Consider the following 121,896-nt stretch of genomic DNA (forward strand, 5'->3'; position numbering starts at 1 on the left):
AATTCCTTCCAGTAGCACCTTAGAGACCAACTAAGTTTGTCATTGGTATAAGCTTTCGTGTGCATGCACACTTCTTCAGATACCTCGTTTTGTTTTACTTTTGCATTGAACTGCACTGTGCAATGTGAAATTCGGAGAAGAGTCTTTATCAGGATCTCACTTGCCTGCCTTTTTTGGGCTGTCTGTCCTCATGCATTGTGAGATCCAAGATTGCAGATCAGGATTTTTGGGTTTGTTTTTGTTAAGCTCATTTGAGCCCAGTATCATATTTTACATTATATATATGGGGTTTCCCCCGCCTCCCCAAAACAGTGCCGAAGAATGTAAACAAACCAGGCCTGCGACATCTGGATTACACATTTTAAACCAGCTTGCAGTTCGTACAAGAATTTAACATGTAGGCTGCTGCTACTTTTACTTGTCTGAAAAAGCAGAGGAGGAGGAGGAGGAGGAGGAGGAGGAGGAGGAGGAGGAGGAGGAGGAGGAGGAGGAGGAGGCTGTGATAAAACCTGTACCTGATGCGGAATTTGCCCCTTCCGTTTTTGCCAGGCTGGGATCTGATCTTCACAACATGGTTCCTTATAAACATGAAAATCAATAACATCCAGAGACAGAGACCCCACAGAGCTGAGCCAGTCTTATGGAGCTGGACCCCAGGCTTGATTACTTGTAAGTCCCATAAGAGTTGAAGGGAGTTTGGGATGGGGGAGGAATTTGACCCAGTTCGCATTTTAAAGCAAACCTATTTAATTAGTGGGACGCAGGTGGCGCTGTGGTCTAAACCACAGAGCCTAGGGCTTGCCAATCAGAAGGTTGGCGGTTCAAATCCCTGCCATTGCTCGGTCCCGTTGCTCGGTCCCAGCTCCTGCCCACCTAGCAGTTCAAAAGCACGTCAAAGTTCAAGTAGATAAATAGGTACCGCTCCGGTGGGAAGGTAAACAGTGTTTCCATGTGCTGCTCTGGTTCACCAGAAGCGGACTAGTCATGCTGGCCACATGACCCAGAAGCTGTACGCCAGCTCCCTCGGCCAGTAAAGCGAGATGAGCGCCGCAACCCCAGAGTCATCCACAACTGGACCTAACGATCAGGGGTCCCTTTACCTTTATTTAATTAGCACTTTCCAAAACAATATGTGAACCCAAAACACAGAACCGCCTTCATCTTTTATAGTTTGTAGACTTATTTTTAAAAAAATATTTAAAGTTTGTAAACTGCCAAATTTTGCAAAGCTGTTTCACAGCCAAGTAATATGTAGTAAATATGCAAATTTTAAGGGTACGTGTGCATAAAAATGCACATATTAGTGAAAGCAAGATGAAAAAATGCATTGTATTAGGAGAAATGACTTTGTAATAAAGAATAGGTATATAGGAGACTTTGTAATAAAGAATAGGTATATAGGAGAATAGGACTTAAAAAATAATAATTCACAAACTGATGTAAAAACAGGTAGAAGTGAACTGAGAGAAAGTGAAATTGACAGATTTGCTGGTCCTTGGAGCTAGTGCCTGCGCTTTGCATGCAGATGGTCCCAGCTATTTCTGGCGTCAAAACTAGTAATGCTGCCAAAATCTGTATTTCCTGGCTCCAGAATGCAAACCTCAGTAGGCTCATAATGCTTTCCTCAGTATGGAGCGAGAGTCATGACTCTGGTGTCCTTCTCCAGACAGGATGCCTTCCATCCACGCCTGCCCCTGCTTAAATTTGTTGCTGCTCCATAGGCAGTAGAAATAGGGAGGAAGGGGAGCCTATGTCCCCTCCACTCCCCCTCTGAGAAATAGAATTTATCCACTCACGAGCATTGGTAGCACTGGGAAAATTAAATTTCCCAGCGCTCCTGGATATGCAGCAATCTGGGGGTGGGGGTGTAATAACAATAACAAAACAATAACAATTTTATATTATTTAGACCCTGCCCATCTGGCTGTAAAGAAAAAAAGAGGTGGACTGGGAGTCAATTAGATCAGGAGAGCAAGAAGAGCGCTTAAGACTTCCTGGTGCAGGATTCGAGGAAGGGATCGGACCATATTGCGCTTCTGATGACATCATTGGGGGAACAACATAACTTTTTTTGTAATCCAGATCAGAAATAACTGTAAACTATTTTCCAGGTTTGGTTCTTCCTGGGCCTTAAATCACGAATGGGGGCATCCTTCCAGTCACTAATTTTAGATCTCAAGTAAAAGAGCTGGTCTGACTTGGTGGAAGGCAGGCACACTTAATGCATTTTGCAATGAGAGGCTTGCAAAAAGCCAATGCTGAATGCCAAGAATTCATGCCCAGATCCTATCAGCCTCACCCATCCTCCTCCATTTCCTTCTGCTCTTGCTTCTCCTGGCTCTGAAGAATCCCGTCTTCATACCAAAGCTTCATCTCGAGCAGGCATAGGGTGTCAAGCGCGGTCTGCCAGTTGTTTAGAAAGGGACTTCCTGGGGAGATTGAAGTTGTTGTTGTTTAGTCATTTAGTCGTGTCTGACTCTTTGTGACCCCCATGGACCACAGGACGCCAGGCACTCCTGTCTTTCACTGCCTCCCGCAGTTTGGTCAAACTCATGTTCGTAGCTTCGAGAACACTGTCCAACCATCTCGTCCTCTGTTGTCCACTTCTCCTTGTGCCCTCAATCTTTCCCAACATCAGGGTCTTTTCCAGGGAGTCTTCTCTTCTCATGAGGTGGCCAAAGTAATGGAGCCTCAGCTTCACGATCTGTCCTTCCAGTGAGCACTCAGGGCTGATTTCCTTTTTTTAAGGGATTTTCCCTTATGCTGAATAGGCTTCCTCGCGAGAAAAGGGGAAACTTGGCAGCTATGGAGGTGTCTGAAAAACCAGAGAGCTGTTGTTGCCAGCTTCTGCATCATAGAAGATACTGTATTTTAGAATTTCTGTTTTGTTGGAAGCCGCCCAGAGTGGCTGGGGGAACCCGGCCAGATGGGCGGGGTATAAATAATAAATTATTATTATTATTATTATTACTGGAAGAGATGGACCAAGAGTTTGACCAGGTGCAGCCCCCTCTTCCTAAATTGACTGCATAGCAGCAGTTGGGTGAAAAAAGAAAAGAGCATTAATTTGACTATAAGATGGCCACATACAATGATAGTTATTGGGGTGGAAGGAAAGGTGTTTCATGGAAATAATAATAATGACCTCCTGTGAATCAGGCCCTCCCACTTTGGAGGCTGTTAAGAGGGTCCTGCAAAACGATATGAAAATATTCACCTGTCCATAGTACTGACAAGATGCATGACCATCTCTGATTTGGCTTCATGATGTCACCCTCCAACAGGTAGCCCGAACTGTTTATGACATCATCATCCCTCTGGCTATGTGATCTCTGATTGGTTAGGTCATGTAGCCAGAAATAAGAAGAAGGCCCTTTTGAATACAAAATGGATTGAAGTGGTGTAAGCAAATGTTTGGCTTTGCTTTGAGACCCACTTGATACATTTTTTTGTAGGATGGGGGAACCCCTTTCAACCTGAGAGCCTTGTTCCCTTCTAGGCAGTCTTCCAGGGCTTACATATCCATGGTGGGTGGAGCCAGAGACTAAAGTAGGTGGGGCAATGAATATGAAAGTTACTCTTGTACAGCAGGCTAGCTTATTACACTCAAACAGCCCTCTCTGTCCTCCAGGCAGACAAGCAAGAGGCATGATCAGAGTTCAAGGACACATCCCAGCCAGGCAAAAATATGTGGGGGCAAGGTCAGTGAAGGATGTGGCCTGGTGAGCATCCCAGGGGCCAGATAGACAGGTTTAGAGGGCCACATTCAGGGTCTAAGATTCCCCACCCATGTTTTACTGAATGATGGACATTGCATTAGGGGTTGTTATCAAGTTAGACATTTGATTTCCATGTTGCATATTAAAATGCTGCTATTTGGGGGGTGCACTTTTGCTATTCTTTGAGAGGCAGAATTAGCTGCATCGTATTTCAGTTTGAAACAGCCTAGGATCCTGCAGGAAAGTGAAATGAGCTATTATTGCATGTCAACAACACTCCAGAGGTGCAATATGAATGCTTAAAGATGATGATGTTTTTAGGAAGGCCTTTGGGGTTGATATGGGAAAGCAAGCTGGCCAGACTGTTGTCATCTCTCTGTTGCGTAGATAAAATATTGTGGCCACACATTGGCCAGGATCCAAAGGCCTGTGTGACTAGTTCTGTGTGCTCAAGTGAGGAGGAAGAGGGTGGGCTTGTGCTTCTAGCGCAACAGAACCTCATGACGCAGGGTAGAGGGGCTTTCAAAAGTGAAGGGAACTTCCAAAGCAATTTGTATTTATGTAGGGGGAGATCTGCTGTGTGAAGATGTGTATGTGCTACCAATCCGACTGACTACACCCAAGCTCCCAAGAGTACATACAACAGCTCTTTGCACCTGTACATGTGTGCCAGGCAACAATTTTGAATCATCTGTATATATACACATCTCTTGATCTACAGTAGAGGAGGCTGGTCCATTAGGGGAAATGGGGCAGTGCCCCACCGTCATGGTCTGGCTGGATGCAGAGGAATGGTGAGAGGCACCAGCTGGAGAACCCCCAAGGGAAAGAAGCCTGGGGATTGGTGGTGGGATGACGATGGGTGGTCAGAGGGACGAGACTGGAAGGAGTTGGTGTCAGAAGCTGAAAAGATAACAGGTGTCCTGGTCCCTAGGGTTACCCAAGAAGCGTAGTCGAAGTCTGGTCCATGGTTCAAAGGTTCAGGGTCGAGACAGTCCAAAGTAGCCAAAGATGGGAGCAGGGCAGGGCATCAGGTGAGGTCAGGAACAGGTACGTAGGTCGGGATCTAAGGAAGGTCAGAAGCGCGGGCAGGAAAGCTAGGCAGGTCGAAGGCAGGAACACTGGCAGGGTCTAGTAACCAACAATGTTGCTCCCACAATCTGGGGTGGGGTTTGGCAGCCTTTTATCTAGAATGGGGTAACGGACGGCCCCGATCGCCTGGCAACTCACTTCCTCGCCTCGCCTGGAGGTGAGTACTCCTCCTTCGAGTACTCAGGTCTCTTCTTCTATCAGCCCTGAGTCTCTACAGCTCAGGAGATGCTGGTGGGTTACTGGACCCAGGAGCCGCCTCAGCCCTAGCCAGCAGTGGGCCAGCTGCTGGTGACAACCCGGCTGATGGCAACAAGGTATCCTCTGCATCTGGAACCAAGGCAGGCTCAGGCCCCAGACGTGGCTCAGCTGATGCTTACTGCAGAGGAGGTTGAGAAAGCTCCCCTTTCTGCTGGTCTCCCAGGACCAGGAGAAGCATGAAGCAGGAGGAGCAAAGGCATGCACATGGCGCACTCTCAGATTACTTGGGAAAGACCCAGGAGAGGAGGAGACTTAGGCAGCTGTGGGCAGGTGAGCACCTTTAGTCTCCACAACTGCCTCATAGGGGCAAGAGGCCTATCGAAGAAGAGTTGCTGTGCTCATTAGGCCCGGGAGATCTTGTCTCTTCTAATAAAGAGTTACGTTCACTTCCTTTTTGTGATTTATTGCTGGCTTGCTCCAGACACCCACCCACCCCAGCCTGCCCTCAGCCAGCAGTCAGCTCCACCTGCCTATCTTCTCACATCCATTTAATCCAGGGAGTGGACTTGCCTGCTAGCTTCCTCCTCCTCTTTAGCCTCAAACTTTCCCCTTGTACAACCCAGCAGGGCAAAGGAGAGTCTCAGAGGGAAGGGCATTTGCTCTCTTAGCAGTTTCTACCCACCCACAATGGGATGATGGGGGGAATCAGTTCAGCCTGCTTTTTAATGTGAATCTACCTAATTTGTACTTCACAAACAATGTATGGACCAAATTGCAATTATCTTTCAAAATTCAATTTCCCCCCTCCAAATTTTGCAGTGTGGTTCTCCAGCAACAACAAAAATGGGGACCAAAATGCATATATGCAGGATAGAAATGATGTTGTTGGCATCTCAGGGGTTCAAGGCTGGATACCACCTTTGAGCATATAAATTCAATTTTGTTCTTTCCTTCATGAATTGGTCTGATCAACTTTGACAGCCGTCTCAGCCAGTGGCCATCAACACAAAGACCATAAATTAGAGTAATTATGCATTTCTGTTCATGTGGCAGCAGGAATTGGTATTATTTGCATTCTCTTTAACTTGCCGTGCTGTTCTATGGCAGTAGGATGATGTCACGGGAAGGATGACTGCATGCAATGGATCAGGAGTGAGGAGCCTGTGCCATGGAGATCTTGTTGGACTCCAACAGCTGCAAACCAGAATGGTCAATTGTCAGGGGTGATGGGAGCTGTAGACAAGAACTTCAGAAGGAACACAGATTTACCACCTCTGTAATGAAATATGTCCCTTGAAATAGAAGACAAAATTAATGTTAAAAAGACAAGAGCTGGGTTCAAATCCTGACTCACTCCGAATCTTGACGTTTGGGTTGGGTCACAACTTGGTCTTCATTCTCTGCCTGTAAAATGGGAGGAAATGGTGAAAAGGGATGAAATGAGGTTCAGAGGAGGATGCGCTGCAGATGTAATTTTTGAGAAGGAATGACCAACGTTACTCAGATCTATCCCACCTTTCAAAATCCCGTGTCTGAAAGGTGTTGCAACTTTGTGTGTTTCTACCAAGCTTGAGAAAGGACCCGTTTCCCATCTGAATGAATTCAGTGCGCAATTTCTTGCTTTTTCAAAAATGGGTTTTCATACAGCCATAATGTTTTTGGTCTCTCACAAAGAAGCACATTCATGGAGGGTGAATGGAAACAATATTTGGCTTGTTCTTGGCATTGGCCTGTCTGGAAGGTTTGCAAAGCCAGAGAGAGAGAGAGAGAGAGAGAGAGAGAGAGAGAGAGAGAGAGAGAGAGAGAGAGAGAGAGAGAATTGTTGTTAGCTAGAAAAAATTATGTTTTCACTAGACAGAAAAATATTACAACTGCTGACAAATTGTGACACTTCCACCTCATCAGTTTTGTGCTCTGTCATGTCATGCAATAACAATGGCTTGCAGAGAGAACTTCTGCCTAAGTAGCAAAATGACCTCACAACAGAGCGATTCCTTTCCACGCACTGTATTCTTATTACATTTCTATCCTATTTTTCCTTCCATGGGTTCTACATGAGTCTCCCCATTCCCACTTTTACCTTCACAAAAACTGTGCAAAGTAGGTCAGGCAGAGAGATGGTGACTAGTTCCAAGGCAACACAGTGAGCTGCATGGCTGAGTGGGGAATTTTAACACCTGCCCCCCACCCCCACCCCGATAAAGTAAGACAATAGAAATACTTCACTAACTGACCAATCACATCGGTTCTGCCCCCTCCCAAGTCCTGCATCCCCTAACAAAATTCCTGTGTACACCCATGTCCCAGGTCCTAGTCCATCTCCCGTACTGCTACACAACACTGGCAATAATGATGACTGGACTTGGTAATGGTGACTTTTCAGAGGACAGCATTTGCTACAGTTCTTTGATTGTGGGTTCATGGTCAGGGTTGGTCCGAGACATTGTGCTGCCTGAGGCAGAAGAGCAAAAAGGATTGTCCCCAATGCACTTAGTGGGATACTTCTTTCAGTGGCAAAACATTTTATGCAAGCAGAATGTTGCTTTCCATGAGCAGAATGTTGCTGCACAAGCAAACTCATAAGCAGGTTACAGGTAACTATGCTGCAGAACAGATTGTGCACTGTGTGTTTCCATTAGCTCTGGATTCCTCTGTTGGGCAAAGTCAAAACTCACCTGTTCATGAGAGCAATAGCCCTTGCACTAGTAGACACAGAAAGCCTTAAATGCATAGCTGCCAAGTTTCCTACTGAAAAATGTGGGATCAGCAGCGGCGCGGCACCGGATGTCGCTTCTACGCATGTTCAGACATGTGTAGAAGCGACTTCCGGTGCTGCGCTACCCATGTCTGGGTACAGGAAATCGGGCGGTGCCGGCACCCAAAACGGAGCCTCCCTGGCAGGTAGGAAATCTGGGGGATTTACGGGATTTTTTTCCAATCTGGGCTGCCAGCGGGAAACGGTTTAAAATATAGGGGTTTCCTGCGAAAAACGGGAGACTTGGCAGCTATGCTTAAATGGCTCAGGGCAGCAATACTGCAAGGATTGCCTCTCGCCATATGAACCTACCCAAACATGGAGATCATCCTCCGAGGCCCTTCTTTGTGTGCCTCTGCCATGAGATGTCTAGAGGGTGGCGACATGAGAACAGGCCTTGTCTGAAGTGGCTCCCCATTTGTGGAATGCTCTCGCCAGGGAGGTTCGGCTGACGCCTTCATTATACACCTTTAGGCACCAGGCGAAAATGTTCCTCTTTGGCTGTTTGACATCCGGTGCCCTTTTAAATGTGTGTGGAAGGGGGTGTTATTGGTTTGTTGCTGTATTGTATTATGGTTATTCGTTTGTATTATGTATTTTGTGGTTTTTATATTGTAATTGTATGTTGTGAAGGATAGTATACAAATTTTAATAATAATAATAATAATAATAATAATAATAATGATAATAGATAATTCCCACTGTCTCTCGCACGACATGTGAAGGTATTTAGTACTCCAGTCTGGCCAAGTTATTTTGGAATCTGGGGCAAAGTCCCATAAGTTTTCCTCCCTTGGAATACAAATACAGTAGCAATACATTAAATAACTAACAAGTTACTGTCCTTTTATGAAAACCAAAATCCCCTGCCAAATGGTAGGGCTGGCTCTGCCCATGATTGTGGGAGAGTTGGGGGGGAAATAAGAACCCGGTTCCTACATATACAGCTAGGGTTACACAGAGGCAGGGTAATAATAATAATAATTTATTATTTATACCCCGCCCATCTGGCCGGGTTCCCCCAGCCACTCTGGGCGGCTTCCAACAAAACAGAAATTCTAAAATACAGAAATCCATCAAACATTAAAATACAGAGATCCATCAAACATTAAAAGCTTCCCTAAACAGGGCTGCCTTGAGATGCCTTCTAAAGGTCTGGTAATTGTTGTTCTCTTTGACCTCTAGTGGGAGGGCATTCCACAGGGTGGGAGCCACTACCGAAAAGGCCCTCTGCCTGGTTCCCTGTAACTTGGCTTCTCGTAGTGAGGGAACCGCCAGAAGGCCCTCGGAGCTGGACCTCAGTGTCCGGGCAGAACGATGGGGGTGGAGACGCTCCTTCAGGTATACCGGACCAAGGCCGTTTAGGGCTTTAAAGGTCAACACCAACACTTTGAATTGTGCTCGGAAACGTACTGGGAGCCAATGTAGGTCTTTCAGGACCGGTGTTATGTGGTCTCGGCGGCCGCTCCCAGTCACCAGTCTAGCTGCCGCATTCTGGATTAGTTGTAGTTTCCGGGTCACCTTCAAAGGTAGCCCCACATAGAGCACATTGCAGTAGTCCAAGCGGGAGATAACTAGAGCATGCACCACTCTGGAGAGACAGTCAGTGGGCAGGTAGGGACTCAGCCTGCGTACCAGGTGGAGCTGATAAACAGCTGCCTTGGACACAGAGTTGACCTGTGCCTCCATGGACAGCTGTGAGTCTAAAATGACTCCCAGGCTGCGCACCTGGTCTTTCAGGGGCACAGTTACCCCATTCAGGACCAGGGAGTCCTCCACACCCGCCCGCCTCCTGTCCCCCACAAACAGTACTTCTGTCTTGTCAGGATTCAATCTCAATCTGTTAGCCACCATCCATCCTCCAACCGCCTCCAAGCACTCACACAGGACCTTCACCGCCTTCACTGGTTCTGATTTAAAAGAGAGGTAGAGCTGGGTATCATCAGCATACTGATGGACACCCAGCCCAAACCCCCTGATGATCTCTCCCAGCGGCTGCATATAGATGTTAAAAAGCATGGGGGAGAGGACAGAACCCTGAGGCACCCCACAAGTGAGAGCCCAGGGGTCTGAACACTCATCCCCCACCACCACTTTCTGAACACGGCCCAGGAGGAAGGAGCGGAACCACTGCATAACAGTGCCCCCAGCTCCCAAGCCCTCTAGACGGTCCAGAAGGATGTTATGGTCGATGGTGTCAAAAGCCGCTGAGAGATCCAGCAGAACAAGGAAACAGCTCTTACCTTTGTCCCTAGCCCGCCGGAGATCATCGACCAGTGCGACCAAGGCAGTTTCAGTCCCATGATGAGGCCTGAATCCTGACTGGAAGGGATCCAAATGGTCCGCTTCTTCCAGGCGTGCCTGGAGTTGTTCAGCAACCACTCGCTCAATCACCTTGCCCAAGAATGGAAGATTTGAGACTGGGCGATAGTTGGCCATATTGGCCGGATCTAAAGATGGTTTTTTAAGAAGCGGTTTAATAACCGCCTCTTTCAGCGGGTCTGGGAAGGCTCCCTCATGGAGAGAAGCATTTACCAACCCGCGAAGCCCATCGCCCAGCCCTTCCCGGCTAGCTTTTATAAGCCAGGATGGGCAAGGATCAAGGAGACAGGTGGTTGGTTTCACTCGTCCAAGCAGCCTGTCCACATCCTCGGAGGTAACAGATTGAAATTGATCCCACAAAGCTTGACTAGACAGGACTCTAGCACTCCCCCGCCCCGGCCCTGCTCCCACGGTGGAGTCTACCTCTTCCCGAATCTGAGCGACTTTATCTGCAAAAAACTTTGCAAAATCATTGCAGGAGATCATGTGGCCCATACTGGGCCCGGATGGAGCAGGTGGTTCCGCTAAATTGCGAACCACCTGGAAGAGTCTCTTGCTGCTGTTTTCTGCAGATGCGATGGAGACGGTGAAGAAGGTCCTCTTCGCCGTCGCCATTGCCACTTGGTAGGCTCGAAGTTGAGCTCTAGCCCGTGTCCGGTCTGATTCAAAATGAGTTTTCCGCCACCGGCGCTCTAGCCGTCTCAATGACTGTTTCATCACCCTCAGCGCCGGGGAAAACCACGGGGCTGTCCGGGCTCCATGCAATCTGAGAGGGCGCTTCGGAGCCAGACAGTCAATAGCGCTGGTTAACTCCGCATTCCAGCGGGCCACCAGGGAATCAGCTGAAAGGCCATTGACATGGGATAAAACATCCCCTACCACTCTCTGGAAGCCAATTGGATCCATTAAGTAGCGGGGGCGGACCATCCGAATCGGTCCCACCTCCCTGCAGAGGGGAAGGGTTGCGGAGAAGTCCAGTTGCACCAGAAAGTGATCTGACCATGGCACTTCTTTTGTTTCACTTTTACTTAATGTCAGATCACCAACATCCATAGAGGTAAACACCAAGTCCAAGGCATGTCCGCGGCTATGAGTTGGGCCAGACTTATTCAGGGACAGCCCCATGGTGGCCATGCTTTCCACGAAGTCCCGAGCGGCTCCTTGTAAGGTCGTGTCGGCATGGATGTTAAAATCCCCTAAGACAACCAAGCTAGGTGTCTCCAGGAGCACATCCGACACGACCTGAAGCAGCTCGGGCAGGGAATCCTTGGTGCAGCGGGGAGGTCGGTACACCAAAAGGAATCCTGTACTGCCCCTATTGCCCAACTTCCAGAACATGCACTCAGAAAACTCCATCTTACCAATAGGACGCCTGGTGCAAACTAATGACTTCCTAAAAATCACTGCAACCCCCCCTCCCCGCCCAGATGGCCTGGGTTGCTGTGCATAAGAGAAACCTGGTGGACAAGCAGCGCCAAGAACGGGCCCATCGGCTTCATCCAACCAGGTCTCTGTCACACATGCCAGGTCAAATCCTCCATCCACAATCAGGTCGTGAATGGCAGTGGTCTTATTCATCATCGACCTGGCATTGCACAGCAGCACCTTCAGGTCATGTGGGTATCCCTTGCTGATTCCAATATCCGTCCGGTCAGGACCAGACCCGGAGGCAGGGATAGTCTTCAGACAACGACTAAGTCTACCTCCTCGGTAATGACATGGTCTGGTCTTAGCGTAACTCCTCCTCCTACCCGTGACCACTGAGATCGGTTGTCCCAGTGCATCCCCCCCTGTGGAATCTGCCCCAGCCATTTTGCTTGCTGGGTAGAGGATCGGACTGCCTCAGTAGGCCCAGTTTGGCCCAGGTGAGTGCTGTCTGGGTTAAGGCAGAACCACCATTCCAAGAGATTTCTATGACATCACAGAAGAGTCCAGATGCCATCAACTAAACTGCAGTATAGTAAAATCATCAGCCACTAGGCCCTTGATCACCTTCTGCAGAGGGACACGGCAAAGGGATGGTATCCACAATATACAAAATACTGCTCCAAAATCCCACAAACCCCCTTGATGCAATCAAAGAACAATGGGAACATGGCGTAGGCTATGAAATAAACACCACCCAATGGATTAGAATGTGGTCTAAACCTCCCTTTAAATCCATCTCAGCCAAAAGAAGGGAACTCACTCTGAAACTCACCTACAGGTGGTACTTAACACCACAGAAATTGGTGCTGATATGCGCCGAGGAACCTCACCAAAATGTTGGAGATGCTGCACCTCCACAAGCACATACCTCCACATGTGGTGGGAATGTCCCCATATCCAACCATTCTGGGCAGCAGTCCTACAAGAGATATGCAAAATAACTAAACAGGTATTTGAACTCACCCCAGAACTGGCCCTACTGAACATCTTTCCAAGACTACTCGCATTATACAGAGCTTATAACACCCCCTACTCTCAGCAGCCGAAAGCCTCATAGCCAGACACTGGAGAGACCTGTCAGGAGGGAACATGGACCAGTGGTACCAAATTGTATGGGAAACAGCCTTACTAGAAAAGCTAACCAATAAACTGAAACTGACACGGGGACAAATAGAAGAGGACACCTTAACCCAAGTATGGCTCCCCTTTATCACATACACAGCCCAACAAGACAACAAGAACCCACCAGCAGCGTACAAATCAATCTGGCTTTGTTGTTGTTTAGTTGTTTAGTCGTGTCCGACTCTTCGTGACCCCACGGACCAGAGCATGCCAGGCACTCCTGTCTTCCACTGCCTCCCACAGTTTGGTCAATTGGACAATTCCCATCACCGCTGACCACTGGTCCTGCGAGCTAGGGATGATGGGAGTTGTAGTCCAACAACAGCTGGAGTCTCAAGTTTGGGAAGCTCTGCTCTACTGTATAGAGGGGCCGTGTTGTTGTTCAGTCGTTTAGTCGTGTCCGACTCTTCGTGACCCCATGGACCAGAGCATGCCAGGCACTCCTGTCTTCCACTGCCTCCCGCAGTTTGGTCAAACTCATGTTGGTAGCTTCGAGAGCACTGTCCAACCATCTTGTTCTCTGTCCCCTTCTCCTTGTGCCCTCCATTTTCCCCAGCATCAGGGTCTTTTCCAGGGAGTCTTCTCTTCTCATGAGGTGGCCAAAGTATTGGAACCTCAGCTTCAGGATCTGTCCTTCCAGTGAGCACTCAGGGCTGATTTCCTTCAGAGTCTCTCAAGAGTCTCCTCCAGCACCATAATTCAAAAGCATCAATTCTTTGGCGATCAGCCTTCTTTATGGTCCAGCTCTCACTTCCATACATCACCCCTGGGAAAACCATAGCTTTAACTATACGGACCTTTGTCGGCAATCTGGCTTACCTGAACCAACAAGCCCCCCCCCCTCACAAATGCAAACAAACCCCATTGCAGCCAACTATAGACAACCAACCACACCCTGCCCCCTAATAACTATCACTACCAAGGAAATGTAAAAAAAAAGAATAGAAAGAGAACCTACCCAGTTGACGCTGACACAAAACCCCACACGTACACTATACAAAATAATATAAGCCTCCCCACCCCTCCTCTCCCCCCTCTTCTTCCCCACCCTTATACTGTACTCAACACTAATGTCTCACAACAAATGTAACTGATCTGTAAGAAAGACTGTACAACCTGAAAAAAGGCATGAACTTTAGTAAACCAAGAAAATCTTTAATAAAAAATTCTCAGAGAAAAAAACAAAACTGCAGTATGTCCCAATCTAAACAAGCTTCTGTCTGCCTGTCCCAGATACATTTGCTTAGTGTCCCTGTTTCTGGGTTCTGTCTTTTTGTCACACTCTGCTGTGACCAAGATATGGAGCTCAGGGTGATGTTGTGTAGATGAAGCAAACTCCCTTTTTGATAGATCCTGCTGGATTCGTGAGAAGAGAAGACTCCCTGGAAAAGACCCTGATTTTGGGAAAGATTGAGGGCACTAGGAGAAGGGGATGACATAGGATGAGATGGTTGGACAGTGTTCTCGAAGCTACGAACATGAGTTTGACCAAACTGCGGGAGGCAGTGGAAGACAGGAGTGCCTGGCGTGCTCTGGTCCATGGGGTCACGAAGAGTTGGACACGACTAAACAACTAAACAACAACAGCTGGATTCTATAGGGCAAAATTAAGAAAAGGTTGCAAACAGCAAGACCTTCTAGTAGGGGCATATAACCCACAAACCAGGGGTGGTATTCAACTTATTTTTACACAGAGTAGACCCACTAATTCTGAGTAAAAGTGTGTCACCCAGGGCAGCTCTCACCACCCCTGCCCTGCTGCCATCATTGTGGTACACACTTCTGCCTTCTCCTGTAAGAGATGACTGCCATTCACTTCTATGGAAAACAGGAAAATGCTCAGCTGGGGGGACCCTGGTGGGATGGGGTAAACACTGGCTTCAAGGGGTTGTGCACCAGAAGGGGTGGGGAGAGAAAGACCCCCAGGATCTCTGCAAAATGCCAGCCTTTTCTCTGCCCCCACTCATCAGAATGACAGGCATTTCACCAGTTAATAACAAGCATCTGGGAAACAGAAAAAGTTGCATAAGTCATTTTCCATGTTTTGCTGGTTAGCGATTGATATTTGGGGCACTCACAGGGGCAGGAATGGGTGCAAAGGACCAGGTGACTGAGGGCTCAGAGAAGGAAAGTTGCTCTCCCCTCCTGGTTCCCCTTTCTTGCCCATAGATAGCCCCTTTCTATGAAAATACTTAATTAAAAGTAGAGATTGCAAAAAGATTTTTGACAGATTTTTCTGGGCACTTGGGGGTCTAAAGAAAGTAATTTAAAACAACTGTTTTTCATTCTGAATCTGCTAGTGTTCCTGGACCCATAAATGCAAGCCAGGCATCTGCCCTGGGCACATGACACACTCAGTGGGCACCACAAGCAATTGTGCTGAGACAATGTTGCCTGAAATCACCCCAATGAATGGCAGTAGCAAAGAGCCAAGTTGAGCCAAAGACACCCAGCAGCCTGTGGTACAATTTGAATCCACGTATCTTATGGGTCCCTTTACCTTAGTGTTAATTGGTTTGATCCATCAAGATCCTTTTAAAGCCGTCCTGGGGCCTGAATGTGGCCCTTCAGGCCTATGTGTCTGGTCCCCAGAACTCTCTTCACGCCTCTCTCCCAGGGCCACACCCCTCACTGGCCCGGTAGTTTTTTTTTCCTGGCTGGAATGTGCCCTTGAACTCTGGATAGCTCAGTTGGTCAGAACATGGTGCTGATAATGCCACTGTTGCAGGTTCGATCCAGTATGGACCAGCTGCATATTCCTCCTGCATTGCAGGGGGTTGGACTAGATGATCCTCAGAGTCCCTTCCAACTCTATGATTTCATGAGCTCAATATTGTTCATAGCTGCATGCTCTGGCTTCGGGGACGGAGAGCAGGCAGGGCCATGGCTGGCCCACATCTCGGGGGCGTGGCATGCCGTTTGCGGGGCGTGGCATGCATCCCGGGGGTGTGGTGTGCCGCCTGCAGGGGTGTCACGCCCGGCACGGGGGAGGGGTGCACAGCGTGTGTCTGGGGGGGCAGCTGCAATGGTACCCCCTCCCCGATGGTGCAGGGGGTTAGCATGACTAAATGGAAGCTAGGAAGGAGAGAGAGAGTAGAAACTACAGTAAGCTATTATGCAAAAGCAAAATTTACATTCACTGCCCCATCCACTTTTGCTTCTGGCTCCACCAACCACTGGGCCTTCTCTCTCTCTCTCTCTCTCTCTCTCTCTCTCTCTCTCTCTCTCTCTCTCTCTCTCTCTCTCTCTCTCTCTCTCACACACACACACACACACACACACACACACACACACACTGCAGTGTTTTTTTCCTCCCACTCCAGGATGGAGGTAGTCAAACAGAGACTGAGTAGGGATCTGCTGTGGCACTGCAGATCCTTCTTGGTGGCATCTGTGTGTGTTACTTGGAGTAAGTCACCATCCTCAGCCCATCTGGAGGAAGGAGAAGATTGTAAAGCCTTCTTTTCTCCAGACCCATACAAGACTCTTCATGGGGCCGGGGAAAGTCCTGTACAATTTGCAAAGCTCCTTCTTCTGCCAACACAGCTTGTTCAATAAATGGTAAAACTTAAGGCTGCCTGACATGATTCTCATTCTTAGATCCACATCCACACTCCCTTCCTTAAGCCAAACATGTTGCTAAATTCCTGACTTACAGAGCTTTAAGGAAAACTCCATGGGCTTGACAGAAAAATAAATACTACTCCTTATGCTCACTTACTTGGGAGTAAGCCCCACTGAACTCAGGGGGTTCTTACTTCTGAGTAGACATGTATGTATAGGATTGTGCGGTCAATCAGCAGCGTAAACATGTATTTTAGTTAATACAAAAACTTATTTAAAAAATAAAATATTTGCCAACCTTTTTAAACATTTGAATGAACCGCTTTCACACAGCTTTAAAATAAATTAGCAGCTTTTTTTCATCCTAGGACAATCTTCACCTTGTTATTTTAAATCATCATCAACTGCAATGAATTATATTTTTTTTTAAAAAAAACTTGAAAGGTATCACTTGGAGTTAAAGAAAAGAGCAACGTTATTTATCCTGGAAAATTCAACAGGCTGAAGCTGTTAAAAAGAAAACAGCAAAAAAGAAAAAGAAAAAAAAAGGCAAGAAAGCAAAATAGGCACAGGGGATCGGCTTTTACCATGCAAAAGTCTCCTGCTTTTCCAGACACCAGAATCCAAGTAACCAAATCCCCCTTCAGTTAATTCACTAACTCTGCTGACCTTCTAAAGGTTCCATTATTTCTGTGACTTATAGAAAAATGCACCTCTAAGAAAACAGACTTCAGCTCCTCTGCACATTTTGCAATCCAGACTGCCTCGCTACTTCTCTCCCCCCCCCCCGCCTCCTGCCCCCTTTCTCAGTAGGGGAGGGTGATGCTAGGGGAGGGCGTGGGGGGAAGCCTTAAATCTTTCCTTCAAATCTCCAAATATATGAAGTCTGAGGAACAAATTCAAAGCAGGCACGGACGCCTGAAGAGAAGTTAGAGGGAGAAATATTCCGTTTCATTCAAGCGCATCAAGGGTCTAGCTGGAGTCTTGTTTGGCTAAGGTCAGACGAGACTGGGCTCTCCAATAAAAATAAATCTCAAATTAATTATGGCCTCAAGCGAGGGGCCAGACGTTTGGAGCTGGTGTGCTGCAGTCTGGTTTTTGGGAATTCGTTTTTTCTTCTTCTTCTTCCTCCTCCTCCTCTTCCTCCTCCCTCCTCCCGCAACCACTTTAAGTTTACAATATTGAAGCGAAATGGGGAAGAGAAAGCGAGGTCTCTTTTACATGTGGCCTTCCAGATGTGTATGGTGGACTCTTGGATCCCCCTCGGCCCCAGCCAACATGACCCTCGGCCCGAGATTATGAGAGTCCAGCAACTTCTGGAAGGACACGGGCTCCCAATTCCTGGATTAGAGGGGGCGTGTGTCCAAAGAGAAATCCCTTATCTATTCTGAAAGAAAGAAAGAAAGAAAGAAAGAAAGAAAGAAAGAAAGAAAGAAAGAAAGAAAGAAAGAAAGAAAGAAAGAAAGAAAGAAAGAAAGAAAGAAAGAAAGAGCTTGAGATGACAAAACCTAAACTACAGCTCCAGCATGGAGTAAGAAAACTAATGATGTCAGTGCTTCTGAGCATGTGCAAAATTCCTACTTTGTTGGGACCACTCCTTGGCTGAGATATGTGTGCTGCTTTGGGGGGTTCCCCCCCCTTGTTAATGCTAAAAACCTATGTAGGTTGCTACTCCCCACCACCACCACCATGGGAGCCAACTCCTAGGGGCAACTCCAGCCGCCCCCCATAAAATACTTGACGTGGCTACTCCCCACAATGGCATTTCATTGCCATTGAAATGGTGTGAGTGTACCTTGTGTTTGATTATGTGGAATGGGGCTTACCTGCCCCCCCCATTTTATTCAAGTTGGCACCCCTGCCCCCCCAAAAAAGAATCTTATGCCTGTTATCCTCCTAGGCATACATCAATTTGCCTAAGGTCTCATTATCACTGCTATACCTGTATCTCCATACTGGGCTGGGTGTGTGTGGACTTCCCCTGCTGAATATCTGCCTGTTTCATAGCTGTTAAGAAAGAGTTAACAAACAAACAAACAAACAAACAACGATTACTCTGTCTAGTTGTGCTGAAGACTGCAGTCCAAACCTTGCCAACTTCAGCCGAAAGCAAGTCCCCAGTCTTTCTGGATGAGGTCCTTAGTTTATGTCACTGCCTTGTTTTGTGTGTGCGCGCGCGCGCAAAGTGTGGAATCCTGTCAATATGAAAGATAAGGAGAGGCTTTCCCTCAATCTGAGAATGAGCCAGGATCTCCCTCTGCTGCTGTCTGCTTGCAGATCTAAGCCAAGTGGAAGAACTTCCAGTTTTTCTGGCAACCTGGCATCCAGATCCTTCGCTCATTCGGGGGTCGGCTGAAATGTCTAACTGACGTTCACTGCCCTCCCACCCCATAATGATTTTAGGGGGACTGGATGGTGCAAGCAATGAATGTAATATATAACTTCTCTCCAAACTCCTTTGATTTCCGCTCTGTTGACAGCTATATTGTAAGCTCCTTGGGGGCGAGGACTTCTCTCTCCCGCTTCTGAAACTGTAAGCCTCCGGTCCGTTCACAGTGCTTTATGCGAAAGAGGACTCGCTAGGCTTCTTTTCAAGCCAGATCGGATCGGTAAAGGGAGACTTCCCAGAAGAGTGGAGCCCGAAGCAAGTCTCATTTGGATCCACTGGGATTTCTGCCTTACATGCATAGAATTTCAGCCTGGGGAATCAGTAGCTTATACGTGGAGCAGCGGTGTAGATGCACAAAATGTTACCGCAAAAACGATAATTCTGTAGTATGGCCAGCATTTTGCATAGTTACTTGGAAGCAGATTTCTGCTGCAGTCAATGGAACTTAGTTCCAAAGAATTCGGATCCTGTGCATTTTTGCCAAGATGTTCTACGGAGTTCCAAGTAAGAAGGCACAGGATTGCAGCAGGGTGTGTGTGATATGTATGTAGACACCAGCGAGGTATCAAGGGGGTAACTTTCTTGCATTGGTGTCTAGCATAGGGTTCGACCCTAAGCACAGAGTTCATTGTGGATGCAAGAGACAATTCCTGCATCCCAGGGGGCTGGACTAGATGCCCCTTGGGGTGCCTTCCAACTCTACAATTCTATATGATTCAGTGATGAGGTCTAAGCATTTCTCACTGAATCCGTAGCATCATCGCGTTCTTGTGCAGTCCACGGTTGTGTTAAAAGATAAATGGCATAAGGGGTGGTGGATTCCACTATCCTGATTTGATTGATTGATTGATTGATTGAACGACGGTATTAAATACCGACCGCCGGTGATCCCATCTTTTCTGGAGCTCCACTACAGCCGGATCCTATGCTAAGTGAGCCACTCCCAGTCTGGCATTTGAGAGCCATCCGGAGAGGCGCGGGGGGACTCAGCGCCGGATCGAAAGGGAGAGCCCTCGAGGAAAAAGGCTCCCAGCATTCCTAGGCATGCTTACTCGAAAGTAAGTCCCATCGAAATCGATGGCATTTACTTCTAAGTCAGCAAAATGAGTAGGATGGTTTTGCGCTCATTTGAACTGATTTGCGAAGTTTGTTGAATATCTTATTTTAAAATTTCATTGTGATATGCTGCTCGCTTCCCCCACCCCCAAAAGTAATATCTTAAGAGAGAGAGAGAGAGAGAGAGAGAGAGAGAGAGAGAGAGAGAGAGAGAGAGAGAGAGAGAGAAACTATCCTGACATTTTAAAAAATTGTTTCCAAATATCCCTTGGCACCCCTATTAAGTCGTAAATCGTCACGGCGGACTCTTGAATAGAGACAAAACAGAAACAAAAGGTCGAATTGAGAGTTTGCAAAAAATGGTTTTCCAGTTGCATGAAGAACAGAAGGCAGCCGCCCGCCCGGGTTCTTCGGGCGCATCAAGAAAGGCTTGGAAAGAGTTCCTTGTCCATTTACCTCCCTCGCCACTATCCCCGTTTACTTGTCAAAGCGTCGCTGAATGTTCCCGCAGCTGACAAGCGCTAAATGCAGCTTGTACTTTAGGGTGATTCGGATCTTTCGCCAGTCTTCAGCCAGACCTCTTGGGGTTGCGAGAAGGACGTGGCCTGAAAGTAACTTTCGTTGAAGTCCACGGGACTTACTTCGGAGTAGACGTGCCTAGCCTGGCTGTGACTGACTGTGCGCAGTGGCCTGTCAGCTAGCTCAGGATCTTGCCGCATCCTCTCTGGGGCGATCCAGCGCCGGGTCAGCGGCTTAGATCCCATTGATGCCAATGGGTTTTCAGCAGCCTAACTCTGAGGCTGCGCTTAGCTCCTGATCTTCCTGCAGGTGAGGGAGACTTGCCGAAGGAAGCGGGCAGAAAGAAGGAATTGCTGGAAGTGATCAACCCAAGGAAGAGCCGGGATTGGGGGGAGCTATCGGCCAATCCCGTCTCATCGTTGGGTTGATCACTATATACAGCGATGTATATACATGTGTGTGTGTGTGTGTGTGTGTGTGTGTGTGTGTGTGTGTATACTGTATATAGATATAGATCAGGCACCCCCAACTGTGGCCCTCCAGATGTTTTGGCCTACAACTCCCATGATCCCTAGCTAACAAGACCAGTGGTTGGGGAAGATGGGAATTGTAGTCCAAAACATCTGGAGGGCCGAAGTTTGGGGATGCCTGATATAAATATATAAAGGAGGTGAGAATCTCGTGCATTCCAACTTTCGCCTTCCTTTTACTTGTCAAAGGCACCCCAATTCTTTTCTTGTTGGCTTTGTGGGGGGGCATAACAGATGGCCTGATCCCTTCTGGTGCTCCCCTTGTCCACACCCGCGTTTTATTAGAACTTAACTCCGAAAGGAAATTGGTTCATATCTCGGCTTCCAGTATAAAAGGCGGAGGAGCCCAGATCGCTGGAAGACGAGCCCTTTCGGAGCGCTTTCTAGCTCTCTCTTCGCCTCGGATCATTTCCACAAACTTTCTCGATTTCAGACCTTGACATTCACGGCCAGGTTTTAATAGCAGGCGACCTCAGGTCACCTGAAGGTCAGTATATTCGCTTCTCAAGGCGCACAAGCACATCCAGGCAGCGATTGGGATGGCTTGCTCTTCTCAGTCGATATGGACACTGCTTAATAATAATAATAATAATAATAATAATTTTACCACCCCCATCTGGGTTCCCCCAGCCACTCTGTGCGTCTTCCAACATATATAAAACTTCTTGTTCTTCCCACCGATGCCATTTAGAATTGGACTGCGCTGCTGTGCACATCTACTCGAAAGTAAACTCCCCTGGATCCAATGGTTCTTCTGAGCAAGCACGCATTGGTTCGGGTTGCAAACATTAAGAAAGCGACATCTGGGTGAGAAGAGGATGGGGGGGGGTCCTCCCTTTTCCTCCCTTCTCCCCCATTGGAGTTTGCCATGTCGTGGTGAAGCGGAGCTAGGGAAGTTGTTGGTTAGTAGAGACAAGCAGCCGGCCAGCCAAGGGTTAAGCCTGGTGCCTTTGCGCGGCCTGCCAGCCAGCCCCCGTGGCCCCGGGCGGAGGGGACCTGACCCCGCTGGCAGCATCCAGATGTGGGCTGCTCTCCGGGGACACCGCGGCAGAGCCGCGCTCGGATTGTAAAAAGGAGACAAGGCGGCGGGGCGGGGGGAGGCGGTGGTCTTCTTGTCCCCAGCCTTAGCCCCCCACCCCACCCGAGACAGCCTCTCTGGCTGGCTGGCTGGCAAGGCGGGAGCCCCCGACTGGGTGGGGTGAGTGGAGTGGAATGGATGGGGGCTGATTTTTTGGAGAAGGGGAGACAGAGGGAGGGGCCAGAGGAAGTCAAACATCCAACTATCCGGGCGCCGCGCCTCCGCGTGCGCGGCATCCTAAACAAACCTCCCCTTCTGGACGGGAGGGGCAAAGGGACTTGGGCTTCGTCTTGAGACAGACACACACACACTGGCTGGACTAACAAAACCGGAAGAGGGGGGAGGAGGAAAGGTTGGACCTTGCATGAGGTAACCATCTTTTGTGGAGGGGGGGTTTGTAGAGAGACATATTGACAGTGAACTCCGGGGGGGGGGGCTGCGTGTGAGGAAAGCTTTTCCAATTTCTGCTTCATTTCCTTGGAAGACACCCCCCCCCCCGCGTGTCTTTCCATTCTTCTCTGTTGCACAAGAACGGTGGAAGTGTTGGATGTTGGGGGGCAGGGGGTTACTTTGGGAGGGAGAGGGATTTGTTTGAACAGTGCATGGCTTTGAGTGTTTGGGGAGCTTGTCCAGATCATTCATATATATATATATATATATATATATATATATATATATATATATATATATATATATATCGGGCTTTCGTCCGGGTTTGTCTGGGTTCTGCTGGCCGGTCGCGCGATCCTGTGTACTTTTACTTGAAAGTAGGTCCCATCGAGTAGAATCATAGAATTGTAGAGTTGGAAGGGACCCCAAGGATCATCTAGTCCGGTAAGGCGGGGCTTCCGTGGGACTGAGCTCCGTTGGGGATTTACTTCCGAGTAAACCTGCCTGGTCACAGGTTTTGGGCTTCGAGAAAAGAGGCAGAGTGGATCGGACTTTTTTTCGATCCTTTTTTTGACATTGGGTCCCCTCACCGTCCGCCCTGAGTCTTAGACCTATTTCCACCATTAAAACCAGCTAGGGACGTCTCCTATGTCCCTTGCACCTAGTCCTAAGCGGGGGGAGTTTGTTTCGTAATAGAAAACATACTCGAAATTGAGCGTCTCCTTATATACAGTATATACTCCATCAATTGCTTGGGCCGCATTTGAATCTGTCCTCAAACTGTCCCAGACCCCCAAGCGCAGTAAATTTGGCACAGTCCCGCTCACTTGAAATGAGCAAACGTCTCTCCTCACTTGGGAGAACTCAAGAACCCTTTTACTTCCGAGTAGGCATCATTGGGGTGCCGCTGCATCTACCGCATAGCTGCCAAGTTTTCCCTTTTCTCACGAGGAAGCCTATTCAGCATAAGGGAATTTCCCTTAAAAAAGGGGATAACTTGGCAGCTATGATCTACCGTAAACTGTCCTGCAACGCAAAAACGTTAAAATGCGGGTTGGATGCAGTGCTGACCAGGATATCCAAACAGGTTGCTCAAGAGGTCAGTACGTGGCTCCAGGAACCATTCCGTAATACAAATGCTGTATTATTGAGAAGAAGGTGCAGAAAATAAATTACAGGGGTCCCCAGAAGGGCTGCAGTCCTAGCTCCACTTACTTGGGAGTAAACCCTATTTCATTTAATAGGATTTACCTTTGAGTAGACATGGCTAGGGTAGCGTTGCAAAGCTGCAATCCTCCGGTCAGGCTGCAATCCGAAACAAATTTACAAAGGAGTAAATCGCATTGAAGCCCGTGGGACTTGCTTACATGCTTAGGGTCACCCTGTTAACTAGGAGTAAGCTCCATTGAATTCCGTGGTCTTTTAGTGCATAGGATGGCACTCTTAGCTTATTAAACTCAGTGGCAAACAATGTTTTATTTTATTTTGAAAATCAAGAAATCTTGTGGCTTTCGGTTACGCGAAGCCAGCGAAAAGGTTCAAGCTCTCACTATACACACATACACGTATACACGTGTCCACGGTTGCCTCGCGCCTTACCTTAGTTGCCCTTTTCCTGGCAATAAACGGGAGTTTTGAGTTCCCAGTTAGGAATGGGGAAGGGAAAAAGCCAAACAAAGGAAAAATCCTCCAGAAAACCTTCCACGAAACGCCTGTTGAATATTGACAACCATTTGGTTTTGTCATCTATCCAAAAGAGCACATTGACACATTTAACCATAATAAATTTAATCGAATTTGGTAGGCTGGGGCGAACGAGAGCCTTCCCCCATCCCCGATGTAATTAGCCTCTGGACAGGAAAACGCCGTATGAATGATTTATTTTAATTTATTTTACAAATTGCATGTGAAGGAAAACGGGAATTAATGGCTCAAACTGGGATCCTGCAATGGATCTGTATCCTACTGAATTTCCGGATAAATAGAGCCAGGATCGCAACGTCAGGCACCTTTAAATAGATCTGTCTGGAGAGCTGGGGGAAAAAAAATCCCCCCAGATGTCCGGGAGAGGAGAGCCGAGTGGGGGCTCCTTGCCTCTCCTGACCAGCCAGCCAAAATCCCGCAGGAGCCGGAAGGAGCGTCCCGAGCCCTGAAGCGCGCTCCGGGGTCTCGCTCCTTATCTAACCCCAGCAAATATCCTGCTAGCGTTAAAAAAAAAAAAAGTTCTCCTTCTCTTCGGATCCAGCAAGGCCGGCCCAGGCGCGGCGGGGAGCGAAGTTTCCTCCTCGAGTGACTTCACTTCCCAAAGTGAGCTGGGGGAAAAAGTTTCATCCGGTTAACTGTCGCTCTTTCGCTTTGCGGAGAAAGGAGAAGCGGAGGAGGCAGGCCGGGCGGGAGGCCGGGCGGGCGCGGAACAGAGTCGGGGCTGAAGCGGGCGGCGTAGCGCGGGCGCGGAGCTCAACCGGGTCAATGTGCGGACTCCCGGGACGCCGGGCTGGGAAGCGCGCTCGATGGACGGGACCATTAAGGTAAGGGGAGGGGGAAGAAACTGGGGGAACCAGGGCGGATGAAGAGGTGGATGGATGGATACGGGGCGAGAGGAGCGCAGGGAGCAGGGGTTGGGGGGGCAGAATTGGGAAGCGGGCTGCTGTGGCTCTTTTCGAAGGGGGAGTTCCAGGAAGGGTTAAAACCCGGCCGGCGAGCGAGGAGCACCCCCTCCTGCCCGTTCTCCTTTCCTCGCTACTTGGCCTGCGCGGCGCCGGCTGCGATCCTACGAAGGGCGCAAGCGGCGCGCGGCAGAGCGCAAGCCTGAGCTGCTCGCCTTCCCTCCAGCTTAGCCCTCCCCCTCGGCTGGGGAATCGGGGTTGGCAGCATCTGGTGGGATCTTGGGGGCTATAGTCTCGCGCGTTTGCCCCCCTCTCCCCAGCAGCATTATCACGCACACACGTTGGAACGGGCAAAGCTGGCGGGAGGGCGAGAAGCGCTGGACCCGGTAGCTCTGGGCTAGAGGAGGCTCGGGTCGGGGATGCTTTTGCGGAAGGACTGCAGTGTGCGCAACGAAATCCAGGTCCAGGGTAATCGGGATCGGTGCGGCGTCAGTATCTCCGGTTCCCCTCCCTCTGTGTTTTGTCAAACCCCCCCCCCCCCATTTTCAGGGCAACTTCTACCCGCGAAGCACCTTCTGTCGATTGGGCGCTGCTATTTGCCTGCCTAGCTCCACGCGCGCCCTTCCCACTGCGGGTTTTCTTTAGATTGCTGCGACCAGGGTGGGGTGTCTGAGTGTCCCGAGCTCGGCCACTCGGTTGCTGGGACTGGCGCAGTCCCCTTTCAAGGCATGGGCACAGTTGAACCTCGGGCTCGTCTGAACACGCGCCGCTCGACAGAAGAAAAAAGCCACGGGGCAAGGGGGCTCCCTTTCTCCACCCTCAGCTCGATTACGGACCTGCTTAATTTCTTAGTCGCCTTTCAGAGGAAGAAAGAGGCGGGGAAGGGATATTTTAAAGCTTCCGTGTGTCAGGCGGGACTTCGTTGCGAGGCGCACGAGTTGGATTTGGGCCCAGGAGCAAAAGGGAGCTGGCCAGGAGGGTACTCGCCCCCACCAAACGTATCTGCCTGATTTTGGAGATTCGTCGTCGTCGTCGTTGTCGGAATCATAGAAATGTAGAGTTGGAAGGGACCCAAGGGTCATCTAGTCCAACCCCTTGCAATGCAGGAAAGTTGTTTTGTGTTGTTGTTTTGACGGCTTCACCAGCAGCCCCTGAAACGGATCAGAGGAGGCGAAAGGCAGCGCAGGGACGCGGCGGGCGGGCGGGGAAACAGCCCTAGCAGCTTCCTTGCCTGGGCGGGGCGGCGGCAGCAGCTTCCCTTCCTCTCCTCCCTCCCTCCCTCTCCCGCACCAGCCTCGCCCGCAACTGATCTCTTGCGGAATCTGCCAGATTCCTCGTAGTGAGTAACAAGTGCAGCATCCCACCCTGCAGGGAGGGGTGGAAGGGAGCGGGCGACGTCTTGATGACCTGGCAAGGAGGCTGCTGTTGCTGTTGCTGCTGCTACCACGAAGCCTTCAGCTATTTTGCGTCCTAACCACCAACTCCTGGAGAGAGAAAACATCAGTTTCTCCTTATACTCCAAATCCCCCCCCTCTCTCTCGGACAAAAACACTCCTGAGTAAAACCAGGAGAAGGCAACAGGGCTCTGGGAATTATTTATTTGGGCTTCCAAGATTTTCCCTACCTAGAGGTGAATTTGTGCCCTGATCCAGGGCGGGAGATGTAGTTCGACAACATCTGGAGGGCCAGAGGTTCTCTGCCCTTGCCCTGAAGTGTAGAGTCCTGAGGCTGCTGGTAGAGAATGGGAATTTTTTTGAATGGAAAGGAAACCCCTCCCTGTATTCAGCAACACATCATTGATGTAATGCCAGGGCACCAGTGGTGGATTTATACTGGATCATTCATACTTCATACATCATTCTGCTTTGCTAGTTGTTCTGTGTCGCCCAGATACAGCAAAGGTGCCATTATTGTAGCTGCCTGGGGAGTCTTTTTATAGTTCACATATAATAATAATAATAGGAATCAAAAAGAGGGAAAGGAACAAGGAAAAGTTCTGTGAATGGTTCAAAGGCTTGCTTTTGTATCCTGTCCCAGCTGAACTGCCAAACAGCAGCATGCATTTACAAGTATTTGCTGTGGTTGCTGCTAAAAATCTCTGTAATAACTTCTGTGCAACATGAAATATGGGGGGAGCACCTACTTCTTTATGACTTTCCCCAGCACCACTCTTAAGAGCTATGTTTTGTGTTGTCTGGGCCAAAAGTGGATGCTTGTATAATAGGCCTCAGTATTGTTTTGATGGGCTTGAACTCCGTGTGTAGCTTTATATGAGACCTAATGTGTAAATCAGCCAGTGAGGTGTAATGGTTGGACAGACGGACTATGACCTGGGAGACTAGAGTTCCAATCCCTGCTCAGCCATGAAGCTCACTGGGTGACCTTGGGGATTAATTGAGGAAGGGTAGAACCATGTCCACCAACTTGAGCTCATTGAAGAAAAAGTGTGGGATAGAAATGCAATAAATAAATACTGTAAATAATCTGGGGTGACTAACCCATGGCTGCTGGATTCCAGTTGCTGGTGTCTCTGATGGTTGGCCAGGTTTTTTGGGAGCCAGGAGTCTAACAACAGTTAGAGTGGCGGTGGGGGGGGGGGGACGGGACAGAGATCTTTGGCCCTCCAACTGTTGCTGAACTACCTCTCCCATCAGCCCCAGTCAGCCTGGCCAAGAGTCGAGGCTGATAGGAAGTGTCATTTGGCAAACATCTGGAGGGCCACAGGTTGCCCAATCCATGATGTAAAGGACGGTTTACGTTCTGGATTCAGGGCAGTGTGCCAGGTTCCCCCACACTGGCGCCGAACTGTAGTGCATTGTGCAGAACGGAAGACAAGAGGTGATGGGAGGGGGGCACCGAATTTTGGCTTTGGACCGGAGGGCGCAGTCAGGGCCAGATTTAGGTTTGATGAGGCCCTAAGCTACTGAAGGTAATGGGACCCTTTATATGGCAGGTGGGGCCCTTTACTTACATCATAGGAGCCTACACAACACAAAACACTGTTGCTGTATGTAGGTTTCATTTTATTTGTTTTTGATCTTATATTTTGGAAATGTACATCCAAGTTCCCCCCCTTTAATATTTTTTGGGGGGGGCAAGAGAGTGGGGCCCTAAGCTATAGCTTGTCTAGCTTATACATATATTCAGCACTGGGCACAGCTGAAATTTGAAAGACCGAAGCCCACCTTTGTCATTACTGCCCCTGGCTGCTGTGGGAAAAGGCTTTTTGCTGTGTTAGCCACCCACAAGAGGAGCAGGTGGTGCGAATGAAATGTATGTGCTGTAACTAGTGCTGTTTTTTAGGGGGTACTCAAGGTATATAGTACCGGCGGCTTTTTCCCCCCTAAAAGAAAAACGCTGGTTAAAAGTGTGGCACTTACTATAACATCTTCGTGGTGAGTACTGGCACCTTTCTTTCTAGAAGAAAAGCACAGACTGTAACCATGGGCACCCATGTAAATGGAAGTGGAGCCTTCTTGTTGGCATTATATGCCCTTGTAGCGAAATGCAGTTTGTATTTAAACAGTTCAGTGTTGCTCCCAGTGTTGAGAGCCAGTGTGGTGTAGTGGTTAAGAGCGGTAGACTCGTAATCTGGGGAACCAGGTTCGTGTCTCTGCTCCTCCACATGCAGCTTGCTGGGTGACCTTGGGCTAGTCACACTTCTTTGAAGTCTCTCAGCCCCACCCACCTCACAGGGTGTCTGTTGTGGGGGAGGAGGGGAAAGGAGATTGTTAGCCGCTTTGAGACTCCTTCGGGTAGTGATAAAGCGGGATATCAAATCCAAACTCTTCTCCTTCTCCTTCTCCTTCTCCTTCTCCTTCTCCTTCTCCCAGCAAGGCAGTGTGGTCGCTCATGTACATATAGCGGGGATGGGGAATGTGGTGCCCTCCAGACAACGTTGGATTGCAACTTGTCCAGCCTGGACAACGGTTAGGGGAACATGGAAGTTGCAATCCAACGTTGTCTGGAGGACCCCACATTCCCCATCCCCGCTATATGAACATGAGCGACCACATTCGCCTCCCTTTTCCAAATTCAAGTGCATCTAAAAAGAGAAGAAACGTAAGCTGCATTAGCAGAATGCTCGCCAGAAGGTGGAGGGAATAGATTTGGAAATGTGGACATAAATATGAACTGTGGGTGAGCGTTGGTGGTTGTTTGCCTTTGTTACAGTGGTGGCTGGTGCCCAATGGGTACTGGTAGGGCGGAAGGCAGGGAGCCCAACAGTAGGGGGCACCAGAGCCAATGACAGGCAGGGCCAACTAAGTCTGCTTTGGCTCAAATCTTCTCTCTGCTGAGTTCTACAAGGGCAATGCTGAAGAGGAGGAAGTTGATAGGCAGGGCTACCCGCTGGACTGGCTGTCAGTAGGAAAGCCAGGATGGAGGCGTTTGGAGGAAAACCAAGGTTAGGGTTGCCATACATATGGATTTTCCTGGACATATCCAGAATACTGTAGTCAGCAGCAGTGTCCAGGCAGAAATCGAGAAAATGTCCTGGAAAATCTGGGCGTATGGCAGTCCATGGCAGCAGTGCCATTTTTGCTGTTTCCCCACCGAAATAGCTCAGAAACGGCATTTTAATGCAATTTTGCGGACAAAAAGCTCAACAACTTCTCTGTACGGATTTCCACTGTTTGAAATATGGCAACCCTAACCAATGTTGATGGGGCAGGGCTTCATTTTCCCTAATGGGCCTTTTCCACCGATGCCTTTGGATATACTTGTTCACCCTTTTGCTCCATAAGTAAGCATGACAATTTATGCCCTTGGTTGCCAATCATGCAGATTGATCTGAGAGGAGGGTGGGGACTGGTCCAATGCAGGTTTCCTCAGCCTAGTTCCCTTTGGACCACAACTTGCCTCATCCTTGAGTGCTTGTCATGCTATCTGGGGCTGATGTGCTACGAAGGCACAGGTGGTTCTCAAGACAGAGGTATAAATTGGGAAGAGGGCAAAAAGACTCCTGCCTGTGTTCTGTTGGCTTCTCTCTCCTGGCAAAACAGGCCTGTCTTCACTTGCTGAGGTCATCCTCCTATAGGAAGATGGCGTGTGTGTGTTTGAGCCCCTTCAAACATGCAGTTCCTATCAGTGTTAATCTTGTAATTCACCCCTTTGGGGCTCCAAGACAAGAAACAACCCTGTCCAAATCATCACATCTGTGTACTTATTTGAGGAACGATGAATATTTCTTCTTCTGGAAGAATTTGGGGCTGCAAAACAGCACCGAGATGACCTTCACATTGCTTTAAATTTAAATTGCTTTTGATGTTGTGTTTTAATTATGTAATCTGCCCTGGGACTGAAAAGCGGGCAATAAATAAATAAATTAGGAGAAAACCCAGTTTGGTCCTTTGCCAGTTGGCCAAGCCAGAGAGGCTGGTGGAGTGAGAAAGCTTTACAAGTGGAATTGCTGCTTCTGGGCCACCCGGTTAGAAAGCGCCAGGAGATGGGTGCAGTGCAAGACAGTCCCCTTCCAGGCAGGAGGCTACTCTCTATGCACCTGGCAACGTCCTAACGGTAACGGGCATTTTTCTGCAGCTGCGGCTGCTCTTTGCAAAGTTGGTTTGCCACAACGTAACAGATGGAGGAGGGAAGATCTCTGAAAGGACAGGGAAGGAACCCTTGAGCGTAGCCTGCAAGGGAAAGAGCAGTTACCCGCAAGGCTGGGTAATTTGTCCAACCTCAGAGCCAGAGCACTTTGTGCTTCCTGAGGGTCTGTGCCTATTTCTGTCCTCCGAAAAATGCAACTGACATACACCGCCTGCCTGCCTGCCATTTAGAACAGGGGCTGGCTCTTTTTTTAAAAAAGGTTGCCAGTGGTCAACTCTTAATCCGCATGATACGCTGGCTGTGTTTTTAAATGTGCCTCTTTCGGATCTCTTAAGCAGTTAAAGGACAACTAAGTCTGTGATGCAGAGTGATCCTGTATACACTTTTGGGGGCCACAGCTCAGGGGCACAGCACGTCAAGGGTGTCAACTTGAATAGAATATTGTGGGGGTCCAGGTTAGCCCCTCCCAGCATAATCGATCAGCTGATGCAGTGCACACACCCCATATGGATGGCAATGCCCATGAACATTTTTTGGGGGGGGAGCTGGCCCCCTCAAATATTTTATTGCAGGGGCCAAAGCTCTTGTGGCCCCTAGGAGTTGGCTCCTATGCAGCACGTGCTCTGGAAGTGTAGAGATCCTTTGGCCTTCCAGTCATTGCTGAACTGCAACTCCCATCCTCTTCCTTGGCCATTGGCCATGTTTGCTGGGGCTGATGGGAGTTGTAGTTCAGTATTTTAATTAATTGTTTTTATGTTTTATTGTAATTCTGTTGGTGTCAGCCGCCCTGAGCCCGGTTTTTGACTGGGGAGGGCGGGGTATAAATAAAAATTTATTATTATTTATTATTATTATTACTTCTGGAGGACCTGCTGTAGTTAGGAGGGCAGGATTGCAGGTGATTGAAAAGTCAACTCTGTAGTCATTGGAGGCCAACATGGACTCATGGGTAGAAAAATTAGTCTGACTAATAATAATAATAATAATAACAGGGGGGAAGATGATAAAAAAGAAAAATGCAAATTTTTGGATCAAATAACATGGTACCTGTGAGCACTTTATGAGCCTAAGGATTTGTTTCCAGCCTGGTTAGGTTGCTTCATCTCAACAGACTTATCTAGATTGGGAAAGGAGGTTATTTCGTCGTTGTGGTTGCTGCTCCTGTGGTTAAAACAATTTGCCAAGGTGTGTTGCACATCCCCTTTCTGTTCCCACCCCTCTGCTTTACAAGGTTGCTAGGGATACACTTCGTAGAACGGTAGAATTGCAGAGTTTGAAGGGCCATCTAGTCCAACCCCTGAAATGCCGGAATCACAGCTGATTTCCATAATTTCCAGCCAGACAGTGATGCCCTTTCCCAAGACTCCATTCCATGCCTCTTCCCACTGCAACATTCTGTGCCCACTGGGCATGCTCGGTCTTCACTAACATCTTTGGTGTTTTCGATTCCTGCATTACAGTCTCCCCGCCCCTTGAAGATATTCTATAATACTGCAAACCTTTAAATTTCCCCAAGCCTGTTGACATCTCTCACTTATGTGAGGACGGTGCCATTTTGGTTACATAAGGATCCAAATTTGAAAAACCGAGCTCCCTGTTGGTGTGTAAGGTGCTGTGGGCAGCCTGCTTTGTGAATGGAGCAACAGGAGACGTTCATTTATTATTAAATTGATCCATTTTTCACATCAAACGAGCAGTTTTCTCCCCCCCATGGAAAGAACCCAACATGCCTTTTTGAATGAGCTTCTGTCCTAAGGCAACTGGAATACAAAGGTGTTTGGTTGCTTTCCTAACCCAATAGTAGTAAATTTGCAAACACCTGCCTGAGGATTAAAGATGTGTTCTCGCACCTGTAAGCCATCTTAGGCTGCCACTGTTGGAAAACAGCAGCTTCTGGCTGTATCACTGATAGTTCTTGAGTGCATCGTAAATTAATTTTACATGCAAAGGAAAAGCAAACTGCAGTCAAGAAATGGTTGGCTGCCTTTCAGGGATTCACAGCTTCCTCTCTGATGTTTCCCGTTTTCCACCATAACCTCTTAAGAAGCAGCATAACCTCAGAAAATTGCTTAAATATGTGACACACGTTGAACAAAGTTGCATGGTCGGGTGGGGGAAATGGTTGGCATGTGTCATTTTTGGATCTAACGCCACTAGAGTTTTATACAGTTTGGTGGAGCTCCAGAAATTGGGGTCATAGAGAAGAGTGTTGAGTGTTAGACCAACTGGTGTGCAATTGGTGGTGGAAGCCTTAGGTATGGCTCCTAGTCTGGGCACCACAATGGTAGCAGTAAGCAGAAAGGCTCAGAGTCGCCAGCTCCCCTGGGATTCTCTTCTTCGGGTTTCTCCAGATGGTCCATATTCAAGTGCAGACCCAAAATTTAATTTTGCACAGTTAAAGTGGGCGAAAGTGCACTGTCACCCTAACACAACAAATTTAGAAAATCCAGACTTTTGTAATTGGGAAAATGACAGGGAGATGCATGGAAAAGTGTGGGGGATGGATGGATGATTGACAGGAAGATGTACCAAACACTCGGCAAGCGAATCAAGGCAAAGGCTCATTGCTATATAACCTCCCTTTAGGCATATTGGAATGCTCAGCAAAGCCCAGGCAAAGCAGGTTGTTTGGAAAATTAAGAAGCATTTTGGAATTAGAAAGTCAAAATAATCAGACTGGGCAATATCAAATCAAGACACACTTTGCTAAAAGAATAAATAGATGAAAAGTATAGGTGAAAGTATAGGTGTTACCGGTAGGTGAATGTTGCAGAGAAATCACCTCCTTCCAGAAGGTGGAGCAAACAGTGGCTTGCTGGAGCAGGCATAGACAACCTTGGCTCTCCAGATGTTTTGGAACTACAACTCCCACGATCCCTGACCACTGGCCCTGTTAGCTAGGGATCATGGGAGTTGTAGTTCCAAAACATCTGGAGAGCCAAGGTTGCCTATGCCTGTGCTAGAGGCACATGATACCAATGGGATCCAATGCTCAACATAGCCATATTTGTTGTTGTTGTAGTGAACAGATTATCTGTATGTTTGTCCACAAGAGAGAACCTCCATATTCTCTAATACCGTTGAGAAACAGATAAGTGATTCTGTATCTTTACAGTGCTTGGAAATCTTGAGTCTGGCTGCTAATAAGCCAAATGTGATCAAGTCTCGATAAGAACAATCTTCGTTGTCAGACATGCCTAGAAGTGCTAAGTACACATAGATCTCATGATCAATTATCAGTTATATTTCTCTGAAGATACTTCCACACACGCCCCAGTGAGGTTATACTTAGACACATGACTTAAAAGAGCATCCACAGCCTCTCCCCTAAGTGTGTGTTATATCAAAGCTATAAAGTTTTATAGGAGCCAAGTGCCACCTAGGCATCAGCTTTGACCCAGTCTCACATCAACAGAAATAGAAGGAAATGGAAGTTTGTTCCACACCGCAATCCAATTTATTTAATAAGTAAATAAACATTTGTGCCATAAGCAAACATAGACCCAAACTGCAAAAGGGCTGTAGCTGCCTGTTGTCTGTGAAATTGTTCTGTTTGAAAAAAATGAAACCATGTTAACCTAAATTTATCAACTTCACCTGCTAACCTGCCTGCTAACCTAGATATGAAATTGGTGGCTTTGAATGAGTCAAACCTTTCCCAGAGGCTGGTGAATGTTGTCATGCTAAGCCTCCCCAAGTCAAGAACTGGTTTTTTTTGAGAATCCGGTGAAGCTGAGCAATGGAGAATCTGTGGCCCTGCAAAGGTTGTTGAACTACAACTCCCATAAGCCCCAGCTGACATGGCTGACAACCAGGGACATGATAACTGTATTTAACAGCATCTATCTAGAGGGTTTGCAGGGTAGGTGGGGATTCTGAAGCCAGAACCGTCAACCCATCTGGTGCCATTGGTGTGATAATGATGTCTGTAAAGGGAACGGGTTGCCACCAACACTCTTGCCTCGTGATGCGGCAGGACACACCAACTGGCACAGGAGAGCTTATGGAGGCACCTCCAGCTGCGTTGCTTGTGCGTCTTTCAGTGTCTCTGCATTTTGTCAGCCAGTGATTCTCCTGGGCCCGGGAGCCCTGGGACAGCTCAGTTGGTAGAGCATGAGACTCTTCCTCTCAGGGTTATGGGTTTGGGTCCCATGTTGGGCAAAAGAGTCCTGCACGGCAGGGGGTTGGACTAGATGGATGACCCTCGGGGTCCCTTCCAACTCTAGGATTCTATGTGCTGAAGGCAATAGGTTGTGTGAGCCACGCTCTCCCTGTGTTGTTCTGTTTGCAGATAGGCTCAGGTATTCTCTCTCTCCAGAGGTGGGAGGATGGCACTCTCTTTGTCTTCCCCACAAATTGTTTTTTGCCTCTCTCTCTCATTCCACCGGCAGTGGTGAGGATAGTCAACAGGCAGGTGGCAGGCTAAGCCCAATCTCCCCTGTCTCGGGTCTGGGGTCCAGTGCTTGCTCAACGAACAATCTTTGGGTTGTATTTAATGCGAGCGGCAACTTGGTTGTTCTCTGCACAAATCTAAAATCTTTCTGCTGCAACTTCTCCGTCCAGGTTTGATTGACTTATAACTGCATCCAAACCCACTTTGCTTCAGTTCTTTTTATCAGGCTGAGAGAGGCTTCCTGCGCTCCACAGCCTGGCTTCCTGATGTGTTTCCTTTTTCCCTTTTAACAGAACAAAGGAAGCTATAACTCTCAGCTGCTCCTGTTCCAGCTCTCCTGGGGAACCTCACATAATGTTTGCATTGAACATTGCCTTCTTTCTTTCTTTCTTTCTTTCTTTCTTTCTTTCTTTCTTTCTTTCTTTCTTTTTCTTTCTCTCTCTCTCTCTCTCTCTCTCTCTCTCTCTCTCTCTCTCTCTCTCTCTCTCTCTCTCTCTCTCTCTCTCTCTCTCTCTCTAGCAAGCATTGTCTGAATACCGGCCAGCATGTTTTTTCATTTCACATACTGTTTTCCACAGTTTCTTTTTAAAAAGTGCTTTAATTGTGGGATGGAATGACCATGTCAGCCTGAAAACTCTTTACCTCTGGGGTAAAAAAAAAGGGGTACCTGGGTCAACTTTAAAGGGTCAAGCTTCTAGGTGAGAGATTTTTCAAGAGGTTCCTTTTGCTGAGCTAAAGGGCTATGCCTCTATCTTCTTAGGGATGCATGGATCCGTCTGTTTTCAATCTGTGTTAATTTTGCACGTCTTCGTTCATAACTCCATTCCATCCTGTTTCCGTAGCAACCTGATTTTTTTAAAGGGGGAAAAATGCATGAAAGTTCACATTATTTTTGAATCTTTTTGCATGAAATACGCATTGTTGTAGGCAATTTACCCCTGGAAATGTAATTCTTACTTAAAATAATGCTGTTATGGGCATACACAATTTTTATATGCATATTGGTACATTTTTATTTTATTGTATTGTATTGCAAAATTCAAAACTGTGTGTAAACCAAAGGATAAGTTGTGCTCTGATACAGGGGATAACCCAGGAAGTGCAAGCTGAGCCAGGTTGCTTAAAAAGGTTGATCAAAGAAAACGCTCCAGCATCTGCTCTCATCGCATCCTCTGCATCCCTTGTTTCGGAAATTTAGATGCTGCAGGAGACACATGTGGGAATCTCTAATGTACTCAAGAGCCTAACACATCATCACAGATCCTGGGAAAAGTGTTACGGTAATCTATATATAGTCAAAACAAAACAAAAAAAATTCATTCCAGCAGCACCTTAGAGACCAACTAAGTCATTTGTACGAGCTTTCGTGTGCATGCACACTTCTTCAGATACCTTCAGATACAGTGGAGATAGATAGTGAACCAATAGGAATTCATCTTGCAAACTCCCCTAGGCAGGGTTTGGGATTTTTTTTTTAGAGAAAAGGAAATTCAGAGGCAACATGAAAGAAATTTATAAATTTATGCTAGTTGCGAGGCTGTATACAGCACTGGAAGATTCAGAACAGACAACAGAAAGTCCTCTTTCATGCAGTGCCTTGTTAATCTAAGGAACTTGCTGCCACAGGAGGCAGTGATGACCACCAACCTGCATGGCTTTAGAAGAGAATTAGACAAATTCATAGAGGAGGAGAGGGCTATTAATGGCTATGCTTTGCCTTCACAATCAGAGGCAGTGATGCTGCTGAATACCAGTTGCTGGAAGCCACAGGAGAGGAGAGGACTCTTGTGGTCTAATCCTGTTTGCGGGTTTCCCACAGGCTTCTGAGTGGCCACTGTGAGAACAGGATGCCAGACTAGATGGGCCATTGGCCTGATCCAGCAGGCTCTTCTCATTATGTCCTTCAGCCTGGTGCCGTGCTGATGTTTTGGGCTACAACTCCCATCAGTTGTAGGTGGGACCTGTAGTTCAAAACATCTGGGTGGGTGTGGCTGGCAAAGGATGCCAGAAACACATTCAGCGCTTCCTGTTTATTGGGGGGACAGCCCCTATATGTTGCTGCCTTCCCCCAGAAAATCCCTGTCTTCATTGTGCTTCCTGTTTTGTGCTATTCCTATATGGAGGATGCCGTCTTGAAATGCCGTTAATTGTTAGTTGCTAGATTTGGGTCATTCTCCAGATTCAGTCCAGCTTCCTTCCCAGAAGCACAAACAGTCAAATCTTCTGAGTTGGTAGGTGAATACAGCATACACCTCCAATACACATCCATGAAAATTTTAATGACATCCCCACCCCCAAATCTGTAGAGAAATGATTTGGCTTCAAAGCACAGTGCAGCTGTTGCAGCTGCCTCCTTTGAACTTGGACAGGTGTCGATCCCCTGCTGTCATTGTGCCAGTTGATCAGCCTGCCAAAGTTGGCCCATGGAGGGGTGGGGGATTGAGGGATCCTGCCTGGTGTCTCCCTTCCTGTGGCCTTCCAGGAACTGGTATTCGGAAGCATTGCTGCCAATGAATGGGGAGGCCAAGCCAAGCCACCGTGGCTAGTAGTCATCAACAGCCATCAACAGTATGCAACTGTACCAACCAAATCCAGGTTTCTTTGGTGGCTGGGCGAAGACAACTCATCAGAATCCAAGGTAAAGTTCTGAAGCTTTTGAGCAGGACATAAGTAGAACATTAGCTGTGTGCCTCAGGGTCATGTGAGTCGACCCCACAGATGAGAACTAATTAGTCTGACTATCTATCTATCTATCTATCTATCTATCTATCTATCTATCTATCTATCTATCTATCATCTATCTATCTATCTATCTATCTATCTATCTATCTATCTATCTATCTTGTTAGTATAGGCTCCCTTTTACGCAAATGATGCTTAGAGACTGTATTGTCTTCAGTACTCATCTTCTCTGAATGCCAATCGGACACCTGGGTTAGCACCTGCCAAGACAGCCAAGATGCAAATAAACCCTGGAAATCTGATCTTGATCAGCCGAGGCCATAATGAAGGCTAATAGACATGACAACAATGCTACTGAATGGCTTTCCCTTTATACAGGGGGCCAGGCGTGGATATTGACTCAATTGCATTAATTAACGCATCAGAATGGAAAAGGCAGCATTGCTCCCCTGCGCATTAAACAAAACAAAAGAAAGAATTCTCAGTGCTTTCTTTCTTGGTTTTTTTGTTTGTTTGTTGCTGCTTGGTTTCCTTTCTTTTTAAATAAATGAATGAGGAGGGAGAGCTTTTATTATTTGTGCAAGCAATGTGCTCCAGGGACTCTGATGTGTTCCACAGATAGGTGGTGGGGTGTGCATGAGAGAGAGGGGAATTTTGTTGCTGAAAGCTTAAATTGCAGAAAAATGATTTCCGCTTATTCATAGCAGCAACAGGCTGGAGATGTTTTTTCCAGATTGTGGCTTTCAAGTCTGCATTTATGGGAGTCTATGGGGCACCCAGGGACTCAACAGTGCCACTGCCGCTAAAATTTGCAAGGGAAATGGAGGAGTGAGTTAAGATAATATGATTGTCCCTGGATTTTTGTTGCAGTGCTTTGCAAATATGTCATCATTGCTTCACCATGTGACATTATGAAGCACATCATGTGATATGATACCACATGATGTGATATTATGAAGCGCCATGTACACCAATAGTACTATTTAATAAGTATCGTAAACTGATCCTGGGGATATTGCCTGCCAACCTCATTGGCTTTAAAAGAGGATTAGACAAATTCATGGAGGAGAGGGCTATTGATAGCTACTAGCCCCCATAAGCTATGCTTTGCCTCCACAGCTCGAGGCAGCAATGCTTCTGAATCCCAGTTGCTGGAAGCCAAAGGAGGAGGGAGGGCACTTGTGCTCAGATCCCACTTGTGGGTTTCTCACAGGCATCTGTTTGGCTGCTGTGAGGACAGGGTAATGGCCTGATCCAGCAGGTTCTGATGTCCAAAGGTGCACATGATGTGTCTTCACATTCACATAGGACTTGTCTCTGCTGGAGGTGCAGCAGCTGGGGTCGTTCAGCTTGAAACTTAAGGGCTGGGGGCAGGTACAGGTGTTGCTTGGCAACCAAGCAGAGTGGCATGATTTTCACAGGGGGAAGCAGGTGTCCTGATAAGACTGTGTAGTCCGGAGGGTTCTTTTCCTCTGTGTCTTTGGTTGAATGTCTCCTTCAAATGTTTCTCCTTCAATTATCTGCTGTTTTTGTTCAGTTGGCTTAGTTAAGCGTTACCAGGACATTTCCCTCTGGACTCCGTTGGTGTTCTTTAAGTGACTTTGCCAACAGTCTCTTCCTCACGTGCTTCTTTTGCTTATTTTCATCAGTTCCCTTCCTCTTTCTGTCTAGAAATCTAGAATTTCTGGTGGTGTCGGCAGAAAGCTCCCCTCCCCTCCCCACCCCTTGAGTTCTGCTTCTATTTTTGAGTTGCGATTCATAAATTTAGCAGAATCACACAATAAAGCGTTCCCTGGAATGCAGATGGGGAAATCACATATCTATAACCCATCTTTTTCTCCTAGGACCTCAAGGTGGTCTATGTGGTTCTCCCCCTTCTCATGTAATCCCCAAAGCCACCCTGTGGGGTAGGCTAGACTGAGATGCAGTGACTGGCCTGTAAGATCACCCAGCGAGCTTCATGTCCAAGTGGGCATTTGAACCCTGGTCTCTCCTAGGCCCTAGTCTGACACTCTAACCACTACACTACACTGGCTCTCTAATTGACAGAAAGCAGGGTCTCAAGCTCTTTTCGGACTACAGTTCCCATCATCCATGACCACTGGTCCTGCTAGCTGGGGGTGATGGGAGTTGTAGTTCAACAACAGCTGGAAAACCTGGTTAGAGTGTTGGACTAAATGTGGGAGAGACCAAGGTTAGAATCCCTTCTTGGCCATAAAGCTCACTGGGTGTGACCTTGGGGACCAGTCACTGTCTCTCAGCCTAACCTACCTCGCAGGGTTGTTGTGTGGATTGAATTAAGGGAGGAAGAGCCATGTACGCAACCTGGAGTTCCTTGGAGGAAAAAAAAGGTGGGATATGAATGCAATAAAATAAATAAACCTTCTGTATCACCACATGTTCCCCATAGCAACTCTTTATTTTCATATCTACATTTCTGGTGCAAATCTGCAGCCTTGTGCTAACCTTTTTTTGTCGATGACAATGCCTTCCATCATTTTTGGTTACACACAAACAGGTTTATGGCTGAGATGGGAAATGGCGGGCCTAAAGAAAGTGAAGGCCCAACCCAGGCAACTGTAGTCACATCAGCCAAATGAGTAATCCAGCCCTGATGGCGTTTGAGATTTGCACATCCGAAGCCCCTTTAAGTGCAAAGTCCTGGGGCCTGGTTCTTTGGCAGATTGACCATAATGGCAAAGTGCTTTTCAGTTCCACTTCATGCAGATTTTGGGGTGCAGAATTTCATCTTTCCGAGAAACTTTGCACTCGTGTGTGTTTTCAAAACCTTTCCAAAATCTGCTTTCAATTGTGGGCAAAATGCCTAGTGACATCTCGGATGCCAAAAGGTTTCCAGCGGTTGTAAGGTGGGGCTCCGAGCATCCTGCATCGCTTCCTGCCTTTCCCTGTGACTAGCAGAAATCAGAATAAAACCTGAAAATAGAGGTGTTTAATTAAATAATAATAATCTGCAGAATTAGGACTGAGATGAAAGTTGTGTTCAGAACTTCAATGTAGGAATCACAACTAGAAAAAACTCCTGGCTGATGGCCATCCAACCTCTGTTTAAAAGTGGACTTTTCTTTCCTGGAGGTGTTTTAACAGAGGTTGGATGGCCATCTGTCAGGGATGCTTTAGCTGTGATTCCTGCATTGCAAGGGGTTGGACTAGATGACCCTTGGAGGTCCAACTTTACAATACTATGATTCTAATTTTTCCAGCTAAAATAGGGAGGGTATACCCTCTGTGTTCCTGGTAGTGGTGATCATGCCCCCAAGGGAAGCCCTGGGGGCTGGTGGGCCCCATTTCTTCCCCTCAGGAAGCTGGAGACTGTGGGCAGTGAGGAGTAGCCTTACCGTACATTGATTGGCCTGGTGGTGGTAAATGGAAGGCAAGTAGCATTTCAAAGCCACTGCAACTCCCAGGATTGCGATTTTCACCAGCATTAAAATAGTGGCACCTCCTCCCCCTCCCCACAAAACACACATTTTTTCACTACCCCCTTTGCCAAACCTCTCCCCTCTCAACCATTGCACGTGTATAAAATGTTAAAGTTGGAGAAGCATTTTTGGTTCAGCCCTTGAATAAATTGCAGGGAGAGGAGGGTGGGAAAGAGTGGGAAATTGCTTGTTTTCTTCTTATTATTACTAAGGCTTTTTTTAAAGATAAAGAGAGAGAGCAAATCTAATAACATCATAAAACACCCCAGTAAAAATTGGGATTCCCAACCCCTTCTCTTTCTACATTGCTGTGTCTTCACGAATATAAGGTTGATAATGTCTTTACAATCTTCAATTGAAAATGCCTTATTTTGCTGTCAGTCTTGCAAGCCACAAAGTTTTGGCTGAAAGGCACCCAGTTCTGTGCCTTTATCTTTCTTTGTGGGGGGGGAGGGAAAGCAGACAGCTCTAGTTACAAGCCCCTATAGGATCCGAGTGCGAAGGATGAAGTCAACGCTTGTCTATTCTTTTCCCCTCTGCATCTCCACCTTTATTTCTTATTTTTTTGAACGTGCATCACCATATTTTCAGAATGTCACTTTTGGGATAAACACAATTGCGCTATAAATACTCTGGGCCGTTTCCTGTTGTTGTTCTTGCTGCAGCTTGCAAGAGCTTTGAGCCTGGCAAAGGGTGTGCCTGCTGTCCACGCACTGACATATGCGAACTGTCCTCTCTCAGTTTCCTAGACCCTTTGCTGTGTGGGCTGGAATAACTTTGCAAATCTTCCCTCTTTCTCCCAAGTTTTTTATCTTCCCATTTGGACAGGATACCATTCTGCAAAGCATCATACACATTTCAGTGAACACATGAAGTTTCAGGATCATTTGCACTGTGCCATTTTTAACACATGTAGACACACACCCATATGCATGACTGGGGCAGGATAGAGCCGCAGGCCAAATCACCCTTTTGATTTCGATAGGCTTGATTATATACAGGTTTGAATTACCAAACAACCTAATCCCAGTTAAGAAAGGAGACTAGATGGCGTTCAATATCTGTGCTGTGTTACTCCTGCACCAGCTGTGCAGGCAGCACAGAGCATTGAATTACTTTGGCAACACAGCAGCTTTCAGTCCAGGTTCTGTGAGGGAAGGGGCAGCTGTCAGTTTGGCTTGGATTAAAACTTCTCAAAGAAGTAGGCTGGGGAATGAAAAAGGCCCTGGACGCAGAAAAGTGGGAGCATTTAAATTGCTCTTTAAATCCCTAAAAGGGTGAGAATGGGTGAAATTTATATCATAGTTCTCTTCAGAGAAAACCCACTGACATGAATGGATCACTTAGCTATGATTCCTGCTTTGCAAGGAGTTCAGCTAGATGACCCTTGGGGTCCCTTCCAGCTCTATGATAACAGGGTTGTTCATTTCAGTGGGTATACTCTGAGTAGAACTTGTTTGGACTTAACCCTCTGAACCCAATCACCCTGTGACTGAGCTGTTGTGTGAGGGGCAATCTTTTGCCACCTATTGGCCAGCTGCTTTGTGGGATCCAGTGTATAATTGTGTAGTTGTATTTGTGATCCATTTTTCTACAACACCTTTGGTGTACTGTACATGATGCTCAGCATATACCAAAAGGGTCATACTTCTGCCCCAAGAAGCTTCATCTAAAGTTTACCACAGAGGATTTGGCAGGAGAGAGAGAGAGAGAGAGAGAGAGAGAGAGAGAGAGAGAGAGAGAGAGAGAGAGAGAGAGAGGAGTGATGCTTCTTTGCTGCTCAAAGGCTCATCAAGGAACCAAGGTTTGGACTTGGAGAAGCTGAGCCAGACATAGGCAACCTTGGCTCTCCAGATGTTTTGGAACTACAACTCCCATGATCCCTGACCACTGGCCCTGTTAGCTAGGGATCATGGGAGTTGTAGTTCCAAAACATCTGGAGAGCCAAGGTTGCCTATGCCTGAGCTGAGCCATGGGACAGGTGCCCTCCAATTATCTTCTCCACACCTCCAGTGGTTACTTTGAGCTCCAGAATGAACGGGACCAAAGAGGAGGTTGCTTGCTGCAGCAGGCTAGTTTCTACAGACAAATTCAAAGACCTTCCTCTGTCCTGCATTTGGACAAGCAAGAGGCACAACCAGAGTTCATTAAAGGTAAAGGGACCCCTGACCATTAGGTCCGGTTGTGACCGACTCTGGGGTTGCGGAGCTCATCTCGCGTTATTGGCAGAGGGAGCCGGCATATAGCTTCTGGGTCATGTGGCCAGCATGAAAAAGCTGCTTCTGGCGAACCAGAGCAGCACACGGAAACGCCATTTACCTTCCCGCTGTTTATCTACTTGCACTTTGACGTGCTTTCGAACTGCTAGGTTGGCAGGAGCTGGGACCGAGCAACGGGAGCTCACCCCATCGTGGGGATTCGAACTGCCGACCTTCTGATCGGCAAGCCCTAGGCTCTGTGGTTTAACCCACAATGCCACCCACTGTGGCAAAATCTCTGAAGGAGGGTGCAAAGCAGGAGGAAGGAGAGATCTGACAGAGGATGTGTGGCCTGAGGAGAATCCCAAGGGCTAGGCAAAGATGCCGGATGGGGTAGGGGCTGCATTTATAGAATTGTAGAGTTGGAAGGTACCTGTGTGGGTCATCTAGTCCAACCCTCTAAGATGCAGGAATCACAGCTAAAGAATCTTTGACAGAAGGTCATCCAAACTCACTTGACAAACCTCCAGTGAAGGAGAGCCCACCACCAAGGGTCTATGCTATGGCGTTTCCCATCAAGTACCCTAGATTCAGGCACGTTTTGAAATGTGAAGCATTCCTGTGTCCAGTGCGGGATGAATGCAGGATGTGTTCCTATGTGTGTCAGGAGCCCTGAAGACTTGTGAGCACAAGACATAATCAATTTGAGCCCCTTGGACCTTCTTACAATGACAGAGTCCTCCCCCGACGCTCCCGTCTTCCTGCAGTGAGGATGTGAAGTCGTAGAATCACAGAACTGTGTAGTTGGAAGGGACGCCCGAGGGTCATCTAGTCCAACCCCCTTCCTTGAAGGAATTAGGAGGGAAAGCATAGTTGGCTAGAACCCTGACACCAAAGTCACACTATCCTTTATGAACTGCGCCCACATAGCATATTTATTTTAACTTACTGCAAAGCACATGCCGTACTCTACATCATCACAATGATCAAAATCAGGGCATTTGTTTTCGTATGCTGTGTGGAGTCACCAGTCTACATGTGCTTCTGCATTTTATGGTATTGATGGTTCAGGCTGTGGCGCTGCTTTTTATATAGATACTCCTTTTCCTGTCAGTGTTTGTAGGGTTTTGTCATAGTCTTTGGCGAGTACAAGAAAGCTTATTTTGAGCAATGGGTTGAGTGGTTCCCAGCTGATTTGCGCCAGAGCACCAGACCAAAAAATGGGACATTCCAGGATCCAGTCAGAAGCCGGGATGGCTTCCATAATTCCCAGATGTCCTCCTCCCATTGAGATGGTTGAGGGTTATGTCATAGCATTTTATCCAGTTTACTTTTGAGATTACCTCGTTAAGGCAGGACTCTCCGTATACTTGATAGACTTTCTTAACCTGCTCACAAACTACGGAGCTTGTGGGTTTCTTCCAAATGGGTGTCAATAAGCTAAAAGATTAGACAAAATACCTGAGTCCAGCAAAAAAACTCTGAATCCTGAGCTAGTGTACCACCCGGCAACAACACTATGAAATCAAACAAATAAAGTAATTACATCCTTTATTTGTTTGATTTAATATATTTCTATTCCACCTTTTCTCCAGGCTGGAATTCAAGGCGGTTGCCCTAAGCCGCCAATCCTGATATAGGTGCTGGGTGGTGAGATTTATTTAATGATCATTATTTAATAAATTTATATGCCCCTTACTGCCAAAATAGACTTCTAAGTAGTTTACAAAATAGAAAAGCCAATTGCACAGCATTAAAATATATGAAACAAATATATCAAAATTGTTTTTTATTATTGTCTTCTCCCCTGCCATGTTTTTAGATGTTACTCTTTTAGCTGTACTCTGCCTTGTGTCCCCGTCAGGAAAAAAGAATACTAATACAGTAACTACTACTACTACTACTACTAATAATAATAATTCCACAATCAAAATATACAATAAAACCATTCTGGGCAAATGTTATCAACAAGCTTGCCCAATTTTAGCTCAATGTGAATTTATTTCAAGTAATTTTAAAGCTGTATTTCAGGTGGCATACATGCAAAAGAAAAAAAGCTGAGGTTCTTTCTTCCTTTCACTGACTGTGCTCCTCCCCTCCATGTTCAGTATAGTGGGGATTTTTTGATTTTTTTAAAAACAATCTGTCTTATTGGACCAATGAAACTGATTGATTTATGCTGGCTGGGGGAGGGCAGGGCTGAGCTTTGCAGCAAAGGCTCCCTCTCCCCCCCCCCCGCCCACCCCACCCCTCTGAGCAAAGTTAGTTTTGCACACCCACACGTGGCCCAAATGGCTGCTCCATGAATGGTTGCCTTTGTTCCCCGACCAGATCAACAAGACAGGCTGTTTAGTTCATGTCTGCGCCTCAGCAGAGGAGGAGAAGCCAGCCTGGGAGGCAGATGTGGCCTCTTAATTGCGTGGAAAGGTTACCAGATTGTTAAGCTCTCTTTGACAAGGGGTTCCTGTCGGGGCAAAGAGCCCAGCGCTGCGGCTGCAGGAAGGCAGGGGCAGAAGACTCCTTTTGCCCCTCTCCATCAGAACCTGCTGCCCCTCAGATGCAAAGCAAGAGCTTGGGTCAAAGTGTGTCTCCTGTCCCCCTTCCCCAACCTGTCTCATTAGGGGAAAAGGTCCCATCAACACCTGCCTAGTGTTTTGCTAGATCAGGTGGGGCAGAATAGCCCACAGAGGAACTCAACGGACAGGTCCAGTCTTCATAAGAGAGGCTTCATCTGTCTAGGTCAGTGCTGTAAGAAGACCCTGGTAGACCAGACTCAGGGCCGGCTCTAGGGGGAGGTTGGGTGGCGGGGGGCGCCAGGGCAGCACCGCGCGCTGCGCCTGCCCACCAGCCGCGGCAAGAAACGGGGCGGGGCGGGGGCGCCGGAGCGATCTCTGCACCACGGTGCCATGGCGCCCGACATGCTTAAGACGGCCCTGACCAGACTCCAGCATCTGCTTCTCAAAGTCGCCAACAGATGCTTGTGGGAAATCCCAAGCAGGATTCGAGCACCAGAGCACTCTCCTGCCCTGTGGTTTTCCCTCCTTGGTTTCCAGCAACCGATGTTCAGAGCAGAGCTTCTGTGGCTATAGCCATTGGTAGCCTTTTCCTCCATAAATTTGTCTAATCCTCTTGTAAAGCCATCCAAGTTGGTGGCCATTACTGCTTCATGTGGGAGGGAGTTCCACAGTTTTAACTATGTGCTGAGTCAAGGACTTTTTTCTTTTCCTCTTCAGATACATGATTCTGCTAAACATTTTTTTTTAAAAAAAATAATTTTCCAATTATTTTTAAACATTCTCAATCAAACCTAAATAGCAAAAGAAAAAAAAACAGATACAAGATTCTCTTGCATCCTTGAACCTCCCTCCACCCTTCCATGGGTTCCGTATTTAACCTTTTCTGCTGCATATTTTATGCCCTCCATTTATTCCATTTAACATTTATATCTTAAGTCTCCGTTAACTCACAATTGCTATTTAAGTCCTGTTAAAGAGCTCAGCTGTTTACAGTGGTCTTCTAGGTACAACATAATTTTCCTCCAGTCTTTATTAAAATCTTGGTCTTCCTGGTTTCTGATTTTCCCAGTCATTTTTGCCATCTTGGCATAGTTCATCAGTTTAGTTTGCCATTCCTCTCTGGTTTGGACCTTGTCATCTTTCCATCTCTGGGCAAGTACTTTGCCATCTTAGGCTGGATCATGCTCCCTTAGAAGACATCGGATGCATGCACACGGCAATTTCTTCTAGTTCCTCAACATTTCCCTGCCTGTCAATTTCCACACTATATTTGAGATACTGGAATTATAGTGGAATATAGTGCTTATTTCCATATCATTTGCTTCCAGGGGAAAAAATCCATTTGCGAATCCCATGGAACTGAAAACAGGTTGATTAGCATGGGAATTTGCAAAGAGCTAATTTCTCAAGCACCTCTAGTCATTGCGAGTGACCTCACAGTCTATTGCTATGCCTAGGGCTCACTTTAAGGTCATGTAACCTGGATGGTGGAACTTAGATCACTGTCTCCTCCTTGAGTTATTGATGGAAGAAAGGAAATAAATGTTATAAAAATAAATAGAGAAATAAATCTTGTGGTTTTAGGTTGGGCTCAATGGGTAGTCCCAACTCCAAGAGCATTTAAAATATATTTGCAAAAGAACAGAAATCCTTTACATCCCCATAGAGGCCTAGTTTATTAGTTCATTGACCTTTGCCACAGCTCTGTTTCCCTACACAACTGTTGAAATTCTAATGCAGAGATATATATGTATGCAATTCGGTTACCATGATCACATCCATGCATGCAGAACCATCACATCTGGGCAATCTAGATGTCAATTTTGGTATCCTTCAGCTTCTCATTTTTCCAACTTTTAGTTCTCCACCTTCCCATATCAGTTCTCAATTTAAAAAATCCTCATGAAAAGTTATTAGCATTTTGATGCAATTTTTTTTCAAATACTCACTTTTTTGTATGCCGTTCTGACTAATATACACATTTTTTTTGCAGGGCATTTCCCCCTTTTTGTATGCTGTTTTTTTACTAATACTATGCATTTTCATGCACACTTTACGCTTGCATCTAATTGCCTTGCAAATTTTGGAGATGTGAAAGATTCAGTGAATGGCTGTGTTTCAGTTTGTGTATAGTTTCAGAAAGTGTGAATCAGGATTAGGGCTGCGTTTTCAGTGCAAACTGGACTTAATTTTAACATCCCTAGGTGTGGCACTTGGGCTGCAACCCTAGACATAACTTTCCTGGATTATATCCCATTTAACTTGATGGGGCTTACTCCTGAGTAGACACTGTCAGTTGTGCAAAGCAGTAGAAAGTTGGCAGCAAGCGAAAGGGTTACGTGATCCACACTCCCATTCTCACCCATTCTACAATGGAGGGAGTCTCCCCTGGCATTTCTCCCCAACAACTGGAAAACTTGGCAGAGAGCTGAATGTTGGGTCTCTTATGCTCAAAGCAAGAATTGTCTCCACAGGCATGTCAATGGGGTCCCCTTGCCCAATGAGGTTGATCCTAGCTGGGGCTGGTGGGCAGCTGAGTCCAGCAGCATTGGACAACACTACATTGCCTACCCCCCACCCCCACTACACTGATGGGAGAAAATCTTGTATGGAAACATATTAGAATCATAGAATTGTAGAGCTGGGAGGAACCCCAGTTCTGTAATGAAGGGTTCATGGCTCAAAAATCCCTGGCAGATGGTCACCCAATTTCGGGCACTATCTTTCACCATCCAGCTTCCTCTGACCAAGTCAGCCGTCCTGCATCAACTGTTACAACAGGAATCTTAGGTGTTTTATTACTGATTGCAGATTTTTGTGATTGCAAATTTTGAGGTCAACACCTAAACCAGTGTGTCAAATGGAGTTTTCTCTCATTTCCCCATCGAGTGTGCAGTCATCCTTTTTTCATCTTCGGTATGCATTACACATATCAAGACTGTGCTCAAAGCACCAAAATCCCCACAAATGTGAAATGCCAACCAATTTCCTATTGCACCCAGATGTAGAGGAATAGGATGCAGAGTTTGGGCACAAAGAGCATTGAAGTGTTTAGGTTTGCATTCAAGCCTCTGCCTTGCAAAACCTTTGAGGGAAACCTGAATAGGACTCCATCTGGTCTGTTTGCTTGTAATTATTATTTATTGCATCTGTATCCCACCTTTTCCTCCAAGGAGTGAAAGGTGGTGTACACAGTTCTCCCCCACCTCATTTAATCCCCACAACAGCCTTGAGAGGTAGGTCAGGCTGAGAGGCAGTGACTGCTGGCCCAGGATGACCCAGTGAGCTTCATGGTTGAGTGGGATTTGAACCCTGGTCTCTGTCAGGTCCTAGTCTGACCCTCTAACCACTACACCACCCTGCCTCTCTTTATGCCCTCCAAAAGTTCAGGAGAGCCCGATTATCCCTCTCACTCTGTCCTCACAATAACTTTGTGAGGTCGGCTAGGGTATGTGTGAGCGGCCGCCCCAAAGTCACCTTCTAAGCTGCCTGCCTGAGCCTGGATTTGAACCCTTGGCTCAATGAACACTTTAAGCAGAAGCCCTTATGCATTCAACTGGAATGGGTTTTGTTTGTTTGTTTTTAATTGTTTTTATTTTAAAAAAAATTCTTGGGGTATGAAAGTTACGTGCATTGTCTCTATTTTCAGATGGTAAAATCCTTTCTACAGATCAGTTATATTCAATGTGAGACTTTAATGTTGAGGAAATGGAACAATAACAACTTCACCCTTTCAGACAAAATAACCATGATCAAAACATGATCACCCTCCCAAAATTAACCTCCCTATTCCAAACCCTCCCAATCTGGATTCCCCCAACCTAACTCCATAAATTGCAGGGAAAGAAACGACACTCGCTTATTTTCTCACACACAAAAAAGCCCAAGGATAAGCTGGAAAGGTTTGTTGAAATGAAAATATTATTCCGTTGTTTCTGGAAAGTACAACAAAGGGGGTACCTGTTGCATCCCAACAAAGATGCTGTTTTGCAGAACTAGGACATCGGGAAGATTTTGTACCCCGAGATCAGTGCAGGATCTCTGGAGCGGATCTTTCCCTTGAAGGGAAACTGGTTTATTGCTCAGACCATTGCCCCACCCTCCTTGGAAGTGAATGACACATTGCTGTGTTAACTTTGGGTCTGCACCCAGCATGGTCTGAAACCCCCCCCCAAAAAAAACCCCAACATTCCATCCCAGCCTGCGACCCACCAAGCCCCTCCAGGGGACACCCGTTTGCTCTTTTGGAGATTGGAACATTAATGAATCTTTTTGTGGAAAATGAGATCAGCCAAACCCCCGCCTCCCCCCGAAAGAAGTTTCGGCGGTTTGAAGCTGGGACTGACAAAGAAAATAGCTTGATGTAATCCCATTGAGATGTTTTTGTTGGAATGCCACGAGAGGACTCGTTCGCAACGCGCGCACACAAAAAAGAAAGTCTATACTCCCACCCCCACGACACACACACACCCGTAGAAGTGCGTGGAGGCAAACTGGCCAGCGTGGAGCCAGAGGCTGGACTGGGTGTGGAAAGAAAACACAGACGCTTGCCAGCCCAGTGGGGGCAACAGATTTGGGCTGGGCTGCCAAATGTGGGGGGCCGGTCAGGGGGGAGACGGAGAGGAGTTCAAGGGAAGGACATATTTGTGGAGGAGGCCAACCAGCGGACTGCCAAATAACTTGAGTTGGGCAGCACCAATATTGTCCACCCCAGGGGCACAGCTGAAAAGACAAATGATGGTTTCCTCCCCAAAGAGAGGGATGGAGATGGCCTGGAATAATTCGTGGTGGTATATAGACAACACAGTTGTCTCTCATGGACAGGTACCCAGGGGACAGTTGCTAGGTCAGGACAATGGCCCACCTAGTCCAGCATTCTGTTCTCACAGTGGCTGACCAGATGCTTGCAGGACACCAGCAAGCAGGATTCATGCATAAGAGTACTGTCTCCTCTCTATGGGTGCCAATTTGAATAAAATAGGGGGGGGGTAAGCTCTGTTAGGGACCCAGGTGGTGCTGTGGGTTAAACCACAGAGCCTAGGGCTTGCTGATCAGAAGGTCGGCGGTTCGAATCCCTGTGACGGGGTGAGCTCCCATTGCTTGGTCCCAGCTCCTGCCAACCTAGCAGTTCGAAAGCACGTCTAAATGCAAGTAGATAAATAGGAACCGCTACAGCGGGAAGGTAAACAGTGTTTCCATGTGCTGCTCTGCTTTGCCAGAAGCGGCTTTGTCATGCTGGCCGCATGACCTGGAAGCTATACGCCGGCTCCCTCGGCCAATAATGCGAGATGAGCGCACAACCCCAGAGTCGGTCACGACTGGACCTAATGGTCAGGGGTCCCTTTACCTTTTACCTTTAAGCTCTGCCCCACACAATCATAAGATGTGACATACTCACATCATTTGAATGGCAATGCCCATTTATTTTGGGGGGAGGGCCATCCTCAAATATTTTATTGGGTGGCCCCAAAGGGACCTCAGCCCCCAGGGCGTTGGCTCCTACGGTTTCCACAAATGGTATTCAGAAGCATTGCTGCCTTCAGCTGTGGAGGCAGAGCATAGCCAACGTGGCTAATAGCCATTGACATACCCTCCAAGATTTTGCTGATGAAAATAGGGACGTCCTATTCCATAATGATAATTTTACTATTTATACCCTACACATCTTACTGGGTTGCCCCAGCCACTCTGGGCAGTTTCCAACATATATAAAAACATAATAAAGCATTAAACTTTTTTTAAAAAAAATAAACTTCCCTATACAGGATTGCCTTCAAATGGCTTGGAGGTCAGATGCCCTCCAACATTTCTCCAATGAAAATAGGAACATCCTAAGGAAAAAGGGGACATTCTGGGGTAAAATCAGAAATTGGGATGGCTTCTCTAAATCAGGGACGTCCCTGGAAAATAGGGGCAACTTGGAGGGCCTGCACTGATAGCCTTCTCCACCCCTTGAAAGCACAGTGGAAGGGTGTTCTTTCAAAGAATTCTAGGCCCTGTTGTTTGTTGAGGCTTGGTAGGAATGGTAACTCTGAGGGGGGGATACTACAACTCCCAGAATTCTCTGAGGGAAAGAATGAGCTTTGGAAGTGCTTTAAAGGGATAATGTGTGCACAACCTCAGTCATCAGTCAAAAAGCAACACGTTGCATCATGTACAGAAGACAACAGGAAGCCAATGGGAGTGTTGGAGCAGTGGTGGCCTGTGTTGTAACCCTCTGGCATTATGTGTCGCCAGCAGGAGACAAGCTGCTGAACGTGTTACATGAATTCACAGCACCAGAAAGCTGCCATGACAAAGATCTTCAGGGTTTAGGCAGGAGTCAAAACCAGCACTTTGAATTGGGCATGGAAACTAATTGGTAGCCGGTGCAGTTGGCCCCAGGATCGGTGTAATAGGCTCAAACCGACTTGCTCCAGTGAGCGACCTGGCCACTGAATTCTGCACTAGCTGAAGTTTCCGAACCGTCTTCAGAGGCAGCCCTGTGTATAACGCATTGCAGTAATCTAACCTTGAGGTTACTAGAGTGTAGACAACAGTAGTTAGGCTACCCCTGTCCAGATAGAGGCATAGCTGGGCCAGTAGCCGAAGCTGATGGAAGGCATTCTGGGCCACTGAGATCACCTGAGCCTTGAGTGACAGCAAAGGATCCAGGAGGACCCCCAATCCATGAACCTGCTCTTTCAGAGGAAGTGTAAACCCACCAAGAGCAGATGATCTCCCACCCATCTGGTCTAGGGAACCACCCACTAACAGTGCCTCAGTCTTATCTGGAATGAGTTTCAGTTTGTTGGCTCTCATCCAGTTCATTATGAGGCGAGACACTGGTCCAGCACTTCCACTGCCTCACCTGCAGATGTAAAGGTGAAACAGAGCTGAGTGTCATCAGCATCCTGCTGACAATGTACTCCAAACCTCCGGATAACCTCACCCAGCGGTTTCATGTAGATGTTAAACATGGGGGATAGGATTGAGCCCAGCAGAACCCCACATTGAAGGTGCTATGGTGCTGAAAAGCATTCCCTAAGCAACACCCTCAGGGAACGACCATCCAAGTAGGACTGGAACCACCGCAAAGCGGTGCCGCCCACCCCTAGTTTGAAGAGTTGCTCCAGAAGGATACCATGGTCAATGGTGTTGGAAGCCACTGAGAGGTCAAGAAGAATTAACAGGGAGATGTTTCCTTTGTCTCTCTCTCAACAGAGGTAATCATACAGGGAAACCAAAGCAGTTTCTGTGCCAAAACCAGGCCTAACACCTGATTGAAATGGATCCAGAAAATCAGTTTCTTCCAAAAGCACCTGAATTTGGTCTGTGGCCACTCTCCTGAACCTTGCTCAGGAAAGGAAAATTAGCAATTGACTGGTAGTTAGTTAGGTTTTTCGAATTCAGGGAAGGTTTCTTAAGGAGTGGTTTTAGAACTGCCTCCTTCAAACAGGCAGGGGCCACCCCCGTCTCATAAAGAGGCATTTATCAGCTCCCTGGCCCAGCCACCTGTTCCCTCCCTGCTGGTTTTTATCGGCCAAGAGGGACAAGGGTCTAGAGCGCTAGTAGTCGCCCTGACCGATCCGAGCACCTTGTCCACATCCTCAAGCCTTACCAACTGAGCCTGACTTTTTAACTGGGCCTGTGAACATCCTCAAATTGCATTCTTTCTCTTCCTGTGAGTTTTTCTTTAGGCAGTCTTATTTGTTTTTTATTGCCCCCCCCCCCCTTTAGTCTTCAATAAAACATCTCATACTGGAAGTGGATGTTTTGGTGTCTGAACCAGACTCTATCAGCAACACCTTGTGAATGTTTCCTAATGGGTTTCCGCTAATTGTTCTGGAAACAGTGTTGGGATAAGGAAACAGGATGTTGCCACACAATGCTTATGAATGTAGGTGGAATAATAGCGTCACAGGTTGATTTAAGAAAAATAATGAATGGGCATTGCTTGTAGATGGTGGGTCAACATAGCAGACTTCAGAAGCGGCTATGTACTGTATGTCCCTCAGCTTCTCTGAATGAGTTGTATAGGCTTCCCAACTGTGTTCCTGGGGAACATTTTGTTCCTGGTTAAGAAGATCAGTCATGATGGACATCAGATTCCCTGGGAGATAGGATGTCCAATACTGCTGGCCTTTTGTTATAATGATCAACCCACAAGGTGGCACTGGGTTAGTTCTAAGGCAAATTTTCATTTCATCTAGTGTGGGGTGGGATTCAAAATTTAGAATAATAATAATAATAATAATAATAATAATAATAATAATAATAATATATTTATTTATACCCCACCCATCTGGTTGGGTTTCCCCAGCCACCCTGGGCGGCTTCCAACCTAATATTAAAAACAATACAGCATCAAACATTAAAAACTTCCCTAAACATGGCCGCCTTCAGTTGTCTTTTAAAAGTAAAATAGTTGCTTATTGCCCTGACATCGGCTGGGAGGGCGTTCCACAGGGCAGGTGCCACTACCGAGAAGGCCCTCTGCCTGGTTCCCTGTAATCTCACTTCTTGCAGCAAGGGAACTACCAGAAGGCCCTCAGGGCTGGACCTCAGTGTCTGGGCTGGACAATGGGGGGTAGAGATGCTCCTTCAGGTATACAGGACCGAGGCCGTATAGGGCTTTAAAAGTCAGCACCAACAGTGAGCACATGTTTGCATGGATAAAAGGCTTAGGTTCAACCCATAGTATCTTCTGTTAGTGGTGATGAGGAAGACTTCCAGCTGAGACCTTGAAAAGCCCACTGCCTCTTTGAGTGGACCAGCCTTCCCCTGACCCTCCAGATGTTTGGGACTTTGGTTTCCGTTATCCCTGAGCATTGGGCATGTTGGCCAGGACTGATGGGAGTTGTGGTCCCACAACATCAGGAAGCACCGGGTTGGGGAAGGCTGGAATAGAGAACACTAGTTGAGATGGGCAAACAGCCTGAACTTCTGGGGGAATTGTGGTGAGCAGGCGTGTGGTCTCTGAAGCCATCTCACTAACCTCCATGGTGATTAATGAGCTTCACCTGACCATTCTCCCGCTGAGGTTGCATGGGCAGCCTCAAGCTCCAGGGCAAAATTGAGCAGAGCTGCAGTGGGAGAGTGTTTCTGGAAGGATCCATTTGTGTGAGGTATTGAGGCAAGAGAAACAACAGCAAATTAGAATCGAGAGTTCCTGCTAGTGTGCCCAGTCAATGATCACAAATTTGGAGATTGATGCCCAGGAACTGAATTGGAGTAGCCTATTGATAGATACTGTTAACTGGGGTGAGGAGATAAGTAACTGAAGTACTGTAGACATTACATAGCACTGTGATCCTCCTGACTGATAGAGTAGTAGTTTATTGGAAAATGAAGTTTTAGAATAAGGGTCGAGATCATTTGCAAGGGGGTCAGGTAGTTTATAAGAAATTGTTGAGGTACTAGTGAAATTCATGATGGGGTTTTTGTAATATATTTATTAAAGGAATGGTGCAATGTTATTCAAAACAAAGTGATTGTGCAATATATAGAAAGTGGTGCTTATTGTTTGTGGTGAATTTTATAGAGGGTCTGGAGGAAGTATTTGAGGAATGTGATATATAGATAATTGCAACCTATTCAGGGAACCAGTCCTCTTTAAGATCAAATCAATACAGAATAAACATTAGACTGAATATTCACAGAGTGTTAGTGAGTGTTCTCTAGGTCGTGAAGAATACGTTTCATAATTTCAGTGATAATATTAAAGGCTTTGAAAAAGGATGAATTAATATATAAGAAGAAAAGATAAAAGCAGAAATAAAGCTAAAACTAAATATGTTTGAGAGACTTTTTTTTTAAAGGATTTTAATCCATAATGGATAAATAAGGTATTTCAGAAAGCAGAAGTACACAGCAAAATTGTCACCGTTATGAGAAAAGTGGAAAATATGGAAGAAGAAAACAGATTCACTGAAGCAGTGAGTGAGATTGATGAACCTTAGATAGACATACAAGCAGCGGTGGAGAGCAGGCGCGCTGCCCCCCGGGGACGTGGTGCGTGTTCGGGGGGGGCGTGATGTAGCGCGCCGTGCGCAGGGGCAGGACGTGCGTTTTTGGGGATGGGGTGGGGAGCTGCAATGGTGCCCCTGGGAACGCACCGCTCAGGGCACCCCGCTCTCACCACCCCATCTTCCTACGCCCCTGCATGCAAGAAAGTCATTCAGCGGAAGAAGAAAGCGAATGTAGTTGTGCTAACAGTGAGAACAGAGGCATTTAAGAGCTAAGCAAGTTGCTAGAAGAATTATTAGCAACCATCCTAGGAATGAAAGTGGATCATTGTCAGTTGAGCCAACATACTGGGCCTGTGAAAGCAGGCAAGTCCATGGGGAGGAACTCACAGGTGCTCTGCTCTGGTCTTTTCCCCCCACTCCTGCAAAGCACTGAGCAAAGTCCCTAGTCCTCCGTCTGCTCTGCAGGATTTCTCAGGCCTCTGGGCAGATTTTAGGGGGCTAGGAGGGTCAAGCGGAGGACAGAGGAGCCCTGTGGTGGTAACAGTTGCCTGCTCATGCTAGGTTGGATCTCACACTTAATTTGGAATTTTTTGGAGCATTTCCACTGCTGAAATAAAGCTATAGGTAAAGGACAGATCGTCTCCTGCCACACTGGTGTGGTGCACCACACTCTTTGAGAACCACTGCTGTAGATCAATCAGTGCGGAAAGGGGCTGACCCCACAGTGAGGCAGAGGGAAGAAACTGCCTCGGGCACCCGTTCTGGGGTCTTTGAAGGGCAACACTTAATTCATTGTTGTGTTTTTACTGCCGTTGGGAAGTTTGTGCCTTGACTTGAGGAGGCGCCATTTGTTTACTTCATTTATCAACAGCTTCCTTTGGGGAAGGGGTCATAGGTCAGCGGCAGAGCTCGGGCCTTGCAGGCAGATGGTCCCAGGTTCAATCCCTGCCATCGCTGGAGAGTCTTTCCTGCATGCAAGTCGGTGTGTAGGCAGTGCCAACCTAGATCAGCCAATGGCCTGACTCAGTCCAAGGCAGCTTCCTGTGTTTCTTCCTATGAAGCATCTCAAAGCAATTTCGCAATGAAGAACAACATCTTTAACATAAAAACCCACAACAAAGCATGCAGCGATTTCACGTATCGAGACAACAGTTAGCGCCTCCAAATGCCTTCCACGCCAGCTCTGCTTCAAGAGAGGAAGTTTGGAAATGGCCGGTTTGGTTTTGTTCAAAAGGACATTTGATGTCCGCTGTGGTTCTGCGTCTTTTTATTTCCTTCTGATGTGGCGTGCTAACAAAAGGTAACCTTCTGACCGGAGAGTCATCCTTTCATATTCCCCCTCGCCCCACATTTGTTTATCCTTTCTGAATGGGGAAATCAAACCGCAGGACTGTCGGACAGAGTGTCTCTTGGTCTGGTTGGGCACGTGGCTTGAGAGGCTTCTAATCATTCCTGCACCAGGAATAAAAACAAAAGCTTCAGGAAGCGAAAAGGACTTAACGCTCAAGCTTCAGATTAAATCAGAGAAGCGAACAGGGCTGCAGATGGAGATGGATTTTATTCAGAATGATTTGCCGTGTTTCTCAGCCCAACCAGCTCCACATCACCCGCTTACCTTCCTCTCCCTCCTCGGAGGAAGTTTAACCCCTCTCATCTCCTGGCATGTCCCGCAGAGGACCCTAAGGCATAGCTGCCAAGTTCTCCCTTTTTTAAAGGGAAATTCCCTTACGTTGAATAGGCTTCCTCGCGAGAAAAGGGAAAACTTGGCAGCTATGCCCTAAGGTCCGCGAATAGTAACAGCCTAAGGGTCCCGGGCCCTAAAGAAGCCAGATTATCCTCCACCAGGACCAGGGCCTTTTCAGCGATGGCACCGACCTGGTGGAATGCTCTGTCCCATGAGACTAGGGCTCTGCAGGACTTACTCTCCTTCCGCAGGGCCTGTAAGACGGAGTTATTCTGCCTGGCCTTCAATTTAGCCTGATCCTCCATTCCTTTTTCCCTTCCCCATTTTCTATGAAGAAACCTTTCTGGGTCCCCACTTTTAAATACTTCCCTGGTCTCCTTGCTGGCCATAGCAGGACTAACTTGGCCAGTTATCCCTGGCGATGCTACATTTATGTTGTAGTTCAATGTTGTTTTTAAGCTGTTTTTAAGTCATTTTTAATCAATGTTTTATATTTGTTGTTAGCCGCCCTGAGACCGGTTTCTGGACCGGGAAGGGCGGGGTATTATTATTATTATTATTATTATTATTATTATTATTATTACTGTATCTCTATGGCTGGCCCTGCCATGGGGCACTGGGAGGCAGTTGCCTCAGGCAGCAGGTGTTGGGCAGTGACAACGGGAGCAGCAGCCCTCCAGCTGTTCTTCCTGAGGACCGCATCCCTTCTGTGGGAGGGGAGAGCTGTGCATGCTCCTCACACACTAGACTTTACCTAGCCACTAGTGTCGAAGCAAGATTAAACTGTTGATCCAGTGGGTTTCTGTAAACAGATTAGGGGTGGAGAAGGGGAACATAGCACCTTGTCCTTGGCCTCAGGCAGCAAAATGTCTTGGGCCAGCCACGTGACTGATTAAGATCACTTCGCCTGCGGTGCCTGCAGGGGACAACTTTGGTATTGCCGAGGGGAGGGTTAAACACCCACCGAATCTGCAGTCCCGTCCCCCCCGTTGCTCAGCTGATTGGAAAGGAACAACTGATTGGCAGGAGAAAGGAGACTGCAGCCCACCTGCAGTGGAATGGATGAATGATGAAAGGGGAAATGCACAGCCATCATTTGAGCAAATCAGAATAAAGTTTCCATGTCACATAACTTTGGCTGATTAGCAAGAGGGGGGCACAACGAGTCACATAAAATTGGACACTGGTGGGCAACCGTTTGCCCACCTTTGAACTAGACACAGAAAGGAAGGACATGCTTCTTGGAGAGTATATGCATATTAACTGGAGAATGTGCATATTACCCAGAGAATTTTCAAAAACCTTTTTTCAGATGCATGCATTATATCCAAAGCCTGCTGGGGATTGTGTCTGTTGACTGGATAATGTATAAAATGTTAGTGAGATATGCATGATCCTCATTCCTTTTTTGGAGACTATGTACACTGACTGGGAAATGTGCACAATTCCCTCTATGGGGCATGTCAAATGTGCATAACGGCCAGGTGCAGACCCTCCAAGTGTCCCTATTTTCCAGGGACAGTCCCGGATTTACAGAAGCTGTCCCAGTTTCTGATTTGATCCCGGAATGTCCTGTTTTTCCTTAGGACGCCCCTATTTTCATCGGATAACTGTTGGAGGGTATGGTAGGATGTCCCTATTTTCATTTGATAAATGTTGGAGGGTATGGAGTTATCCAACCCCAGAGCCATCTGAAGGCAGCCCTGTATAGGGAAGGTTATTTTTAATGTTTAATGTTTTATTATGTTTTTATATATTTGGGACGCAACCCAGAGTGGCTGGGGCAACCTCAGGCATGTTCAACAGGTAGATCGTGATCTACCAGTAGATCACTGGACACCTGTGGTAGATCACTGGCTCCTCCCAAAGAAGCTCAACAACTTTGGCTCCCCTAAAAAAAGCTCTACATCAGGGGTCCCCAGACTTACCGTGCGGCGGGCCGGAGGGCAGGGGAGTGCGCGTGCAGCGGGCCGGAGGGCGGGGGAGTGCGCGCCCGTGCGCATGCGCACACACACACGGGCGGGGGAAAAATCGCCGAAAATTGCTTGTGCGCATGCGTATGGGCCTCCCCGACCCGGAAGTGCACCAGAAATGACCTCTTCCGGGTCGGGAGAGGCCCATACGCATGCGCACAAAGGATTTTCGGCGATTTCTTGCCGATTTTTTAGATCGTCGCTGTGCCGCGCGCCGTGAGAGCGGGCAGCGGCAGCAGGCGGCGGGGGTCGTCGCGGGCCGGATTGGAAGGCCGATTGGGCCACATCCGGCCCGGGGGGCGTAGTTTGGGGACCCCTGCTCTACATCTTTGACCTGAACCTCTAAAAGGGGGGTAGATCACCCCCAGTTTTTAACTCTGTGAGTAGATCACAGTCTCTAGAGACTCTTGGGAGTTGGCCACCCCTGGATTAGATGATCCTTGGGCTCCCTTCCAACTCTATGATTCTATGTTCCCCTTCAGGTTGCTAGCATTTTGTGGGAGGGATTCAGAAATTTAGGTTTGTGAAATTAAAGTAAAACTTTCACACCAGCACAACTAATTTACTTATTTAAAAACAAAACCAAAAACAAAGAAACTGGGTTTTTTGTGGTTAGGAAAGTGATGCAGAAATGCACCCCAAGCAGGGCCATCTTAAGCATATCCGATGCCATGGCGCAAAGCTCCCTCTGGCACCCCCCCTTTTCCAGTTTTTTTAAAGGGAGGATGGCGCTGTAGGTGGGGCTGGAGGAGGCAGTCAGTGGCTGGAGGGCGGCTCCTCCAGCAGGGAAGAGGCGGAGGCCTCCCGGCTCAGCTGGCCGCTTCATGCCACGGTGGCCACAGCAGACGGAGGCTCCAGGCATGGCGCTGCTTCGGCACGGCATGGCGGAGGTGAGCGAGGGCGGCGAGCTGATGCCAGGAGGTGCCGCGTCCAGCCTCTGCCTCTTCCCTGGCGCCCTCTAGAACTTGGTGTCCCGGCGCCCCACGCCACTAGCCTCTATGGGTAAGACGCCCCTGACCCCAAGGTGAATGAATGACGAAAGGGGAGGTGCATGGCCATCATGTGAGCAAATCAGAATAAAGTCTCCTTGCCATATAACTTTTGCTTAAACCAGAAAGAATGCTCAGTGGTGACCAAACATAGTCTAACCTCTCTGTATGTTTTGTGCAAGCAAACCAGCAGGATGAAGTCTCAGTGAACAAGTCACCTGTAGGAGCCCCTTCTTCCAAAGACCTATAGGGTTCATGACTTCCCTCCTTTTCTTGCAAGAGGAGCGCCCTTTAAATTCTGGCTGCAAGGGAGACAGAAAGTAGAGAAAGCTGCTGCTTTCTGCAATGCAACGTGCTTCACTTATTTGTTTGTTGAGGAAGTGGTTTGGTTTGCAAAGTAGCCAGTTCTTGAAACCATCTTCTCCCTGGCCCCGAGCATCTCCAGCTGAAAAGACCATAAAACCTGCTAAAACAATATTTACAACTGTGTCTGCAATATGTGACTGTGTATTTATAGCCTTGGGTCAATGCTGACAAATAGGGATGCCTAATTATTTCCCCCCAAAATGAAAGAAACAACAGGAGAGAAGGAGGGACGGAGTGGGGAGAGAAAGCGAATCAGTGCATGCACGCTTGGTGAGAGGGAGAGAGAGAGAACATGCTTCTCCCCCCCCCCCCGTCTGGTCTGTGGGCAATTGAGCGGCGCTGTAAATTGTTATGTACATACCAGATGTAAGTGAGCATTAAGGGGAAAGTGGGGCGTATTTGGTGGAAGAGGCAAGGCTCGGAGTCTTGAACTGATTTGCCAGCTTGGATCAATCCAGCACCAGGCCCAGGTGGTTCTTGTTGGGATTAGCATGACAAGTTTAGCCTGGCTGCCAAATCAGCTGCAGCGGTTTTTGTTGCCTCTGCTCTGCTGCTCCAAACCAAGAACAGAGCGCGGAAGACTCTCCTGCACAGGAGGCTTTTCAGCAGAGGTTGGATGGCCATTGGTCAAGGATGCTTTGAGCTGTGATTCCTGCTTTGCAGGGGGTTGGACTAGATGACCCTCAGGGGTACCTTCCAACTCTACAATTCCGTGATTAAGAAGGGATGTATGTGTGATTGTTTTTTAATTGTTTATTGATTTATTTTGAACCATTTTGCGTTCACTCTTCAGGCCTCCCTCCTTCCCTCCCATCTCCTGAGCATCATTCCTGCATTGCAGGGAGTTGGACTAGGTGACCTATTCTACAACTCTGTGGTTCTATGATCTGGGCTGGGAGAGATTTACAGGGATGGGATGGACAGTGGGTGGAAAATGGCAGCCTTACAGAACTGAAACGGGTGTCAGAAGGAGGAGCTGAATGTTGCTCAGCTGGTTGCTGTTGGGTTTTTTGCTTTTTTTAAAATAAAAAAGTGTGGTAGAATCTGCCTGTATACTCTGGACCATCTCTGCACATATCAGGACCTACCAAGCTGATGAATCCAGATGAGTGGCCCTGGCAGACGGTTGTCAATGTCAAGGTTGCTTTTGCAGTCCCAACAAGACCAGGAGGTTTAAAGGAGTTCTAAAAAGCAGCAGCAGCAACAGCAACAACCAGGCCATATTTTTCTGCCTTCAACATGACCGCAATGCGGGGGGGGGGGATGTTTTCCTGGCATAAAGACGAAGCAACAAGAAATGTTTTGCCTGTTTCACTGCTGGGAAGGTGAGGTGGACACTTATGCATTGTCAAAAAAAGAGGAGGCTGTACCCAACCCTGTTCGCCCTATTCAGAGTAGACCCATTGGCATTAACAGGCACAGCTAATGTAGGGCCATTAATGTAAGTGGTCTCCTCTGATTAGAAGCTGGATATGGCTCAAGAAATGCACCCCCCCCCAAAAAAAGTCAAAAGATGATACAGATTTGCATAGATTCTGCACAGGGGCGCCAAGTTGGGCCCCAGGTTGTGGGTGCCCAATGGCACCCATGACATAGTGTGATGTCGTGATGTTGTGACATCATGACATCATGTTACATCAACGCACCACAGCGGCGCTTCTGAGGACTGGCAGGGCCTCCGATGTGATCTCCGAGGCCATACGCATCTTCCCCCGTGACTTCCAGGAAGGGCCTCCAATGTGACTTTCAGTAGAAACCAGAAGCTGCATCGGAGCCCGTGCTGTGGGTGCTGAGCACCCACAATTTTTTGTGGGTGCCTGGGCCCCCAGGGCGCCCTGTAGTTGGTGCCTATGATAAGGCTACCAGATTTTTTTTTCAATGAATCCGAGGGCACTTTTCAACTTCAATGGATTTTGTATGGGGACTGATTTGTAAATCCAGGGACTGTCCCCGGGAAACGGGGACATCTGGTAACCTTAGCCTATGATCCTGCATATTTAGACCTGGATCTAGGTGTGGTTGAAGAGTAAGGGGCTGTTGAGAGGTAAGGGATTGTTCCCCCTCCAATGTTTTAAGAGTGAAGGTGCCTACCTGAATCAAGAGGCAGTGAGTTCCAAAGTGTAGGTGCTCAATATCTTACAGCTATGGAACAAGTGCAGTATGGCACCTGTAACAATGTTAAGGTAAAGGGTAAAGAGACCCCTGACCGTTAAGTCCAGTCACGGATGGTTCTGGGGTTGCGGCGCTCATCTCGCTTTACTGGCCGAAGGAGCCAGCGTTTTTCCGGGTCATGTGGCCAGCATGACTAAGCCGCTTCTGGCAAACCAGAGCAGCACACGGAAACACCGTTTACCTTCCCGTTTACCTTGCACTTTGACATGCTTTTGAACTGCTAGGTTGACAGGAGCTGGGACTGGGCAATAGGAGCTCACCCCGTCACGGGGTTTCGAACCGCCAACCTTCTGATCAGCAAGCCCTAGCTCTGTGGTTTAGACCACAGCGCCACCCCCGTCCTGTAACAATGTTAGTTCTGCTTATTTAAGTAGTCGAGTAGGCACATGTGGGACAAGGAAAGAAAATGTCCCAAGCTGCAAGGGGCTTTATATACTGTAAGACACCTACCATCTTCCCCCTAAATGGGGTCAGCTTCTGCAGGATGAAGTGCCCTTTTAAGTTATGAATGGAAAAGTGATTGTATGCAGAGGCACGGCATTTTCTGAGCCTGTAATACAAATGTTATAGGGGAGGAACAAGTCCCTTCTCATAGTACACATATGATGCAATGATTTGTGGCTTATCCCCCTTTTGGTTTTGCACACTTCTGGGGCTTGTGTTCATGAGGTTAAACAGAAGTTTGGTGTCTATACGAAGTCTGTGACCCTCCAATTACTTCAATCTGGCATCTCATCTGCTCCATACATTTCTTGACTTGGGTTTGTCAGGATTCGAATACAGCCCTTGCCAAAATGATGCACCAGGTTGGTGCAGGCTGTGTTAGGCTGCATTCTCACTGTCTGGTGCTTTGTTTTTAATCTTCGTTCATTGTTATAGGATACTGCTGTTGGATGTGTTGGTTCTCAAACCAGCTTCACCCTGACTGCAGCTCTTAAACTCCTCCTAATCCAGTCTCTGTCCAAGGTGGGAACATCTTTGCATAGAGGGAAGGTATCCAAGTGGAAACGAATCTGATACTAATGAAGCTGTGCTGATGTGAACGGCTTTTGTGGGGTGGAGGTGGAAAGAGTTGTGAAGAGCACCACCACAACTCCACTGTGCTTGAAAACGGTAATATGAAACTCCTTGGCTGGAGTCGATGTCCAGAACATCTGGAGGGCAGCAGGTTGGCTAAGGCTCCTCCAAAACATTTTGACTGTCTATTTTTAAGGGTTATCTTTTTTTTTTTTGCCGGTTTGTTCTTCACTTCCTGTTTCAGCAGATGTGCTTTGGTATGACGTCAGCTGGACGTTGGCTCCCAAACTGCAATCTGGCCAACACTTGATTCAAGGAGTCTTTTCAAAACACAGCTCAAAATTGCTTGGGCGGAATCTTCCGCAGAGGGCTCCTTTTGCCCTGAGAGGCATTCAGAAGTTCCAAAGTCAGGCCTGTTATTGTGAAACAACAATCCCTGCCGATGTGAACCAGTCACCCCTGTATCTGATGGACTTAAGTGGTTCCCAAGTCAGTCGTGCGGAAGTCTTCGCCCCACCCAGGTCTGCAGGCTGGAGATAAAAACTCTGCCGCACTTTCCTTGATTGCTTAGTCTGAGATGAAAGAGAAGTGAGTTAAGAGCCCCAATCTGAATTATTCCCAGGGCTTTCTCACTTCCCTTTAGCTCATCTGCTGCCTCCTGTGTGTGCTGCACTTATTCCACTGGAATATATTCTCTAACCTTCCAAAACTGAGAGCATCATCGGCCATTTATCGCCAGGGATGGAGAAACCCACCAACTTTGTCTTTTCTCAGGCTTCTTATATTTTCAGTCTTCAACTTAGTCCACCCCATTTCCACATCAGTTAGTAGGCAAAAACTGGCAAGCATTTTTGTGAGTTTTTTTCCTCGATGTGTGCATTTTGCAAACACTTCCCCAGATTGTCACGTCTTTGTGTATATTTCTCTCAACGATATACTGTATTTTTGGTATGTCCAGGCTTTCACCTAAAATAATGCATTTTGGGGACACAGTTTTTTGGTTGGAGAACAAAACAAGCGCAATGAATAAACTTGCGCTGACAATTCGGAGAAGTGCAAATTTTGAAGGTTAGCAGCAACTGAGTTCAGGAAGTGCACCTTAGGTAGATTGGTAATAAAATGTGAATGGAATGAATATCTCCCCACACCTTCCATGTGGTTGGTTTCCCTTTGGAATAGCTGTATGTAGGCAGGAAGCATGCATAATATGGTCCAGAGAGCAGAATTCAGTCAACAACAACAACAACAACAACAACAACAACAACAACAACAACAAGAATTTATTATTTATACCCCACCCATCTGGTGGGGTTTCCCCAGCCACTCTGAGCAGCTTCCAAGAGAAAAATAAAATACAGTAATCTATTAAACATTAAAAGCCTCCCTAAACAGGGCTGCCTTCAGATGTCTTCCAAAAGTCTGCTAGTTGTTATTCTCTTTGACATCTGGTGGGAGGGCATTTCACAGGGCAGGCGCCACTACCAAGAAGGCCCTCTGCCTACTTCCCTGCAACTTGGCTTCTCGCAACGAGGGAACCGCCAGAAGGCCCTCGGCACTGGACCTCAGTGTCCGGGCAGAACGATGGGGGTGGAGACGCTCCTTCAGGTATACTGGACCGAGGCCATTTAGGGCTTTAAATGTCAGCACCAACACTTTGAATTGTGCTCAGAAACGAACTGGGAGCCAATGTAGATCTTTCAAGACCGGTGTTATGTGGTCTCGGTGGCTGCTCCCAGTCACCAGTCTAGCTGCCGCATTCTGGGTTAGTTGTAGTTTCCGGGTCACCTTCAAAGGTAGCCCCACGTAGAGCGCGTTGCAGTAGTCCAAGCGGGAGATAACTGGAGCATGCACCACTCTGGCGAGACAGTCTGCAGGCAGGTAGGGTCCCAGCCTGCGTACCAGGTGGAGCTGATAGACAGCTGCCCTGGACACAGAATTGACCTGCGTCTCCATGGACAGCTGTGAGTCCAAAATGACTCCCAGGCTGTGCACCTGGTCCTTCAGGGGCACAGTTACCCCATTAAGGACCAGGGAGTCCTCCACACCTGCTCGCCTCCTGTCCCCCCCACAAACAGTACTTCAGTCTTGTCAGGATTCAACCTCAATCTGTTACCGTGAGTTTCAGTTTTGTTTATTTAAATTGAACGGTATATTTCTTTCTCTTATGACAGTCATCAAGTGTTTACGCCTGCAACAAAATCTTAGAAGCAGACGTTGGTGGTGCTGGGATGTGTGGGTACACTGGTCAGCGAATGGGGGCGTTAGCACCCCAATCAACTCTTTGCCCCGCCCCGCCGCTAGCAAAAATAGACTAAATTGTGCCAGTTTTTATAACAAATTTAGGTCTCAGGATTCAACCTTCCTGGATGAAGAATGCTTTAGAGCAGGATCTTAATCTTTTGTGAGGTGAATTGTACACACAGCCATGGAGCTAGGATAACAAGATGTCTAGATTTGGGACTTTTAAAATTTGGCGTTGCGTTGGAAAACTCTGTGGACCCTTGGAATCCTTTCCTAGAAAGGATTGCTTACTCTTGGAGATTAGACTATTTTTGTTGTTGTTTCGTAATCTACAAAAAATGTACACGCACAGGTGTGTAGCAGTGAGCTGCCACAAAAGGGTGAGAATTATCTGTAGCTCTGGTTGACCAGCTGGTGATATTTTTGCCTCATCCAGCACCTTCTACATATTTTCTGTATGAATTCTTTCCATACCTCTGTGAGCTCTTAAGGTGTTTTTCCTAGTGACGCCCCACAATCGTCTCCCTATCCCCGCAGCCATAAAAGCGGCCGTCTTCTGTAGCACCATGCAGCTGTCCTGGAGGGGAGGCAGGGGGTTTGGGGGGGGGTGCTGACAGTCCCAGGAACCTGGGCTAGGTTCAGCTTGGCCACAGACAGAGCCCACAGCAATGTGCCAGGAATGCAGATCTCCAAAATGGGGGAAAGTTAGAGAGCTGGCTCTCCACCAAGGACAATAAAAGGCAAGATGCAAGGACAAGGCCCCTCTCTCAAGTTCAGTCTGTCTGGCTTTACAATATCAGGACAGGCCATTGTGTTATGGGGAAGGAACTTGCCTAGGTTGCTTCTAGCCTGACTGGGCGATAGTAGTGTCTTTATCTGCTGCTGTAGATTACTGAAGGAGCCCAGCGTGAACCATAGAATTGTAAAGGGTCCCTTCTTAAATTTTGATGCCCCAAATTGGACACAATATTCCAGGTGTGGTCTGACCAAGCAGGATAGTACGGGACTGTGACTTCCCTTGATCTGGACACTATACTTCTCTTGATGCAGCCTAGAATAGCATTAGCTTGTTTTGCTGCTGCATCACACTATTGACTCATGTTAAGCTTGTGGTCCACCAAGACCCCTAGATCCTTTTCATATGTACTGCTAGTATGCCAGGTGTTCCCCATCTTATATTTGTGCACCTGGTTCTTCCTGCCTAAGTGCAGAACCTTACACCTGTCCCTACTGAAATTCATTTTCTTAGCTTGGGCTCCCCACTTCTCCAGTCTGTAAAGGTCATTATGAATTCTGATTCTGTCTTCTGCGGCATTAGCTACCCCCTCCCAGTTTGGTGCCATCTGCAAATTTGATGAGCATCTTTAATATTTGTTGCTGCGTCTCCTTTGAGTATTTGGATGTTTACAAAGTTTGTTCAGGATTTTCAAAATGCTCAACATGCAGAGGCTAAGAGTCACCAGAGTTGGGGCTTCCATCACATCACAGCACAGCACACTCTATGCACTAGCATTTTCCAGTATGAGGTGAATCTTCTGCCATGAGCAACTTTCTGCATATGAAGTCATGCCAAACAAAAGGGCTGCTACCGTCATGGGGCCGCATTGATCAATCTGCCTCCACCAAGTGGTTTTTCATATGTCTCAGCCCTCAGTCAGGATGGGCTAAACTGTTGGTTTTGGGTTCTTTCAGTTTCTCATTCTTCTAATCTCAAATTGCAAATTTGCAGTTTTGACTTCCAATCTTTCAGTTGGCGGGGTGGAGACACACACATCCGCGTCAGCATTTTGGTGTAGATTTCTTCTAATTTCACATATTTTTGCAAGCTGCTACCACTGATAAAATGTTTTTGTTTGTTTTGCTATTTTTGCTAATATAAATGATACTGGTGATGATGATAGCAGCAGAAGCAACAATTTAATTTTCTAATTTACACCCTACCCATCTGGCTGGGTTCCCCCAGCATATTTTAATACATATGATTTGGTTAGTGCACCAGATTCAGAGAATTGCAGATTTTGTAGGACAGCTGTCTTTTACTTCACATATTGTTTTGGAAGGTGTTAACTAGGGAAGTTTGCATTAAAACCTGAGCGTAACTGGATTTCACCCTCACTCTGAGTTCTTAGCTATTTCAACTCCAGAACCCTCTCCAAAAAAGGGGAGGCAGTAGACTGTCGGTGACTCTTTTGCTCCTGGTTCCAGTAAGTTCCAGTTAAGAGCAACAGCCCGTAAGTTTCACTTAACAGTTGGGTGGAGGTGCAAAATATCTGATTCAATCTGCAACTCTGAGGCAAACACTAGTTTCAGGTAAAGCCTGTCTGGACAGCTGCTTGCCAGCTCAAACAGGGAGCATAACTTGAGTTTCTAGTCTAGTTTTGACAACCATTTTTAATTTTTTGTTTCTTCTCTTTGGCATCCAGGAGGCCCTCTCCGTGGTGAGTGAAGACCAGTCCCTCTTTGATTCCACCTACGGTGCTGCTGCTCACCTTCCCAAAGCAGACATGACAGCCTCAGGGAACCCCGATTACGGCCAGCCCCACAAAATCAACCCTTTACCTCCTCAGCAGGAGTGGATCAACCAGCCAGTCCGAGTCAACGTCAAGAGGGAATACGAGCATATGAATGGATCCAGGTGAGGAAGGACAAAAGGCTATTTTTCTAGGAAAAGAGGTGCCAGAACTCACCGTTAACACTTCCCTTGTAATGGCAATGGTGCCTGCCGGAACTGCAAAAAAGCCCTGACAAAATGCCCACCTTGGTATGTGTGAACCTTGGTGCCAACTTGGGATTCTGTATGGGGAAGCTCAGAAAGGCACCTCTGGAGTTCAGGTTGCACTCTCCTTCTGCAGGGCCAACAGTCTTTTTTCCCCCTCCTGAGGTGAAATGGGAAAGTGAAACCCTGGACAGAACCCCCACCCCAGCCTCACTGCTTGCTGGAGCTGTGTAGCTGTGGCTTCCAGGTTCCGGCAAAATCTCTGCAAGACCTCTCAGAGACCTCATGTGGCCTTCACAAGACTCTGGTAAAGTTGCACGAGGCCTTCGCAAGATTTCACAGGACTCTTGTGAGATCTTGCTGGGACCTGGAAACCGTCACTAATTCTCCTCACTTCTCCAGCAGTGTGTGTGTGTGTGTGTGTGCGCGCGCGTCTTCCCCTACATCCAAGTAACCAATGGCAATCCCCACTCCTGGAATAGAATTTGGTTCTAGACAAGAGCCTGTGGCAACTTGCCATAACGTGGAAGGAAAAAAGAGAGACCTGTTGCATGAAATTCCAGCACACACTGAAAATAATAATAATAATAATAATAATAATAATAATAATAATAATAATAATAATTTATTATTTATACCCCACCCATCTGGCCGGGTTCCCCCAGCCACTCTGGGCGGCTTCCAACAAAACAGAAATTCTAAAATACAGAAATCCATCAAACATTAAAAGCTTCCCTAAACAGGGCTGCCTTGAGATGCCTTCTAAAGGTCTGGTAATTGTTGTTCTCTTTGACCTCTGGTGGGAGGGCATTCCACAGGGTGGGTGCCACTACCGAGAAGGCCCTCTGCCTGGTTCCCTGTAACTTGGCTTCTTGTAGTGAGGGAACCGCCAGAAGGCCCTCGGAGCTGGACCTCAGTGAAAAATAGGGATGTGGAACTTGCCCCCCCCCCCCAGTGCTGTTGCTGGACTATAACTCCCATCATCCTTGGCCATTGGTTTTCAGACTCCAGGATAAGGGTTTAGGGTTGTCAGTTTGTGATCCAGAGGTGCTACATACATATGCAGGACACCTGTCTCTAGATATAATAATAATAATAATAATAATAATAATAATAATAATAATAATAATAATGTGTTGGTGCTGACCTTTAAAGCCCTAAATGGCCTCGGTCCAGTATACCTGAAGGAGCGTCTCCACCCCCATCATTCTGCCCGGACACTGAGGTCCAGTACCGAGGGCCTTCTGGCAGTTCTCTCATTGCGAGAAGCCAAGTTGCAGGGAACCAGGCAGAGGGCCTTCTTGGTGGTGGCGCCTGCCCTGTGGAACGCCCTCACATCAGATGTCAAAGAGAAAAACAGCTACCAGATTTTTAGAAGACATCTGAAGGCAGCCCTGTTTAGGGAAGCTTTTAATGTTTAATAAATTATTGTATTTTAATATTTCTGTTGGGAGCCGCCCAGAGTGGCTGGGGAGACCCAGCCAGATGGGCGGGGTATAAATATTATTATTATTATTATTATTATTATTATTATTATTATTATTATTATTCATCAGGGGAATCAGAGCTGGTGTAGGGATCCCTTCAGCTTGCTCCATTTCTCTCCTATTTCCAGTCTCTGCCTCCCTTCTGCATCTGCTTAGTGCAGTATCAGGGCATGAATTTCTACTTGTACAGCAGAAATTCTTCCCCCTCCCACATTGCTCTGGAGTTTTGGGGGAATCCCTAGAACAGAGGTCACAGGAGCAGAAGAGAGGGGAGCTCCGTTGTGCAAGTACTGATGATATGACTTTTAGAGGACATCTGAAGGCAGCTCTGTTTAGGGAAGCTTTTAATGTTTAATAAATTATTGTATTTTAATATTTCTGTTGGAAGCCGCCCAGAGTGGCTTATATCACTACTTTGGATGCAACCCCGGGACTTCATTTTTTTGCACTCTGGGAAGAACAAGAAGAGAACAGGCAAAGAGAACTTGGGGGGTGGGTGGGCATGAGGTCCATCCATGGCTGCATCCCCTCTGTATCACAACTTGGAAACCCAGCACCAGAGAACAACCCAGCACTCTGAATGCAGTGTGTTTCTCTGTAGAGCTCAATTTCTCTCTTTCCCCCCAGTAGTTTTGGCAAACTGGCCTTTGCACCTCATAGAATCGCAGAGTTGGAAGGGGGACCCCCCAAGGATCACCCAGCAATTCAGGAACCACAGCTAAAGAATCCCAGACCTATGGCCATGCCATGCAACCTCTTCTTAAAAACCTCCAATGAATGAGAGCCCGCCACCTTCCGCCTTTTGTCATCCTTGCCAATCCCAATTCAAAGACAGGCAAATGGAGCCAGCAACTGTCGGGCCATAGGTCACCCTTTCCTACGCTTTTCTTCAGAGGGGCTACAAACGGGCATCTTAGCTGTGGTGTGGTTTTGCCCCAATGGCGCTTTTCATCCCATGATCAGCAACGGGTGAAACTCGCCGCTCGCTTGCTGTTTAGCCTCCCGTACGATGCCACCTTTTCTTGTATCAAACATACAACCAAGAACCCAGGTTACGAATGGCAAATTCAGCAATACAGCAGCGTAACCGGCCGATATTCTCAGTCACCAGTTTATAGACATATGACACCAAATGACAAAATCCTACACACAAGAATATGTAACATTCAAACATCATAGAAAAACGTATGACAAGATTCAGTCCAAACATCAGTCCAAAAAGTATCAAGTCTTAAATACAGCTCATATAGGTCATCCATACGGCATATGAAAAGGTTCCAAGATGTTTTCAAGTAGATGAATGAGGATCTAGGTAACAACGGAGCATCCAAATGTGGTAACAAATAACGGTGGCAATGGAGTATCCAAATGAAGATGAGAAGCAACAATGGATGGTGACAAAGAAGATGAGACAAGATTACCCAGGTTATATACTTTGTTTCACCGGAACTGGCTTCTTCAGTGAGTAGAACGATCGCATTCATAGATAAGATACTTAATGGAACTCCAAGTGCTGACTCCAAGTGTTAATCTTTAAACCTTTTCTTGTGCCTCCTTCTTTCCTGTGCCTGAAATGAGAAAATTCAGAAGCAGCGCCTAGGGGCAGATAAACAGAATTGGTGGCTCGTTCAGAGGAATCTTGTGCTCCAAAAGAAATGGGGACAATATGTCAGGCTCCATGAGCCAAGGCAATTTGAATTATTATCCTTCCAGCGAGAACCAGATAAATATTTTCTAGTGCCTGAGTCTGTGCTGGATTAGCAGCTGTTATTGTTTTTGCAAACAGGACAACTCTGTAAGAATAATGCCTGGTGCTTTGATTTTAAGGTTGCTATAGGATTATGGAACTATCGGGGTGGAAATCTTAACCCCGACACCTTAGAAACAGCAATGTTAATTCTGGGCTCTGCTGGCAGACTCCATATGCCTGTCCTTGGGATATTTTCTTTATTGAAACAATTTTTTATTGTTGTTTTCAATAACCACAACCAGCAAACAAACAAAAACCAGACAGTAGGAATGTCAAGCTTTACCATTCAAAAATAGGAATTGATCAAAGATTCCCAAGAGCAATCTTCAGCCCCAGCAGTTCTCAAACTCCCCCTACCTCCACAGACCATTCTGGATGGTTTTGGTGAATCACTTAACAATTTTTCTGCCTGTTGTTGCCATTGTAATGCACTGTGCTAGGTGCTGTATGCTTTTAAATTATATTTAAATTACTTATTTTATTTCTTATGTAGTGTTGTATCGTATTACATTTTTTTTACTTCACCAAATTTATATACTGCTTGATGGTAAACACACACACACACACACACACACACACAACTGGGAAAGTGATTTACAAAAATTTGAATTTCGTCGAATTTGAGAGGGTGGCGGTACCAAGACCATTTCATTTTTAAAATAATTTTATTTCTCATTTTCATTTTACAATTGCAACATTAGATAATAATCCCAATATCAAATAAACATTTAATGTCGACACCCCCACCCTTTCCATGGTTCACTTCAGCATATTCTAATTGACCCCTAACTTTTCATTTTCTCATTTTTTATCTCAATAATTGTTACTGCTGAATTTACTCTATGGCTGTTAACTTTTTAATAGGCTTACAATAATTTCCCAAATATTCCGCAAAACATTTCCAATCTTCTTTAAATGTCCCCCCCCCAATCTTGGTTTCTTATTCTGTTGGTCAATCTTGCCATTTCTACATATTCTATCCATTTCATCTGCCATTCTTCCTTTGTTGGTATTATAGAGTAAGACCATTTCAGGCGGAGCGGCTGGCGGGCGGGCGGGCGGGCGGGCGCAGCTGCGTGGCGCCCCCCATCCCCACAAATAATGCTGCCACCCCATATTTGTGGTAGGCAGGGTCTGTCTCCACCTCCACCCCTTTCATCTGTTTCTTGTACCCTGCAATTGTGACTCTTGGATTCTAAGTAATAAACACATTCTCTCTCTCTCTCTCTCTCTCTCCCTCTCTCTCTCTCTCCCTCCCTCTCCCTCTCCCTCTCCCTCAGCCCCCCTCTTTACAGGGCTCCAGCTGCCTCCCAAGAAAGCAGCCTTTACTCTCTTCTTCACTTGTGCTTCCAGCCAGGGATGGGCAAATCCAGTACTTTTTTTTCACTAAAAAATGTTTAGGGGTACCCTCATTTTGACTCAAGAAAATTACCATTTTATAGTTCAAATCGGGGAAAATAAATACAGTAAATGGACAAAAGTACAAAGATTCACAAAATGTTTAGGAGTATGCGTACTCCTGCATCCCCCCCCCCCGAAAAAAAAGCACTGGGCAAATCTGTCCCTTTCACTTGCTCTCTGGATCTGCCTTTCTGCCACTCAGTTCTCTACATTTCCACACAGGTTTGCATTTTCTTTTTTATAGCCTTCTTGAAAATTCATCCTCATTCCTGCATGTGAAATTCCCCTAATTTGTATGCAATTTTGCCCGATATAGATTTTTTTCTTTTTTGCAAAGCTATCTCCCCAAATGCGGTGCTCTGTTTTGTGAACAGGTCCATTTTAATGCACATTTTACCCCAGTAAATGCATTTTTGTACCCCTTGCTTGCAAAATTCAGAAAAGTGCGAATTTCCGAAGGCAGAGCGTGTCTGTCATGGCTAGTAGATCTTGGCAGTCCTTTCCTTCTCCAGGAATCCATCTACAAAGCCCTGTGAACTTAGATGGTGGGAAGGCCCATAGCACATGCTTTGCATCCAGTTCTTTATATCTCTACCTGGACTGGAAGAACTGCTAGCCACTGTAAACAATGCTGAGCTAGAAGCCCTAGTGGACTGACCTGATGTAAGATCCTTTGGAAACCTTAGGTGGCTTTTAAACAAAATAAAATGAGACAACTTGCATTCTCATATTCATCAGAGAGACCGTACGTGGCTTTCTCTATCCTCAATGGGTCAATGCTCATAGCACTGTGACCAATTGTGTGTCAAGGCTTACCAGAAATTACCTTAAAAATAACTCACAACTGACACGAGAATTATGGTTTGGTTTTTGGCAATTAATTTAGGCCACAACTTTATTTAATTACACAATTTTAATCCGAGTGTTGGCTTAGGCTTTGGGTTAACCACTCGTCCTTCCCTAAGAAGGACTATCTCCATCTGTCCACTGAGGACAGGACTCAACTCATCTGTCCACTTGGGACAGGACTCACTTCAGCTGTCCCCCTGGGACAGGACTCACCACTGTCCACTTGGACAGTACCCGCTCCGACTTCCTGAAGGGAAGTCAAGTGAACATCCCTGGGAGAGGAGGTGTCTGAGCCCAGGCATTCCCTCCTCTCTTTTTCCAAGATGTTCCCCAAGGCCCGTACTCTTATAATTGGGCCCTCCATCCCCGCCAATGGCGGGATGGTAAGGACAAGAGCGTAAGCCCTGGGATTCCTTTAACGGAATACTTCTATGTGGAGCAAAAGGTGGGGGGGTAGGCATCTGGATGCCACACCCCTCTTCCAACCGATTAACCAACCAAAAGCCTAACCGCCAACCTAACAAGTTGTGACAATTTGCTAAGCAGTAGACGAAAACCAAGAGGCAAAGCCAATCAGCCAATTGGAAAAATTCCTACTGGCCCCTGAATACAGGCGGCCCCAAAGGCATAGCAATGTCAGGCTAACCTGCAAAAGAAAGGGCGGGTGGGAGGGGATTCAGATGCCAAGGCAAAAGTGAATTCTAAAATGGAGGGCAGAAGCTTAAAAGGGGGGCCCCTCAACCAATCACGGACCCAGGATTAGCATGACCACACCCCCATTACTCAGCATGACCTGTGGCCTAGGCTGCAGCCCCAAACCCTATATTAAATTTCCTAGCAGCCCTACCACAATCCGCTTTATATTAGATGATATAAAGCGCTTTGCTGCTTTCCAACATGTCCCGTTGAGTGTTGATCACATTCAGATCTCACCTTCCCACTGTGAGAAACACCAGGGTAGTCACAGCATGGTTGCTACCTAAGAGTCTCAGCTTCTGGGCCCCTCCTAGATTGCTGGAGAAGTTGCTGTCCCGATGTTGCTGGACTTCAACTCCCATCATCCTTTGGTCTGTTTGGTTGGGACCAGTGCTTTTTTTCTGGGGGGACGCAGGAGGACACATACACCTAAACATTTTGTGAATCTAAGTGTGGCCTCATTGAGGGGCAGTATTTCAATATGAGTAGGAAAATGAGAGTACCCCTAAACATTTTTTTAAAGAAAAAACAAACACTGGTTGGGACTGATGGGAATCGAAGGCCAATGATATCCAGAGGACCACAACTTCAACCCCTCAGCCTTGCAGCACCAGACATCTGAACCTGAAACCCTGACATCAGTTTCTGCTCTCTGATGTTGTCCCATCTTATACATCTGCTGGCAGCCCAAACACTACTTTGGAGGAGGCTGTAATCCCTCCAGAGAAACTCTGCAGCATGCCAAGGATTTTGCACTCCAAATACTTGCAGCTTTTAACACCTGACACTGAGAATTTCTGCTGCCAGTGAGAAATGGTCTGGCCTTCTCTCTCTCTCTCTCTCTCTCTCTCTCTCTCTCTCTCTCTCTCTCTCTCTCTCTCTCTCTCTCTCTCTGGCTTGTCTACCCTGCAGTTCCTCACCCCCCCCCCGACTGCCACGGGGACATTAAAACTCCAGCAATTTGCCTCTCCAAAGACTGACTTTGGTTCGGTGCCTGGAAAAACAGTAGGCGAAATAGTGCAACCTTAAATTCTAACATGTGTAAGTTATACATCTTATTTCCATTTCCAAGCAGCCTTTCTCCCCAGAAAGACATGAGGAAAAAATTACCATCTGCCTCGAGAATATCTCAGCGGAACGTTTATCTCCTAGCCACGATAACTATGCTAGAGTAATTCTGCCTCCGCGCCTTAACAAACAAATTTAATGTTCTCAATTGGAAAATCCTTCAGGCTTGTTCACCAGATGGGAATCCAGCACAGAGTTGTAAGGCTTCCCTTTGCAGTGAATGGGGAAAATTATTTCAACACTGTTTTGGGGGGGTGGGGGGGTGGGTGTGAATGTGAGAGGTGTTAAGTTCAGATGACACACACATACACACCCTGAAATAATATATGATGTATAATGTCCACTGTGCCATGTGGGCAAGCTCTGCTTTCCATGGGTAACGCAGGCTGTGAGCACATCCCTTGCCCTCCATGGGTGTGGCTGGCATGTAAAAGGAACATGGAAGGAAGACCCTTGGTCAATCTAGCTCCTTGTCGAGACATTGATAGGCAGCAGCTCTCCAGGGTTTCAGGTGAAGGATGTTCCCACTCCCACCTGAGATCCCTCCACTGGAGATAGAGCCTGGCACCTTCTGCATGCAAAACAGGTGCTCTAACCACTGAGCTACAGCCTTTCCCTTTATACTTGGTCTACACTGATCATGGTCCTCAATCATTTCAGATGGGAGTTGCTTTAACGTCCCACGGTGGACAGGCCTGTGGGTCATCAGGGTTGCTCAGGGCTTTCCTAACACACTTTTTTGCTGCCCCACTTTCCTTTCTTGGCACAAGAAGCCCTCTTTCCTCTGCTCAATGATCAGGTGGCATTGCAGGGGGTTGGTCCAGATGACCCATTGGATCACTTCCAACTCTACTGTTCTGTGTAGTTGCACCAGGAGCTGACGATTGCCTGGTATATGATACGATAGCCATGGTGATAGTTGGTGATATGATAGCCATGTTCAAATATATAAAAGGATGTCTTATAGAGGAGGGAGAAAGGTTGTTTTCTGCTGCTCCAGAGAAGCGGACACGGAGCAATGGATTCAAACTACAATAAAGAAGATTCCACCTAAACATTAGGAAGAACTTCCTGACAGTAAGAGCTGTTCGGCAGTGGAATTTGCTGCCAAGGAGTGTGGTGGAGTCTCCTTCTTTGGAGGTCTTTAAGCAGAGGCTTGTGGTCTCTTCCAACTCTATGATTCTATGGTACTGATCTGCCCCCTGTGTTTGCATTTCAGGGAGTCCCCGGTGGATTGCAGCGTCAGCAAATGCAACAAGCTGGTCGGTGCCGTGACCGAATCCAACCCCTTAAATTATGGCACCTACATGGATGAGAAGAACGGACCTCCTCCCCCCAACATGACAACCAATGAGCGGAGAGTCATTGTGCCAGCAGGTAGGGGCTCAACAGTTTCTGGGACACTGACACCCATCTGCATAGCCCAAATTTGGTTTTGGTCCTATCACGACCTCTTTCATCAGAGAAATGAACAGGAATACTGTAGGTCTTCAATGAAGAGAGGTTATTGTGGTTGCTCCTGAATGCTCCATTTGGGGTCAGTGATGAACCCAAACACCATGGCAAGATGGGCAAGTTGAGGATGCATGAATTGCCTTGCTGAATCTGGTCCAAACTTGGGGAACCTGTGCCCTTGCCCTGCCCCTAGATGCTGTTGGACTCCAGCTCCCATCAGTCCCAATCAATATGGCTGATGGGCAGGTGTGATGGGAGCTATAGTCCTGGAGGGCCACAGGCTCCTCATCCCTGATCTAAGGCCTTGCCACAGCAGTCCATGCACTTGTATTACTTCAAGACTGGATTACTGCAGCACGCTCTATGTAGGGCTTCCCTCACACTTCACTCAGAAGCTGCAGTTGGTGCAGAAAGCTGCAGCACGATTGCTGCCAGGTGTAAGGCCTTGCCAGCATATAATACCTTGCGCTCAGAGATCTGCACCAGTTGCCAATTTGCTAACAGGTCAAGTTCAAGGTTCTGCTATTGGTTAAAGGTAAAAGGTAAAGGGACCCCTGACCATTAGGTCCAGTCGTGACCGACTCTGGGGTTGCGCACTCATCTCGCATTATTGGCTGAGGGAGCCGGCATACAGTTTCCAGGTCATGTGGCCAGCATGACAAAGCCGCTTCTGGCAAACCAGAGCAGCACATGGAAATGCCGTTTACCTTCCCGCTGTAGTGGTTCCTATTTATTTACTTGCATTTTGACATGCTTTCGAACTGCTAGGTTGGCAGGAGCTGGGACCAAGCAACGGGAGCTCACCCCATCACAGGGATTCGAACCGCCGACCTTCTGATCAGCAAGCCCTAGGCTCAGTGGTTTAACCACAGCGCCACCTGGGTCCCTGCTGCTATTGGTTAGAAAGCCCTAAACAACTTGGAATCTATGAGATCACCTTACCCCACATGTGCTCACTTGCTGAATTGGCACTACTACACGCGCCACATAATACTCGTTCCTCATTTGTAAGAACTTGATTGTTTAGTGTGGCAGCATCTGTGCTGTGGAACTCCCTGCCTCTTGACATCAGGCAGGCACCGTCACTGTACTCTTTTTGGCACCTGCTAAAAACATTCTTGTTTAGACAAGACTGTCCGGATGCTTAGAAATGCTAAGGTGGATTTTAACCTGTTTTGGTATTTTAACTTTTTGTGTGCTTCATTGTCGTAAACTTTTATTGGTAAGCAAGGATGGTCATGCAAGGACTGTTCCAAGGAGATGGTTCAAGTGCATGTGTTTTTGCTTATACACACCAATCCTGGATCATAACCCCCATGCAAGATGCCATCGTGCTGTAATTACAATTGCAAGAGTTCGTCTGAGGATGGAATCTGGGAGAGCACAGAAGGAAAGTAAAGGGCATGCAGAATATATTCTGCTATGACTCTTTTTCCGAAGGGTACCCCTGCGTGTCTAGATAAGAGTCGTGAGAAAAATAGCACAGGATGCAGATAAAGAGGCAGACAGGCAATGATAGGTAACTCTGTAAAAACAGCTTCAGACCCTGATATATTGCTCCCTAAGGGGATGCACGAGGGTGTGTGTTTTTTAAAGTAGAAACTTTATAGTTAGATTTACTTTATTTTATAGTTAACTGCAGTTCACGGTAACTATGGTTAGCTTTAAATAACCCCAACCGTGGTTTATGGAGCTGGCTTGTTTCAACTGAGCATGCTTCTGAACTCCTCAGCTGTGTGGAAGGAAGAGAGGAGGGAGCAAATCTAGGAGCCTGGGGAAATCTAGGATCATGTGATCTTCCACTAAACCATGGTCTGGCATGACGACCAAACATGGCTACAGCAGATTCTGCAGAGTGAATGATTTTGGAGGAAGAAGCCATGGCTCAGTGGTAGAGCATGTCCGCTGCAGTCTGAAGCGCCTAGGTTCCCTCCCTGCCATTTCCAGTTAAAAGAAACAGGTGGCAGAGTGAGATGTGGGAAAAATCTCTTCCTAGAGAGCTGCTGCTGGTCAGAGTAGACAACCCTGGGCTTGTGTCTGCACTTAAGGCAGCTTTCTGATCCTGCTATATCAGAGTCCGGTAAAGTTGGCATAAAGGCAGCCTAATGTAGTTGGTACCCTAAACTCCAGCCTGCACAAGCCAAGCGTGGAATTGCCCTATCAGTTCCTAGAATCGCCACTGGCGGTTAGCATTCCGTATGTCGGTCCTTGGCAGCAATGTGTCATTGTGGACGGAATCCACCATTCTTCCTGCCCTCCTCCTGTGTTGACTCTGCAGGGCTAGCGTGGCAAGGGAAGGGTGAGTGGGCGGGGGAGAGTTTGTTTTTGTCAGCAGGGTCTGGAAATATGACTCAGACCGAGGAAGCCAGCTTGTCTGAGCAAGGAGAGGTCATTTTCACAGAATTTACTACTTTCTGGAGCGCAGTAAGGAACATCCATCCAAAAATTTTAATAACCCATCTGTACGAGATTTGCAACAGGCCGAGGGTAGGACCAAATGTGCTGGCCTGCCTGTTTGTAGCTGCTTTGCGACTGGAGACCCGCAGGAGTAGCTGAAGGGGGTGGGGAGTAAGACCTCCTACTCTTCAGAAAACAGAGGTGCTGTGATGGGGTCAGCGTGGTGCCTGCAGTGAGTTGTTGAGTGGTGGGGGTCAAATCCTGCCGATTTGGCTTCTGACACAAGCACCCACAGCCAATGCAGGATTGAGCTCTGCCCTCCCATCCGCTGGTGTCACAAGTATGTCTGCTGAGTGACAGGTGAGCGTGGCTTGGGGAAAAGGTCATCGGATGCCAAATTGGGACCCCTGGCCGGCCAAGGTTAGCCCACCGGCCAGTCTGTGGCAAGGGAGAGAGGAAGGCAGAGGCACCCCTCTTAGCCCCACTGAAGACTTACTGATAGAAAAATTTCTCATCTAGCTCAGTTGGTAGAGCACGAGACTCTTAATCTCAGGGTCAATCTCTTCAGTCTCTGAAACGGATGTCTCATTGATAGGAATAACACCACCACCAATAATCTTTCGGTGCTTGTTTGCACTTTCAAGTGCCCAGAGCCCTCCCGCTTGCTTTTTTTTAAAAGTTGCAATCCTTACAACAACCCTGTCAGTGTCATTATTCTGAATATCACAAACAGGGAAGATTGAAGCTAAGAGGGAGTGGTGAGTTTGTGGCAGAGGTGGGATTTGCACTGTGGACTTTCCCAACTCATAGCTCAGTCTCACAATCACACAGGAAAATGGTCCTTAGCTATCTGTACATTGACAGGCAGGAAAGCTAGGGGGGCAATTCCTGGCGATTCTCCCCCCCCCCATGACTTTGGACTACAACTCCATAATCCCTGTTCATAGGCCATGCTGGATGGGGCCATTGAAACTGGAGTCCAGCAGCATCCAGAGGCCTTCACAGGTTGCTCATGCCTGCCCCAAACAATCTGGCCCAATTTACCTACAGAACTTTCTTCACTCCTGTGACCCACTGTGACCTACATAAGAACAAAGGTGCACAGAGGAAATGTTCTCAGTGGCTGTTCCTCAGCTTCAGAATTTTCTTCCCCTGGAGACTCTCTAAAGCCAGAGCCTGTGCATCTTCTGAAAGTGGTGGTTTTATTCAAGCCGGTAGCCAGGATGTGTTTGTTATTGTTTTTACAGCAAAGCATAATTGCAGGTTTTAAAGCAATCAAGCAGTACATAAATTTTGTTGAATCAATAATAAACACATTGGCATATAATCCACTCTGAACCCTTGGAATCTCAAAGGCTATACACATTGTTGGGTGGAGGAGGATAACGGTTTTACTGTTGCTCTAAAGCAGGGGTGCGGCGCCCTTTTTTTGGTCCTCTCGATGTTACTGAACCACAGCTCCTATCTGCCCCCACAAGCATGGCCAACAGCCTGAGATGATGGACATTGTAGTTTAGTGACTTCTGGAGGGCCAAAAGTCCCCCATACCTGTTTTAAGAGAAAAACCTTGACGACTCTTGCTTTATCAGTGTCCCCCCTGCTTCTTTCTGGCAGACCCCACATTATGGACCCAGGAGCATGTGCGCCAGTGGCTCGAGTGGGCTATCAAGGAGTACGGCTTGATGGAGATCGACACCAACCTCTTCCAGAACATGGACGGGAAGGAGCTCTGCAAGATGAACAAGGAGGATTTCCTCCGGACCACATCTCTCTACAACACGGAAGTTCTGCTGTCTCACCTCAGCTACCTCAGGGAAAGTAAGTGACTGCTCTGTTCTGCCTTTCTTCTTTCTTGGAGGCCTGCCTGGCACGTCAAACAAAGAGTAGGTTCTTTTGGCCGAGAGCTGAAGTCAGAAGGGTAGCTGGGAGGGGAAAAGGAAAAGAGGTTGAAAGGGGACCAGGGTCAACAGCAAGAGCCAGTGTGGCACAATGGTTAGAGTGTTGGGCTAGGACCTGGGAGAGCAGAGTTCGAATCCCCACTCAGCCATGAAGCTCACTGGGTGACCTTGGGCCACCCACTCGCTCCCTCACAGGGTTGTTGTGAGGATGAAAATGGGGAGGAAGAGAACCATGTGCCTCTCTTTGAGATCCTTGGGAAATAAAGGTGGTATATAAATGTAATAAATAAATAAAAACAGCAAGAAATGCAAGAAAACAGTGTCCTTCCCGATGTTTCTGGACTCCAACTCCCATCATTCCTGGCCCATGGTCCTGCTTGCTGGGGCTGATGGGATTTGGAGTCCAGGAACATCTGGAGGGCCAAAGTCTCTCCATGCCTGAAGCAAAATCTCCCAAGCTGTACTTGTTCTGCCTGGTTTTTTCTTGTACCCACTCGCAGAGGTGGATTTAGGGCAGCACAACTGGTTCCACTATGCTGGGCACCAAGCCAAAGGGGCATTGCAACTATGACATAGTGAATTGAGCAGAAAGGAAGGGGAGAGGTGGTGGGGCACCTCTGAAATTTGAAAGTCCAAAGTCCACCCCTGAGGCTCCTATCACAAAAACCTAGCTGGCGGTGTGGAAGAGCAGATCCACCGGGTTTCCTCTGAAAATGCAGATCAATGAATTGCTCATTTGTTTAGCTCTGCTATCTCACTGAGAACAACTTTTTAAAACATCAAGCTGCAGACATTTTGTCTGACTGAAAAAAGGTGTCTCCAATTAATTGATGGAAAGATTAAGTAGTTATAGACGCTCTGTCTCTGTGGAAGCGATATACAGTGAAGTGTGTGGGGAGCCTCTCCTTAGGGGCACAGCACACATGACACTTATAGGGGCCAATGGGAACTTTGCCCCCCATTGCTAATTGCAGCACAGGTTTGTTTCTATTAGGGTTGCAACTGGGGAGGGAAGGTTCACATGTCCCCTCCACGCATGGTGTAATCCCAATGGAAAGCCATGGGGGGTGTGCCTAGAATGTTGTTGTCTTTTTATCACCTGATTGGCTGCAAGTCCCATGGCTGGTTTAATGTATAGTTGGGCTTGCATGCAGATGTATGTCCTAAGAAAGAGCTAGAGCAGAATTCCTATATGCATGTGAACTCAGAAATGCGATCCGTGCAAATCTGCTTTGCATGGGGAGAGTGCAAAAGAGGAACCAAAGGGTTTGCAATTCTGCTTTCTGTACAACTGGAATTTGTAAGATCCAGTCACGAAGACTTGTATCCAATACAGAACAGATTTGCTGAATTTTACTGCCATGGCTAGCTTAGGTCCATTCATTTCAGTGGGTCTGCTCTGCGTAGACGTTAGTTGGCTCCCAGTTCCAGGGTTCAACCAGCCTCTCAATGAGTGAACCCATCAAAGTCTTATTTCAGTGCAACCCAAAGCCAAACAGATTTGCCAGCAACCCCCAGTTCAGCAGCCTCCCACTCTTATCTGCCTCAAAATGTGGTTTCCTGGAGTGCAGCAACTTTGAGGACGTAATGCTCAGCACTGCCATGTTCTGAGGCTTCTTTCCGCCCACATCTGACTTGACAACTAGGAGAGTTGCGCTGATCAACATCGCTTTCTTGGTGTTTTCCTGCCGTCACAGTGCAGTCACCTGCGCTCAACCATCGTAGAATTGTAGAGTTGGAAGAGACCCAAAGGGTCATCTAATTCAACCCCATGCAATGGAGGAATCACAGCGAAAGGTTCCCTGTCAGACAGCCATCCAACCTCTCTCTAAAAGCCTCCAATGAAAGAGAGTCCATCGCCTTCCAAGCTCATCCATTCCATTCTTGGATGGCTCTTACCATCAGAAAGTTCTTCCTGATGTTTGGCTGGAATCTCCTTTCTTGTAACTTGAATCCATTGGTTTGGCTCTTCTCTTCCGGAGAAGCAGAAAACAGGCTTCTTCCGTCTTCTGTATGACAACCCTTCAGATATTTGAAGATGGCTCTCATATCACTTCTCAGTCTTCTCTTCTCCAAGCTAAGCATCCCCAACTCCCTCCTCCACTGCTCTTCAGGCTTGGTTTCCAGACCCTTAATCATCTTGGTTGCCTTCTTCTGCACACTTTTCAGCTGGATTGCTGTGGTCCATGACTTGCACGAGCCTGCCTCCCTTGGCACCTGACCTGTTCCTTTCTTCTGTTTTGCACACTGACTCCATAGGCTATGGAGTCAGTGTGCAAAACGGATGAGGCTGCGATCCTCTGCGCTGCTTCTTGCTGCCGGCATCTCTGGCTGTAATTGGGGGTTGGAAGAGGTGTGGGCTTTGAGGGAGATAGGGCAAAGCCTTGTTCTCATTAAAGTGTGTTCATAGCCCAAGCCAGGCTACTGGACATGACTCCTTTCCAAGCAGCTGTTCCTACGTCTGCTTCACGACAGTCTGGTTTCTGGATTTCTGGGCAACTCCCTTGTGGCGTCATGCCTTTGAAGGGAATTTATTGTTTTTCCAGACTTAATTTCCACTGGATGTTTTGCGCTGCATCTCTGAACCAAGAAGGGCGCTCGAGGAGATGGCTCCTTACTTCCCCACAACAGAGAGACATTGGGGGCACTTTAACCCACTGCAGTGAGTGAAGAACACTTTGCAGAGAGCAGTGGAGCAGCTGGGGAATTTTAGACTCTGGGTTTCATGGTTCTCCGGGCGGACACTTCACTTGCTTAAAAGTAGGGCAATCCAGCCCTATGGTAGCTGATTGGGGTCCTGGGCCAGAGTCCTGCCCTGAAGGCACCAGGGTAAGAATCACAAACAAGCAGCTTACAGGAGGATCAGCCACATCCTTTTTCAGTCTCTATAGACTCAGCAAGGGGTGAGGTGGGAGGAGATCTGATTCTCTTGTCATCTAAAGGTAAACTTAACACATTTGCACTATCTGAAATGAAACACCATGGATGGGGGACCTTTCTGCCCAGCAGGACAGATCCTTTCCTCCTTACCCTTGGAGGGCCAAATCTGACAGATGGGCGGGGTCACCCACCTGTCGGTTGTCCAATAACATAGTGACATCAGGTGATGCTGTGCTTTGAAGCCCCCAACTGTTGGGGCTTCAAAGCATAGCATAAGGATGTTCAACACACACACACACACCATTTGTTTTGCAACTCTAAACGTCTGGGTAGTGGAAGTTTAAAAGGCAGCATGGGGCTGTTTGCAAAAGGGCTTTCAAGCAGCCCTGCACTCTGCAGCCAAATGTTTTATCAGTTTCCCGTGGTACAATGTGAAATTTCCTAATGGTCTTAAGTACTCTGCTTCTTTGTCGTGTGTTTGAACTTCTGTTGTTTTTATTGTGTTCCTTTGTTTAACTTTACTTCGATAAAAATTATAAAATGAGTAATAACCTGGAATTAGCAGTGAGGGCTTGCCATTCCGGCACGAGTTGCCTCTTAGAATGCAAAAGTTGTCAGTTAAGGATTCCAGGTCTGGTATTTTTGCTGGCCTCAGTGCCCTTAAAGTCTTGATGTCTGCTTCGTCCCCCGTCCCCTCCGTCCCCCGTCCCCCACATTCCCCTCCTTTTTTCATTTAAGCATCTTAATAGGAAACACATTTTTCTTCCTTTTCTGGTGTTCCCAACTAGAAACCTCAGACTGCCGGGCAAAGGTGAGAACTTTCAGCAATAAACCTGGGGTGACTCTCTCCCTTTTGACAGCCACAACTTGTGTTTTTCAGCAGAGAGTGGCCCTTGTTTTATCTGACAAGTTCACTTAGACGGGAATTCCCCCTCTCCCACCCCAGCCCCACTCCCTGCCCCACCGTCTGTAACTTCAGCCATGTAGGCTGTCTGTCTGATCGCTGGGTCTTGGGGCACTGGGCTGGCTGGCTGGCTGATGCTTGTCATACTGAACATCGAAGTCTGGATCCGTTTCCAACCAGAAGCCAGAAAACGTGTCAGGCATGAATTAGTTCCCTCGCTGAGATATTTGAAAGGAACAAATTAAAAGTGAAACGAAACACCAACTGAAAACCAAGGATAAGGGGGTGGGTGAGAAGTTTGGCTTGGTTTGTATTTTAATGTGAACCAACCTAAATAAATCACACATTCTGGAACTATCAGTGAACCAAAATGCAGTAGCTCCTTGGAATTTGCACCTCTCTGATGGTTTGTGACAAGTAAACAAGTAATGTGCACAAAACAAGTAATGTGCAAACAAGTAATGTGCACAAAAATCTGTATTGTAAGGAGAAATGTGCATAACAAGGCCAGCATTTGTGAAAATAGCATTAAGAGAAATTGCTTGCAAATGTGTTTCCGTTAGGAAACCTTGGCACTCAAATGAGGATTAGGCAAATTCATGGAGGAGGAGGAGAGGGCTGTTGATGGGGGGATGGCTCTGCTCTGCCTCCACAGTTGAGAGGCAGCTATGCTCCTGAATACCAGTTGTTGGAAGCCACAGGAGGGGAGAGTTGCTATTTTGCATTGAATCCTGCTTGCACATTTCCCCTAATGGGCATCGTATGGGCATGATGAGAATCATATGCCGCTTGGAGAGAGAGGAGAGGAGAATCTGAGATTAACAATGCCATCCTGCATAAGGCTAATCAGAAGGAAAACCCATGAGTTTAATGAAATTTACCCCTGTTGAAGAATCAGTGGAATCTGATTTCATCTCAAATGGCAAGGTCAGTTTCATGAATTTTTAGTTGAATCTCTGTTTCCCAACCTTAGCTGTATCTAAGTTCTACTCGGATCAAACCCATTGAAATTAATAAACTTAAATTAGTCATGTCCATTCATGCCAGGGGGTCTACTTGGAGTATGACCAACATTGGATACAACCCATAGATAGATAATATAAATATTTAACGGTAGTTTTGGTATGTGTCATATCTTGAAAGGTATTCCCAGTTCTCTCACACTTGGCCAAATGGGGGCAATGCCTCTTCTCAGATGATGCCTCTTCTCTAACATGGGGGATGTTTTTCACTTCAAAATTATTGTCTCGTTTATATTCAGACAGGGAGATTTAATTGGCTAGATACTTTGAACTGATTTACAGCCTTCATCTATAGACTATGGCAGGCATGTCCAACAGGTAGATTGCGATCTACTGGTAGATCATGGGGTGTTCCAGATAGATCCTGGTTGATCTCTGGCCCTTCAGTAATCTCCTTACAAAAAAAGCAAAACAAAAAACAAAAAACCCCAATTTTGGCTTACTAAAAAAAGTCCAACAACTTTGGCTTACTAAAAAAAAGCTCAAGCTCCACAAGTTTGGCTTCCTAAAAGAAAGCTCCACAACTTTGGGTAGATCACTGCCAGTCTTTTTACGACAATGGATAGATCACTCCCTTTTTTTAATACTGTGAGTAGATCGCAGTCTATTGGGAGTTGGACGTCTCTGGACTATGGCAACTAGTCATAGATAGTGCTCCATCAAGATTAGACGTGATCCCTGATGTTGACCTCTGATTATGATGATGCACTTTCCAGAACACCTGCTGGTTTTCCTTTTGAGATAATGAACATCAGGGATTCTTTAGCTGTGGTTCGCTGCATTGCAGGGGGTTGGACTAGATAATCCTTGGGATGATTCTTCCAGCTCTACAATTCGATTATCCTAACTGCAGAAGGGAACTAGGAAACCGTTCCTTTCTCCTTCCTTTCTCTGCACAGATCCCTTCCAAGCAAATAATTTGATCATGAATACTTAATTGCCGCATTTCTCTACCCTACCCCATCCAAAATAAAGGCTTTTTTCCCTACACATTGTTTTTTAAAAATACCTGTTTTTGCACAGGCTAAACCTCTTCTTGTCCTTTATTTTTTCCCCCTTTCCAGGTAGTTCCTTGCTGTCTTACAACACACCAGCCCACACGGAACAATCCTCTCGACTCAATGCCAAAGAAGGTGAGTTCCTTCTTCTGGATCTTGATCATTTGTCTGAGACTGTTTCGCTGTTAAAAAAACCAAAAACAAACACCAAACAAGAAACTCAGTTTGGAAATGCGCAGAATCTGCTTCCTTGTCTTTTCATCCCAGAGGCTGGGGAGGATGCTTTTCCTTTCTTCCCCATTGTCTACAGCAGGCGTGGGGAACCTTTGACCCTCCAGAAGCTGCTGAACTACGACTGCCATCAATCCTGGCCATTGGCCATGCATGCTGGGGCTGATGGGAGTTGCAGTCCAGCAACTTGCTGGCGTTAGGAGCTGTTCAACAGGGGAGTGGACTCCCTCCGGAGATTATGGACTCTCCCTCACTGGAGGTTTTAAAGCCAGAGGTTGGATGGGCATCAATCATGGGTGGTTTAGTTGAGATTCCTGCCTTGGAAGAGGTTGGCCCTTGAGGTTCCTTCCAACTCCACAAGTCTATGACACTATGAAGTTCAGGAGGGCCACAGGTTCCCTATTCCTGGTCTGAAGTTCAGATCCTCGCCTTACTGGGGCAGAGACTTGCCTTCTTTTGCTGTATATTGCTTTTAATGCACCCGAGTGTGTTGATGGTGCTCTACTTTTCTGTTTGTCGCATTAGTCAGTGCAGGTGTGTAATTGCATTCGTGGCCAGTGCCGGATTTACGTAAAAGCTAAACAAGCTATAGCTTAGGACCACCCCACCACCCCAATTTCACTATTAATATACTTCTTCTTCATTGCATTTCAGTTCAACAATTACTTTGATAAAATACATATTTTGTTATGTTCAAATGGCTCCTGTTAGGTCCATAAATTACCATATAGCATATATTCAACACACAAAAACAGTGACAATTTGTTGTTGACAAAGGCCAGCTGGACATATAAAGCGCCCCATTACTTTCAGTAGCTTAGTGCCTCATCAAACCTAAATCCGGCCCTGTTCGTGGCCCCCCCGCCCCGGTAGAGACCCCCCATCCATGCTAGGCAGCCACTGGACCTTTCCGCCTCCATGGCCTCCTCTCTCCTTCTCTATGTCTGCATCGCTGCCAAACCAAAGCTGAGCAAAGATCCAAAGCAGGTCTGCAGCACTTCTTTAGGGGTTGGGTTTTCTCATCATGTTAAGAGGGTGCAGGTTGTACAATATCTTGTGAGTCTTGTGAGTGTATGTGTGTGAAGGCTTTGACCATAGCATTGTGGAGGCAGCTGGTGAGCAGATGGAAAATTTAAAGTGTGCGCATCCTAGAGGCTGATCTTGGTCTTTGGATGTGTACTGTGTTGTCTTGTCCCTCCTGGCTTGCCATACCAGGAACTGAGTCAGTAATCGGGCATCCTGCTTCTAGCTCTGCAATAAAGCTCTCCCCACACACAGCCACCCCTGAAATTAACTGCTTTTGGAAAAGTTCTCCTGGTTATCCATCTTTTGTGTGGCCTCCTCTTCATGATACCAGAGGTTGCCCCATTTTTGGACAAAAGTGTCCCCTGTCCCGTTTGGACTTCAAACACAACCCCCCATATTTCAGCTCAGCTGGCCCAAAATGGTGGCTGTATCGCTGTTGGTGCGGTTGATGAGGAGCCTGGCCCGGTGTGAGCAACAATAGAGAGGGGGAAGGAGCAACTTCCACTAGTGTCTTAGGCTTGTCTCGCGCCCTGGTGCAGGGATCCCTAGGGCGCTCCCACCCCCTCCCACACACATGCCTGCCGCCTCGCCCGCACTTTCCTCAGCGGCTGCCTTGGCCAGGGAAGAGCAGCACCGAAGCCTCCTGGGGAGTGCAGTGCGCCTTCCTGCCAGGCCCCGACCACGGTGCCTCGTCCTCCGCTGCCGCCACATCCTGCAACAGCCCTGACGTGCTTGCCGCCTCCCCCTTGCCGATACTCCACCTCAGCTGAAGGGGAGAGCTGGGAAGGGGAGATCGCGGCCTCCGGAGAGGCTTCGCCAGCAGCGCGCACACAGCACGGGGAAAAGGAGAAGTAGGCGCAGCACGGCGGCGGGACCAGCATAGGGCTTAGTGGCTGGTTGCGCCCTGTCAGCACCCCCCAGAGGCTGGCGCCCTGGCACAACGCGCCACTAGGCCCTATGGCAAAGACGACTCTGGCAACTTCCTCTTCCTCCCTCATCCCCTCCTTTGTTCCATTTCACTGGTGCTCCTCATCAGCCACCGCCTGTTGGTCTAGCGTGGTGCAAGTCTGCTTGGCCTCCTCCGCCATCCCGACCTGACCTCTCCTCCTCCCTCTTCTGAAATTTGTGAGGCAGTTCTCTGCCCCAAAAGGATGCATAAAAATATGTGTAATATATATAAAAATAATGCTGTATTGTTTTAATATTCGATTGGAAGCCGCCCAGAGTGGCTGGGGAGACTCAGCCAGATGGGTGGGGTACAAATAATATATCATCATCATCATCATATATTATAATAAGGAGAGTTGATTGGAAAACTGCAGAAATGGGCCCAAATTGGATACAAAAGTTTGTATATAGAAAAAAACACACACCCAGAAATGTTTGTGCAGATTTGTACAGGAAAAAATGCAGATGGATGTGGAAACGAGGCAGATTAAATTTAAGCCTGGAAAAAAATGAGGGGCACCTAAATGGACAGATTTGCCCATTTTCCTTAATGCAAAAATATTTCTTGCATATCTGGGGAGGAGGGGGGAGGAGCAGGTTTTTCGCACAAAAGCACCAAACCCACGTTAATCCTGCAACTTGAATTTTGGCAGTGTGCAATCTGAATCCTACCCACTAAACAATGACTGTCTGTGGGGAGCCCTTACTTTCAGATAAGTGTGCCCCATGGGATTGCATTGCTAGTCAAGATCCATGGAGAAAATGTCCTGTGGATCACTCAAACGTTGAAGCTAGACATTTGGTACTCTTTGGACGTTTGACCGTCTAGAGGCCAACAAGCGAAGAATCCTCCTGATGACTTTCCAGGCAGAGTACCCCACCAGTGCCTGCTTGTTCTCTGACAAGGGGGGTGGGGCGGGGTCTGGATTTTAGCTAATTCATGCCTTTGCAACTGTCTGATTCAGCACGAAGCCCACATTTTATATAAAAATCCCTTCTGCAAAGTGTTGTGCCTCGTGGTACTTCCACATTCCCACATCCTGCAGCCGCTGAGTCCATTTCCCTTAGCAATCACTTAATCTAAATCCCAGCTTCATCCTGGCTTTATAGCCTAACCCTCCCCACCTACAGAAAAAAGAAGAAGCAAGCAAGCAGCATATCTGTTTCAGTTTAAGCTCTGCCAACATCTCCTGTGTGCTGACGGTTGATGGGTTTGGCTCTAGGAGATTTTGGGGGAGGGAAAAGGGCCAGGTCTTTTTATAACTTGATGTTTCATTGACTACAATTTCCTTTTTTTAGATGTGTTTTTCATATTTACAGCCATAACAGCATATAATATATAATAATCAAGATAATATATAATACTCAAGATCAAAACAATGCAATTCAATATCACAATTTTAATTTATTACCTGTCATTCTCCCTAAGGTCCCAGGGTGCAACCATTTAATAAAGAGCTTAAGAAATTAAAAGATGCAGCCACCCAAAATAGAGTGGGTCCTGAAAATATACATCTTAGGTGTCAAAAGCCAGGGTAAAGAGCTGCGTTTTCAGCATCCTCTGGATGCTATATAGTGAAGTTGCCAAATGTATCTCTTCAAGTCTCCTGTATTCCCCCAGAAACCCCCATTTTTCCAGCCATTCCCAGCTGGAAAAACAGATTTTTTTCTTTTTTCCTGGTTTACTTACCGGCCGGGGGAGGCTCCTTCTGTGCATGTCTGGAGTCTCTGGACATGCGCAGAAGCAATTTCTGGCACGGCGGCCATTTTGGAACTGGGCATAGCTGCCAAGTTTTCCCTTTTCTCGCGAGGCAGCCTATTCAGCATAAGGGAATTTCCCTTAAAAAAGGGAGAACTTGGCAGCTATGGAACTGGGCCACAGTGCGACTTCCTGTCTGCCAATCCCTTATTTTTCTGGCAGGAACTTGGCAGGTATGCGCTTTGGGAGGGAGTTCTACCACTTTGGGGCTGCCACAGAGAAGGCTCTGTCCTGGGCATCACATGCAGGTCCTGCAATATAATATATAAAGTGCATGAGTATATGAGTATAAAGTATATGAGTGCAAAGGGGGGTGGGATATATCCAGTACATAAGGTAATACTACAACTGGCCTACACACACATTTTAGGAACTACAAATCTGCAATTTGACTAAAAGAAGTGGAGCAACCAGCTGCGAAATATTTCAGTTCAGAGATCTGCAGCCTGTTGGATTGATCAGTAATTGCTGTAGAGATGACAACAACACAAGCAAGTGGGAGAACCTCTGGGTGTGTATGCAGGACATGTTAGCATGGCCTCAGGCTGGAGAATGGTCTCCGCATTATGGACGATGTCCTCCAGTCTCCGCAACTGACACTTTGGAAACAGTGCCGTTCCTTTTTATCAGAGCAGTTGATAAAGACGGAAGCCAAAACCTCTCGACACATACATTTTTTTTTTAAAAAAAGCTCTGTTTTGTTACATTTTTTGTTACATACATACATTTGTTACATACATTTTTTTTTAAAAAAAGCTCTGTTTTGTTAATCAGAGTAACATCCCGTAGATATTATTTTTGGGTTTAACTGGATTCTAAAAGGAACCCAGAGCAAGCTTGTATGAAGTGCTTGGAGTGGGCTCTTTTGAGCTCAGGTGTGCTTACTGCTGTCTGCATAGGTTCTACTTGTAAAAAAAAAAAAAGGTGCATTGAGCATTAACAAAAGATCTTCGACCAACTGAAATGCAACCTTTGGCTTTTAATTAGAAATGCAAACCCTCTTGCAAAGAAAGCTTAGCATTAAGTTTGCTAGCATGAACTGGGAACCCCACTGAAGAAAAGGAAAGAAGGACCCAGCCTCTACTTAATTATTTTCCTGATTCTCCCAAGTTCAATTTTTTTTGAAAGCCTCCTTACTTTGTTTATTTCTATGAATATATATGTACCGCCTTTCATCTTATGATTGCAGGGCATTGTACAGAAAGAAAACTAGTGCAGACTTAATAAAACCCTCACCTCTGTCTTTAGCCAGAACAAGAAGGGTCCGTCTAGAAGCCCAGTACCCTGGCAGATGACATCATCACCCCTGCTCATAAAAATCTCTGCTCCTCTATCTTTGCCCTCCCCTACCTGTCAGGCTTTCATTGCATGTTACAGAAAAGGCAAGGCTCCGAAACGGGACTGTGATTTTCCACAACCAGGAAGACAAAAAGACAGGCAGGTGGCAATGAAAGCAACAAGAATGCAAAAAAAGAGGAGAAACTGTCAGCTATCAGGGACAAGAGGCCTGTGGGTTGTTTGTTTGTTTGTTTGTTTGTTTGTTTGTTTGTTTGTAGATCACCTGCTTCAAAGATTTGGGTAAGCTGCTTCAGAACGCCTTAAAATTGCTCCTGGAGGAGGGACTGCTTCGAGCTTCACATTAAACCAACCCTCCCTGACATCTTAGGGGTTGATGGGAGTTGTGGTCCAAAACTCTGTAGAGAGCACCGAAGCCCATGATGGCTGCAATGAATGCATGCCATTCCAACATTTCTCCCATGAAAATAGGGACGTCCTAAGGAAAGGTGGGACATTCCTGAATCAAATCAGAAACTGGGACGGGTTCTGTAAAAAGGGACACTTGGAGGGTCTGTGGACCTAAACCTTGATAGCTGGTGCTGATGAGGACTAGTTTCTTCTTTTTGCATTCTTCTGAGTCCCACCCCCACCCCCCAAAACACATCATTACCGGCTGCAATGAGCGGCAGGGCGTGATTTTGCAGATTGTGACGATGCACTCCCTGAAGAGGTGAAGATGAGCGTAGGCCTTGCGGCCGAGCGGTGGGAGATCATCACAAGGGTGCCTGCTTGGGGTGACACCCTCGTGTTTCCTGCTCTGTGTGGTTTCGGCCTCAGCAGAGGATGTTATCTGATACCGCTGCTGCGCCTTCTAACCTCAGCCGCCAGCTGCCTCGCAGGCAGAGAGAAGCAGCACACAAACACGGGCCCGGTGTGTGTGTGTGTTTGAATGCGGCACCCTGCAGGTGCTGCCATTGTCTCCGCAGCAGCCGCCCACTTCAGCACCCTGCGCCCTACAGTTGCCCTCCTCTGAGCAGCCCGGCTGCAAGGTGGCAACAAAGCTCCCCGTGCTTGCCCCCAGCTCCTTCTCTGGGTGAATGGGTATCTGTTTGAAAATAATAACAAAAGCTTGTTTGGACGAAGCAAACAAGGAGAGCCCAGAGCCTCCATCTGCAAGCAGGGGGTGCACACAAACCCATCAACCTCACTCGAGAGAGCTGTAAACATAGGAAGGCAAGGAGGGAGAGGGAGAGAGCGCGCTCAGGCTGCAAAAGTGACCCTTCTGGGTTTTGTGGGGTTTTGTTGAATTTGGCATAACTTCTATCACTCGAGAGCAGCCCTGTGTTCATTTTCAAAAGGCAACCTGCTTAGATATATTTTTGTGCAGAGCATGAAAGAGGCTGCATTTTATTTGGTGTCTGGCCTTCACGCCGTTAATGTACAGGGGTGCTTTCCCCGTTCGTCTGCCTCTAAATACAAGGAAAAAAGGATCAGAGTCGAATGAAGAAGGAAAAAATTGCCCACAAAAAATCCCAAGAAGAAGAAAAGGTCTCCTTTTTGCAGACCTAAGAATTTGTTGGAAACTAGCACAGGGAAATGCTGTCTCCCCCCCACCCCACTTTATTAGATTAAGGGCAGAATAATTTATAATTCAAACAACAATAACAACTCGGCTGTCAGTTCTTGAAATTAAGACATCCAGAATGCAGCAAATGGATCCCATATTTGCTCAAACTGGTTTGAAAAAATTGGATTTCCCCCAAGTGCGCTTATCTTGTGCAACATGCAAGTACATGATGTTCTAAGTTTAGCAATCAGTGTGGCGTAAGGAGAGCTTTTTCTGGACTAGAGAGTGTATACTATGGGATGCAGGAAATCAGGAGTAGCCAACCTGGTGCTCTCCAGATATTCTTGGGCTCCAACTCCCATCAATCCCAGCTAGCATGCCCAGTGGTTAGAAATGTTTTGTGGGCTTTTTTTTGCTGCTGCTGCTGCTGCTATTCATATTTCTTATTTGCTTTATCCAAAAAAGGGTCTCCAAGGTCTCAAGATAAAATAGAGATATTTTTTTTAAAAAAACCACATTAAAAAAGTGCAAAGTACAACATTCCCAAAATGCTCATCCAACAATGAACTAAAAGATGAGCACCACAGGAGAGGATGATTTAACCGCCAAAGGGCTAGGTGGAAAAAACATCTTAGCCTGGTGCCTAAGAATGGTCAAGGATGGCACTAGGTGCATTTCCCCAGGGAGAGCATGTCCATGCAGCCACCCCCTCCACACCTCCCTTGGAAGAGACACACTTTGAAGGACATCTGATAAACACTATGGGGCCTGGGCTTGTTTCTGCGGGATGATGGGAACTGTAGTCAAGCAACAATCCAAAGGGCACTCCGGAATCAAGTGGTATTGCAGACTGGGACTTGAAATGCACCACAGGTTAACAGGGGATGTTACACACTGTGGAACCAAAAGACCATGAAACTCATTGTCAGCATTTCAGGGGTTGTGTTTATTTGCACGGTATAACTGGGGAACAGAAATGACTGCTAAATTAAGATCTCTCTCTCTCACACACACATACACACACACTGCCCCCCCTCAACAACAATTAGCTTGGCTGCCACCTTAGTCGGTAGGTATGCTATCATACCCCCCAAGATTTCTCCAAGGAAAATAGGGGGATGCGGGTGGCGCTGTGGTCTAAACCACAGAGCCTAGGGCTTGCCGATCAGAAGGTTGGCGGTTCGAATCCCCACAATGGGATGAACAGAAACGCCGTTTACCTTCCCACCGGAGTGATACCTATTTATCTACTTGCACTTGGTGTGCTTTTGAACTGCTAGGCGGTCCTAGCTCCTGCCCACCTAGCAGTTCGAAAGTACACCAAGTGCAAGTAGATAAATAGGTATCGCTCCGGTGGGAAGGTAAACGGTGTTTCCGTCCGCTGCTCTGGTTTCGCAAGAAGCGGCTTAGTCATGCTTAGTCCACATGACCCAGAAACTGTCTGTGGACAAACACCAGTTCCCTCGGCCTATAGAGCGAGATGAGCGCTGCAACCCCAGAGTCATCTGCAACTGGACCTAACGGTCAGGGGTACCTTTACCCTTAAGGAAAAGCGGGACATTCCAGGATCAAATCAGAAACGGGATGGATTTTGCAAATCTAGGACTGTCCCTGGAAAATAGGGACACTTGGAGGGGCTGTGCTATGCATTCCTTGCTGGTGTTAATTTGGCTATTAATCAGCATTCATGGTTAGGAACCAAGCCACTAAGCAAGAGAGCAGATTGCTCTTAAGAGTATCACAGGCAGTTGTGGTTTTGCTGGGGAACATGCTCAGATTGTCTCTGGCTCCCTCCACAAGTCTGCCTTGTGGTTCGTGTGGCAGGTTCCTTTGGGATCAAGCCCAGCCTCCTCTGGACATTGGCTGAGGTTCCCCGTTAGCAAGCATCCCAACCAAACAAATGTACGGGGTTTCGCGTCCTTGGTACAAATTGTCTTCAGCTGCCTTGGAGACCTGAGTGGTCCTAATGAGAATCATCAGGCTTTCCTGGCCAAGGAACAATTTTCTTGCAAACGAAATGAGGCTCCTCTCATCATTAAGTGGAACGATTTGGACCTCTCTGCTTGTTTTGTTTTAATGGGAAAGAGTCTGTTTCGGTTTCCATGACTTGGCAGACCAGGTCAGATATTGCAGGCACATAAGGAAAATGGGAGACATCACAAGGTAATTTATGTGCAGGCAAGGTACACCGTTCACGTTTTGCCAAACCCAGATTTCAATATGGCAATGCAAAATGGCATGGCTTATGTAAGGAGTAGCTAAATCTTTTGAGGCTGAGGGTAGCATTGACCCTCAGTCAACATTCTGAGGGTCGTTCATCAAAGTAGGTGTGGCCAATGTGGGTGTGGCCAATGTGCAAAAGTGGGTGTGGCAAGAACTTTAGAATTCTCGGGTCTTCTTCTTTGCCCATTAGCTGTTCAGCGCCATTTTAAATCCTTGTTCAATTCATCCATCGTTCAATCCAGCAAACAGCAGCGACAACAATTTAAATGGAGAAATGTAAGGGATGTGTGCAGAAGACATAAAAACCTTCAGGCATCACAGGAACGGTCAGGAATGTTGTTTTTTAAAAAGGGAAATTACATTTTTGTTTTTAAAAGGCCAGATTTTGGTGAGGGTCTTGGGAGTCTGCAAAAAGCTTTTGGCAGCACAGTTTTTAAAATAGGGGGGGGGGGAATGGCAGAGAAGGGGGGGTTGGGGGGACACAAAAAACCAACAGAGGACCCGTGGTGGAGGCAGAGGCTCCAGCCCAGTTGCCACCGTGGTGCGGGAGAGCTAGAGCTAAGGCAGCGGGTGGTGGCAGCAGGCAGAGAATGGGCACCCACAGTGAAAACTTTGTGGGTACCCAGGACCCCCTGGAGATGGCGCCAGTGCCTTTTGGTAAAATGGCATAAGAATAGGGGAACCACAGGCGTGGGGGGGGGGGGGAAGAGAGAGAGAGAGAGAGAGAGAGAGAGAGAGAGTGTGTTTCATTTTATAGTTTTTAATTTGTTTATTTATTTAAGAAAGGACATACAGTTAAGTAACATCAATATAAGAAAGAAAAGAGACAGACAGACAGACAGACAACACAACCGAATGAATATTAAACATACACACAAAATACAAATTTGAGTTGCTTCATTCATTATTCCTGAAGATAATTAGTATTGGTGGCATTGGGATGGGGGGTAGTAATACCTCCCTGCCCCGCTAAAAGTTTTTACTTATTTTTATTTTGTATCTTAGTAAATCACTTAGAGAACATTGTAATTAAATGGCACATACCTTGTATGAATGAATGAATGAATAATTCTATGACATTGATGGCTTTGATGTCCCAGTGTAATGCAAAGCAGGCACTCCTGTACCCCTCTGTGGTAAAAATGCACAAACAGGACATATTTCTATTCAGATTATTGTAATTCTCTGTAGATTTGTATATAAATCAGCACGTGCATGTTTATGCAAACCAGTGTCCTCTTTTTCCTCAGTGTGTTTCCTCTCTTTTTTGCGGGCGGGGTGGGGGGAGTTGCAATGTGCAAGTGGTTAGCCTATTGCAGATAGCGGGCAGACACCACCGCTCCTGTTCCAACGAGGATGGCAGGCAGGGCAATGAGTTTAAAAAAACCCCACAACCTTCCCCACATGTGAGGTCCAAATCTGTTCTTCCCTCCAAACACACACACACACACACACACACACACACACACACACACAGAGAGAGAGAGAGAGAGAGAGAGAGAGAGAGAGAGAGAGAGAGAGAAGGCAATTTAATTAAAACACCAACAGCTATGCAACGCTAAAAACTCTTTAACAAATAGCACATCTCGCTGCGCCCTCAGAAGTAGAGTTACTCTAGAAAGAGTGAGTTCTAGACCTTTTTCCGCAAGGGAAGGATCACACACCTCCATAAGCAATTTATTAGTTTTTGAAGCATCTTTTGTGAATGTAGGAGGCTATCCTGCCAGGAAGACCTTCCGCAGATAGAAAAACACAACCTTTGCTGACCCTGAGAGATTTCATAGAATTGGAGGGGACCCCCAAGGGTCTTCTGGTCCAGTCCTCTGCAATGCAGGAATATCAACTAAACTAAAGCATCCATGAGAGATGGGCATTCAACCTCTGCTGAAACACCTCCAAGGAAGGAGACTCCATCCCCTCCCGAGGGAGTCCGTTGCCACTGTCAAACAGCTCTTCCCTTCATTATGTTCTTCCTGACCTATAGTTGGAATCTCCTTTCTTTTTAACCGTCTCTCCCTCTCATGAACCCTTTGCATCTTTCCCCCATTCCTTTTCTTTTCTTTTACTGGCCAAACAACCCCAAATCCATGTCAGGACTTGGCGCACCAAAATTTGCTGTCGTGTCGTCCCCCACCTGCAACCACCACCACGTATACTTTATGTTGTTGGTTGTTGCTGCTGCTGCTGCTCCTGTGTGGAGCTATAAAGTCGGGATTTTTTGGTTCCAAGAGAAACAGTAGCTTGCTCTTGGGGGCTTAAAAAAAACAACCACCACCACTGTTTTCCTTTGAAATTCCATGGCTGGTGTTGTGTCTGCATTTCTCCCTGACCCTCTTTGGAGGTGGCCATGTGCATTTTTCAGAGAGAGAGAGAGAGAGAGAGAGAGAGAGAGAGAAGGGGAAAAAGGAGGGGGAAGGCAACCTCTCCTGGAAACAAAGCCCTGTTGTTTCTGCGCTGGAGCAGGCAGGAAACACTGCTCACAGGGGATCCCTGAAGGCCAGGACTGTCCCAGCGCGAGACTCCAGTGCGCTGAATTCAACCTGACAGCTTGTCTGGAGCACTTTCTAAGTAACCATTATCCTTCCTTTGCCCCTTGCTAAATAAGGGGGCTTCTCTGCCCCCCTCCATCCATCTCCCTCCCTCCCTCTGCTTTGAGTGCATGGAGTACAGTCCTCTGGCACATGTGTGCAAGGAATGCGCTGGAGGGGATACCTTTGCCCCCTTCAGAAAGATCCCAGACTGAGCCGGGCTTTTCCCTAAGACAAAAAGTTAATGCGTTTCCTGATGGTGTGTTTCTACAGACCAACAGCGCGTGTCTATCTCCAGCTTGCATTACGCCTGTGCTCATGCGTATGAGTGCTGGGTTTCCGCACAGTTCTGGCGGCATACACACCATGCAACTGAATCCCATTTCCTCTCCTCCAAGAATCCTGGGGACTGCAGTTTTTTTTTGAAGGGTGTTGGGAATCGTAGTGCTGGGAAGGGTAAGCTACATCTCCCCGGATTCATAAGAACATCGGAAGAAGGCTGCTGGATCAGGTCCATGGGTGCCTAGGTAGTCCAGCATCCTGTTCTCACAGGGGCCAACCAGGGGCCCCAAAGGGAAACCCACAAGCAGGATTCGAGCACAAGAGCCCTCTCCTTTCCTGCAGCTTCCAGCAACTGGCACCCACAAGCATTGCTGCCTCCAACTGTGTAGACAGAGAATAGCCATCGTGGCTAGTGGCCATTGATAGCCCTCTCTCTCCTCCTCCATGAATTTGCTTATTCCTCTCTCAGGGCCATCTGAGTCGGTAATCATCCTTGCCTCCTGTGGGAGGGAGTTCCATAGTTTAACTTTGCAGAGAGGGAATGTGCGTCAAATGAATGGCATGTCCGCAGCCTCGCCATGCAGAAACGGAGCCAGGGTGGTGTCCTGGTTAAAAGTGTTGGGCTGAGGACTTGTTCTGCTAGTCCCAACTCGGCCGTAAAGTTTGCTGGCTGACCTGAGCTGGTCACTATCTTCCTGCCTAGCCTACCTTATGAGGCTGTTGTGAGGATTGGTGTTATGTACTGAGCTGAATCCTAGAACAATAGGATCTAGAATGCCACCCAATCCAGCTCCAGGTGGAAGTGAATCAGTAACCTGATTGGCCTGCAGGAGCAGCCAATCAGCTCCTGGATGAAGTGAGTCTGTCAGCAACCTGATTGGCTTGCAGGAGCAGCCAATCGGGCTGCTAGAAGAGAGCACAGAACCACACAGATGGACCCTTAGCTGTTTGGAGAAATAGTTCTTGCATTTCTATTGGCTGCAAGAGTGTAGAGTCAAATTCAATATGTTCTTGAAAATCTGTTTGATTTTATTTTTTTGCTGGGTGGGGGAATGCTGACAGCAGCATAACTTTCACCAGTGGAGTCCCAGGACTTAAAACTAGTGCGGGGGACTTATCACCAGCACATCCCTGGTTGAGGCAGGATGAGAAAGACCCACCTGTGATGGGGGCGCCTATTCTGAACATGCTCATCCTGGCAGACCTTGGGCTTGGATGGTGCTTCAAGTGGATGGAATTTTCCCCACCTCTAAAATCACTTTGAATTATTTTATTTGCATACGCTGCAACCCCACTCTCAACATACCTTTCCCTGGGTGACTAACAATGGAATAAGCATAAAAGTGCATTTTCTTTTAAAAAGAAAATAATAAAGTTATTGGCATAGAGATGAACGCAACAGGAAGCAACTGTTTATTCAAGAGACCAGGAGTAGCTGACCCCTAAGCCAGATCTAGCCTGGCAAGCTGGAAGCTTTATCACCCTATTTCAGGGCTGCGGGGCTCCCTCCATGCTGAGATGGGGAGAGAAAATGTTTTTTGCCTGCCGGCCCTCCTGGTCCTCTTGAGAGGTGGCTTACCATCAAGGTGGCCCTCTGGCCAAAGGGGGTCAGCTACCCATGAAGCGGGCGATGAAATCGAAATAGTTCTAAATGTTAAAAAATGCTAACGTTAGATGTTCTTAAAAGCCTGGGGAAACCAGAAAGGCCAAAAGGAATGTATTTCTTTAGGCAAGCTGTGATTTCCAGTGCATCCTACCGTATACACCAGGGGTGTCCCTGTAGATGCCGGACTCCAACCCCCATCTGTCCCAGGCCAGGCAACTTGGGCGAGGTCAGGAATGATGGGAGTTGTAGTCTGGCAGTATTTGGAGTGCCTCCCCCCCCCCCGGACTAAGTAAATCAGAAGAAAGTGCCACTGAATTCAAGGGACTTACTGAGGCTTGAAGTATTTTATAGGTCAAGGTTAGCAGCTGAAGAGGTCCCTGCTCCAAGGAACTTCTAGTTAGTCCACATTTCAGCATTTGGCTAACTGGGAGGGAAAGCAGCTAAGGCTAGCAAGGAGCGATCCAAAGCTGAAGCGTCCCTTACAGGAAACACCAGCACAAAGGCGGCAGGCAGAGCTGCTCCCAGAAATTATCAATGAGGCCTAAATGGTCTGCAAATCTGAGAGATCTTTGGATGAAAGAGTCCGTGACGTTGTAGGCGTTGTTTAATATCCTTTTTCTCAGGTTTGCAATAGAGTCTGTGTTCATTCAAGGACCTTCTGGATGGAAACCAGATGGCTGTGAGATGACGGCTCTTGAAAGCCTCGTAGGATTTATATTGTGCTTTTTAATTTTGTTTGGAATTGGACACACATTTGTCACAGAAGCCGTCACAGAGACCCTCATATCTGCTGGAGCTGGCGGGATGGCAGTGAGGCTACACCAGAGGGCAACTCTTTGGTCCTCACCATTTGCAAAATATTGTTACGTGCCGCCTCAGTCTCCTACATCACCCTCCAACATTTCTCTGATGAAAATAGGGATGCCCTATTGCACAATAATTATAATAATTCTATTATTTATATCCCATCCATCTGACTAGGTCAGGGTCCCAAACTAAGGCCCAGGGGCCGGATGCGGCCCAATCGCCTTCTCAATCTGGCCCGCGGACGGTCCGGGAATCAGCATGTTTTTACATGAGTAGAATGTGTCCTTTTATTTAAAATGCATCTCTGGGTTATTTGTGGGGCTTGCCTGGTGTTTTTACATGAGTAGACTGTGTCCTTTTATTTAAAATGCATCTCTGGGTTATTTGTGGGGCATAGGAATTCATTCATATATTTTTTTCAAAATATAGTCTGGCCCCCTACAAGGTCTGAGGGACAGTGGACCGGCCTCCTGATGAAAAAGTTTGCTGACCCCTGGACTAGGTTGCCCCAGCCATTCTGGGCGGCTTCCAACATATAGATAACAGCATAATAAAACATTAAACATTTTAAGGGCTGCCTTCAGATGTCTTCTAAAAGTTGTATCTTATCTCCTTGGCTTAGGGGTTGGATAATTCCATACCCTTCAATATTTCTATGATGAAAATAGGCACCTTCTAAGGAAAAGCGGGACATTTTGGGATCAGATCAGAAACCAAGACGGCTTCTGTAAATCTGAGACTGTCCCTAGAAAATAGGGACACTTGGATGGTCTGCTCCTAGCGGTGAGAGACTGCAGGGATTCCAGGCGCTTACCCAGGTTTTGTTTCCTTGGAATGAAGCTCAGCAGAGACTGTGGTGTCTATTGGATATATTTCCACACATATTTAACCAGAGTATAGAATGGAGCACCAAGTCCTGACATGGATTTGGGGTTGTTTGGCCAGTAAAAAAACCGGAATGGGGGAAAGATGCAAAGGGTTCATGAAAGGGAGAGACGGTTAAAAAGAAAGGAGATTCCAACTATATGTCAGGAAGAACATAATGAAGGGAAGAGCTGTTTGACAGTGGCAATGGACTCCCTCGGAAGGGGGTGGAGTCTCCTTCCTTGGAGGTGTTTCAGCAGAAGTTGAATGCCCATCTCTCTATGTGTCTCCAGCTTCCAGCCTGCTTTCCAATCAGCTCCCACACACCCTCTTTGCCTATTTTCCTCCCACCTTGCAGCTAGGGGAAAGGGAAGGACCACCCATTCATTCTGTGGGCGTGGCGGTAAGGTACATCCATTTCTTCTATGGCACAGAGAAATTTCTTTCATTGCATTAATCACGGTGCTTGACTAGTCAGCTACGGCCATTGCCTAGACAAAGAAGTTGGTCTGGCCAACTTGTTTTCCTACATTCTACCCCCCCCCCCATTCAAATCCCCGCGATAGGGTAAGCTCCTGTTGTTCGGTCCCTGCTCCTGCCAACCTAGCAGTTCAAAAGCATGTCAAAGTGGAAGTAGATAAATAGGTACCACTCCGGCAGGAAGGTAAACGGCGTTCACCAGAAGTGGCTTGGTCATGCTGGCCACATGACCCAGAAGCTGTACGCCGGCTCCCTCGGCCAGTAAAGCGAGATGAGTGCCACAACCCCAGAGTCGTCCATGACTGGACTTAATGGTCAGGGGTCCCTTTACATTTACCTTACCCCCCTCCCCCAGATACAAGATCCCAATAATTGGAAGGGACTTGAAGCATCACCCAGACTGACCCTATCCCCAACTTCCATAGCTCAGAGCTGCATCTCAGTGTTTTTGACTGGCGTAGGGGCTGAAATCAAGCGTCTCCTGCCACCTTTGCCCAACTCAACAGGCTGGCTGCGAGCTCTGTCACAAGAATGGGATTGTTTTTGCAAAATAAATGAACAGAAACTCCGTGCTCTGGATTGCTTCCCTGGCTGAGAATGCCTCATTGTGTTTGAAACACATTTTGCAAGGCTCCGGGTGAGGTGGCTGCCGAGTGCTGCCGTGGTGCACACATTGCATTCATTTGGCTGATGGCAGGGTGGTGGTGGGGGGTTGGGCTTTGGAGCCAGAGAACCAGAAAAATGTTGGCTTCCCTGAGCAACTATTGTCATTGTCATTTTGGAAAGATGTGGAAATGCACTCATTAAGTTCCCAGTTGTTGCCGATTCCAAAATTCCCAACCCAAAGCTCCTCTTCCTAGGGACGGGTCTCCCTCACAGGTTTCAGCTGGAATCATAGAAGCACAGAATGGCAGAGTTTGAAGGTACTCCGAGGGTCATCTAGTCCAACCCCCTGCAATCTTTTGTCCAATGTGGGGCTGGAACCCATGACCTTGAGATTCAGAGTCTCATGCGCCACCTACTGAGCTGCCCCAGCTTTTAGCCTCATTTCTTCTCCATTCTAGCTGTCAGTGTTGGGCCAATGGGCTGACTCCATATGAGGCAGATTCCTCTGCTTCTATTTAAACCAGTGCAGAACGATGAGGACTGGAATCTTGCTTGTTTTTAGGGGAAGGACTGTATCTCAGTGGTACAGCATTTGCTTTGCATGCAGAAGGTCCCAGGCATCTCCAGGTACACCTGGTAGAGATCTGTGCCTGAAACCCTGGAGAGCCACTGCCGGTCAGTGCAAACAGTACTGAGCTGGATGGCCCAATAGGCTGACTCAATATAAGGCGACTTCCTGTGTTCCTAGTGAGCTAATCCCTGGGCAATGAGATAGTCCCACAACCATCCCAAATCCCGCATACACACAAATACACACAAACAACTGACAAAACATGTATCACGCATACAGATGACTCTGCCTCTGTTTGTCTGTTGTTGGTTTTAAAAAATCCACACCAGCTTCTAACATATAAAAAACGAAACCAGGAAAATTCCAAGGAAGCTTTTCCTGCGCCAGCTGGAATAGACAACAACATGAGGGGTTTTTTTTTCCATCTGACAATTTTTGCAGTCTTTGTCATTCCTAAAAGGAGCAGACAATAGGATCTTCTGGCTTTAATTCGTTTGAGAGCATCATCTCAGGACTGGTTTTAAAACTGCCCTTTCAAGGGTCTCTCAAGTGCCAGGTTCACCAGATGGCAGGGATGGGAATTTGCTCTTATGGCTAAAGGAAAGCGACAGAAAGACCCTTTTGCTGCTGAGTGGTGGTGTTTTTATTCTTATTCTTATTACAAATAAAACGGAAAATAATTGACAAGGACCAAAAGTCTTCTCAAACTTTCTGATGGTAGGTTGTTGATTTCTTCTTCTTTGCAAAGTGTATTATTTCACTGACTCGGTGTGGTCACATCTACTCTGTATATTTAATACATGATTATACAGCTTTTAACAGTCATGGAGAATCCTGGGAAGCATAGTTTGCAAAGGGTGCCAGGAGCTGTAGCTCGGGGAGGGCAGCACCATTTTAAAAAACTACATTTCCCAGGATTCTCTGCAAGTGTTAACAGTGGCATAAAATTTCTTTAAATGCAAGGCATGGAGGTGACCTTGGACCAGAGTCTAATGAACCTGTTGTATACAGAATTGCTGTGCAGGGAGCACTGCTGTAGTTTTATACTTCCATAATGCTGTTTTGTTTTGAAGAAAAGAAAGAAAGAAAGAAAGAAACCCAATCAGCCACAAAAATGGGGCATCACATTTGCTGATGGTAAAATGTTGGAAGCGTTTAGTTTTTAGAAATGCTGGTTCTTTTCTTGTTGAGTAAGGCTGTGGGCTCACCCTGTTACTCCTTTTGGTATTAGGCTTTGGTCCTGTGGATACTCATTCGAGAATATCTCCCGGTTTCAGATGCTGTTGATTCAGAGCTGTTACCCTGAGGCAAAATTCTTGCTCTCTCGGAACATGGAAATTCCAGGATTTATTAATATATATATATTTTAGCGGAATTGCTGGCTGGAAAAGATCAAAGCCAGCATGTACACACATTGAGTATTCAGATGATAGAATCATGGAAATGTGGGGTTGGAAGGGACCCCCTGAGATCATCGAGTCCAACCCCAATGTCCTTGGGCTGCTGCAGCTGCCACCAAGAAGGAAAACAAGGCAGTGAGTCAACAAAAAGTGCAAGGGGAGTTGGAGAACTGAGGGAGGAGGGCAGGCAAATGCTAAGAGAGGTTACGATTTGGCTTAGGCTTGCGTGTCAACAAGTGTATTCACATTTTTTAAAAGGTTCCACAGGAAGATGGTGCCTGTGGTCTATGCTGTCAGAGGGCATGAGCACCCTCTGCATGTGAAACAGGACAGACACCCCCTGTCTCCGCTTCCTACATATTCCTTTCAAGGTGCTATTGGCTACGTCCGTTATTTGCATGCTGCATCTCCTGGGCTCAGCTTGACTTTTCAGATGTCTCAGAGCACCTCCAGCTGCAGATGGCGATGCCCACCTCTCACACTGGTTGGCTGCAGCATATCCAGGACAACAGGAGTGAGGGATCTGTGGCCCTTAAGATGCTGATGGACTCCAACTCCCATCAGGACCAGCCAGCATGTCCAATGGTCAGGGAAGGCGGGAGTCATGGCTCATCAACATCTCAGAGAGCACTAGCTCACCTTGATCCCTAGACTGTAACGAAAGCAAGCACAAATTTTAAACCACCTCCTAACACCAGCCATTCTTTTCTCGCGTCCTTGCCTCTGTGCCCGGCTCTAAATGAAACATTCGCTGCTTCTTTTTTCCCAGATGCTTCTTCCTATGATGCAGTCAGAAGATCAGGATGGGGCAATAGCATGAACTCTGGCCACAACAACAAAAGTGAGTTGCCGATGGCCTAGATGGCAACTGGCATATCCTGTTTAACTTATTATTATTATTATTATTATTATTATTATTATTATTATTATTAATTGAATTAAGCGCTACAACAATGGCTGTGTCCACCGACTCCTCTCACACAAAGGGAAGAGAGAGTCTTTAACCCATTCTGACCTCAAAATAAGCAGAGACTTTGGCATATTTCTTTGGTTAGGCATCTCAGCTGTCGCTCTCATCTTTATCTCGGCTTGAGAATATAAGGTGTTCAGCTGAGATATAGGAAAGGGCTCTGTTGATGTTCATACTGTGTAGGAATGGGGTTAAGTGACGCTGAAGTCCCAAACCACCTGCGTAACTGTGTTTTAATTTTATTTTAAGCCATCTCAAGAACTTCCGTTAGTAAACATGCATAAATATTGGGTTGGATTCAGACTTGCTTTATGAAACATGGGCTTTATGAAAGGAACCATGACAAGTCAGGCATGACGTCACATGACTCCCCCTAATTTCAGTGGGACCTCTGCTCAGCTAACTCATCTATTCATTCATTCATTCATTCATTCATGTATTTAAAATATTTGTATGCTGCTGGATCATAAAAAAAATCAAAGCGGTTTATAGCTTTAAAAACATACACTAAAAACCATTAAAAAGTTTCAAACAGACATCAGTTAACATTGCGGAGGGGATGTTTTCGTTAGCACAAAGTTCTCTGGGCAGCTTTGAGTCATAAAAAATGTAAATATAAAATAAAACATTTTTAGAAAACATTACAGTCAAAATGAAATAAATGCAAGCAGGATTTAAGAAGGCCAAGTTTTTGTTTTGTGCCACCTAATCTGTAAATTCACCAAAAGCCCGCATAAGATTCTCTATGCTGTGATTGTTGACTTCTTCTCAGCCTTTGATTTAATAGATAGGGGACAGCTGTGGAACAAACTGGCCCATTCAAATATACCGTAGATAAAAGACTTCTCTGGCTCATCCAATAAGTACATCGAGGGAACCTCATGCAAATGAGACTGGGCCTTCAAGGCAATTCCACTTAACAGAGGTGTCAAGCAAGGATGTATACTGGCACCCTTCCTATTTAATTAGTATATCAATAATCTCATCCCTGATATGGCATCTCCATCTTTTTTCACCCCCACCCTTGGGAATCGTAAAGTGCCAATCCTGCTCTATGCCGATGATTTTGTTTTGAGATGCATTTTAAATAAAAGGGCACATTCTACTCATGTAAAAACATGATGCTTCCCAGACCATCTGTGGGCCGGATTTAGAAGGCGATTGGGCCGGATCCGGCCCCCGGGCCTTAGGCTAGAATATCATGGGTAGGCAAACTATCTGAGATACTGGCACAGACTAAAAAATGCCTTTGGGGACCATACTCTTACTAAGCTCTGCTGGTTAGAGCAACTAAGGGCAGGGGACAGGGCACAAAAGTGCCAAGAGAAGCTTAGGGCTTGTAATCTTCAAATGGAGAACTACTTAGCCCATGTGACCTTAGAAATTGGACTTTTGATCAGGATGCCAACCAAGACAGAGCATCCATCATTGCCGCCTGTTATTCTACTTGGTACCCCCCAAATTAAGAGCAATCACTCAAGGCCCCATTACCTTGAGACTCTGACCTTCCCACAACTATGCAGGGCCTTTGTGGAACTAAGATTTCAACAGATGCCCGTAGCATATTTGGAGGGGAGTTATCAGGGAATTCCCCATATGGATTGCAAATGTATACATGGATGCAATCTGGCAGAGGACATCACACACTATCTGCTGATTTGCCCCCTGTATACAACGCCCAGCGGAAAATATATACTGCCAATTCTTAAATGGCTTCCAGGTCAATCTGCACAGGACATAGCAGTTGAACTCCTAGTGGATAAACTTCTACATATTATTACACACCAGGTAGCCAAATTTGCACTGGCAGCCAAGAAACTCCATTTCAGCTATGTGACTGCACTCCAACCTTAAGTTTTAATGTAATTTTCTTTTTATGTTGTAAACTGCTACAGGTTACGTTGTATGATTTTAGATGAAAGTTTCCTTTTATTCTCCATTGTAAAGGCCTTTGGCTATATACAATAAAATTGATTGACTTACCAACTAAACAAATGCAATGAAAATAGGGCACACAACACCCCTATGATTAAAATGAACAGGGTTTTGTTTTTGTTTTTTAACAAAAACAGAGAGACCCAAACTATGTACTGTATATTCCTGCATATAAGACTACTTTTTAACCCAGGAAAAATCTTCTCAAAAGTCGGGGGTCATCTTATACGCCGGGTCGTATTTCTTATACGGCGAGTATATCCCAAACTCTATATTTCAACTGGAAAAGTTGGGGGTCGTCTTATATGCCCAGTCGTCTTATACGCCGGAATATACGGGCAGGTTGTCTGGAAGGCCTGCATAAACAGAACACAGATTGAGTCAATCAGAGTATTTAGGGGAGTGGGGGGGGAAGCTAGCAAGACTGTGGGGGTTGAAGGACAGAGCAGCTTTGTGGTGAGGTGGACAGAGTGGCCTAGTCGGGGCAGGGCAACTGGGAATTCTTCTCTGGATTGGATTTGAATCCAAACCGGAGAAAAAAACCAGGTCCTGGTAAGGCTCACCTCTTCTCCGAGGCAGGCTTTTATGAGCTCACAAAGTCTCTTGCTCAGCCTGGCTCAGGAGAACTTCACCAGCATCACTCATTGGTGAAAAGCACGGACTATGGCAACAAGGTCTGCTTTCAAATACCGTATCTTTTATTGTGCATGGAATCTGTTTCCTTCCCCCCCCCCCACCCTGCGATCTGAAATGCTTTCGTTTCTCTGATACCCCCAGGTCCTCCTCTGGGAGGGACGCAAGCTGTGAGCAAGAGTGTGGAGCAACAGCGACCCCAGCCAGGTACGGGTGCCGGAAGTTTATTCCCTTAGAAAAATACGTATATACCCAGCTAGATGGGTGGAGCATTATGGTACTTAGCCCATCATCATCATCATCATCATCATCATCATCATCATCATCATCATACCACTATGGCATAAGAGTGGTTTTAAGCTTACCCAAATCATGCCCATTTCCCTCGTAATTCAGAAAGTACACAGAAGTGATGCACACCCTTAATAAATATGCTACATATAACTATTGGTTATCCAGCAAACGAACAGCAAGCAGGGATCTGTCAGGTGCTCTTATGGACAGTGGAAATAGCATCACGCTGAAGCTAACAATAACATTGCAGTTTGCAGCTGTGATAAGTAGCCTTTGGTGCAGAGAATTGAACAGTGTTTAATTTTCATTTCCTTTTGTTGGTCTCTTCACTTAGATCCCTACCAGATTTTAGGACCTACCAGCAGCCGTTTAGCCAACCCAGGTGAGTCTAGTGGGTCAACAGGTTAACAGCCCATGGGCTCATTCTATCTCTCCAGTTCTTAGATCAATACCTTATGGCTCTCATCTCCTGTATGGGCTGCAGTTCTCACTCTGGGTCCCACCCCTCACCCCATTCGATGAAACACTCACCAACTATTGGGGTCACATGTTGTTTTAGTTTAAGGTCACTGGGAGCATTCCTGTTAGCTGAGACCCTTTTTGGGGGGTTGGGGTTGCGAGCACAGTATTTGTTTTGGAGAAAGAAAGAGGAGGTTTGTTGAATATATATTTTGGCTAGCTGGAGGTTTCTAAATCCAATGCCAAGATTCATGAGGCTTGACAAATCATACCCTGAACACAGACATCCTAAGCACAAGGAATGCCATTGTTGAATTCCGAAGGCAGGTATGGGTGGGTCACAGTTGCATTGGCAACTGGTCCAAGAAATAATAAACCCATGCATGGCATTGACTTGATGGATCAGCTTATGATTTACTTCTGCATTTATACCTCACCACATCCAGTTTGCTCATTCACAAAATAGGAGCTGGCATTTCTGCAGCTGCTTTGTGCATGTGATTACATTGCAACCAGGCAGAGGGCCTTCTCGGGAGTGGCGCCCACCCTGTGGAATGTCCTCCCATCAGATGTCAAGGAAATACAGTGGTCCCTCAACTTACGAACTTAATCTGTTCCGAATGCACATTCGTAGGTCGAAAATTTCGTAAGTCGAAAAGTGGATTCCCATAGGGAAAAAATATTCGTAAGTCGAGGAAACCACATTAAAAAATTCATAAGTCGAGGAAAGCGCATTTAAAACCGCCAACGGTTTCCGTTCGGATGTAGAAAAATTCATAAGCGTGCGCCCATTTGTCCCGTTCGTAAGTCGAAAACTTTGGATGTCGAGTGATTCGTAAGTCGAGGGACCACTGTAAACAACTATTTGACTTTTAGAAGCCACCTGAAAGGCAGCCCTGTTTAGGGAAGTTATTAATGTTTGATGTTTTATTGTGTTTTTAATATTCTGTTGGGAGCCGACCAGAGTGGCTGTTCACAAGGTGAATGTCCTCCTTCTCCAATGGCTGCTATTTAACAGAAAACAGACAAGCAGACTGTTGTGATTTCATTCATGGGAGCCACCAGGTAGACCAGCTGTCTGGGGGCCCCAAAGGGAAACGTAAAATTTACTGGGGATAATTGGTCATCCTTGTTGTTGTTGTTTTTAAAAAAAGCAGCTGCAGGGGGAGGAAGCCTGACCAGGTCTGACCAGGAGTAGAGCTGTGAGGAAGGGCTTAACCCTTTTCACCACCCCCATGAAGTGCCAACAAAAATCCCCTCTGAAGCTTCTATTTAATTGTGTGGTTCTCAAACCTTTTGAGGCCACCATCACCTTGATGCCATAAACTCACCCCCTGTGCCCTATACCCAACCCTATAAAAAGCACCATTCAAAAGAACACAATGCAATAAAATTCGCAACAGTAACAATTAATTGCACATTTATTCAAAATACAATTAAAACTATTTAGTTTAATTCAAGAAAATTTGATGTACTTGATCCAGTGACATCAGCTTTTCAAAATCTGATCGTCATTTACACCTCCAGCACCTCTTGCCTCTTAATGTCCTCCTTGGTAATTCCACCCCCATGGGGTAGTATCACCCATTTTGGGAACAACTGGTTTAATGGGGACAGCCTATTGTCACTCTGTGTCAAAGTGGGGGGGTTGTTATATCCACCAGAGGAAACTGGCTATTGGTGTCACCAGCAACTTCAGGCAATGGCAGCTTCAGCGGAGGGAGGTTTTTGTCTAGACCATAGCTGCCAAGTTTTCCCTTTTCTCGCGAGGAAGCCTATTCAGCATAAGGGAAAATCCCTTTTAAAAAGGGATAACTTGGCAGCTATGGTCTAGACTACCGTAAATAGAGGAAAGGTTTCCTAAAGCTGCAGTCCTGACTAGCAACCCCCACAAAATGGCTACCAATTCACATGCACACCCTAACAGATAGAGAAGATACATTCCATGTACCATCTTGACCAGGCACAGGCAAACTTGGTCCTCCAGATGGTTTGAGACTACAATTCCCATCATCCCTGACCACTGGTCCTGTTAGCTAGGGATGATGGGAGTTGTAGGCCAAAAACATATCAGGGCCGAGTTTGCCTATGCCTGATCTTGACCAACTCACATCCGGGAGATATTGGGATTAATAGGATACAGACATCTCCAAGCCACTTGGAAGGACACTGGAGGCAAACCACCACCGATATTTTTATTCCATTTATAGCCCACCTTTTTCTGCAAGGAGCTCAAGGTTGCCTGCATGGTCCTCTTCCCTTCCTCAATTAATTCCCGCAAGAACCCTGTGAGGTAGGCTAGGCTGAGAGGCAGTGACCAGCCCCCAAGCTCACCCAGGGAGCTTCATGGCCAAGTCGGGGGAACTGAACCCTGGTCTTTCCTAGAGATGGACAAAATCTCTACCAGAATAGAATGGCAGATGAAGTTGATGGACTATGCTGAAATGGCTAAAATAACCAGAAGAATCAGAAAGACCAAAATTTTAATAAGGAATGGGGGAAAATTATAACTGATCTTGAAGACCATTGTAAACAGTTAAAATCGTTAGTAGTATTGGAACATCACTTGTAGTTTAAGGGTGAATTCTGCACGCAATGGAGATGTAAAAGATTTGGTTAATCATAAAAGATGCAGAAGGAAATGATTAATAACAGGACCCACAAAGGGGAGGATGGAAGTCCAGGAGATTCCTTGAAATCTTGTTTTTATGATATACGTTTGATATATCTCTGTAAAATTTTAATTTGAAAAACCAAATAAATAATTTTTTATATATTTAAAAAGAACCTTGGTCTTTTCCCAGTCCCAGTCGGGCATTCTAACCACTGTGCCACTCTGGCCTTGATAAATTGTCGCTTGGCAGATGATATTCCCTGCCCCTTGGCTTTGGGGCATTGTACCACCTGGTAACTGGGCGTTTCGTGGCCTCTTCTCTTGCAGGGAGTGGTCAGATCCAGCTCTGGCAGTTCCTCCTGGAGCTGCTGTCTGACAGCTCCAACGCCAGCTGTATCACGTGGGAAGGCACCAACGGGGAGTTCAAAATGACGGACCCCGACGAGGTGGCCAAGCGCTGGGGCGAGCGCAAGAGCAAGCCCAACATGAACTACGACAAGCTGAGCCGGGCCCTGCGCTACTATTACGATAAGAACATTATGACCAAGGTGCATGGCAAGAGGTATGCCTACAAGTTTGACTTTCACGGCATCGCCCAGGCGCTCCAGCCTCACCCCACCGAGTCCTCCATGTACAAATACCCTTCGGATCTCTCCTATGTGCCTTCGTACCACGCGCACCAGCAGAAGGTGAACTTTGTGCCCCCACACCCTTCCTCCATGCCCGTCACTTCCTCCAGTTTCTTTGGCGCCGCGTCGCCCTATTGGACTTCCCCGGCAGGAAGCATCTACCCCAACCCAAACGTGCCACGCCATGCCAACTCCCATATGCCATCGCACCTGGGCAGCTACTACTAGGCGGCCTTTCTCCACGTGGCAAACTGTTCTTTTTTCCATCCGTGGATATCTCTGGACATTTCTTTTCTTGTTGCTGTTGGACATGTGCCTTTCCGTTGGGAAGAAAGCTGAAAAACTGGATATTATAATTATTATAATTATTATTGGAGTCAACTTTTTCTTTTTTGTAACTCTGTCTTGGACAGGCAGGTGGATTCTCCGGCGGGCCAGTATTACGCGTTTTATTTTGGTTCTAAGCCTTATATCCCCTCTAGAGCCAAGTGGAATGTGTTTTGGAATTTGCAGTGGTTATCACTTCAGATCTTAGACAAAGCGTTGTAAAGTCCAAGGCGCTTTTTTTTTTTTTTTTTGGAAGGAAAAGACCAAGACCTCTAAGTCTTAGAAGATAAATGTTTGTTTGTTCCAGACTAATGGCAATGACCAGTTTTTTGTTTTGTTTTGTTTTGTTTTCCGGTTTGGGGGCAGAAGCAGAAGCAAGCTCCTATATTATAGGGCTTGGTTTGGAGACGCCCAACTGGAACCTTAGCTATGAAGCCAATTGTGGCTTGTTGCTTTTCACCCAACTGGAAAAAGAGATAGAGAAAAAATTAATAAATATATATATTCCTATAAATAAATATGTATATTTTAAGACAAGGGCATTGAAAGGACCTTTTGAGAATGTGCATTGTTGTTGTATCAGTTTTGTTAATATCTCCAGAAGCATCTGAGACCAAGGGAAATAGAAGAAGTTATAGTGGATCATGGGCAGGTAGTCTTATGAATGCAAAATGGAACTAATTTAAATGACAGCAGCTCCCAAGCTTGGCCAGGGTTTCAGGGGCTGCGAGAGCATAACCGATTCACGAGCGCTGTGCGTTTGTCAGACCGCTACTCAGAGGGTCAACCAAGTCAGAAGGCAACTTACTGTATAAATTATGCAGAGTTATGTTTTTACCTATATCTCACAGTATTAAAAAAGAAAGATGAAAACTGAAACGAGTTGACCTCGGTCACAAATGCAGTTGTTTTTTACTATCAAATCCATTGTTGTTGATGTTGTTTTTAAAAATGTAATTTGTACATCTTTTCAATCTGTACATTTGGGGTGCAGCTTTGTAACTTTTTTTTGCTAAAAAAATAAACTTAAAAAAAAGGAAAATGTATGCAATGTGTCTGTTGGAAAAACAAGCCCGTGGTTTTGAAAAGAACAATGGTTATATCCGGAAACAAGGGCTGCATCTACACTACAAACTTACATTGATTTTATGCCATTTTAACTGCCATGGCTACCCCCAGGGAATCCTGGGAAATGAAGTCTGATGAGAGGAACAGGAGTACAGTCGTACCTTGGTTCTTGAAGGCCTTGGTAATCGGACATTTTGGTTCCTGAACACCACAAACCCGGAAGCGAGTGTTTCAGTTTGCGAATGTTTTTCAGAAGCCGAATGTCTAACGCAACTGCCGCTGCTTCTGATTGGCTGCAGGAAGCTCCTGCAGCCAATCGGAAGCAGCACCTTGGTTATCGAACAGTTCCAGGAGTTGAACCGACTGCAAGAACAGATTAAGTTGGACAACCGAGGTACGACTGTATGTCTGAAACCCTAAATCACCTCACAGAACCACAATCCCCAGAGTTTCCTGGAGGGAGAAAATGCCCATTTAAACCACTTTCAGTTCATAGTGTAGATATGTCTGAAGGCATTCTGGATAATTAAAATACAACTTTAGCTCACATTTGAGTTTATTTCTGATTAATGCCTGTTACCTGGTATTTTGATTCAAGCTGTGAAAATGTAACAGTGATGATTAAATAGGGTTGGGTTCAATGAGAGGAGAGAAAGGTTCTCTTTCTACAGGCACTAAAACTCTTCTGGGTTGATTTGTTAGCTGCCAGAATGGATGCAATAACTTGATGACGAACACGTCATACAACACAAACCATTGGCCTGTCATTTCCTTAAAATGGACATTTGCCCCGGCTCTTCTGGTTGCAGTCCAGATGCAGAGATTTGTTTTACCCTGGTAAATTTTTCCTCCAGGGCACCAGGCTAAAAGCAAGCAAACTGCCACCGATAAATATTTTGTCACCCAAAATAAGCACCCGTCACTTATAAACTGGGATCTGTTGTTTCTCCCTAGTCCAGCAGAACCTGTTACAATTTCCAGCATCTCTGACCATTGAACAAGCTGGATTGGGCTGTTGGGAGGTGGGCGGTTAGGTGCCCAACAAAATCTGGTGGGCCATACATAGGCTCCCCCCCAGGGCCATCTTAAGCCCATCCAGCGCCCTGGTGCTAAGGTCCCTCCAGCGCCCCCCTCCAGAGCCTCTCCAAGGGAGTGCCAAGCGGACCGCGGCAGCAGCAGGAGGCCACCTCCGAGGACTCCGCGCTGCGCCTCCTTCTCGTTTCCCCAGCTCTGGGTTCCGCTCAGTCAAGCTTCGCCACCAGCACGCGCACCATGGGACCAGGAAGAGTTGCTTGGGCGCTGCGCGCGCGCTGGTGGCAAAGTTCGACTGAGCGGAACCCAGCGCTGGGGAAACGAGAAGGAGGCACAGCGCGGAGTCCTCGGAGAAGGAGAGAGACGTGGCGTAGCCTCTCAGCTCGTGGAGCGCAGTCATGGTCAGATCGCCGGAACCCTACACTCACTTGGCACCCTTCCAGCGCCCTCCAGCACCCAGCGCCGTGGTTCTCCACGCCACTAGCCTCTATGGCTAGGACGGGCCTGCTCCCCCCCTGCCATAATTCAAACTCAACAATGAATTGGTTGACTTAAATCCCTAGTTTTTATACTGTGTTCCCAGGGACCCTGGTGTTTCCCCCTCCCAGGAGCTCCCGATTCATAGAAATATTTCATAGAAACATAGAATTGGAAGGAACCTTGAGGATGATAGTCCAGCCCCCTGCAATGCAGGAATATGCAGCTGCTCCATACAAGGATTGAACCTGCAACCTTGGCGTTACCAGCACCACGCTCTAACCAGCTGAGCTACCCATCTTATTCCTGTGTTGGGCTCTTTAGGTAGCAAAACAGGAGCAGTTACAGTGGTGCCCCCTCTGGAGGTTGTTGGGACTCCCATCATCCCTTGCCACCAGCCATGCTGATGGCAGATGGAGTCCTATGGCATCGTGAGGGCACCATCTTGGTTTCCACTTTGGGATCAAGGGCCGCCCGTGTCAGACTCTTGTGCCTGGTAAGCCAGTCCTGCTGTGTCTGGGAGTCCTCCTGCTCCTTCTGCTGAGTGGGTCCCTGGACTTCTTCCACTAATGGCTGGACCTGGCATAAGGCAGCACCCTGTGTTCCTAACGGTGGAAACGCTTTCCAAAAAAACCCCACCACCACCACCAGTTTGCCCACCACAAGCAGCCGCTTCATAAAATCCACACCAACAAGAGTCTTCTCAGAACCCTCCACGAGACACAAGTCCCATGGCAGGTGTGCCAGGGTTTCAACGGAAGACAAATCAGTGTAGAAAAGGTCCCCAGAAGATCTAACCTGAAAAACCACAGGGCAAAAAGCCATAAAAATCTATTTCTGGAATGGGGAACCTCTGGTAGCCATCTGGATAACTACTATTCTCACCATCCCTGACCATTGGTTATGCTGGCTGTTGGGGCTTGGCGGGGTCAAACAACAGCATCTTGAGAGCCACAGGTCCACCCAGCCTTGGGCTATCGTGATCTGAATGAAGTTGGCAGAAATTTGGTTGTAAGTCTTCCCTCAGCCACAAGACTTGACACCTCCAATTTTACATGTACCATCCCAAGCACAATCTAGAAAAGCTTACATGACAACAGGCCAGGGGCGTAGCCAGGATCAAAATTAGGGGGGGCAAGGGGCAAGGGGCGGGGGCAAGGCACGGGGGGAGGGGCCACAGTGCGGCAAGGAAAGCCATGGTCGTTCAGGGGCGAGGGGGCGCCAGGATCAGCTCGAAATCAGGCTGTTCTGATCCCCTCCCCCCCCATCCGCGATCGCCGGGGCAGGTGGAGGGAAAGCCCCAGAGCCACGCAAAGCGTTTGGCTTTCCCTCCACCCAGTCCATAGCTGCCAAGTTATCCCCTTTTTAAGGGATTTTCCCTTATGCTGAATAGGCTTCCTCGCGAGAAAATGGAAAACTTGGCAGCTATGCCACCCACCCCACAGCCAGCCGGCTAGAAGGGAGACGTCCTTCTAGCCGGCTGGCTGTGGGGCGGGTGGAGGGAAAGCCAGCCAAACACTTTGCGCGGCTCTGGGGCTTTCCCTCCACCTGCCCCACAGCCAGCCAGGGAGAAGGGAGACGGCACCGGGTGGCGGCGGGCAGCGGGGCAGGCTGGCCAGCGGCCCTGCTTCTAGGGGGGGCAACTGTGCCCTCCTGCCCCCTGCCTACGCCCATGCAACAGGCAGTATCCCATGCTAGTCCTGCTCAAAGTAGACCCATTGAAATAAACACAGATGGCTATCTTAGTTTTGTTAATCCCAATGCATCTACTCTTGAGGAAATGCTGGTTGGATACAACCCAAGCACTGAAGCTGTTTCTTTGCTGAACAAAAACAAGAGGTCAAACTAATTTTTCTCCATGTTTGTGTTCTTTGGAATGTGGGCCAATCCTACTGCGATGCTTGCAAGATATTTTGCAAAATGAAACATTCCTGAAAGATGTATTTTCTAGTTTATATATGCAGTGTATTTTGGGGTATTAAATATATATAAAAATATATATATAATTTTGCAAGTAGCCTTTGGGGCCTTTTGTTTTTCTAAAAAGAAATGTGTTTAGCTAAAGACTGTTGTATGATGATGCTGAATTACGATGTTTTAAAAGTGATAAAATAAATGGTTCTTTCTCTAACTGAGGATTTGTTCAGATATATATTTATATATGGTGGCAGTGCCAGATTTACGTATAAGCTAAACAAGCTATAGCTTAGGGCCCCACTCTCTTGGGTGCCCCCCCCAAAAAAAAAACAAAAGAAAAAAAACCTGGATGCACATTTCCAAAATATAAGATAAAAAACAAATAAAATAAAACCTACATACAGCAACAGTGTTTTGTTATGTGCATGGGCGTAGGCGTAGGCGGGGGGGCAGGAGAGGGCAGCTGCCCCCCCAGAAGCAAAAAATTATGTGCAAATGGCTTTACATACCTATTAGGTCAATAAATTACCATATATGCAACAACAAAAAACAGCGACAATTTGTTGTTGACAAAGGACAGCTGGTCATATAAAGCTACCTTCAGTAGCTTAGGGCCTCATCAAACCAAAATCTGGCCCTGTTATGGTGGTGTTTCTTGACCATTCATGCATACTGTATAAGCTGCAGGGCTCTAACCATGTCAGGACGATCCTTTGAAACAGATAAGGCGTAGAGCCAAAATGTGTGTGTATCTGTGTCCTTGGCTGCCTTTTTGAAGGGGAGGGTATTTTCCTTGAGAGCGGAAAAAGGGGGCCTTGTGTGGCCCTCCAAGCCACCCTACCTGACCTTTGGGACTCTCACCAGGCAACATCCCTCACTGCTCCTATTTAGGGTTGTCATACGTCCGGAATTTCCTGGACATAGCCAGGCTTCAGCCATTGGGAAACAGTGTCCTTACAGAAATCGCTGAAATTTCCAGGAAAATCCAGGCATATGGCAACCTATGTCGGAAGTGTAGATTTCATTAAAAATCGCTCAAAAACTTATTCTTTTTTGAGAATCGGGGCAAAACTAAGCAACATCTTTTGCATCCATATTTTCACTTTTTAAAACATGGCAACCCATATTTTGGATCTTCCTGGAACAGATGCTTGATCTCTGATCATGCACCTGGTTTGCCTGGATGGTGGATAGAGAGGGGTGTGTGATTTAGTGCAGGCCCTCCAAGTGTCCCTATTTTCCAGGGACAGTCCTGGATTTACAGAAGCCGGTTTCTGATTTGATCCCGAAATGTTCCACTTTTCCTTAGGACGTCCCTATTTTCATTGGAGAAATGTTGGAGGGTATGGAATTATCCAACCCCTGAGCCAAGGCAATAAGTAACTATACAACATTTAGAAGACATCTGAAGGCAGACCTGTAGTAGTAGTAGTAGTAGTAGTAGTGTGTTACCTCGGGTTGAGAACTTAATTCGTTCGGGAGGTCCGTTTATTATTATTATTATTATTATTAAAATTCTTTATTATTTAAAATAATACAAAAAATAATATACATGTGAAACAAATACAACACAAATTCTTCCTCTCGTCGAGTTACATACAGAAAAAGTATGAAAAACAAAATACTTAATTCAAAATAAACTCTTCTTCGCAATGTGAACAGTATACCATCCTTGTATTTTATCCTATTTCTTCCCTCTTAGATACTTCCCATCCTTCTAATAATACATTAGCAAATTCTTTATTTTCCACGGGCCTGCCTTATAAATTTCCTTCTTTCTTTCCTTGATTTTTCCTGATCTCACTTTATATTTTTGAACTCACTTTATATTTTCATACTATATCTGCTAATATGGAGTTATTAGGATAATACATTTTTAAATATTTTTTGTAAACACTCCATTCCTTGGATACATTTTGTGTTGATGATCCTCTTACTGAGTCGGTAAGTTTTGCCAGTTGTACATATTCTAACATGAGTGTTTGCCACTCCATTACAGTGGGTAAGTTCTCACTCTTCCACTTTCTTGCTACTAATACCCTGGCCGCGGTCATTGCATACAGCAGTAAAGATTTTGTTTCTTTTTGAATTTCTGGTGGTGACATATTTAGCAAAAATATTTCCAGTCTTTTTTTGATTGGTTGTTTAAATAGTTTTTTTTAATTTCTTCATGTATGTTATTCCAGTAGCCTGGAGGTCCGTTCTTAACATAGCTGCCAAGTCTCCCGTTTAGTGGGAACCCCCCGGATTTTAATCTGTTTCCCACTGTTCTCCTGAATGGAAAAAAATCCCGGAAATCCCCTGGATTTCCTACCTGCCAGAGGCTCCATTTCAGGTGCCGCTCTGCCCATGTATGGGCACTGGAAATCGGGCTGAGCGGCACCGGAAGTTGCTTCTATGCATGTGCATAGAAGTGACTTCCGGTGCTGCTCTGCCCATGTCTGGCCACTGGAAATCGGGCAGCGCCGGCACCGGAAGTTGCTTCTACGCATGTCCAGACATGCGTAGAAGCGACTTCCGGTGCCGTGCTGCTGCTGATCCTGCGCTTTTCAGCGAAAGACTTGGCAGCTATGGTTCTTAACGTGAAACTGTTCTTAACCTGAGGTACCTCTTTAGCTAATGGGGGCCTCCCGCTGCCGCCGCGCCGCCACCGTGCGATTTCTGTTCTCATCCCGAAGCAAAGTTCTTAACCCGAGGTACTATTTCTGGGTTAGCGGAGTCTGTAAGCTGAAGCGCCTGTAACCCGAGGTACCACTGTAGTTATTATTATAATTAATTTCTATACAACTTTATATTTTTAAGGAAAACTCTCAAAGAGGTTTACATTAAAACATCACATACAACAATCCAAAGCAAAACATTACAGAAGAAAGTAATGTTTAAAGTTTAAAGTATACATTCAAAGAAACATAATTAACAGGAAACTAAAATATTACCTTAAAAGAGTTTGAGAATGCACATTTAACGCAGCAAAGTTAACAACAACAAAATTATCATAAATGTTTTGAAAGAAAACATGACTAAAGGAAGTCAAATATAAAATGCACATTCAAAACAGCATGATTAAGCAAGAGAATAAAATATCACCGTAAGTACAGAACCTATCATCATCTGCTGTTGCTGCCAGTTCCTGCCCATGGCCGTTCATGGCAGGTGGTGGCTGTGGAAGCTCAGGCTCAATGACCTGGGTCTGCGCTAAGAGACAGCCAAGATGGTCTCTGGCCTCAACCTTTGCAGTTGCAGTCAATCAAGGCCCCTTCCCTCCCAGGCCAGGTGGGAAAGGGCCTGCAAGGCAGGGAGCCAGTCTTCCAGGACTCTCAGAAAATCTGGTGAAAGAGGAAAGCATTCAACTGACACTGAAAAGCAACCTCAGCAGTCATAAGCTGAAACTCAAGGGGAAGAAGAGGGCCCAGGCCTGGGAAGAGGACCCACTGCCAAGCCACAGATTTCATTCAGCACCACCAAGAGAGCCTTCACAGTTATGATTCCTGCATTGTAAGGCATTGGACTAGATCAGGCATCCCCAAACTGCGGCCCTCCAGATGTTTTCGCCTACAACTCCCATGATCCCTAGCTAACAGGACCAGTGGTCAGGGATGATGGGAATTGTAGTCCAAAACATCTGAAGGGCCGAAGTTTGGGGGTGTCTGGACTAGATGACCCTTCCAACTCTATAATTCTATGATTCTATGACCTCATGGCCTGGAAAGGATGATGATGATGATGATGATGATGATGATGATGATGATGATGATAATTTATTATTTATACCCCGCCCATCTGGCTGGGCTTCCCTTGCCACTCTGGGCGGCTTACAACAAACATTAAAATACATCAAATATCACAGATTAAAAACTTCCCTAAACAAGGCTGCCTTTAGGTATTTTCTAAATGTCAGGTACAGG

General features: G+C 46.8%; 1 protein-coding gene across 2 annotated transcripts; it reads left to right on the plus strand.

The window, feature by feature from the left end:
• Nucleotides 1–22,117: 22,117 nt before the first annotated feature.
• FLI1 (Fli-1 proto-oncogene, ETS transcription factor) lies at nucleotides 22,118–113,745 on the plus strand. Of its 2 annotated transcripts, none has more exons than XM_060268493.1 (9): nucleotides 22,118–22,141; nucleotides 68,363–68,574; nucleotides 77,126–77,283; nucleotides 81,373–81,576; nucleotides 87,527–87,595; nucleotides 106,406–106,477; nucleotides 109,319–109,381; nucleotides 109,803–109,850; nucleotides 112,869–113,745. In XM_060268493.1, the coding sequence occupies exons 2-9, from the start codon at nucleotides 68,444–68,446 to the stop codon at nucleotides 113,396–113,398; spliced, it is 1,275 nt and encodes a 424-aa protein (XP_060124476.1). In that variant the 5' UTR covers nucleotides 22,118–22,141; nucleotides 68,363–68,443; the 3' UTR covers nucleotides 113,399–113,745. The 2 variants fall into 2 exon arrangements, with proteins under 2 accessions (XP_060124476.1, XP_034994878.1); XM_035138987.2 differs by lacking the exon at nucleotides 22,118–22,141 and adding an exon at nucleotides 24,502–24,690.
• Nucleotides 113,746–121,896: the final 8,151 nt, after the last annotated feature.

Source organism: Zootoca vivipara, chromosome 15, assembly GCF_963506605.1.
Source record: "Zootoca vivipara chromosome 15, rZooViv1.1, whole genome shotgun sequence".
Taxonomy (NCBI): domain Eukaryota; kingdom Metazoa; phylum Chordata; class Lepidosauria; order Squamata; family Lacertidae; genus Zootoca; species Zootoca vivipara.

What these genes read in the sequence shown, in the direction of transcription:
- FLI1 (XM_035138987.2), top strand. An exon ending in GAGCATATGAATGGATCCAG is followed by an intron (nt 68,575 to 77,125) that starts GTGAGGAAGGAC and finishes TTTGCATTTCAG; the next exon opens with GGAGTCCCCGGTGGATTGCA. An exon ending in CCTCAGCTACCTCAGGGAAA is followed by an intron (nt 81,577 to 87,526) that starts GTAAGTGACTGC and finishes CCCCCTTTCCAG; the next exon opens with GTAGTTCCTTGCTGTCTTAC.